The following is a 144,179-nucleotide window of genomic DNA, read 5'->3' as shown; positions in this document are numbered from 1 at the left end:
GTATCCACACATTGGACTGCCAACGTGTAATATTTTCTTTTAGAGAATCATATTCATCTGACCAATTATATACATCAGGGGTTCCCAAACTTTTTACACAGGGGGCCAGTTCACTGTCCCTCAGACGGTTGGAGGGCCAGACTATAAAAGAAAACTATGAACAAATCCCTATGCACACTGCACATATCTTATTTTAAAGTAAAAAAACAAAACGGGAACAAATACAATATTTAAAATAAAGAACAAGTAAATTTAAATCAACAAACTGACCCAGTATTTCAATGGGAACTATGCTCCTCTCACTGACCACCAATGAAAGAGGTGCCCCTTCTCGAAGTGCTGTGGGGGCCGGATAAATGGTCTCAGGGGGCATGCGGCCCGTGGGCCATAGTTTGGGGACCCCTGATATACATCTTTCATCTGCTGTACTTGTGGTCTATAATCATGAGTGGGATAAGAATTAGACCAATCTTGTATAGTGAACTTAACAGCACATGCTTTATAATCTATATAATTGGGATATGCACATTCTTGCCATGGGAGGAAACCAAGTCTATTTTCTACTGACCACCAGTAAGGCTCTTGAGATGCCTTACTTTGAGGATTATACTTACATGGGTGAAATCCCTTAGGGGGCAATGTAACAGGATTATAAACATTAGGCATTAGAATTGTGAGAGACCATAAGTCTCTTGTTACTTGCCCAGGTTTATTACTTTTAGGAGAGTCAGTCAAAATAGTTTTAAGTGTAGTAGAAAACACCCAGAAATCTTGACAGTATTATTAAACATAAAACATATAGGTACATTATCTATTTTTCAATAGAATGAGAAATTTGAGTTAGTTTTATGCACATTAAAAGAACTAGATGATTCCCCCTAAGAATTTAGTAGGATTATTAAATACAGGTATATCATACCCTCCCCAAGTAACAGGCTTAACCAATGGCGGATTTGGAATATAAGCCCAATAAGACTTATTTTGTCCACTAGCTCCAACAGTAAGTACCTGAGTTGAAATCACAGCTAGCATAGCAACAAACATAGTAGTAGGGTTACGATGTACATTTTGTTGATTGCAAAGTAAATGAGCCTCTTCAGATAGCGCCTTCAACTGGCCCCAGGTTGGTGGGTTGATGGTTTGAATAGAGTAAGCTAGCCGTCGACCACAATAGGGAGGTCGGCTAGCTTCCTGTAGTGACAATCGTTGCCTTGGTGGCCTTTGCCGGAGAGGCATCGGTGACGGAGGTCGAGATGGTGCAAGACTGGGCTGGACTGGTCAGGAGGAGGATTGAGATAAGGAGGGGGGCTGCGGCAGCAGTGCAGGCCTCTGGTAAGACATGGCGGATTAGCCTATCTGGGATCCAGAGAGGAGAGTCAGCGTCCTGTGGAAATACACAAGTATACCCTCTCCCCTGGGTTAGAACTGCATCTGGCCCTTTCCATTGACCTGTTAATAAATCCTTCCACTTTACCATTGGTTTAGGCTTATCCAGATCCGGATTCCAATGTTTCAACATGCGAGTGTGGCCTTGACTGTCTGAATTAAGATTGTTAATAATAAATAGAGCATGATTTAAGAGTTGATGTGGGGAATTATATTTTAACTCACCTTCCTAAAGTTTTTGAATCTGCATTTTTAAGGTTTGATGGGTTCTTTCTACTGTACCTTGTCTCTGTGGATTGTAAGGGATGCCAGTAACATGTGAAATGTTAAAGGTGTCACAAAACCTTTTAAAGGCAAGCTTTAGCTCAAATGACCTTTGTTATAACTCTTGAAGCAGGGCCCTGATGGAGTCCTATGAAGTGCCTTTGGGGCGCTGGAGCCTTCAAGGGAGTATGCCAAGAGCTGATATTTTGCCTGATCTCTTTTGGGCTCTGTCTGCCTTTTCTGTTCCTCTTGATCACTATAGACCTTAAAAGCCATGCTAAGAAGATCTCGCTGAGGGGTCTGAGGGTCCTTATCCGCCTATATAAACTTTTTCCATATATCTGGAGCTATTTGGAAAAAGACAAAACAGCGTTATTAGCTAGATCAAATAAAAGAGGGTAAAAGTTTGCAGAAGAAACAGGTTTGGCGTCTCCTGTAGGATTCCAGAATCTCTCAACTGCTGAATAACCCTGTACATCAGCATTGAAAAGAAATTTTTTTAAAGTAAAAAGCATGATAAAGAAGATTTGCAGGAGTTCCAGAACATGACTCTCCTATACTCATAAAAACATTTCTACCCCATTAACAGGCAATTTAAAGAGCACATTAAAGCTGGAAAATTCCAGTGTGCCTTTCACTATTTTCCTTTATTAAAAAAAAAAATCTGCCTGACCTGTGGTGGCGTAGTGGATAAAGCATCGACCTGGAACGCTGAGGTTGCTGGTTCAAAACCCTGGGCTTGCCTGGTCAAGGCATATATGGGAGTTGATGCTTCCTGCTCCTCCCTCCCCCTTCTCTCTTTCTCTCTCTCTCCTCTCTAAAAAAAATTAATAAAAGAAAAATTAAAAAAAAATAAAATCTTTAAAAAAAAAAAAGAAAAAAAAAATCTAACATGACCAGATGATGGCGCAGTGGATGGAGCGTCGGACTGGGATGCGGAGGACCCAGGTTCAAGACCCCAAGGTCGACAGCTTGAGTGCGGGCTCATCTGGTTTGAGCAAAGCTCACCAGCTTGGACCCAAGGTCGCTGGCTCAAGCAAGGCCTTACTCGATCTGCTGAAGGCCCTCGGTCAAGGCACATGTGAAGGGGCAATCAATGAACAACTAAGGTTTCGCAACGCACAACGAAAAACTAATGATTGATGCTTCTCATCTCTCCATTCCTGTCTGTCTGTCCCTGTCTATCCCTCTCTCTGACTCTCTGTTTCTGTAAAAAAAAAAAAAAAAAAAAAAAAAAAAACAACAACAAAAAAAACCCTACACCTTTGTTAGGTAAATCTACTCTGCCACAAGCTTTGCAGCTGCAGCAAGCAGCCTGAAGTTTGAAGCAGGTAAACCAAAATTAGCAAGTCTTTAGGATCCACATTCTATTCTATTTAAATTTAAATGAGCGTGTTTTACTTGTTTCAGTTAAAATTAAAAATTTGTAGGGCTGATATTTTTATAATACTAGATAGAGCCAGTTTTGGGCAGATAAAATATATTAAGCTCACTTTGTTAAAGATGGCACTATCCACGTGGAAGCCCATCTCCCAGGTGATGATATTAGTTGCCCTTCCTGCTTGGGATGGGCGTGATTATGTTAACATGTGTTGGGAGAGGGCTTTCGTGCCAAAAGGTTTTAAAAGGAAGAGAGATCACGTTGTTCCCGGGGAAGAGGTTGTTCTGGGGGAAAGAGGGATTACGTTCTAGGAGGAGAGCAGAAAAAGGCCACGTGGAGGAGAGAGGAAGCAGCTGAGATGGCAGAATGCTAAAGGAGAAGCCAGTTCGTGCAGAGTTTGTGCAGAGAGAAGGAGATGGGGAACAGAGGTGAATAAGGCTGGTGAGGTAGAACCTTTGAGTCTAGGAAACTCAGATAAGTCAGTAGCTTTGTGAGCACTGAATGAGTGGGTTTTGGAGCCCAGTGTGTGTTTTTACTTGCCCACTGGGTGCAAGCTAGGATTAAAGGTAATGGCCCACCAGTTCTTGTCTCTATTGTTTCATTACCTGTCTGAATCTAATGCGAACCTGCATGGGCCAGGCGGCTGTGATGGGGGCTGTGGCTACTGGCTTTACAGCCAGCATATCCAATTTTGGCATGCAAGAACTTAAAAAATCACATTCAGACAACATTAAACAAAGACCAAACACAAACAATCAGACAAAGTAGACAAATCAGACAATCAGAAACCCGGAATTTTAGAGATTAGAACATGGCCTGCTTGATCTTTATGCAGGGCTATTTTGATAGGAACATAAAGGATAGAAACTAAACAGAGCTCTCTCTTGAAAAGTTTCGAGAACGGCCGTTTATGAGATTCTGTTTAGCCATATCCAAACAGGCGTTCCCTTCGCCCTCTTTTCAGGCATAGAACAGGAAAGAAATAAAATGAGTTTACAGAAAGAGAATAACGGGGAAAAGCTGTAATTTTCCCAAACTCTTAAGTCTTTTTATTTACCAAATAAAATCAGATAATAACACAACTTTAAAAAGCATCTCAGTCTTCCGATCATTCTTAAATTCTAATAGCTGCTACAACCGGCAGCCGAAATACTCCATTTCAACCCCCCGCGGAAAGGTAGGTTTAGTTTATCTGGGAGGGGAATCCTTTCCCGCTACTCTCCTGGGGCTGGGCCTCCCGGGCAGAGCCGTGCCCCGCTAGCACAAAGGTCAGCCTGACGCAGAGCCGCCACTGCCGCCACCCCCGTGGCCACCGGGATCTGGGGCCCGAGGCCTCCGCGGCGCTTCCTCTGCTGCTGCGCCGCGAGCTCGCGGGGGCCGTACATTCCAGCAGAGGAAGCTGCGCTGCGCACCCGGTAGGGCCAACCGTGGGACACGTTCTATCCGCCGCCCGCGCGAGTGGCCCCCTGCGCTTCCAAGAGGGGACCGCAGCCGGGCGGAGCCGGAGGCCGCTTGGTTGCCAGGCGGCGACTGGGGCGGCTTCTCCCGCTTGCGCTCCTGGGAATTTGGCGGCGTCTGAAGCCTTATATTTGGGACGCGCCTTCTGGATCTTGTTAAAGAAGTATCTTCTTTTGGAGAAGCAGTTTCTTTTGAAAATGTATGCGCCTCATGTTCTGGATCTAAGGCATCTTTAATCAAGCTTCATAATGCAAATGTATCAACAGGGATCTTTTCAGGTCCGTGAATTTCATAAAAGGTCTTTAACGTCGTCCTACCCTATTCCATGTTTCTAAATTTAAAGTCCCTTCTGCAGGAAGCTAGGGAGAACAATCTTGAACAAAATGCAAAAATCTGCTTATCTGATGCCTAGAAACCTTTAACCTTTCTTAGTAAGCTTGCTATTAATAGTATCAATAAAGAATCCTCTTTCTTTAGACTCATTATGGCCCATAACTTCTCAAAATTTAAGTTATGTACTACCACCTACTCTTACCCTGTCTTCCTTCACAGGGGGGTCTGCAGCACCCTATGGTGGGGTCCTAGCCATCCCAAAATCGAGAGAGCTTACCTGCGGGTCCCTGTTAGGGCGCCAAGTGCCAGGGTCCCACCCCAGGGGGAATCCAGGTGTCCCACAGGAATGGACAGCATCCACGAGAAATGAGTGAGAGAGCCGAATTCTTTAGTTCATCTGTCAGGCATCTCTACCAATGGCTAGTAAAGCTTTATTTTTGTACATTAAGTTATAATCACATGGTATGCAGAATCCATTGATTAGTTGTTTTTGCTTTAACGTGGATAATTATTCCAGGAAGAGGTTAGTACATTCCTTTAAGCTATAAATCAGGTGGTAAACCATTCTAAGTACAGTTATACAATAACTTGAGAGCAGCAACACCAATATTGGCGCAAGCTTCTAAAAGGTCACTATTGATTAATAACTCTGCTTTACCTAGTGGCCTATTGTCTAGTAAAATTATGTTTGTCTACTGTTTTCATCTACTAGTTAAGTTCTAACTTTATTTTTTTTCAGAGTGTTCCACTACCTGAAGGTCAGGTATGTAAGAACAATGGAAAGTTTTCCTATTCTTCTATAGTATGAAAAGTTTTGGGGGGGGGGGGGGGTAAACAATGGATTACATAAAGGCTGAAAGGTGCTTTTGTGTTTAGCCTCTGTTTCCTACCTATTCATAAGTCACAATCTATTTTTCGCTAATATGATTTTTAAGAGGTTTTCCTACAGACCTAGCCCCTTTCAGGGGATAGCCAGCCTCCTATGTCTATGGGCCTAGGCAAGGGGGTTTATAGGCTTTTCTGTGGAATTCACACTCTCTGTCTCATTTCCAGAGAAATTACTGTGAATCTGCAGGGAAAGTACAGTGCGACTATTAATTTTAGACACTGACCCTGTGCCATAAGTGATAGCACACACACCCAAAAAAGGAGAGGAGAAAAATCAAATAAACTAAGAAGTTAGGGGGAAAGTATCATTGCACCTCTTCTTTGCTGTGACTGTGTCAACCAGCAGCTATTGATCAGCTCCCAATATAGTATCTTAGTTAATCTTTACAACATTCCTCCAAGATAGAAATTTGTTTCAGTTAGAATGCTTTAAGTTGCAAAAATCTCAATACTCAGCTGACAGTAACTTAAACTATAGAGTGATTTAATCATTTTGCATGAGGAATAGAAAGAAAAATAAAATGAAGTCACAATAGTCAAGTTGCTAAATTACTAAAAAATCAAGTAGGTTGAGGCATGATGAATGATTCTATTCTTTCATTTTTTTTTAATTTTTCAATTACAGTTGACATAAAATATGATATTAGTTTCAGGTGTACAACATAGTGATTACACATTTATATACCTTATGCAGTGATTCTCCTGATAAATCTAGTACAACCTGGCGTCATACAGGTATTACAATATTGTTGACAGTATAGTCCTTATGCTGTACTTCATATCTTCATGACTATTTATAACTGCCAATTTGTATTTTTTAATCTCTATCATATTTTTTACCCATCCCCAACAACCCCCCCTCCATCTGGCAACCATCTATTTGTTCTCTGTGTCTATGAGTTTCTTTCTACTTCTTTATTTTGTTTTTGTTTTTTTTTTAGAAATAATACATTATTTGTCTTTCTCTGTCTGACTTATTTCACTTAAGGTAGTACCTTCTAGGTCCACACATGTCTCAAATAGCAAGATTTTATTCTTTTTTTTAAATGACCAATAGTCCATTGCATATACAACATCTTTATCCATTCATCTATCAATGGACACTTAAGTTGCTTTTATATCTTGGCTATTGTAAATAATGCTGCAATGAACATAGGGATGCGTATATCTTTTCAAATTAGTGTTTTGGACTTCTTTTGATAAATATCCAAAATTGAAAATAATTCTATTCTTGTTTTAACCAGCCTGGGAACTTAAACTTTTGACATTTCCAGTCTTGCATCAATGCCTAAACATACATCAGACCTCCAGATAACCCTCTGATCACAGACTGAAAGGTTGAGGAAAGAATGTTCACATATCTAGACCCCAGTCATCTAGAGGTTGACCCCCAAAAGATCCAGAGGCTAAAACACAGAATTGCTTCTTCTCAAGAATCTGCTTTTTACTATTGATGTTGCCTAGATGTGTTTCCAGTTTGCAAACCCTAAGAGCCTTAAATGAATCTTTACCATTTATTTCTAGCCAAAACCTCTAGATTCTTTTTGAGGTAATTCGACATACCAACAGAGAAGTGAGCTGTTTCAGAGTTAGTCCAGCAGCTCAGTGATGCCAGGGCACTTGGTGAGCATCTCCACATTTTTTTTGGCCTTCTTTTCTTGTGACATGGTTATAGCTGTCTCAAACATCACACTTTCACATGACAGCATCCAAAGCAGAAAGAGAGAAAGAAAGAATCTCCTCCCATACTTTTTATTATAGGGGAAACTATTTTCCCAAGTTCCTCTGTGACTTCCATTGGCCAGAACTATGTCATTTTTATCTGCAAAGGAGGATAGGAAAGCACGTGTCTGGCATATTCAACTTCTAGATTGAGGCAGGTAAGGAAGATGGGGTTGGGCATGTACTATTGTTGTCTCCCAGTTAAAGATGAGATATCTGAGACATGAGGAGGTGACAGTTAAACCTGCCCAAGTCACATAGTTGGAAATGGCAGAATTCAGATTAAAATTCAGAAAGATCTGATCTTGAGCCCAGAATCAGCACCACTGGATATTTCCTTCATCTGTTGCACAAGACTGCACCAATTTAACAAGTGGCACATTCATTGTATTTCCCTGCTCTTCCCATGAACCTTACTTTGAGGTTCAGTGTTATACATTCTTTCTAGAAGGCAAAAAGTTATGTGCAGTGTCTTCCCAGTTTAGCAAGGGAACTGAAGTTACCATTAAAATAATAAACTCCTAGGAAAGGAGCAATTTAACAGAGTGATGGTGGAGGCATTTATGTGGACGAGGCAATGCAGTGAAATGGCTAAGTTCAACAGAGTGGTTAGAAAACTATCATTCAGACAAGGATGGTTGATGAGTGTTTGTTATTCAGTTGTATTATTGCTACAGAAATAAAATTTAAAGTGAAGGTCAGTTCTCAGCCATCCAACAAACATGTATTATACCTTAAGTATAGTGCAATTTCAGTGATTTCTCTCCATGATGTTTAATACTGCTGTCATTGGAAAATGCATTTTAATTTCTGACAGGCAATGCTAGGATTCATATGATTCTTGTCATCATGGTCATTCTGTTGCAAAGTAATGTTCCGCTGGGTTTACATAGAGACACCAAGTCCAAATGAATTTTTAAGGAGTTTTATTAAAAGGAGGAGATTTATTAATATGCCGGCTGCATGTGACTAACATGGGGCAAAGCTGACCCAAATTGTGCATGCTGTGCACAGCCCCTGAGGCAGGTTATATATCTTTGATCACACACAGGTTGACAGGAAAAGGAGGAGGGAGAGAGATGACACAATTCATTAGCAAGCTTATAACATTCATCTATAGGATTTATAAAAATATTCCTATACAGTATATCAAAACTTACAAGGTAACACAATAGCAAAAAATGTTGTTCTACATACAGTGTGTCTGTAAAGTCATGATGCACTTTTGACCAGTCACAGGAAAGCAACAAAAGATGATAGAAATGTGAAATCTGCACCAAATGAAAGAAAAACCTTCCCAGTTTCTGTAGGATGATGTGGCAGCATGTGCGCATGAGCAGATGATGACGTAACACCGTGAATGCAGTGGAGCAGCCCACAACCATGCCAGTCGAGATGTGGATGGTACAGAGGAAAGTTCAGTGTGTTCTGTGACTCGCTGAATTCAAATCCGTGACCAAAGTGCAACGTGCATAACAGCACGTTTATAACGAAGCGCCACCACATAGGAATAACATTACTCCGTTGGATAAGCAGTTGAAGGAAACCGGCAGTTTGGTGGAGAAACCCTGTTCTGGTAGGCCATTAGTCAGTGACGAGTCTGAAGAGGCTATACGGAATAGCTACCTAAGGAGCCCTAAAAAATCTGCAGGTGAGCCCACATCGAACTGCACTGAATAGGTATGAAACTAGGAGAGTTTTCCTTTTATTTGGTGCAGATTTCACATTTCTATCATCTTTTGTTGCTTTCCTGTGACCAGTCAAAAGTGCACCATGACTTTACGGACACACTGTATTAAAAGATATTCCCAAATTTTCTAGTGTTCATTTGCCATCCCTTTGTCTAGAGGTATATACATTAATAACACGTATTTTCAGGAGGGGAGGGGGGATCTACATGACGCCAGAGGATAAGCCTCGGTGAATGACCCATTAAAGAAGGAAAGAGAGAAGAGGAAAAGGCTTGCTTAATCTCTCCCTCCCCTCCCCACACCTGGCTAGGTCTTTACCCTTTTTCTTACAGGTGTGGGGGAAGGGGGGAACTCAAGTTTCCCTTCTACCTAGCACAAAATGTCTCTATTTATAACATAATGCTGTTGTCTATTCTGAGTTGGTGCAAATCACATACAAGTATAAAAATCATATTCACAAAATCTCTCTGTCTGCTTAGCCCAAATTATAAAACACCCTTTAAGCTTCCTAGTAAAAGGGTTTTTTTTCTACACAGTATGTCTCTGCAAGCTAGGAAATTCCCACATTCTTTTTTCCCTCACCTCCTGCAGAAAGCAAAAAAAAAAAAACACCTGACTCTCCTAAAGTATTAATATTAATTTTTCTATTCTTTGGTACCTTACCACAATTCAATGGCTTTTTCTAGCAACTGGATAAGGAAGAGTGGGTGGAGGAAATAACTTATTAACCCTACATGTGTCACGCTCTAGGTGGGGAGACAAGCTTGAGGCATAATAGAGAAGACTTATGCCTCAGGGGACCTGAACTCATGGGTTTGGGCAGAGAGGGTCCAAACTCTAGGTGAATTTGTCTACCCAAAAGCTGATAGAAATGCCAGGCTGTCTGAGAGCTGTCACTCAGGAACCAGGGTGACAGTGAGCCAGACAGGACCAGAGAACAAAGTAGCTAGACTAAAGAAATACTAACCACTCAATCTAACTGGTAAAGAATACCAGTGCCCCCAGCTCCCCCCATTGGCCTCAACTTTGCCCTGACTCCTGAGCGGTAGCTCCTGGGACAGCCTGGCATTTCTGCCATGCTGGATGCTGAGATTCAACTGCAAGGGGATGTGGCAGGCAGAATAATGTCTCTCCTCAAATACCCACTTCTAAACCCAAGCACCTGTGAACATGTTACTTCACATGACAAAAGGATTTGGCAGTTGAGATTAAAATTTAAAAATGGGTGGGTCCAATGTAATCACCAAGATCCTTATGCAGTGATAGTCAACCTGGTCCCTACCACCCACTAGTGGGCATTCTAGCTTTCATGGTGGGCGGTAGCAGAGCAACCAAAGTATAAATAAAAAGATAGATTTAACTATAGTAAGTTGTTTTATAAAGATTTATTCTGCCAAATTTAGCAAAAATCTGACATAAAGTACTTGGTAAGTAATTATTATTATATGCTTTAACTTGCTGTAACTCTGCTTTATAAATTTTATAAAGTAAAGTTACTTCCCTACTTTATAAATCACCATTACTGTGGAACTGGTGGGCAGTTAGAAAATTTTACTACTAACAGATACAAAAGTGGATGGTAGGTATAAAAAGGTTGACTACCCCTGCTTATGAGGAAAAGAGAGGGAACAGGAGAGTCAGAGAGGGGGTTGAAGTTGTGGTGCTGCTGACTTGAAGACGGAGGAAGGAGCATGAGCTGAGGAATGGAGGACACGAGAACACAAGGTGGAAGCGGGCACCCAGCTGAACGTCCACAGACAAGGATGAGATGCTCCAGGAGCCGCAGACCGGTAGGGGACGGGGAAAGGGGTCTGTGGGAGGACAGACACACTCTCAGCCTCCCTGAGTTCTCTGTGCTCCCCCTCCACTGCAACCTACATTTGGAAACTATTCTCACCACCCCAGACCCTTCCTAAAAGCAGGTGCAAGACTCCTGTTGGAGCTGATCACCCACCTCTCCGCTCTGTGCTGGACATACATAAAGTAACTTCTTTCACGGCTAGAGGGTTGACTGTTAACCCTTGATTTCAGGGGCTCCTGCCTATCTCCTGGGCCACAGTGAATGGCACCACTATGTTTCTCTTCCAAAGTGTTTTTCTTTTTCTAGTTTTAAATGACTCTGCTGCTTACTCTGTCTAGCTTCCCGGGGAGTCTTGGCCCATTGCATCCATTAGCACTTCCCAGTTTCTTCCCAGCAAGAGAGTTGCAGAAGCTTTAGTTCAAATAGCAGCCGCCTGCCCTCCAGCAGAGCCTTGGCATCCTGGCTCTGTTCTGGTGCCCTCCCCTCTCCCTGGGCGCTGAGACATCCCGCTTGGCCTCTCTGCATTGTGAGCTGTGCTTCTGGTTAGAGAAACCCGTGTGCCCTCGGGCTTTTTACAAGGACTGCATTTCCTTGCAGAGGTTCTTCCCTGATTAGGAAGATAATCAATTTTGAAACTAGAAAGAAAGTGAAAAACGCACCCAGAGTGTATAAAACCTGCTTTCAGCCATAACTCGGAAGGCTTCCTTGTTTTATCTGAGTTGACTGTGATCACAGGACACTGAATGGACTGCCTGCTTGGGTTAGTAACCTCATTAGGGAGTGTCTGAACAAAGACTGGGGACCTGTGTGAGCTTCAGACATCTGCAAATTTCCCCGCTGTGCGTGGGCAGCCAGTCAAACAAAGATGGGAAGAGGTCTATTTGGTCTTTTACAAGGAATTTGCTTCCCAAATTGCTGGAAGAAAATCAGACTGTGCTTCATTGTTAAGCATCCAGAACACATTATTAATTGAATGTAAAAGACAGCATTAAGCAGGATTAGCTAAACAGGAAATCAGCAGCATTTGAGGTTCAGAACATTGAAAACTAAGATTACACATAATAATAATGCTTTAATAATTCCAAATATCAATGAAAGGTAATTAATCCATCTGTATTTTCTTTTTAAGACCTTTTTTTCCTCATTTTTTAGTCATAACTATCAATGATAGGAACTTTTTTTGATAGGAACTTTTATACACACAGAAGCTCTCAAGAATCTATCAGTGAAGTGTGGATGAAGTCAACTGGAAGGGAAACAGCTAAAAAACCAGCTCCTAACGACAAAAACGTATTATTATACTAACAAAGAGTCATAAACAACCAGGACTCTATTATATCAACAACAATAAACATACACAAGGTGACCTTTAAAAGCTTCCAGTGAAATGATGGGAAGATGGCATGTATGCTGCTATCGCCTTCCTGTGACAGTGGCCGACATCATTAATCAACCACGACACTTTTCCTGCTCTACAAAAAAAATGTTGCATTAAAATCCTTCTATGCATAATTAGGTTTATTTGGCATGCAGGAAAAAACTCCTCTCTGCAATTTAGAGTCACCCATGAGCAATTTTATTTAAAGTTTCTTCAGATTTTGAAGATTTTGCTCACTGAGATGCCTTCATATCTAGAGCTATATGCTAAGCATTGAGAGAATAAGGATGCAATAGAAGTTTTCTTGAGCTAAGTGGAAGGAAATTGTAAGAAAGGGGAAATTGTCCCAGAAAAGGTAATATCTGAGTTGGCACTTTAAAGGGAAGAGGGAGTTGAAACCATCAGAAAGGGGCAAAAGCATGAAGAGCCCGGGACAAAAGTACATTCCTGGTATATTCCAGGAGATGCAATGACTAGTTGAGCGATGAGGCCAGGAATATAAGCTAAATCATTTTGTGAAGGGCCTTGAATGCCACACCAGGAGTTTCCTGTAGCAAAAGGAAGGTGGATGATGATTTGGGAAGAGTGACTAAGGCTGTCTGTGTTTAGAAAGGTAGCTTTTTCAGCAGCATGCAGGAGGGTTTGCACAGGGTGAGCTCAGAGAAAGGAACTGATTATCTTAAAAGGACGGATGTAGTTCCTTCACCTCCCTACCTTCTTTTTTTTTTTTTTTTCAGAGACAGAGAGAGGGATAGATAGGGACAGACAGACAAGAACGGAGAGATGAGAAGCATCAATCATTAGTTTTTTTGTTGCAACACTTTAGTTGTTCATTGACTGCCCTCTCATACGTGCCTTGAACGAGGGGCTACAGCAGACCAAGTAACCCCCTGCTCGAGCAGCAACCTTGGGTCCAAGCTGATGAGCTTTGCTCAAACCAGATGAGCCCGTGCTCAAGCCGGTGACCTCGGGGTCTCGAACCTGGGTCCTCTGCATCCCAGTCCGGCACTCCTCCACTGCACCACTGCCTGGTCAGGCCACCTCCCTACCTTCTTGCCAACATTACAGATCCTTGTGTTCAGCCCATTTCTGGATTGATGAGCGTTTATACTGTTCTATATGCCTCTTCCTGAATTCTGTGAGTCCCTCTTCTGCTTTCTTTCTCTCCAAAGTCTGGAGGCCTCTAATGACCTGTCCTACTCTAAGCTTGACCACTAGATTACCAGCTCCCAGAGGGCAGGTGTTGTTGGACATGGATGGGCACCAAGGAGGGTCTGCCGGACCAGTCAGGAAATGGGTCTCTATGAAGGTGCACAAAAGAATTCCCAGGTACTCATGCATAGGAGGATTTGAGGTATCATGGCAAGACTTATCAGAGCAAAAACAAAGGAAAGGTTTAGGTGCACTGCTTCGTCCACGACCAGGTGACTCAACTCTGTCTCACTGTAGAAAAGGTCAGCCTCTAGGGCTGCAAGACCACACCCTTGCCCATTAGGCACAGGAGGGCCAGGACCCCAGATGCAGACCTTCTATATGTCTCATTTCCACATTTGCACATCCACTACCAAGGCCTGATGGTGCCCTGGCTATGGCCAGCACTGTGCTTGGGCCCAGGCAGCTGTTCCAAAGAGAGAACACACAAACACTGAGCCTTTGTTAAGCTTTGATTATATCTCCTTTGGTTTGGTAAGGGGTAAGCTTTCTTTCAAATTAACCAATCTTCTTTCTAATTCTTTGTGGGCTTGTGCTTGGTCCTCCTCCTATCCAATCCCTTTCCTAGATCTTTCAGGATTCCATGTCCTTATTCAATCCAATTCTGTGTGTGTGTGTGTGTGTGTGTGTGTGTGTGTGTGTGTGTGTGTGACAGAGACAGAGAGAGGGACAGATAGGGACAGACAGGAAGGGAGAGAGATGAAGCATCAATTCTTCGTTGAGGCACCTTAGTTGTTCATTGACTGCTTTCTCATATGTGCCTTGACTGGGGGGCTACAGCAGACTCAATTCAATTCTTTTTCCATATTTTCCCAAGCTAGCCTTCTCCCCTTTATGGTTGCCATCTTGGCTGCTACTCTGCATGCCTCATAGTTCTGCTTCATCGTCTGGCTTCTACCACACATGTGTCCAGCAAAGGAAATTCCCCTACTGTTTCATCCTCCCCGCCTCCCAGTAATCCCCAGCTAACAACTCCTTGTTCTCTGGGGAGATTGGAAAGCCAGTCCCTTTGGTAGAAGATGTGGCTGTCCCCAGGGAATTCAGTGAAGCTGCAGCTTCCTAGTTAATCAGGCTTAATGTCTGATTTCATTTTTCCCTTCCTTTGTCAATAACTAACTACTGTAATACAGGGACCAGGGAGAAACCCTGGTACTAGCACCTGGCCCACAGCAGGCACCCCACAGATACTTGTTGAACCAATTCATTGTAAGATATTCCTCCTCTTTTTATTCAATACATCCCTAGTGCATACTCTACCCTGGCTGAGCAGATCTGGATATGGTATATTCCCAGATATATACAGGCAAGCCTCTTCCCAGAGTCCTTTCTCTAATCTCCCTCTACTTGAAGAGAAAGGTTTCTCCCCTCCACTTCTACAAAACCCAGTTCTCTTTCATTTCTTCTAAGAAAATTATTCTGAATAACATGTAGACCTTCATCATCATTCCAGATCCTGGCTGTGCACTCATTGCACGCTCCTGCCTCTGGGGGAAAGCTTTGCTTCCCTTTTTGTCTCCAAATGCTTTGTTAGCTCAGAGTCATGTGATGTTATTGCTAGAAGCACCCATACACAGCCAACTCAACCGTGTTGTGGTGGGGGAGCCGGGGCCCTGCTGTGCCCAGCCTGTGAGTGGCAGAGTCAGGGTGCCCTCAGTCCTGCCCTTCCGGCTCGCTGAGTGCCTGATCCAGAAACTCTCCTCAGGTAGTTGATAATGGAGGTGATGAGCGTATATGATATACACATTACTGCCTTTGAAATGTTTTTTCAAATACAATCCATTTTATTTACACTACAATGGCATGGAACATAATTTTAAGGAGGTGGCAGTGCTTAGAAGGAAGCTGACAGTCTCATCTCATGGTGTTTGCATAAATCTTAATTAAAATTACTGTGCTGGCAAACGAGGTCAACAGAGATTGCCACCAGAAGGGCAGCGTTAGCCACTGACTGAATGATGACTCAGTTATGGAACACCTAGCACAGGGCTGGCCTGTTCTTGGGTCTCAAACTGGTTATTTTGTTTGTTTTTCTAGCTGCTGTAGGTCAGGCCTGAGATGTTACCATTCACCCCTGAAGTGTCCAGGAGAAAATTGTGGGAGGGTTGGGAGGGAGAGCAGTGAACTGATGGTGAAAGGGAAGAACTATCCTTTATTAAGTCCCAGCTTAGAGCCAGGCACGTGCCAGAAACTTTGATATCTCAGATATCTCTAGATTCCTCTCAAACCCAAGGAGGCAGGCCCGATCGTTCAGGTGAACTTCTTTAATGCTGGTTGTAGTTACACACAACTGCCGGGAAATTGGTTGCAGACTGCAAGTGGTGGTCATTTGCTTATCTTTGCATTATGCATACTGTTTAAGAACAAATCATTTACAGTAATGGGTTTCCTTTCTGTAAAAGAGGTTAATAATATTCCCTGCTTAATGGTGTGGCCATGAGAATTATATGAGGTAATGTACCTAAGGTACTCAGAACACAGTCTGACAGACAGCACCCACTCAAAGAATCTTTTTAAATTGCAATTGCTATGCCCTGGCTGGTTGGCTCAGTGGTAGAGCTTCAGCCTGGCGTGCAGGAGTCCTGGGTTCGATTCCCGGCCAGGGCACACAGGAGAAGCGCCCATCTGCTTCTCCACCCCTCCCCCTCTCCTTCCTCTCTGTCTCTCTCTTCCCCTCCCGCAGCTGAGGCTCCATTGGAGCAAAGTTGGCCCGGGTGCTGAGGATGGCTCCATGGCCTCTGCCTCAGGCACTAGAATGGTTCTGGTCACAACAGAGCAATGCCTCAGATGGGCAGAGCATCGCCCCCTGGTGGGCATGCTGGGTGGATCCTGGTAGGGTGCATGCAGGAGTCTGTCTGACTGCCTCCCGTTTCCAACTTCAGGAAACAAAAAAAAAATTGCAATTGCTATAATGATGATGATTGATATTGTTTTGGTTTATTTACAGTTTACATGTTTTATTTCCTTTTCAAAATGAAGCTAATTTTCTTTTCAAATAACAAATGTAATACATGAAGAACTGAAAATACAGATTAGCAATAAATAATATTTGACAATATGTTGGCTAGATTCTTTTAGATTCTTTTTGTGTATACATGTTTACATGCATATAAGTACACACACACACACACATACACACACACACAGAGATGTGTTTCCAAAAGATACTTGAAGCTATCAAGAATTTATCTAACCCCAAAAGCAGTCATGAATTTAACTACTCATTCATTTGCCTGGTAAAACACACTGAGAATTGATGGTGAGCCCAGCACCGCTAGTACTGGATAAGAAGTAGAGCAAAGCTGTGTGGCCTCCTCAGACCTTTCAGACGTTTTTCACAGCTTGAATTGACTGACTTTGAGAAGCATGTAGGCTTTCTGCAAGAGAAGCAAACCCTGCTGGCAGAAGGCAGAGCAGACCTGTAAGCATCTCCACTTGACCTTCTTTTCCCAGGAGCCTTGAGGCCATTCAGACCCTGTCCCTAGCCCTCCTCCCCGCTTGCTCTCCTCTCTGCATTTCCTGTTCCCCCAACGTACACACTGACCAAGGTGATAGGGATGCCCATTGCTCCCATTAACTATGAGAGAAGATTTGGGGTAGTGTGAAAACAAAGACCTTATTTATTTTTTTTTTTTGGCATTTTTTCTGAAGCCGGAAACAGGGAGAGACAGTCCGACAGACTCCCGCATGCGCCCTACCGGGATCCACCCGGCACGCCCACTATGGGGCGACGCTCTGCCCATCCTGGGTGTCGCCATGTTGCGACCAGAGCCACTCTAGCGCCTGAGGCAAAGGCCACAGAGCCATCCCCAGCGCCCGGGCCATCTTTGCTCCAATGGAGCCTTGGCTGTGGGAGGGGAAGAGAGAGACAGAGAGGAAGGTGCGGCGGAGGGGTGGAGAAGCAAATGGGCGCTTCTCCTGTGTGCCCTGGCCAGGAATCGAACCCGGGTCCTCCGCACGCTAGGCCAACGCTCTACCACTGAGCCAACCGGCCAGGGCAAAGACCTTAATTTTTATGGAAAAACATGGCTGTTTCAAAAAAAAAAAAAAAGACAAAAAGAAAGAAAACCACAAATGCATTTATTGATTAAATATGAGCAAAGCCATAGCCATAAGAGTACGATTTATCTTTGGTAATTAATCAGATTTAACCCATCTGATGGCCCAGGCCAGCACTCATACCCAGCCGCATTCAGTGAAATTTGAGCATCTGAGCTACCACCAGGACCGCCAGCAAGCTCTGTACAGATTGCCGGGCAAGAAGTAGTGGGTGTGTATTATTTATGTTCTCCATTCAAAACAAACTCAACAAAAGAGCACAGCTCCCTTCTTCTGGCACTGCTAGCCTCTGGGACGCAGGGTGCTCCTGATCTTCCTGCTGAGCAGTGGCGTCCAGTTTGCTAGAGGGTGCGGCCTGCGCCATCTGCTGAGCACCAGCTCTTCCAGCCCAGGTGAATCCCAGCCCTGAAACAGGACCTCAGGAAGGGGGGCGGGAGGGGGGCTGGGACAAAGGCATGTGCCCATCCAGGTTCCCACTCATGAAACATGTGGTCCAAGTTCATTCCACAGAGGAAGTGTGAGATTTTTTTGTGAGAAAGGAAAAGGAGGTGAAAGGCAGGGAATAAAGATAAAGGGACAGGAAGCTTAGACACATGTAAGGCCAGGGGCCGCCACAGACTGGTGACCATTCACATACTGGTTCTCATTGAATTCAGAAAGATGGTAAAAAAAAAAGGCGGAGTCTGAGGATGGTGGGCCATTCTGTGTATTGGTGTCTCACCAAGACAGCCAAGCCACAAGAAAAGCCAAGCGAAATTCTGCTTCTCCCATGGAGGGCAAGGGATCAGCGAGAAGAGAAAAGAGAAATCCCCCTGCACCTCTCAGTGGTGGGGGCAGGATCTCCCAGTAAACATTAGCAAGACAATGGCCCCTCCCAAGCAGGAAAGCCACCTGCCAGCTCACCACTATATCTGGTGTTGCCTGGCCCCCAATGCAAACTATAAGTGAGCAAACATACATCATATTTACAAACTTATTTGACCAACAACACACAAAGCAAAGCTATTTGTAGTTTCCCTGATCACAGTTTAACTCTAAAAGCTATTGTGATATTTCTAGCTGCGGGGGCCAAAGCATTATTAGTACCGTTTTCCCCATGTATAAGATGCACCTTAATTTTGGGGCCCAAAATTAAAAAAAAATGTATTACATAAAGTTATTGAACTCAAGTTTTATTCATCATAAAATTCATATAACTCCTCATCATTGTCAAAACTCCCATCCATCACTGTCTTCATATATTGCCTCATCTTCAGTTCCATTATGGCATTTGAAATGCCACAACCACTGTATAAGACACACCCAGTTTTAGACCCCAAATTTTTCCCCAACGGGGTGCGTCTTATACATGGGGAAATACGGTAGGTTTCCTCACACCTTCCATGTTCTTCTGACTGGGCCAATAACCAAATTAACAGAGACAGATTAACAGGAAAAAAATCGAAGTTCAATACATGTGCATGGGAAATTCACATAGACTTGATAAGTCCATGAAAATTCCAAAGACAGTGAAGCAACATTGGGTATATAAAACATTTTGGACAAAGGAAAAAAAGGGGTGTGGACAGGATATTAGATTTCAAAAGTGAGAAAAGGAGATTTACAGGTAGTTGAGGAAGAGCAGAACACACACACGGGGCAGGAAAACCCTTGCTAGGTGTCTCAGAAACACTGGGGGGGGGGGGTTAGCTAACAGGCCCCTGCCTGAAGCCCTCCTATTTGCTATACTTGATTCAAGTTTGGCTAAGGCAGCATCCTAAGATGTCCTTCCTGAATCAGGCTTCTCTGTCTGAATCTCTTGGGCAGCAAAGGAAGGAGGGTCAAAGGTTCTTTCTGAGTCTTGTTTCTTAATAAACAGCTTAAAATCAGTGTCCCAAAAAGCAGCTTCCAGGTGGTAGAATTCTGATCCCGTCATAGCCTCTCTCCCAGATGCTTATGAAAACAGTCACAGTGAAAGGACCCACCGTGTGTGAAAACTATGCTTTGAGGAATGCATTTGGGTCACAAAACTAATGTGTAGTAAAATGTGATATAACATAATGCAATGAAAGACATGGAGAATTCATACGGGGCCTGTGGCATTTGTTCAGCCTTCTCTGCGCAGTAAACTTCGCTTCTTTCTGTGCTCCTGTTATCTGACATGCAGCAGAGCAAGAGGCCGTAGCAGAAGTCAGAGAACCGGAGCTGGTGTGTGTGTGTGTGTGTGTGTGTGTGTGTGTGTGTGTGTGTGTGTGTGTGTGTGTGTGTGAGAGAGAGAGAGAGAGAGAGAGAGAGAGAGAGAGAGAGAGAGAAATTCCTTGAAGCAATTAAAAAAGAATGTGTGATTTTTAGTGCCATGGCCTGTTGGGCTGAGTAACTTGCTGTATCTAGGCCCACTGGTGCTAAGAAACACACAGGTGCACATTTAAAAAACCAACTCGAAACACATATTTGTCCTTGGAGATGATCAGTCCCCAGAACTGTTTTTCCTTGGCTCACACTCTGAGCAGCGGAACCTGTTACCCTAAGAGAAGATTAATTGGGCAGTGTCGGGTTTTCTCTGCTTTGGTTTCTCTACCTGCGGGTGACCTAGGGACCACACCCCCCTGACTGAGACCTCTACTTCACACCCATGATGTCACAAGGCAAGTCCTTTCCTTCTTGCCTTCAGCATGCCAGGAGACCAGAGCCTTTCAAGGGCTGCTTGTCCCCCAGCAAAGGCAGAACAAGTGGAGCTGGCATTTCTCTGAACTAAGATTATTTTCCCCCAGACTTGGAGAAAAATTAACTTAGAGAAATTTCGCCCTGGCCAGTTAGCTCAGTCAGTTAAGAGCTTTGTCCTGAAATGACAAGGTTGTGGGTTCAGTCCCCAGTCAGGGTACATACAGGAAGCAACCAATGAATGTATGACAGAGTGTAACAACAAATGAATGCTCCCCTTCCCCCTCCCCGCTCTACTTCCTCTCTCTGTCCCTATCAATGAATGAATGAATAAATGAATGAATGAAGCCCTGGCTGGATTGCTCGGTTGGTTGGAACGTCATCCTGGAGTGCAGAGGTTCCTGGTTTGATCCCCAGTCAGAGCACATACAGGAAGAAATCTCAAAGAGAGAGAGAGAGAGAAAGAGAAATTTGCACACTTTCATTTTCTTAATGATACAGGGGATCCTCGGGCTGTAACAGTCTTGACATACAACATTTTGAGTTTATGACGCTCACTCCCATAAAAACTTTTAAAAAGTGAGACGTGAGTGTTTTGGCTTACACCGTTAGCATTGTACTTACAGACTATGTAAGTAAACTAGTTTGGCTGTGCGGCAGAAGGATACAGAGGACAGTGTACAATACAGTATATTTATGTCTTTTTCCTTTTTCTGTGGCTTAGTTGTGTTTTTATGTTCTAGATTATGATTTTACAATTGTTAGGATAGGTAAGTGACTTAGGGTACGGTGTGTTTTGACTTACACCAAAATTTGGGTTATGTCTGCCATAGGAACGGAACTGTGTCATAACCCGAGGACTCCCTGTATTTCTCTTTTAGGGTAAAAATAACATGGCAGCTCATGCCCCTTGCCACTGCCACCTTCCCTAGAGGGACCCCTACAGATAGATGGTCCAGGGATTTTGGGTCTCATCTTTATGCCCTGGAGAATGTCCTATTGACACTGATATGAGGGGAGACTTGGATGACTTTGAACGTGCCCTCTTCCTGCTGTTTGCCTTGGGAGCTCATTGTAAAAATCTGAAAGCATAAAATTTAATGTGTAAGAAAGAGGAGAGATGAAGAAATCCAGTATTTGCTCGTCCTAACAGGCATTCCCTAAGAGTAAATGCATCAAGGTTTGTTTCTGGGCATTGCCTGTGTCCCTGCTCCACGGTGGAGCATTGCTATAGAGTCACTTGGATGGAGGCTTCAACGGAAAATGTAGGTGCTTCAGACCCCAGCACCTCAGAGCTGGGAAGCATCACTGCCCCCACCTGGAGGTGACACACTCTTCCTGTGCAGGACCAGGTAGTAGACGCTTTAGACGTACCAGGTCAAGAGATAAAACTGAGTCACTGTTTTTACTGAAAAGCTAATAGACCTTTGGCGTTTTACAATTTACATTTAAAAATGTAAAAACCATTTTTAGTTCTCAGGTTATGGCAGGCTGGCATGTGAAGTCCCCAGCAGCCGCCTCGTAAGTGGCTGTCCAGACTCTGTGTTGGTCAAATAAATTTGTAAAATATAATTTTTATATTTGCTCACTTATAGTTTGCATTGGTGTTGGGCAGCACCACTTATATGTGGTCTGTGAAATTGCAAATTACCTTCCTGCGTGGGAAGGGCCACTGTTTTTCTAATGTTTGCTGTAGGAGAGGTTTTCACGCCAGAAAGTTTTGGAAAGAGAGAGAAGAAAGAGAAGGAGAAAGAAGCCATGTTTGCAGAGTGAGAGTAGAGAGAATGCAGAGCACTGAATAAAGAAGCCATGTTGGTAGGGAAAGAGAGGGTGTGCAGATGGAGAAACAGAGGTGAGGGGCTTTGGGAACCTTATGAGGTTTGTGGGGGCCTTTAATTCTAGGAAGAACCGGAGATAATTCTCCTGGTTGTGAAACTGGAGAATGCATCAGTGGCTTTGGAAGCCCTGAGTGAAAGGGAAGAGTTTTTCCTGTGTGTTTGCTCATCGGCTGGTGAGACACTTTAATAAAAGAATGGCCCACCATTTTTTGGCTCCACTGTTTCTTTACCATCTGCCCGAATCCAATGAGAACCTGCATGTGAATAGCCATGATGGTGGTGGCCCCTGGCCCTACACTCTGCTTAAAATCTTCTAAGCCACAGAGCACTCGCCGCTTCTCAAAGTAGCCAAATTCATGTAGGAACAGCTGAAACTGCTAAAAAACACTCCTCTGTATTGAACTAGAACTCACCTTCTGCATTTTATTCCTGAAGAATTACTTTGAGAACTGATTTAATACATTTTTAAGGACAGATTTAAAGTTTTAAAAATACTTGTGGTGTCACCTTCCCTTGTTGTATTAGAGCTGTTATGAAAATAAATGAGTGTATTGTGCTGTGATGCGAAGCCACCTGGAGTTTAGAGATCCCTTTGCTCTTACCTAAATGTCCTACACTGCAATGCCCCATGATGTCTTGTTTCTTTTTTCAGTTTTTCTGCCTGATTTCTTTTTGTAGGGATGTCACACATGTCCCCTTTCATTGTCTGCATGCCTGTGGAAGCAGGTCACCCCCTTCTTCTAATTAAATGCTTCCAATCTTCCAGTGGACTGAAACACCAGGTCTGGGGCTTTTGGTACTTAACTCAAGGACTTTCATCAATAAAGTATTTAAACCAGTGGTCCTCAACCTTTTTTGGGCCACGGACCAGTTTAATGTCAGACAATATTTTCACGGACCGGCCTTTAGGGTGGGACGGATAAATGTAACACATGACTGAGACAAGCGTCAAGAGTGAGTCTTAGACGAATGTAACAGAGGGAATCTGGTCATTTTTAAAAAATAAAACATTGTTCAGACTTAAATATAAATAAAATGGAAATAATGTAAGTTATTAATTCTTTCTCTGTGGACCGGTACTAAATGGCTCACGGACCGGTGCCGGTCCGCGGCCCAGGGGTTGGGGACCACTGATTTAAACCACACAGGAGTAATTTTTTCCTCTTTCTCCTGGCCACCCACCCTGTTTTATCACCAAGTATGTTGGTTTTCAAATAAATGTTAAAAAAAAGTTTAAAAAAAACCATTATTACCATTTATGAAGTTTACTGATGACAAAGTCCTCAAGGGCAGTGACTTTGTTCCTCAACCTCACCGCAGCCTCAGATCCCAATCTAGTGCATACAGTAATGGTCCAGCGAGTGTTTCTGAATGAGAATGAGAGGTGGAGGACAATGCTGGATGGATTCATTTCAACCTACCTCAGTTTTGTTTGTTTTATCAACAATAAGATTCAGACAATTGTGTGTCAAGAGCTGATCAACAGCAGCTGGTTGACACAGTCACAGCAAAGAAGAAGAGGTGCAACAACACTTCCCCCCTAACTTCTTGGGTTTATTTGATTTTTCTTTCCCCCTTGTTCTGGGTGTATGTGCTATCACTTATGGCACAGGGTCAATAGTTGCACCGTGCTTTCCCTGTAGATTCGCTGTAATTTCTCTGGAAATGAGACCAAGGGTGTGAATTCCACAGAAAAGCTTGTAAACCTCCTTGCCTAGGCCCATACACATGGAGGCTGGCTATCCCCAAAAGGGCTAGGTCTGTAGGAAAACTCCCTCCTAAAAATCATATTAGGAAAAAATAGATTACTTATGAATAGGTAGGAAACAGGCTAAACACAAAAGCACCTTTCAGCCTGTAACTAATCTATTGCTTAACCCCCTAGCCTTTTCATACTATAGAAGACTAGAAAAGCTTTCCATTCCTCTGACAAACCTGACTTTCAGGTAGTGGAATGTTCTGGGAAAAATAAAGTTAGAACTTAACTAGTAGATGAAAATAGTAGACAAACATAATTTTACTAGACAATAGGCCTCTGAGTAAAACAGAATCAATAAGGACTTTTTAGAACCTTGCGCCAATATTGTTGTTGCTGCTCTCAAGTTATTGTATAACTGTACTTAGAATGGTTTACCACCTGATTTATAGCTTAAAGAAATGTACTAACCTCTTCCTGGAATATTTACTCACGTTAAAGCAAAAACAATTATTAATCAATGTATTCGGCAGACCATGTGATTATAACAGTGTATAAAAATAAAGCTATACTAGCCATTGACAGAGATGCCTGGCAGATGAGCTAAAAGAATTCAGCTCTCTCACTCCTTTTGTGCTGACTCCGTCCATTCCTGTGGGACCCCTGGATCCAGCCCGGGGCAGGACCCCGGCAATTGTGTAATATGGTTTAGGAACCAAAATAAATCAACCCTTCAGGATAGCATTTGATGTCCACAGAGATAGCCAGCTTCTAGAATGCTGTCCATTTCCACCGATCGGACACTGATGGTCATTAAGCACAGTTCTTAATGTACATGTGAATAGGCTGCATTGGTTCTTCTGGTGGGGTGAGTTCAGGACTGGCAGACTGGCTGGGCTGAAGTGTTTTCTGTTTGTAGTTTGGGATGCTGGGAGGTAATTACACCTCGCATCACCACAGGAGGTAGGTAATAATTATAGACTTGCTTGGCTGAAGTAACTCAGAATGTCTTAATAATCACTTAATAGAATCTTATCATGAGAAGCAAATTGCATTAAATGGGCAAATGAAGTTGACTGTGAGAAGCAGAGGTAGGAAATAAAATGCTAGGGGGTGTTTTATATGGAAAAAACCCAATTAACATCTTCTTAAAAGAGTTGATCCCATGGCTTTTTTATTTCCCTCGCAGTGCTGATCACAGGGTTATGCCCTGAATAACTACTTTCTCAGTCAATGTCAAATAAATTATAGGTAAAAAATAAAGAATCTGAAAGGAAGCAGACACAGTAACCATCCAATAGCTATCACAATTTCACTTTGAAGCAAAATGATTTTAGTGTGGAGCTACTCTGACAACTTTTACAACAAGTACATGTCTTTTATATTATATAATTCAGTAGGGGTTCAGATGTGCCCCAAGATGTGACTCTGTGGTCTTCAGATCATTTGGAACTAAAGGCAACTGAGACCCTTTGGGCTCAAGAGAAACTTTTGCCCTCACCCCTTATTTACCTAAAAGAATTTAAATTAGAAGACTTGCCCATAATAAGAGATTTTTAGATAACCTTTTTGATCTTTCTATCTGAAATTACTAAATGTTGAACATCTGCTCTTCTATTTTGCAATGAGCTTTCTTCCCTCTGAGCCCCCAAGGCATCTGACCTCATCCTTAGCTCAGAAAGGCATACCCTGTTTCCCTGAAAATAAGGCCTCCCCTGAAAATAAGACCTAGCGTGTCTTTAGGAGCAAAAATTAATGACACTGTCTTATTTTCAGGGAAACAGGGTAAATATCTCATTTTAACTTCTGTCCCTGAACCTCTCAGGTTTGTGAGGTCTCTGACTCGTGTGTGTGTGTGTGTGTGTGTGTGTGTGTATGTGTGTGTGTGTGTGTGTGAGGTTCCCATACATTTATGTAATTAAGTTTGGCTAATTTCATTGGTTAATCTGTCTCATGTAGATTTCATTATAAGACAGCTGAAAGTATCTTGAAGGGTAGAGGAAAGTGTCTTCCTCCCCAACTTTTCTTAAAGAAATATGGCTATCATTATGCAAAATGCCAAACCAGACAGATCACAGTTGGGATGGGTGTGCCCTCCATTTATCAAGATCTGGGCAACTCTAGAGCTGAAAGGGACAAGCTTGATGTTAAGGCAGCAAGATAAAGTTGGTAAAAAGAGAGCTCAGGCAAGTGTAGGGTCCACTAGACACCCTTTGGAAGATGGTTGGTGTTTTGTGTCACACTCAGAGATAAGGAGATGTTGGTCAAATAAGTTTGTAAATATGATATATATGTTTGTTCGCTTATAGTTTGTATTGGATGTGGGGGACAGGCTGTAAGCAGGCCGGGTCATTATAGCCTAAGGTTTAGTTTTAAGACTAAACTTTTCCCCACACCCTTGATTGATTGCATGATGTGGGGTGGTACACTCTCATGAGGAATCCCATTATGCCTCAGATAAGTGACTTTGTATCAGAGACTTCCTTGTTTGTATATTGGACTAAAGGTTTGTATTTCTACACTATAAAGTGGGGCAGACCGGGAGCTTGCTCTCTCAGTTCCTGAGATTAGCATTAGAGGAGAGAGCAGACAGCATAAAAAGGCCATGTGGAGGAGGCCAGGAGAGGCAGCCAAGATGGTGGCGTGTTAAAGGAGAAGCCAGTTTGTGCAGAGAGGAGATGAGGAGCAGGGGTGAATGAGACTGGTAAGGTTAGAAACCTTTGATTCTAGGAAACACGGATAAGTCAGTAGCTTTGTGAGCACCGAATGAGTGGGTTTTGGAGCCCAGTGTGTGTTTTTACTTGCCTGCCGGGTGCAAACTAGGATTAAAGGTGATGGCCCACTAGTTTTTGGCTCTGTTGTTTCTTTACCGACTGTCTGAATCCAATGCAAACTTGCATGGGCCAGATGGCTGTGATGGTGGCCTTGGATATGGCTTTACAGGAGACACCATGGAAGTTGCCAGGGAAGTGTTGCAAGGCTGGACATAAGGGAGGGGGTGGACTTTACTCAGGTGAAATGATTCTGGTTATCATAGGAGCAGAGCTTCTTCAGAAAACTTGAAGGTGGCAGAAAGGTATGGACAAAATCCAGACTGCATTCCCAGGATGCACAGATCCAATGTGCAAGGAGTCAGGGCCTGGTGTGTAGGGAGGCCAGCACCAAGGAGTGGGGAGGGAACAGGAGACCAAAGGGGCCTGTGTCTGAGACACAAACTGGAACAAAATTAAGCAACAATAAAAACTGCACTCAAGAAAAATAGCCCGACAAGAGCCTGACCAGGCATTGGCACAGTGGATAGAGCTTCGGACTGGGATGCGAAGGACCCAGGTTCAAAACCCCCAAATCGCCAGTTTGAGTGTGAGCTCATCCAGCTTGACTATGGGTTCACCAGCTTGAGCGTGGGTCACTGGCTTGAGCGTGGAATCATAGACATGACCCCATGGTCTCTGGCTTGAACCCAAAGGTCGCTGGTTTTGAAGCCCAAGGTTGCTGGCTTGAGCAAGGGGTCACTCATTCTGCTGTAGCCCCCTTCCCCCTGTCAAGGCACATATGAGAAAGCAATCAATGAACAACTAAGGTGCCGCAACAAAGACTTGATGTTTCTCATCTCTCTCCTTTCCTGCCTGTCTGTCCATTTTTCTCGCTAAAAAAAAAAAAAAAAGAAAGCCCAATAAGAGCATTTAGCCCTAAAGTTTAATTGTACACCTAAATTGTATGTATGTGTATGTCATTCTGTTCGTGTTCCTCACACGGGGGGCCACTTGTTGCAGAGACAATGACTACTTGGAGACCACATGGCTTGCACAGAGGGACCTAGGGGAAACGGCCTCATGATCCCTACACAGGTTCCATGAGGTGGTTGACCCCTAGTCCTTCTGGGTATTTATTGATACACACAAATAGAAGCAGAGATGAGAATGAGGAAGTCAGCAAGGGGAACTTCCTGAGAAAAGAAAAAGGCATGGAAAGTAGCTCAAATGTTCCCACCTATTGATTGATCAGAAGTGCTCATTCTATCCCTATTGTGTTGCATTCAGCAGGGTACTTCATTCAGAACTTCTGTCAGTAAAGCCAATGTGGCTTTTGCCTCAGGGCACTGAACTCTATCCCTGTTCTATGTTCCAATCCAGGGCCTCTACATGTGTACACACACACACACACACACACACACACACACACACACACACACACACTTATACATGTATGGAAAACTGCACAGCAAACTGCTCCCTCCCAGCAAACTGACCTCTACTGGAGAGGTCAGTAGAAAGGGGGTAAGAGAAGGGAACTTCGGGTTTTCTGTATATACTTCTGTTATTTGATCCCCCTTTATATGGTACATGCATTCAGGTAAAACAATAACTACATATTTATCATTAAAAAAAATTAGGGAAAGGGTATAAGCAACACATCATGTAACAGAAAGGACACCAAGGCTTTGATCTTTGCTGAGAGAAACTGCCTCCCTTTTACTTAAAGGACAAGATGGAGCCTAAAACTGTTTGATAATGTTTAAGAGGGTGTTCATATCTATTTTTCTCAAAATGCAAAACATTTATACCCCTGCCGTCCTCCTGAAAGTTCTTGTATCTGTACCTCTGGTAACATGAGCAGCTTTTCTGTAACCTGCATTCCTTTACCTGACCCTTGCACCTGCCTGCGCAGGAGGCGGTGCTGCCCGACCCTCCCCAGTCCCCTGTTCCCCATCCCCAGCTTGAGGCACAGCCGGCCATTTCCGCCTGATGGCTGGTTCTGCAGCTTACATTCATTTCATATCTGCAATGGACAGACCTAAGCGGCGCAATTTTAGCGTCATTCTACTTGAGCACGGAACATTCTGTTTTCCTGTCTTGAAGGGATGACTAATGAGAGGAGACAAGCAGGGTAATCAGGGTCACTCTTGTCGCACCGCACCGCGACCAGCAGCAGCAGCAGCAGCAGCCGAGGACCAGGCGCCCACGCAGGAAATGAAGAGACAGGCAGGCTTTGTGGGCATCGCCAAAATTCGAGCTGCTGCGGCTGCAGCCTCCAGGTCAATGCTCCCTCTGGCCACAGCGGCCAAGCGAGAAGACCCTCTTGGGCTTTCAAAACCGTGTAAGGGAAGCTCACTCACACGGGAATCACTGACGCCTCCGGAAGGCAGTTTTGTCTCTCTGGCAGCAGATGCCTGACGACTCCTTGAGGGATTTTAATAACTTGTCATTTAAAAAATTAGAAGGTGAGACAAATTAAATACAGTAAATCAAAGCTTGAAAAAAACAAAGTAGAATCAAGCAGACCTTTCCAAAGCGTGTAGATTAGCAGAAATAGGTAAGGGTTACCATTGTAACTCCCCCGCTTAGCTAGTTCGCCTCCACAGGCCTTCAAATGCCCTGCTCTGTGGAGGAGAAGATTTAGGAAAAATTTGAGGGCAATTTTTAATTTTTAAAAAGGAAGTAAATAAAGAAACAAGTTTAGTGGATTATGATTCCCCTTAAAATACCGGGAACCGTATTCTAAATGCCACGATTTCTGGAAAGGAACAGAAACCTTGGGTAATGGTGAGTTGCCACTAGGTGGCGCTGTTGTACCATTACTGGGTCCTGCAGATGACTTTTCTCTTGCTGTTCCCGAAAATGTCCTCATTTTGCAAGTAGGTGCTCTGAGAACTGCTATAACATTAATTTAGTAAAAAACAAAAACAAAAACGTATAATGTATCTAAAAATGACCAGAAACCATGTGGGTCCCTGAGGATAGGCTAATGAACAGAGCATTTTGCTAGATCTCATAATCTAGCAAGAGAAACAGGCAATCAAATGAAATAATTACACATTGTGATTAAGTCTATGAAGACAAAGGTTAGGCTTCTACTAGAGGAAATAATGGTGGGCAACTGCCTTTATACGAGGTGCTCAGAGAAGGCCTTTCTGATGAGTTTTCCCGCTGCACCCCTAACCCCAATCACCACCACCACCAATGGAGGGAGGAAGAATATGCCAAGCAGAGGGACGGTAGGGGGCCACCTGTGTAGGGAACAGCTAGGAAAAGAGTGTGGAGAGGGACGTGCAGATACAGGCCAGATCTTGCAGAAACCTTTAGTCACAGTAAGACTTCAGCTCAGATGGATTCTTAGGGAGAAGGGAAGCCTTTGAAGAGTTTCAGTAGTAAAGTGAAGTTATTCAACTTGAACAGTTTGCTTTTCATGCTGTATATTAATTTTTACTTTATCATCTTTGTTTTGGATATAGGTAAACAGTCTGGAAAAAAACTCAATATTAAAACAATTTTACATTCCTACACAGATATGGTTTTCATAATACAAGCTATAGGATCCAAAGCATAACAAAATATTTGCTGGTGGAGCAGAGTTTAAGAAGTTCTAGAAAAGTAGATGAACTTTGGTGAAAGGACAGTAGATTAGGATATGAGTCAGGAGACTGGGTTAACTGTTCCTCCTCATAGCATTTCTCATACTATATTGTCATTACTCTCCACTTTGTCTTCTCTTCCACTGGACTCTGGGATTCAGAGGCAAGAACTGTCTTACCCATCTTAGTAACCACAATGGGACACAGTAGACTATCAATAAGTGTTGCATGGATGAACAGAGGAATGAGTGAATGGATGGATGGGTGGAGGAATGGACGAGGGAATGAATAGATGAATGGATGGATGGATGGATGGATGGACGGACGGATGGACGGATGCTAGATAAGTGAGTCCTCTGCAGAATTTTAGTGACAGTTTCTCAAAGATAAATCATTTTTAACTTCCAGGTAGAAAAAAAGCATTTCTCCAACCTCCTTGTGTAGGTACCAAATATCAACTGAGTAACTACTATGCGCAAGGCGCTGTGCTCGATCAGAGACATAAAAGTAAGATAGTATAACAGTTACACAATCAGTAAAAGAAATAAGACCAAATCATAACTAATCCACAGTTTAGAAAGTGTTATGTACACAAAGTGAGGTGTGGGTAAAGCGCTGTAGGCGTTGAGAAGAGGAAAAGAGGACTTTCAACTGTAAGAGTTAAAGGAACGATTCATGAAAATGACACTTGAGTTTTATCTCAAAGGATGAGAGGTATCTTGAAATGACAGAGCTCTGTGGGCCTCTGCTGAGAGCAAGGAGTGGTGGCTTGTCCTTGAACATGCTGCACTGAAGGAGAAAGGAGGCAAAGCCCCGCCCTATCCCTACTCCCTGCCAAGAACCAGCACAACTCAACTTGTTAAGTGTCCAGGTCCTGAGTGAGAACAGTGCGGAATGAAGAAATAAACTCAGAGAGAAAAAGGATGGGATTGGGGGTCTCTGCAATACCTTTAGCTTGCAAGAGCAAAGCAAAGCCCCCAGTCTGCTTTATTATATAGTGCAGAGCCATATGCAAATAAGGAAATCTCTGATACAACGTCACACATCTGAAGCATAAATGGGATTCCTCATAAGAGTGCACCACCCCACCATGCAACAGTCAAGGGTGTGGGGAAGATCTTAGTCTTAAAAGGGTGTGGGGACGAGCTTAGTCTTAAACAAAGCCCTAGGTTATAAGGACTTTGTCAGTTTACAGCCTGTCTCTCACAACTCCCCATGGTGTGAGCACAGGGTGCTGCTGCCCAGGGCATGCCAACAGCCTGCTCCCCAGACCAGGAGCCACTGCTGAGGACTGTGTGCTGAGGATGGATGTTCTGGACCACAACTTTCCCGAACTTCCCAAGCAGTCTTTGGAGTCTTGTGGCTGTCTGTTAGAATCTTTAGTTTGGGAACACTTTATATTTCTACTGCAGTATTTTTCCAACAGAAGATCACAGTTCATTAGTGGGTCAGGTAATCAATAAACTAGATGTGACCAGCATTTTAAAAAATGGAGTGGAATAGAATGAAAATTATTCAGGTGTATTGCATGTAAGGGAACTATTATGTGAAATCTTTCCTCAGTTAAGTGTCATGTGTAAATGCTGGCAGCCTCACTAGGTGATTCTTTTCTTGGAGGCTCCAAGGGACAAACTTGCTTGCCAGAGTATTGGCACTGACTTGCATGATGATTCCAGCTTTTCTTAGAATTGAGGAGAGAACTCCCAGTTTAAACTTAGATCTTCTTTATACCCCATGAATATGTTAATTCATGCCATAATTTAAGTGGAATCAGAATACATTTTTGTGCTAAACATAAACATTTTTTGTAAAAAAGTGTTCTTTCTGGGATGCCACTAAACTACTCTCAGTTCTCCATCTGTGCATGTGTGCACATGTCCTCCCATGACAGCCCCCCAAAACTTTTTCTTTTATTGAGGTGACATTGATTTATAACATTATATAAGTTTAAGGCATGCAGCATCTATATATGCTATATTGTGCTCTGTGAACACCTAGCAATGTGCCTCATCAGGCAGGAAAATACAAGTCAAAATACCAGGAAATGTTTGAGCCACGGACTCAGCCAGAGCTTCACAAAGCCATGGAGCCTTTTTATTTTAAAAGGCATTTTGTTAGAAGTTTGCAATTATGTGGTTTCTGTCACTAATAGATTTTAGTCAAAGTCTATAAACTACCGTCTTCAACTACAGTAATGCCTCATAGAAGCCTTTAAATGTAAGTTGTGAAACCCTCAAAACACACTTAAATTTGGATAGAACCAAGTAATGGATAGCTTGGTATTAGTTGATTAATTTATTGATTCAGTACTTACCGGGGCTCAGTAAGAGCAGAGCACTTTGGAGACAAGCAGGGTCTCTGCGCTCAGTGAGCTCAAGTCGCACTGAGAAGTCAGCAAGTCACTCTGATACTTTTCCTTTTCAGGATGGAATTGTGGAGAATAATTCATTTGGAACAATGAACCTAATCCCTTCCTAAACAAACGAAGACATTTTAGAGTCTTATCACAGCATTAGTAGTACAGGAGATATCATGTGGGCATTTTAAAGTAGCTGCCCTCCTTGAAGTAAGACCCAAACCAACCTCAAGTATTAACCAGCTAAAGTATATTATACGCTGTGTGAAGCATGACAGAGGGATTTGGAATGCAAGTGAGCCTTGGGCAAGTGTGTGTGGAAGCGGCTTCAAGTCCTTCCTTTCCCTGTAGTTCTTGCCTTTGTTTCCACAGATTGCAGACAACTTGTGGCCAGCCAGGAGGATCAGAATTGGTCTTTACCATCAAGGCTGCTGTCAGGGCGTGGCAACTCCCCAGCTGGTGATGTGGTTTCAGATGAACCATTAGTCATTTCTTCGCACTTGCAGATTTCCTAGAAATTCTATTATTTTTATATATCTCAGCAGTAATTTTTTGATGCTGCCACTCCTAATCTTACACCTTTCCTGTGGAAGGGGAAGGCTCTGACCTGGTGTAGCTGTAAGTACAGTGACATGCAAAGACTGGGTCGAAACCACGCACTGTGGGTCATGTGCAGAGTTGGAGGGCTGGGAAAATCTACAGATGCCACGCTATGTTAACCCATCTTGAAGACAATGACTCTACCACCTGCCAAGGCCACTTCTCTTCCAAGATTCCTGAGTCCTTCAGTGGGAGGTTCAAAGAACAGTGTAGTCCAGATCCTTGGATCTTATCAGATTCTGCCACCACTGAGCTTGATTACAGAAGACCCTCAGCCCAACTGCTGTCTGCTCGCCATCCCCAGAGTTCTCAGAAGCAGAGTTGACCTAGAGATGACCACCCTGTGTCAGTCCTTCAGGTCTCCACCTGGGCCCGTCCAGATGCATACACCTAGCTGTGTTAGGAGCCCACTGGTCTCAGCAGGTAAGGCGACCTGACTCATTCATTCTATACCATGTTGCATCCAACCAAGAAGAGAGGCTGAAAAAAAGTTAGCGTGAGCATTGAGGAAGTTGTGTTTTCCTGCCTCACATAAGAAGATGTTTGCTTGTCCTTGATGAGTAAGATCGCCTATACAAGTATTCGGAAATGAAACCACAGATAACTGAGCAGAACTGACCTGACAGCCAGCAACCTAGACCCTGACTGACTGACGCACAAATTTCCCGTATACTTATGTCAGTAATGACAACCCATCTTTGTTACAAAATTTAAGGTGAGTAAAAACCCAATGAACAGAAGCTGGATGGATGTGAAACAACTGGATATTGACAGTGTACAGTGAGAATTCATATGAGGATTTCCATTTAACTCTTCTTTGTAATTTATCAATGAAATGTAAGACGTTAATATGTTACGACAGGTCACGGCGACTGTGGGAAAGGAGAAATTCACCAAGACCTGATTCACTTTTATCATCTGGTGAGAAAGGAGGGGTGTATTGTGTACAAACATATACTCACACTTTTTCCTATCCCCTTCCGGTTGCCAGCCTGATAGAGACAAATTGGTGCTTACACCCAACTGTGACCTTTCTCTTAGAGACCCTAGCCAAGAATCTCTTCCTTCCCAGTGCTTCTGCTTCTTAGAACAATGTCCTGGCCTGGGTGATGGGCGGGGCTAGAGCCTCCAGATGGCTCTACTGGCAGGGTCCGCACCCCCAGAGCCTGCAGCCTGCGGCGGAGGCTGCTGCGGATGGCGGCGCTGCGCTGTGTTAAACCAGCAGGTTCCCAGGCTGCACCGGGACCTGCTGACCACGGGAGCCCTCACTCTCTGTGCCTAACATGAGTCACAGCGAATTCTTATTTCAGCGGGAACTTAAAAGTCATTGCCTGGTGGGAACCACAACCCCAGCTGTGCATCAGAACCATCTGGGGTGCTTTGAACGTGTCTGGGAGACTCGGGGGACCCAGAGGCAGTAGTGCTTCATTTTTAAGTCGGTGGATGCCGCCGAAGAACACTACACCATCCCCTTCCCAAGTCCAAGAAGCCACAGACGAAGAAGTAGACACTTTAGTGCTCCAGCATGAAGGAGAGTCACATCAGCAGACCCCAAGAGAGGACACTAACCATGCATGGACTGCTTTAATGAGGAGGGCCCAGTTGTGTTGATAAAATAAGAAAATGAATGAAATGGTAGAGCAGGAAACCCAGACCTGCACTTGGATGTCTGCCAGTGATCCCAGAGGAATTATAGCCCAGTCTGCTAACCTTCTCAAGACCCGGCTTCCGGGGGACTGGTAACATCATAAGCCAATCAGCTCTTTGAGGGTTCAGAATGAATATTTAAAACCTGCTGTTCTCTGAGCAGGTCTTGCAATTGTCAGGGCATTATTACTTAAATAGAAATATTGTAACTACTTTTGCATTACTGCAGTACACTAAGTAATTTAAGTGGTAAAAAGGTTTTAATGACTTACTGGTTCTTTCCATTCCTACAGTTTATTTTCTTATGTGAGCCAGGATTCTGAGGGAGCAGACCTTGCCTTCCGTCGGGGTGACCTGGAACGAGACACTTCACCTCTCTGTACAGCAAGTTGTGCTTTTTCCAGGTTTTCATTTTATTATTTTAGGCACAAATCCCTTGATCGAATGAAATCTGAAGCGGAAGCTAGAATGTACAACACAAGTGCTCCTGAGAAGCGGGGTGGTAGCTCGAGGGCCTGGCACTTGCCCTAACTCAGGGAGGCAGGGCGGCAGCCCTGGGCGCTTCGCAGAGTGCACTGTGAACGTCCCCTAGCGCCCTCTCTTCTTCACTTCTGAAATCCTGCTCATTACAGCTCCTTCCAGAACCCATCAGTGGCTTTTCAATGGCCCAAAGATCATGTTTAAACTCATTAGTCTCTCACTTAAAGCTCCCCACAGCCTGGCCCAAACTGACCTTTCTGACTTTCAGTTCTAATATACCCCTACCAGTGCCTCTCTGGGCTAATGACTCCCTAAATCATCCTCACATTGTCCTGTCTTTGCACTCAACTCCTCTCCCTGATGTACACCCTGGGTTTGTTTTCTATTGCTGGCTTAACAAGTTACCATACACTTAGTTGCTTAAAAATATAAATTCCTGATCTTACAGTGCTGGAGGTCAGAAGTCTGACATAGTTCTTGCAGGGCCAAAATGTCAGTGTTGACAAGGGTTACTTCCAAGAGGTGGCAAGCAAAAATCCACTCCCTTGCTTCTTCCAGCTCTCAAAGCAGCAGCCACAACTCCCTCTCCTTCCCCTCCTCTGCCTCCTGCTTCCACTTTCAAGGATCCTTGTGATTATGTGAAGCACACCCAGGTAATCCAGGATAATCTCTCCACCTCAAGATCTTTAGTTTAATCACATCTGTAGAGGCATCTAACATAATCACAGTTTCCAGGGATTAGGACAAGTTTGGAGGCCATTACTCTGCCCACCATATAACCCAATACTTATTCATACAAACCACGTATGTGAGTAGCAGACTTTACTGATGGGCATAGAAGATTGCCAGGGAGGAGAAATGCTTTATTGCAGCCACACCAACTAGTTCGCATGGACTCCCAGAGGTCATTCTTTTGGCCATTCCACTAAGAAGGGTGGTTCCCTGGCCATTTCACCCCACAGGGCCTTGCCCTCCTCTGGCTCCTCCCTCCTTTGACTCCGTACTTTCCTCCTCTGTAGACGGGTGGGCGCTGAGAACTCCCAATTCTTCTCATTGTTTTGCAAAAACAAACATTCTCCATCCCTGCTTCCAAACTCAGCTTCCAGGAAAGGGAACAACCAATAACAGTCTTGACGAACAAGAGCCACTTTTCTTGGAATGTAATCATGTCTGTAAATCCCAATTGATGCCTCCATGGTGGTCACACGATACCATATTGACTTGCCCTTGGACATGGTACCACTGCCCACGTCAGTGCCACATTTGTGCATTTGCTCTTTTTTAGACAAACATACCTCAGGAAGATGTCTCCGGGAGTATTAGAGGCTGAACAAAGAGGACAGAAGTTTAAGTTGCTGCCTTTCCTACTCAAAATCTAAAAGAAGAGATTAATGCTCGTATGAGTGATGAATCTAAGCAAAAATATGTCATTTTGAAAGGTTGTTAAAAGCTAGAGGTCACATTTCTCTATGGTAGTCAAGTACTAAGGCTCTCTAGATTGCTTGAACTTGAAGTTGGAAACTGCTGTGTTCACTGTCATGTCCCCAGCACCCTGGCATAGTATCCAGCCATCCCAGATCCTTAATACATTTTGATTTATATAATTAATAGATACAATATAAAAATCTATTATTTATAAATACTATATTTATATCTAAATTTTTTCCCTCACAAATGCAGTCTTTTTATTTTTTCTAACTCAGAAGGGAGGTTGCCCCTTTCGCTTCCGATCTGGTGTATTTGAGGGAAGACTGTCTCTTGCTGTCAGGGGAGAATTGGTGTTTAGGGAGCTGAGTCATACAACAGACAAAAATCCTCCACAGGGGATGTTGGAATGAAACAATGGCATAATGGAAGAAGTGTTTTAAAGCCACACGTTGGTATACGTGCAAAACAAGCTTTCAAACTGTGAGCCACCAGGATTTACTGCAAACTATCAATCTTCATTCTGTTTCTGAGTGATTTTTATTCTGAACAGTGAGTCAGTCACAGACAGGATCAACGAAAAGCAGCAATCTGCAACGCCCCAAAAGACACAGGGGAAACCACTGAAAATTAATTCTCACTCTTGTAATTAAGTATAACACTTTACATTTTGTTTCAGATGGTTCACAAATATAACCCTTTTCCTATATGTAGTTTGTAAGCAAAATTTGAAGCTTTTCTTTATACAGTGGGGACCACCAGGAGAGGCTTCAGTGGGAGTGTGAGGGTGCTGAGTGCCTTTCCCAGTAAGATGTGCACCATGGTGAGATTCAGCCGGTTCGCACTGGTTCAGCAGAACCGATACCTAATTTTTTGTTGGGTTCGGTGAACAGGTTGTTAAAATGGCACTTGTAATCAGGGTTCTCTCTAAGGCGGTACTGGTCGTGGGCCATTTGGTACCGGTCCACAGAGAAAGAATAAATAACTTACATTATTTCTGTTTTATTTATATTTAAGTCTGAACAATGTTTTATTTTAAAAAAATGACCAGATTCCCTTTGTTACATCCATCTAAGACTCACTCTTGACGCTTGTCTCGGTCACGTAATACATTTATCCGTCCCACCCTAAAGGCCGGTCTGTGAAAATGTTTTCTGACATTAAACCGGTCAGTGGCCCAAAAAAGGTTGGGGACCACTGCTCTAAGGTAATGTGCAAATCACAAATTTACATTCCTTACTCTTTTTTAACGTTCATCTGTACAACATTGTATTCTAAGTGCCCCTAGTACTGTTCATTCCGTCCATAGGTAAAGGAATGGGATCCTACTCCTACAGTGAAAAGATGGTTAAGGATAAATCACACAGCAGATAATGCTTGGATAAAAGTGAAGAAAATTGCAAGTGAGGATGCCCATCAAGAATCAATATTCATGCCCTGGCTGGTTGGCTCAGTGGTAGAGCATCAGCCTGGTGTGCAGGAGTCCGGGGTTCGATTCCCAGGCAGGGCACACAGGAGAAGCGCCCATCTGCTTCTCCACCCCTCCCCATCTCCTTACTCTCTGTCTCTCTCTTCCCCTCCCGCAGCCGAAGCTCCATTGGAGCAAAGTTGTCCGGGGTGCTGAGGATGACTCTGTGGCCTCTGCCTTAGGCGCTAGAATGTCTCTGGTTGCAGCAGAGCCCCAGATGGGCAGAGCATTGCTGCCTGGTGGGTGTGCTGGGTGGATCCCGGTCGGGCACATGCGGGAGTCTGTCTGACTGCCTCCCTGTTTCCAACTTTGGAAAAATAAATAAAAATTTAAAAAAGAATCAATATTCAGAATTGGGAGACTTAAATTTTGCCAATCAGGTGACCATGTGCTTTTCTTCTGTGTGTGTGTATGTGGAGGGAGGGGGTGTTTAAGCGTTTAATTGACTTTAGAGAGAGAAAAGGGGAGTGGAGCGGGAAGCTTCAACTTGGAGTTGCTTCTCATCTGTGCTACGACCGGGCAAGCTCGGGGTTTTGAACCAGTGACCCCAGCATTCCAGGTCCATGCTTTATCCACTGTGCCATCTGTGGTTTTAATTTTTCATTTCCCAAATGAACTGAATCCTTTCCATATGCTTATTAGCTGTTAGAATTTCCTTTTAATGTGAAGTGACTATTCAAGTTTTTGCTCAGTTTTCTAATTAATTTGAATGAATTATTTATGTATTTTAGATATTAGCCTTTTGTTGTTTTAATGTATTGCAAATACTTTCTCCCTTTCTGTGGCTTGCTTTTTTTCCTCTTTACAATGATTTGTAATGAACAGAATTTCTTGATTTTAATGTAGTCATTTCAGTGCTTCTTAAACTATCTGTGGCAGATATATTTTTGGGTTTTTTTTTCCATTTGGTATTTAATTTACAATCAATCATAGACTAATAGTTCTGTGAAACACAATAAAAATCAACTAATATAAAAATTAAATAGTGAAGAAACACATTAAATATTTATTTATAAAAGGAATAAATATTTAATTAAAAGAGGAAGAAAGAGAAATAAAGAATGTAAATGTTCCAAAACCACATGAGTGGTTTCAAGCTCCCTCATTATTACCTTTGTCTACATAAAAACCCTAAGACCCATGGGCACACGCCTCCCTGACCTGCAGCCGCAGAAAATGGCTGATCATTGCCAGTCAGGGGTGGAGCCAGTCCATTTAGACTCTGACACCTCATGCCCTGGTTTATCTGTCTGCTAAACTCTCCACTTCAACAACTCAGCCTTTTCCTCAGTCATGAAAAACCTTGGATGGGTTGAACCTTGACATGCAACATCACTTAAGTCTCCTCACCAAGCCTCCCCTTCATCTGGGCTGAAAGAGGTCATCAAACCTTGAATCCCATGGTAGTTCTCAGCACACTGTCTGTGTGAGGACCCCAGCCTCAAAGCAGGATAGTGTGGTAGAGACTGTACACATTCTCCTGGGAGAGAGCAGAGCAAGGAAATAGATCTTCCTTCCTCAGAGGATTCCTCCTCTCACCTTTCTCCTCTTCCATGACAGGTTCCTGGAGAGCAAGTGTATTCTCCGGCAGTTGTAAAGAAAAAATGGGAGTGTGGAGGCAATTATTGTCAAAATAAAACTAATCCTCTCCATTCCTCATACATGATTTAAGCACCATCTTGGCAAACTATAATGTATTCAGTCATTTCCCGTAACTATGACAAGTAACTACAATAAGGTCAACATTATTTGGGTTGTAAAGTAAAACTCCGGAGTGAACACGAAGATATATCTTCACAGCTCAGGCAGAAAAACTAAAGCCCAAGAGGTTTAAATGTCATCCAACCAACATCAATTTTTCATAATGTTTATTGTAAAATAAAACAAAATTACAGAGACCCACACAAAACCAATATAGAGCTTAGTGAACACCTTTATAATCACCACATGAAGAAATAGAAGTTTTCCACCCCTCCAGAGATCCTTCCATGAAGTCTGACTTAAATCATAACCTTACATCTCTCCAAAAGTAACCACACTCTTGACTTGGGACTAACAATTTTCTTATGGTTCTTTATGGCTTTTTTTTCTCAAGTGCGTATCTTTAGACACTATGATTTAGTGTTGCCCATTATTAAAGCTTTATTATATACTGCTCACAAACATTAGGGGATATTTCAAAATGAATATGAAGCGATGAAAAAGAGAAGCATTTGATTTTTTTTATTAAACAAGAACATCAGAAAAGCAAATGACAAGTCAAAGAAAGTTGTCTGGTTATGCAAATGAGATATAAAACCAACTTTTATTTCATTCGTGAAAATGCACTATACAAAAGGCTGAAAGTCTGGAGTATCTGCACGTTCCTTGATCTTGAAAGTGCATTTTGAAATATCCCTAATTTTTGTGAGCAGTATATCTTTTACTTTATAGTCTTTTTTTCATCTTTCCTTTTTCTTACACTTCTATTGAAGAGCCCTGAACATTTGATCTATACCAATTGTTCTCAAGCATCAGCTTACATGAAGACACCTGCAGAGCTCATTAAAATACAGCTGCTGAGCCTCACTTCTAGAGTTTCTGATTCAGCAGGTCGGAATGGAGCCCGATAATCTGCATTTCTAGCAAATTCCCAAGTGATGTAGGTGTGGCTAGTATAGGACCACACTTCAAAAATCACTGACATGTGGAATTTTCCACTTATGATTGGGCTGTGTGCACCACAATTCAATAAATTTCACTGTCCTCTGAGTTTCTTGCAGATTGGGTGCTAGACTCAGTCTTCACTAGACTCGGGTTTTATTCCTTTGGCAAGAATATGGGTTGTGTGTTCTTTCATCATGAGGCACAAATGTCTAGATGGCTCTTTTTAAATAATGATGGTTCGTTTCTTAGGCTCATTAATTCATTAGTGGTTGCAAATCAGTGATGTTCAAACAATATAATTTTGTTTTGATTTATCGGCTGGAACAATTTTATGTAGACATACTTTCCTTCTGTTTGTTTGTTTCTTTGTTTACTTATTTTTATATGTAGGGTTTAGAAAATATGTTTTCTGAGCTCCCCTGATTCTGTTCCCTCCACATTTTTGTCTGTACCACTCTTTCCTTTATTTCATTGGCCCTGTCCCACTCAACTTGGATTCCACTCCACAAACTTTCTCCCAGTATGAGTCCTTGTCTTTTCACTCCAAGTACCATAATCTGGAAAACCATTGAAGAGTTCTAAGCAAATAAGTGCTACAATCAAACATGTTTTAAAAAGGATTACTCTGACTGTTCTGTTGAACAAAGACTGCAAGGGAGAATTCCCGCCGAGACCAGTTAGGAAGCAGTTGCACCCACATAGACAAATGGCGTGCATGAGAAAATTGAGACACAGATGGCTATATAACCTTCTCTAGTCACACAGCTGGTGAGTGGCAGATATAACATTCAAACCTACGCATTTGACTTCAGAATATGTAATAAAAATCTTCCATTTGAGGCTGTTTAACATGTTTCAAATGTTCTCTCTACATTTTTATAGTTTTCCACATGAGTTCCAAAGCAACATTTCCCAAATTCCCTTGCAGCTGGAGCACAGAGGTATAAACTTGGGTTTCAGCAATCAAATGCACCCAGATTTAGCAAATACAGCAGGATGATACCCAGTTAAAATTTATATATACATACATATATATATTTATTTAGTAAGATATACCATTTTTCTCATGTATAAGACACAACCTTTTTCAAAAAATTTTGGGTCTAGAAACTGGATGTGTCTTATACAGTGTTTGTGGAATTTCAAATGCCATAGGTGGAACTCAGCAAGAGGAAACATATTGAGGAGCCCTGAGGAGCCACTGCACCACCTCACCCGCAGGTGTTGTAAGGTACCAAAAGCTACAGAATCAATATTGATATTTTAAGAGGCTTAAAGAACATTTCATTAATTTGGGTTAAGGTGTGCAGAGAAATTTTGTGAATGATCTCTGTACTGTGTGATTGGCATAAAATATAAATATAAGTAAACATATAAAATATACATATAAAAATAAGTAAACAAATGGATGGCCCTTAGCATTGTATTATAAATGCAAAGGGAAGGAAAACATGGATTCCCTGACATTCTACCACACCTGTGGGGAAAGGGGTGAGTGGCTAGCCAGATGCAGGAAGAGACTTCTTTCTATCATTTTGTTGACTCGTAAATTTTGTTTTCTCCAAAATAATGTATGGCTTGCAAATTGAACATGGTCCTATCATGTTAAAGGGCATATGACTATAACCAATAGTGGTAAAGGACACCTAATTGCAATTTTTGCTTCTGTACTTCCTGCTTGCAAAACTATAAAAACTAGGTAGAACAAAGGGCCGGTGCACTCTCCCTCAGATTTCTGTCGGAGTTGCCGCCGCTTGACCAAGCTAGACAATAAAGCTTTGGTGTGGAATCAACAAATTTTGTTCATGTCTTCAATGTTTCGAGTCCCTCCGGATTAGGCTTAACAATATGAAGACAGTGATTCATCATCAGACATAGATAAGGACAAGCTAATGGATGGGAGTTTTTGTTTTTTGTGTTTGTTTTTTTTTACAGAGAGAGAGAGTCAGAGAGAGGGATAGATAGGGACAGACAGACAGGAACGGAGAGAAATGAGAAGCATCAATTATCAGATTTTCATTGCGACACCTTACTTGTTCATTGATTGCTTTCTCATATGTGCCTTGACCGTGGGCCTTCAGCAGACCGAGTAACCCCTTGCTCGAGCCAGCAACCTTGGGTCCAAGCTGGTGAGCTTTGCTCAAACCAGATGAGCCTGCGCTCAAGCTGGTGACCTCAGTTGTCTCGAACCTGGGTCCTCTGCATCCCAGTTCGACGCTCTATCCACTGTGCCACTGCCTGGTCAGGCTGGATGGGAGTTTTGATAGTGATGAGGACTGTATGAATTTTATGAAGAATAAAACTTGAGTTCAATAACTTTATGTAATATATATTTTTTTCAGATTTCAGGCCCCCAAATTGAGGTATGTCTTATACATGAAAGGGTCTTATACATGGAGAAATATGGTAATTCACATACCATAAAATTTACCCTTTTAAAGTATACAATGCAGAAATTTTCAGTATATTCATAAAGTTGTGTGACCATCAACACTATTTAATTCCAAAATATTTCTATCACCCTCACTTCCCAAAGAAATCCTCTACTCACTAGCAATCACTCTTTATTTCCCCTTCCTCCAGCCCTTGAAAGTCTAATCTCCCTCTGTCTTCATAGAGCTGCCATTCTGAACATTTCATATAAGTCATATAATATCTAGCCTTTTGTGTCTGGCTTCTTTCACCTTAGCATAATGTTTTTTTCTTTCTTTCTTTCTTTCTTTCTTTCTTTCTTTCTTTCTTTCTTTCTTTCTTTCTTTCTTTTTTATTAAATTTAATGCAGTGACATTGATAAATCAGGGTACATATGTTGAGAGAAAACATCTCCAGATTATTTTGACATTTGATTATGCTGTATACCCCTCACCCAAAGTCAAATTGTCTCCGTCACCTTCTATCTGGTTTTCTTTGTGCCCCTCCCCCCTCCCCCACCCCCTCTCTCCTTCCTTGCCCTCTCCCCCCCCTCCCCCACCCCTCCTCCGTCGTTACCATCACATTCTTGTTAATGTCTCTAGTCTCATTTTTATGTCCCATCTATGAATGGATTCATATAGTTCTTAGTTTTTTCTGATTTACTTATTTCACTCCGTATAATGTTATCAAGGTCCATCCATGTTATTGTAAATGATCTGATGTCATCATTTCTTATGGCTGAGTAGTATTCCATAGTATATATGTACCAAAGCTTTTTAATCCACTCGTCTACGGCCATACCACCCTGAACGCGCCCAATCTCGTCTGATCTCAGAAGCTAAGTAGGGTCGGGCCTGGTTAGTACTTGGATGGGAGACAGCATAATGTTTTTAAGGTCCATTAGTGTTATAGTATGAATCAGTACTTCACTTCTTTCTATGGCTGATCATATTCCATTATATGAGTATACCACAGTTTGTTTATCCATTTGTCAGTTGTTAGACATTTGGGTTGCTTCTACTGTTTGGTTATTAAGAATATGCTACAATGAACATTCAAGTACAAGTTTTTGTATGAACATATGTTTTTAATTCTCTTGAATATGTTAAATTTGGATTTCAGATAAACAATGACTAATTTTAATGTAAGTGTGGCTCAAATACTACATTAGACAAACATTTATTTTTATTTATTTATTTTTAAACAATCATGTAAAAGAGCATTCATTTGAGGTTTAACACAAATCATACAAACAAAATTTGTATAAACACAAATCTACATTGAAGCATAACACAGGTAGCAAAAGACAGAGTAAAAAAAAAGGAAACTAGTGGGTGGCTATATACAGTTAGACAGAGTTGTGTCTTGTACCTATAAAATGTCTTTTACAAGATAATCATCTTAGAGCAACAGAAGACCAATCTTGAATGTCATCCTGTGTTACTTTAGCAATCTCTTCCTGTTTTCTTCAATGTCCTCCTTTAGTATGGCTGATAATTGTTTTGGTGGTTGCCACCCTCTCTAGAGGCTTTGTGGTAAGTTCTCTGTTGGCCACTCTAGTCTGCATATCCTTGTCCATATCTATAATTCATATAGTCATAACCAGTATAATCAAAGCTTCCAATGCCACTATAGCTTTGATCACTATTGTAATTTCATTATCCTTGATCATAATAGTTACTTTTTAAATTTTTTTATTTAAGTGAGAGGAGGAGAGATAGAGACGCCGGCATGAGCCCTGACCAAGATCCACCCAGCAAGCCCCCTAGAGGGCGATGATCTCTGCCCATCTGGGCCCATGCTGCAACTGAGCTGTTTTTAGTGCTTGAGGTAGGGGCTCCCCTGCAGCCATTCTCAGTGCCTGGGGGTGATGCGCTCTAAGCAATCGAGCCATGGCTGCAGAATGGGGAGAGAGAGAGATAGAGAAAGAGAGAGAGAGAGAGAGAGAGAGAGAGAGAGAAGGAAGAGGGAAGGGGGAGGGGTGGAGAAACAGATGGTTGCTTCTCCTGTGTGCCTTGACCAGGAATCGAACCCGGACTTACACATGCCAGGTCAATACTCTATCACTGAGTCATCTGGCCAGGGTCTCATAATAGTTATTAAATCTTTGATTTTAGTTTTGGTCCTGGTGTTGGCTATGACCCCTATGACCCTTAGTATCAACTGTCCATCAGTGGCAGCTCCTCTTCCTTCCTTTTGCTGCCTATATACCTCTTTGGGTTGGGCAACTTTGATTTCACACTTTTCAGAACCAATTTGATGATATCTGCTTTCTAACAATTTCTTTACTGGGTTCTCTTCTGTATACAAGATAGAACAAAAACCTCTTCTTTCATTTGTTTTCGTATCCATGGGAAGTTCAGTACTTTTGATCTCTTCAAAGACTCCAAAAATATTCTTTAATTTGTTCTTAAAAAGTATTTGGGCTTAATCCACTCACAGAAACCTCTTTGAGCACTTTCTTCCCTTTTAAGCTTTGGCCTTTTTGGGGTCTATCAATTTGCCATCCAGTTTGGGTACTTTATTTCCAAACCTTATTAACACTAGCAGCATCTTTGAAAAGCCCAAATCCAAATCCTCTTGATCTTCCCATGACTGGATTTGTTTTAATTGTGCAGTTCGCAACTTCCCCAAATCGAGCTCAAACCTGTGTCCCAACTCAAGCCTCCAACAAACATTTCACTGTCATCCTGCTGATTCTTGTTCATGTTGATTTTGGATCCTTCTACAAATTCCTCCATGTTGCTGTGCTCGGTTATGTTCTCCACGGTGGTGGAGGTGGAGGCAAGTCGCAGCAGCAGTGGTGGTGACAAGTGGTTGTGTGGAGCTAGATTTAAAAGCCAGACAAAGTATTTAAAAACTGTTGTGTGTTTAAAATTCAAATTTAACCTGGAATTCTGTATTTTCGCTGTCAACCTTACCCAGGTGAAGATTGGATAAGAAATGAGAAATATAAAGCAGTGCCAACAGTAAATCCTATCAAATATTTTTTTTGAATATTTTTTATTTTATTTATTCATTTTTTAGAGAGGAGAGAGACAGAGAGGGAGAGAGAGGAGAGAGAGACAGAGAGAGAGAAGGGGGGAGGAGCTGGAAGCATCAATGTGCCTTGACCAGGTAAGCCCAGGGTTTCGAACCGGGGACCTCAGCATTTCCAGGTCGATGCTTTATCCACTGCGCCACCACAGGTCAGGCAAATCCTATCAAATATTTAGGAAAGAAAGAATACTAATTCTACACAACCTCTTCCCAGATACTATAGGAGGAGAGAACACCTCCCCCAACTCATTTTATATTTCTTTTTCTTTATTTTTATTAATTTTAATTTATTGTGTTGAATTCAAGTGTCCCAGTCAATTGAACACCCTCACCCCCACCCCCGTGTCACCCATTACACTCCCTTTGTCCCCCTCCCACTCTCTCCCCCTCCCCTTTTCCCTCTGGGATTTACCTCCCAGCTCATTTTAGACCAGCATCATTCAGACAAAGATAGTACAAGCAAAGAAACAATGGACCCATATCCCTCATAAGCATAGATGCTAAAACCCTTAACAAAAAGATTACCAAATTAAATCCAAAAATACATTAAAAGGATAAGACCCTGGATTCCTCAGACTCAGCCCTGCTTCCCCAACCAGCACAGCCCTGGAATTCCAGAGCATCCACAATGCATGATTCAAAACCACAGCTCTAGGGTTCAAATGTTGTTTTTAGATTAAGCATCAGACAGTGACATACTGAGATTGGATTATTTTGCTCCATTGTAGGACTTTATTTTTTCAAAATCAGTATTTTAGGATACCCTATTATAAATGAAAATTATAAAGGTACATATTCCTGTAGGAATATTATAAATGCTATTATCCATGACATTTCATTTCTGTCGGAGACTCAATATCAAGAAAAATTATTCTTTGGAATATTTCATTTTCTTCTTACTTATTGTAGGGTCTATGCTGGACATGGCTCGTCCAGTGCCCAGTCACAGTGGCATCATGGTTATGGATCCTGATCTTGGGCCATGAGATAAAAGGTAATAAAACTGTAACTAAGGTTTTACTGAGGAAGGAGACCCCCCTTCAAATAAGAGGCTTCAAGGGTATTTTATAATTTAGGCCAAGCGTTCAGAGAGATTTTGTAAATATAATTTTGTATTTGTGTAATTTACAAAATCTCAAGATGGCCGATCTGTATTCCTGTTTAGGAAGGGCTGTTATATTGTAAATGAAGAGGTTTTCATACTTAAAACGTTTTGAATAGAAGAAGAGGGAGGTTTAGACCCCCACCCTCTATACACCTGGGGGGGGGGGGAAGGTGAAACAGCCAGGAATATAGGAGGGGAAGGGAGACTTGAGTAGCCCCTTTCTCTCCCCTTTCTTTCTCCTTAATGGGCGATTTACAAATGATTGTCCTCTGGCATCCTGCAAGCCCCCTCCCATCCTGAAATCCTGTGATTGACGACAAAGGAATCACGAGACCCCTGAATGTGAACTTATGTTTTGTTTAAGCATATTGATTCAAGATTCTATTGGTTATAGTTGAAACTTCTAAAAACAGTGGTTTAAACAAATTAGATGTTCACTTTTCTCACAGAAATAGAATCTGGAGGTAGGGAATCTGAGGTTAGTACAAGGATCTCTGAGGCCACCAGGGACACAGGCTCCTCCCCAGCGCCCTGACACCCTCGGTATGTGGCTTTAATGCGCATGGCCATCACCTGGAAAACAATGGTGGTTCTACTTCTACTATGGGCCACCGCAAACCAGAGAAGGGGTGGGGTCAAGGGCAAGAGCGGTCTAACCCCACGTTCTCTTAAGAGCTTTCCAGAAGCCCTGACTAGCAACTTGGTTTACAGCTCTAAAGCCAATAGCGGTCAGTACGGAACTGCACGTGCCCTTTCTCCTCCCCCCTGCTCACCTACTTGTCATCATTCAGTCAGGGATGCAAGGACTGCTCCAGACATTCTTGCCCAGGCCTTTGAGTCAAGGTGCAATCGTGGTGGACAATGAGCACCGAGCTGGTAAACCTGCTCTCTAAAGCTAGAGGTTATTCATTGATAAAGAGTCATCTTGACCTTGAGGAGCCACTGAGCCATTTCACCCACAGGTGTTGTAAAGTACCAAAGGCTACAGAATTAATATTAATATTTTAGGAGGCTTGGAGAACATTTTATTAATTTGGGTTAAGAGAAATTGTGAGAATAGTCTCTGTGCTGTGTGATTAGCATAACTAGGATGGCTCTTGCCATTGTATTGTAAATGAAAAGGGAAGGAAGCATAGATTCCCTGACATTCCACCACACCTGTGGGGAAAGGAGTGAATGGCTAGCCAGGTGCAGGAAGGGAAAAGCCAAAATAAACCTTTTCTTATAACTATGAGCCATTTGCGGGCATTTGTCCCCACGGAAACTACCTCTCTTATGTAAATGCATGTGGTTAATACCTCTGACTCTGGACAGAGAGATGGCGGATGAACACTAGAAAATATAGGAAGGCCTTTTAATATGTAAAGAGATATCTTTCTACCATTGTGTTGACTTGTAAATTTTGTTTTCTCCAAAACGATGTATGGTTTGCAAATTGAACGTGGTCCTATCATGTTAAAGGACATATGACTATAACCAATAGCAGTAAGGGGCTCCTAATTGCAATTTTTGCTTCTGTACTTCCCACTTACAAAACTATAAAAACTAAGTAGGACAAAGGGCCAGCGCGCTCTCCGTCAGATTTCTGTCGGAGTTCCCGCCGCTTGGCCAAGCTAGACAATAAAACTTTAATGTGTAAACGACGGACTTTGCTCCTGTCTTCCATATTTCGGGTCCCTCCGAATTTGGATTAACAACCTAAGCAGTCATGAGTTTCATAGTCTAGCATGGAAGAAAGAGGAAAAAGGAAAGACACTTACCTAGTCGTTGCCAAGGCACCAATGTCTAGGGAGAGGGCAGAGAGGGCCTATTTGTGTCTCTGCTACTCTCCTTACCTGTTACCCCCAGATAAGCTCATCTTGGCAGGGGCAGCCTGGACAACACAATCAAATGGGCCTGCTCCCTTCCTTCAACTCTTCCAGCATTTCTGATTGTGCTAGAGGTGACTTTAGTTTCTACTGCTCATGTGTCCATAGAGGCAAAGAATTTTTCACTCCGCCACCCAGAAGGAAAGAACACAACTTCTTTCTGCCCTTCATTATCTCCTCCTCAGGGAAGGAGGAGTACTTACTTAATCAGTGAATTTGGTGATGAAACTGAGCAGACCTGACTCAATCTCTTTCTCTGTCTCGTCTTCTGAGTTGCCAAATCTCCAAATACTCGTCTGTCAGTTCTCTTATATGTTATTGTTGCAGGAAAGCAACCCAGCGGAGGACAGACACTCAGATAATTTTGTAAGAGGAAAAGAGAATTTCTTAAAAGCTGGCGGAGCATGCAGGGTTAGTAGCTCCAAAGAAATGTGCTCCCTGAAATTAGATTTCTTACATCTTATAAACCCTTTACAGAACACAGGTTCACATACATGGGTCTCGTGGTTTCTTTGTCTAGAAATACACACATCAATAACACTATTTCAGGATGGGAGAGGTTTAGGTGATGTCAGAAGATAAGTGTTTGTAAGTCATCCATTAAGGTCTTAAAAAGGGGAGAGGAAGGGACTATTCAGACCTCCCTTTCCCCCTGCATTCTTTATGCTTATCTTCCTCCTTAGTGAATGGGACAAGGAGGGGGCTCTGATGTCTCCTTCCTTCTTCCTTTCAAACTTTCTAGTATGAAAACCTCTCCATTAGCAATATAATAGCCCTTCCTAAGCAGGAATGCGATCTGTAACTTTACCGGCCATCTTTAACTGGTGTTGCCTAGCCCTCATTGTAAATCACACACAAGTATAAAAATCGTATTTACAAAAAAAAATCATATTTACAAAATCTCTCTGAATGCTTGGCCTAAAACAGGGGTCCCCAAACTTTTTACACAGGGGGCCAGTTCACTGTCCCTCAGACCATTGGAGGGCCAGACTATAAAAAAAAACTATGAACAAATCCCTATGCACACTGCACATATCTTATTTTAAATTAAAAAAACAAAAAGGGAATGTTGGGCAGATAAAATATATTATGCTCACTTTGTTAAAGATGGTGCTGCCCACGTGGAGGCCATCACCCAGGTGATATTAATGTGTATTGGGGGTGGGCTGTGGGCAGGCAGAGTCCTTGTAGCCTGGGGCTTGGTTTTGGGATTAAGCCTTTCCCACCCTTTTTGATGTGGGGTGGTGCAGTCCCATCATGTCTCTGATAAGTGACTTTGTATTAGAGACTTCCCTATTTTGTATATTGGATTAAAGGTTTTGATTTCTACACTATAAAATGGGGGCAGAACGGGAGCTTGCTCTCTTAGTTCCTGAGATTAACATTAGAGGAGACAGCAGAGAGCAGATAAAGACCATGTGGAGGAGGCCAGGAGAAGCAGCCAAGATGGTGGAGTGTTGAGTTCGAGAAGTCATTTTGTGCAGAGTTTGTGCGGGGAGAAGGAAGGAGATGGGGAACAGAGGTGAATAAGTCTGGTGAGCTAGAAACCTTCAATTCTAGGACACTCAGATAAGTCAGCAGCTTTGTGAGCACTGAATGTGAGTGGGCTTTGGGGCCCAGTGTGTGTTTTTGCTTGCCCTCCAGGTGCAAGCTAGAATTAAAGACGATGGCCCACCAGTTTTTGGCTCCTTTGTTTCTTTACCGACTGTCCGAATCCAATGCGAACCTGCATGGGCCAGGCTGCTATGATGGTAGCCTTGGCTGCTGGCTTTACAGGGAACAACTACAATATTTAAAATAAAGAACAAGTAAATTTAAATCAACAAACTGACCAGTATTTCAATGGGAACTATGCTCCTCTCACTGACCACCAATGAAAGAGGTGCCCCTTCCGGAAGTGTGGCAGGGGCCGGATCAATGACCTCAGGGGGCCGCTTGTGGCCCCTGGGCTGTAGTTTGAGCACCTGTAAAGCCAATAGCTGGGGCCACTATCACAGCCGCCTGGCTCATGCAGGTTCACATTGGATTCGAACAGTCGGTATAGAAACAACGGAGCCAAAAACTGATGAGCCATCTTCTTTAATCCTAGCTTGCACCCGGCGGGCAAGTAAAAAACACACACTGGGCTCCAAAACCCACTCACATTCAGTGCTCACAAAGCTACTGACTTATCTGAGTTTCCTAGAATCAAAGGTTTCTAGCTCACCAGACTTATTCACCTCTGTTCCCCATCTCCTTCCTTCTCCCTGCACAAACTCTGCACTAACTGGCTTCTCACTCAACACTCCGCCATCTTGGCTGCTTCTCCTGGCCTCCTCCATGTGGCCTCTCTCGGCTCTCCTCTCTGCTCTCTCCTCTAATATTAATCTCAGGAACCAAGAGTGAGCTCCCATTCTGCCCTCATTTTATAGTGTAGAAATGCAAACCTTTAATCCAATATACAAAATAGGGAAGTCTCTAATACAAAGTCACTTTTCTGGGGCATGATGGGATTGTACCACCCCACATCAAAAAGGGTGGGAAAGGCTTAATCCCAAAGCCAAGCCCCAGGCTACAAGGATTCTGCCTGCCCACAGCCCGCCCCCAACACACATTAATATCACCTGGGCAATGGCCTCCATGTGGGCAGCGCCATCTTTTTTTTATTTATTTATTCATTTTAGAGAGGAGAGGGAGAGACAGAGAGAGAGAGAGGAGAGGCAGAGAGAGAGAAGGGGGGAGGAGCTGGAAGCATCAACTCCCATATGTGCCTTGACCAGGCAAGCCCAGGTTTCGAACTGGTGACCTCAGCATTTCCAGGTCGACGCTTTATCCACTGCGCCACCAAAGTTCAGGCTTGGCAGCGCCATCTTGAACAAAGTGAGCATGATACATTTTATCTGCCCAACAGGACCCCTGGCCTAAAACATAAAAAGCCCTTGAAGCCTCTTAGTTCAAGGGGTGGGGTAGGGGGGTTTTCCTATCTAATTATAAGTTACAGGACTTATTTTATAGGGCTTGTTCCTGTTGTAGGAGCTCTGGTCTCACATCTGAGCTAGTTACTTGCTAGATCAGTGGTCGGGAACCTATGGCTTGCAAGCCAGATATGGTTCTTTTGATGGCTGCATCTGGCTCACAGACAAATCTTCAATAAAAAAAATAATAATGTTAAAATTATAAAACATTCTCATGTATTACAATCCATTCATTTCCTACCACTCATGTTCATGGTTGCTGGTGGCTGGAGCCAATCACAGCTATCCTCTGGGACAACACCAAATTTTTATTGGATAATGCGTAATGTACACGGGTTGTTGTATGGCTCTCACGGAATTACATTTTAAAATCTGTGGCGTTCATGGCTCTCTCAGCCAAAAAGTTTCCTGACCCCTGTGCTAGATAAATCTTTTAGAAAGGGAAGGATTTGGGCAAGTCTGTTTTGCTACAAATTGAAAGCCATTTCTGGTGTCTTATTTTTTAATTCATTTAAACTTTGGCAGGACCTACCACAATAACAGGTGCGAGGAGGGGAGGAACAGAAATTATCCCACCCTCAGTCTCAGGAATAGATCAAATGGGCTGACTTCATATCTCTTGCCCATGCTGTTCAAATTGACTGAAAAAAAGAGAGAAAGAGAGAGAGACCAGGTGGTATCCTGTGGCATGCCAGCATTTGTGAAAGATAAGAGTATCTGATTACTTCTATCTGGGTAATGAGAAAGGAATCTAGTATTAACCTTTCTGTGGCCAGCATTTCTAATTCCAGCTGCAGATCTTGGCTTCCCATGTGTCATTCACCCATAAAGCAGTATGAGAAAACCACAACCAACTACACCAAGACCTAGAAACTGCAGGTGATAAAAACATCCAAGTAAAGCTGTCCTCATCATGGTGTGCGATATAATATTTCAAAGTGGAGTTTAGTGCTCCATTAGTTTACAGAAGTTTGGAAAGACAGGGGAAAATGTCCATAGTGCATTTGTTGGAAAGCCTTTTCTATGCTAGACCTTTTCTGACCCTACAAAGATATTCAGTAGAAAAAAGAAAGGCCTAAAGTCTAATCCTGTTCCAAGTAAGCCTAAAAACACTAAAAGAGGAATTTCCAATTATGAATTTAAACTCTCTAAGATTGCTTTCATTAGAAATTCATAATTATATGTCAAAATGTGAAGAGGATGAAGCTGAAGGCAGATTTACTGCTTTTTCAGGGAAAGAATAGCAAGACTGTCCCAAATGGAAGAAAGCCATAAATATGGGCATTGGGCTAATTGGAAAAAATGGAAAACAAAATAATCTGTTACAATTTAGGCATTGGGCTGAAGGTTATAATTACCTCATAGTGTTTATTACCAACACTCTGTATAGACTAGCCTAAGAATGATGGTTGATCTATAGGGAAGTCCTGGGACTTGGCAGCAGGTTGCCTGCCTTATTGGAGGAGAAAGAGACTGGAGTCAGCAAACCCTCGCCTCTCTGGGAGGAGGTCTGTGGTGCAGCCAGGAACATGGATCCCTAAGACTTACACCAGAGAGCATTTTATGGCCCTTAGTCAAAGAACCTGTTTGTTCATTTATACTTTTTCCTATGTAAATTTCCATACACATATATATTTTATTTAAAAAATTAGGTTTGAATAGATGTAAAATAAGGTTAAGTCTTACACTATAGTTTAAGTATATATTTTTGAGAAAGGGTCTTTCTTCTTTTTCTTTTTTTTTTTTTTAAATATTTTTTTTATTTATTGATTTTTAGAAAGAGGGGAGAGAGAGAGAGAAAGAGAGAAGGGGGGAGGAGCAGGAAGCATCAACTCCCATATGTGCCTTGACCAGGCAAGCCCAAGGTTTTGAACCAGCAACCTCAGTGTTCCAGGTCGACGCTTTATCCCATTGCGCCACCACAGGTCAGGCCCTTGTTTTTCTTTTATATATTGAATTTTCAAAGTCACTAATCCGCAGAAGGAATCTCACCGAATAACCACTTTGTTTAAATGTCATATGGAAATAGCTTTGGCCCCTTAATTATTTGAAAAATAATAACACACACCATAGCAAACAAAACAAAACAAGTAATTTCTATAAGAGAGCCTTTATTTTTAGCCAATGACCTGAATCAACTGGCTATAAACCAGTTATCACTAATTCATTGAAATTTAATAAAGTTTTAGCTTTTCATATTGGTGGGGAAACTACGTATATAAGGAAAAAAGTAATAATTTCTATACTTTCAGTGAGCTAGAAATTCTGGGAGTATTGAAGTAAGGTGAATACATGACCTTCTGTTCTTTCTTTTTTTTAATTTAAAATGAAAATTTTCAAGTGAGAGGAGGAGAGATAGAGAGACAGACTCCTGCATGCACCCCAACAAGGATCCACCTGGCAATGCTCCCAACCAAGCTATTTTTAGCACCTAAGATGGAGGCTCCACAGAGCCATTCTCAGTGCCCATGGCCAATGCACTTGAACCAATTGAACCATGGCTGTGGGAGGAGAAGAGAGAGAGAGAAAGAGAGAGAAGGGGGAGAAGAAAAGGTGGAGAAGCAGATGGTCACTTCTTCTGTGTGCCCTGACTTGGAATCAATCCTGGGACATCCACATGCCAGGCTGACGCTCTACCACTGAGCCAACAGGCCAGGGCTAGACCTTCTGGTTCCTTAATTGTTAGATTACAATTAGTGCTTTTTCTCTCTGTCTTTTACTAGGGCTAAGAACAACAATTTCAAAGAAATGTTTGTTTTGTGGAGTGGGTTCTTAATGGGTCCAAAGTACAATCCAGTCTGCTGGTATGCTAGTTTAGGAAGTGCCTTGGTAAGCACTGTCACGTTTTCAGCTGTGACAGCAGAACTTCTTTATCTTTGTTGCTCACCGGATTTGCGTAAGGATGACACTTTTAAAAGTCACCAGACCAGTAATAATGCAGAGTCTTTTAACCTGGTATTCAGAAGGCACCGTGCACTCCCGTCACCGTGCTCTATCTGCACAGTTACACACTGAAAAAGGGCCTCTTCATTCAATTCTCTGCCTGTTCAGCTGAAAGTCACTGTTAATGTTTTTTTCTTCTTCTTAGTCACACATTTCATAACTATACATTCCTTAGCTTTTAAAAACTAATATTTCTGGCCAAACCCTGATTTATTAATTTTTCAAATTCACACTCATAGATTGGTCAAGTCCGACTAGGAAACAAAGCCCATTACATACCGAAGAAGAACCAGACAGCCTTACTCATGGTTGTAGCTGAATTCTTCGCACAGTGCCTGGCACATAGATTCTCACCAATATTTACTGAACGCATGACCAGGTGGTTACGGCATCTGGTGGGCATGGCATGATCACCAAATGTACAACATAGTGGGACAACTCAGATCTGAAAGCACAAAAGCACAAAATTTACTAAATTCTATTTTGTTAAAAAAATATTTAAAATAAAAAGACTGTCCTGAAATTTGAACTTCTACCTAAAATTGGAAGGCTGCAATTGATGCACGCTATCTGGCCACGTTTCTTTTGGTCTGAGTTTACTCACTTTTACTATAGTTCTTTTGGAAAAGATTGTATGTCTTCTTGGAAAGTATTCAAGAGGGAATCTTCTTTGAGCCTGTGATTCCACATTGGAGGGTTCACCTGTCCTTTTGGGGCTGAGTTGTGGGCAGACACTCATGATTCCCATATGGACGTTCTGAGACATAGCCAAGGCTGTTGTCATTAATTATGGAAATTTGAAAAGGTTAAGTAACTCAGCTGTGTACTTTTTCCATTCTTGCATTGTTGGAATGGAAGGAAAAATAACTGAAATACTTATGGACATATTCCCCCATCATTTCCTTTCCCCATTTAGTCAGCTACTCCTTCTCCATTCATTGCCTCAAAGAAGGAATATGATAAGAGAAAGTAGAGGACAAGGCACCTTTTTTTCCAAAACCTGAGTTTTAAAGGGGCACAGAAAATTATGTGAGGAATATAGCTGAGTAAGAGCCAGGGCTTCCCAGGATGCAAGAGAAGGCAGTTTTGAGGGGGAATGACAGATACGTGGGAAATTATTTTGGTAGATCTCAAAGAAAAGAAGCCCTGTACCAGCTCCGGGTCTCAGTCTGGATGGGGGAGCAGGGGAGGGTAAAACCACAGCTAGGTCTGAGGTTCCAAAAAAGAGCCTTCTTCCCCAGGCAGAGTCTCTGAACTTAGGAAAACCCCAGAGAAGAAGAGGCTTTGGAGAGTCTTATAGATGACCCACTGCAGTAGGAGCAGCAGTATGAGTCCCAAGGACCTGAGATTGGCCTACCAGTAGGTTAGAGACCTACCCAACTTGAAGATGGGGAGAAGAGAGAACACAAAGGTAAGAGGGTCATGTGGAATGAGGGACGTCTCAGTAGATGGTATGAAAAGAAGACATTGAGGATCAGATAGACTCTCCCCTATCCCCCCAACCCTAACAGTTGGATCTCTACACATCTCTGCAATTTAGATAGAATTATAGGTAAAGGTTAGAGAGAATCTGAGAATTGACTAAGGTTTGTTCTACCACCTAAATAGAAAATGGGTTTAAAAAAAGGATGTTCGGTTGTAAAAAAAACCAAAACTTTTTTTATATGCATGGCATTTGTAAGGCTAAGATTTAGACCTACTACATTTAAGAAAATGAGAACTGGCTAACATTTACTGAACACTCTTCATGTAGTATACCCAACATCATTTTAAATGCTCTATGTGTATTAATTTGTTTAGAAAAGAGCTTCTATGTTTATGAACTTTGATTTGACTTCTACAGTACACTTATATAAGAACAATAGAAGTACCATAGTGTAATTTTAACAAGAGTAATTTGTTTTATTACTTAAAGTCTGCTCATTAAAAAAAAATACACAGAAAGCTTTTTTTTTTTTTTTTTTCTGAAGCTGGAAACGGGGAGAGACAGACAGACTCCCGCATGCGCCCCACCGGGATCCACCCGGCACGCCCACCAGGGGGCGACACTCTGCCCACCAGGGGGCGATGCTCTGCCCATCCTGGGCGTCGCTATGTTGCGACCAGAGCCACTCTAGCACCTGAGGCAGAGGCCACAGAGCCATCCCCAGCGCCCGGGCCATCCTCGCTCCAATGGAGCCTCGGCTGCGGGAGGGGAAGAGAGAGACAGAGAGGAAGGAGAGGGGGAGGGGTGGAGAAGCAAATGGGCGCTTCTCCTGTGTGCCCTGGCCAGGAATCGAACCGGGGACCTCTGCACGCCAGGCCGACCCTCTACCACTGAGCCAAACGGCCAGGGCTTTTTTTTTTTTTAAGTCAAAAGTGGAGAGGCAGACAGACAGACTTCTACATGCGCCTGACCAGGATCCCCCCCCCCTGCCCCCTGGCATGCTCACCAGGGGGCAATGCTCTGCCCATCTGGGACATTGTTCCGTTACAACCAGAGCCATTCTAGCACCTGAGGCTGAGGCTATGGAACCATCCTCAGCACCCAGGTCAACTTTACTCCAATGGAGCCTTGGCTGTGGGAGGGGAAGAGAGAGTTAGAGAGAAAGGAGAGGGGGGAGGATGGGGAAGCAGATGGGTGCTTCTTCTGTGTGCCCTGGTTGGGAATCAGACCTGGGACTTCCACATGCCAGGCCGACGCTCTACCACTGAGCCAACCGGCCAGGGACAAAGCTTTTTATTGTGGGTAAATTCTAACACAGAAAAGTAGAGAAGGTAGTATAAAGAATCCCCAAATACCAACCTCTCTCCCTTAATAATTATTAACCATGAACAATCAATCATGTTTTATATTTTGAACCACATCTTAGACATTGTATCATTTTACTTATATATATTCAGTATAAGTCTCTAAAAAATAAGCTTCATTTAATCAAATATCCAGTGTTCAAATATTTCCAATTGTCTCTTAGATTTTTTGGTTAACATTTGTTTATGCAAATCAAGATCCAAGGAGCTGTAGGAAAGTATAGGGGAGATAAAGGGTGATGGACAAAGACTTAACTTGGTGGAGTGAGCATACAATATGGTGTACAGAAATGTGTTGTAGAATTGGGCTCCTGAAACCTATATAACTATGTTAACCAGTTTCACCACAATAAATTCAATTAAAAAAGAAAATTAAGGGAGGTAGGAAGACATTTTCAAAAAATAAATAAAATATTATGCACATAAAAAGGAAAGATCCAAACAAGGGTCACACATTGCATTTGCTTGAAATATCTCTTATGTCTCTTTTATTGTTTAGGTTTTCCTTTTCTCTTATTTTTTTTCCCTTGTATTTTATTTATTAGAAAACCCATGTCTCACTGGTCCTGTAGATTTTTCCACATTCTGGGTTTTGCAAATCTTCATCTAATTATTTACACGTTCCCCTGGCCACTGTTGATTCCTATAGTTATTGCTAATCTTGTCTTATTTTTTTGACTGTTGACTCCATCCTTTCAGCCATACATATACCTACCATATAATAGAGGCCTGGCTACAAACAAAACTGCTATTTAACAAAGTTTGATGTAGGACAAAGTCATCTTTATTTTCAATGATTCTGAAGCTTTCACCTGTGAAATTCAAACCTTGTTTGTTCTACTGAACAGGCATTGCCCTCTTCGACCCCCATACTGTAGCCTCACCAGACATTTATTTACAGATAACTCACCAAGTCTCAAAAATCTGTATTTAAACAAAGGTAAACATTACCACATGTAAAGCATTAATTTGTCTTGGCTTTTGTGTTTCACTCCTGTGTTTTTAATTTCTTTTTGTTTACCAGACAATGCCTGGTGCCCTGGGATCTGCAATATGCTAATCTGTTCCCCTTTCACTGTGGGATTGAGGTCATCCTTCAGGGAAGAAGCTTTCTTCTGATTAGACATATTGAATGGCTGATTTATTTCCATTCAGGCCTCTGTAGAGAAGACAGACAGCGGACTCTCCCCAGGGAGAAGGTGGGTCTGAAACTAGACAGCATTTAATACACTTACAGCTGAGAACTCTTGAAAACAAAGAGTGAGGGAGGGAGGGAGCTGGGAGAGAGGGTGGTGTGTTGTATTCAGAGCAGGTAGTTGGCAGTTTAAGGATCAGATAAGCCATCCACAAGCTGACATGTGTGAATGAATTCTGAATGGTACAAATATTATTTTAAATTTGGCCTTTTGGCATAATTTAAATAGTAGCATTGTCTTATATCCACTCATTTGGCCTTAAAATTCTGTCATTTCTAATGCTTTTTAAAGCCTCTCCAAACTCTGTTATGTAAGGCATGTACATGCTAGTGAGCTAGATGCATCCTTAAACTGGCTTTGTTATAAATAATCCCCAGTTGCATGTAGCTTCAAATCTATTTTATCTTTTGGGGGAGTAGAGTTATTTTTATTGCTTCTGAGTTCTATAACAAATGAACTTTTAGGCAGAAAAAAATTGAAGAAATGAAAACCCAGAACCATACAACTGGAGAAAGCACATGTTGTGTTTGAATGTCAGTTTTTGAAGGAAAAATTTCACGTGCTCAGAAGTACAAAATGGCAAAGATTGCTGGATCCACTATCCAGACAGTCACCTCAGATGGTTGTCACTCAGTCTCAAAGCCTCATGAAAAAAGTAAGATTTGCTCTATTTAGAATTAGAAATAAGTATGTCCTATGCCTTTAAAGGAACGAAAGCAGATGATCAGGAGGAAGGACTTAGTAATATTTAACTTTATAGCCTTGGCAATTTACAAAATGCTCTATCATTTAAACTTAAGACATCCTGTGGAGTGTGATATTGTGCCCATTTTTAAGAGAAATAAATGAGATAAAGGGAGGTTAAATGACTTGCCTAAAATCATATAGTCAGTAAGTAATAGGTCTGAAAGTAGGTCCTTGGATCCCCTCTGCATGCCCGTCTGCCCCACAGCCCACACCACAGAGCCTGCTTATTTCACAGAATCAGTTCCCCTGCCCTTCCCGTTGCTTCCCAGTGAGCTCTGAGCTGCCTTTTCTAGTTCCTGCAAGGACAACAGGACATCGCTCTTTCTCCTTACTTCCTTCTCTTTGGTGCACTGCTTGATATCTATGTGCTAGCAGAGTATCCCTGGGTAAGTTACTTCTCTTTACTGAGCTCCATATTTTAAAATTTTACTTATCGATTTTTAGAGAGAGAGGAAAGAAGCGAGTGAGTGAGCGAGAGAAACATCAATCTTTTCCCGTGTGTGCCTTGGCCGAGGATCGAATCTGCAACCTCTGCACTTTGGGATGACACTCTCACCAACCAAGCTATTAGGCCAGGCAGGGCTTCATTTTCTTAATCCTTAAGATGTCTTTTACTATTTAAACGTTCTATTTTATAACTATTACAAAAGATTATTTAGCAAAAATATTCAATATAAAAATGTACACACTCGATTTTTATACTGTAGTACAACAGGTGATGTGGAGAGAGACCATGTACAAGCAGTTGACCTCGCCGGAGAACACAGCCATTCTTTATACTCGTTCCAAGGCTTTAGCGAGATGGACTATTTTCCCGAGTTACCGCCATTCCAATATTGTTCTGTTGCCCACTGGTTGCCATCTCCACACATTCATCTATCACAAGGTTCACAAAGGGATCCAATCCCTACAATGTTTCATGGACATGTCTGCCACCGTTTAATTTCAAAAAATAATTTCATAATATTTTTTAACTCAGGAGGATGAGCTTTACTCATGGTGTGTACTCAGCAAACTCAAAGAGATCAATTTGTGGCCTCCCTCACACGCCTGTGGTAGGCCCCGATATTTTAAATTAAAACTTTAACTTCAAAGCATAATGAAAACAATAGCTGTCATTTCTTGAGCACTAGTTGGAATTAAGTACTGTACTGAAATCTTTTACTTGCATTGCTACAACAGAACTCACAACATTAACGTGACTGTAGGCTAAGTCTCCTGAGCCATAGAGGAGAGAAGCAGCTCTCCCCAAGTCTATGCATCCCCACCACCGCTCACCGGAATTACTGCCACAGCCTCTTAATTGACCTTCTTGCTTTCACTTTGGCATCATCACTTCTATTTTCCACACAACAGAGTAATATTGTTAAAACTGATATCAGAACAAGTCCCTGCCCTGATGGCTTCCGCCTCCCCTTAGCCATCCAAAGCCCAAGCTCCCCACCACTTCCTCCTGACATTCTGTGGTGGTCAAAATAACACCCCTCCCCCTCCCCCAAGATGTCCATGTTGTAATCCCTGGAGCCTGTGAAATTGTTACTTACATAGTAGAAGGGACTTCACAGATTTAATTAAGTTAAAGAACATGAGGTAGGGAGTGAATTTGTGGGTGATTATCCCAGATCCGAGTAAGCCCATTGTAATCACAAGGGTCCTTATAAGGAGAAGAAGGAGGCAGTACGGAAGAGGGTGCAGGGATTGGTTATAGAGAGATTTGAATATGTTAGCCTGCTAGCTTTGGAGATGGAGGAAGGGGCCATAAACCAAGGAATGCAGGCACCTTCTAGAAGCTAGAAAAAGCAAGGAAACTAATTCTCACTGGAGCTTACAGAGGGTATGTAGTCCTTTTGATACATTGATTTTGGCCCAGTGAAACCTATGTTGGATTTCTGATCTATAGAACTGTAAAATAAATAAATAAATAAACTGCTTAAAGTCACTGTTTGGTAATTTGTTACAGCAGCAATCAGAAACTAATGTATACTCTCTCACTGCTGTTCTGTGCTTCAAACACAACAAATTTCTTCTGACTTCAGAGTCTTTGTACTTGCTGTTCCCTTTGCTTAGACTGCTCTGCAATTTTATTTTATTTTATTTTTAAGACTTTATTCATTTATTTTAGAAAGGAGAGAGAGAGAGAGAGAGAGAAGAGGGGAGGGGCAGGAAGCATTAACTCCCATGTGTGCCTTGACCAGGCAAGCCAGGGTTTCGAACCAGCAACCTCAGCGTCCCAGGTCTACACTTTGTCCACTGCACCACCACAGGTCAGGCTGCCCTGAAATTTTAGAATGAGCACCCCACCTGAGGCATCCCACCTATCCATCACTATCTGTCACATGCTTTATTTTGTTTTCTTTATATTAATAAGACCATGTTAAATTACCTTATTGATTAATTTGTTTTCTTTTTGACTAATCCAACAAGTATAAGCTCCATGAGAGAAAAGACTTACCTTTTTTCTGTTGCTATGTCCATGACGTGTAGAACATTGTCTGTCATACGGTGTCCCTTTGCCTCACTGTAGGTAGAGAGTAAATGAATTGGGGGGAGGTTAGGAGTGGAAGAAGCAGAACATATACACAAACTCAGGTCGGTTTACTCCTAAACATTTATAAAATGGGCTTATTGCTCAGGCATTTCCCCTCACTGTAGATAGTTTTTTCTGGAGACGTGTCAAATATGGAAATATGGAAGAAGTGAAATATATTCTGAAGAACAAATTTGCCATGCCTTTCTCCTTATTGTTGGCATTTTGTTAGTCACCATGAAAGGCTTCTAGGAACAGAGGAGAATGGATCTGCTTAAGAGGTCCTTGTTGACTATAACACTCTAAGACCTTTACAATATCTAAAATATCTTTATTGTGTATACAGTAAACTTAATATTCATATTCCATTTTTGTAATTAGAAAACTTGAATATCCCTTTAGCTTCATTCAAAGAGGCCAGATCCAAAAAAGAAAATTCAAGTAATTTCTTATAAATGGATATGTCCTTTTCCCCCCTTGTGTGAATATTGGCAGATATGTTAATACCACACACATTTACATAGGTTAACATTGGTTCTCCTAGAACATGTATTATGGAATTTGTGTGGGAAACATGAAAGTCAGTACTTAATAGATGTCATTAAAATCATTCTAGAGAATCTCAAAGAGCTGGAAAATGTGAACGAGGAGCAGGGTTGGTTGGCTCTGAGAGCCTGGGCAGGAGTCTGCAAAGGCATTCCCTTATCCAGGCACCACAGCAGTTGGTCTAAGCGAGAGTATGGGAAGGAGGAGAGGAGCTAGGGAAACGGCCCCAGACACATGAAGCTTATAGCACTCTAACGCAGTGTTAACTTCCCAGGGGGAGGAGTAGTGTCTCTCTCTTAGTCCCTTCATTCAAAATCCCACGAATGAATCTGATTAGTTTATATGTCTGTTCCTTAACCAATTTCCGTGGCCAGAGGGATGCAGTGCCATATTTGGTCAAGACTGGGTATCATGACCACCTCTAAATTTAGAGTCTGAATCAATTCCATTTAACAGCTTCAAGGAGAGCTGGGTAGAGGTGCTTTCTTAAGGAAGCCAGAATGTGATTACCAAAAGGAGAAATAAATGCTGGGCAGACAAGCGCAAGATCTGTTTTCTACCTTCCCCCATTGCTAAAGATGAAATTCCAGGCACCAGGACTCTCAGATAAGGGAGATATTTCTGAAGTGGGTTTTTATTTTTTCGTCCTCAGATAACACCATGTTACCACCAGCCTACTTAAAAAGCATTAAAGAGCCATCTGGTCTGGGTTTGACTATTCTATCCATATGCTTACAGTTCTAACTTAATCCCTTGGCTGGTAAAATCAGGTAGCAGCATTTAAATATGCTGAATTCTGAAAATGCTGAGTTTATAAATAGTTCATTCTATTTCATAAATGCAAACAGCAGTTCTAAGAACTTTAGCATTTCAAACCCACCAGTAGGGTTTGTGGGTTTTTCTGTTTTATTGTGGGTGCATTTGTTAGTTTTGTTTTATATAATTGAAAAAAGAGGGGTTTTATTCCCAGCAATTATTCTTACATTAAACAAATGATATAACAAAATGTTCTGTACAGATAAAAACTTCAAATGCTTATTTTTGTTTCTTAAAGCTATGTTTGAATATTCTAGAACGTCTTTGTATTTTTTATTTTCTATACTAGGTTGGCAGAAAGTATGTTATATTTAGAGTGAGCTAAAGCTCTGTTTCTTATGAAAATAAAAAATGAAGGGTATTAATTGTGTTGCTCTGATTTGAATGTGTCTCATGTTACTGACTTGCAACATTCAAATTACATTCCTTTGATCTTTTCTGAAGTTTTATTTCCTAGACTTTGCTTAATATTATTTTATAAATATATTTTATGTACTACTTTATTTTTATTATTTATATTTTGTAGATGATTGGATCAGGCATTGAAATTTATTTCACCAATTTGACTCTGGTTATGGAATAAATTCTAATCTAAATATACTACAATCATGTTTTCTAGAACTTGTCTGCCACCTACTTTTCCAGATGCCTATTTCACCTTAGAAATTTTGTTAGGGGGAGCTGTTGTCTTCTTTTTTTTTTAAACAGAGACAGAGAGAAAGTCAGAGAGAGGGATAGACAGGAACGGAGAGAGATGAGAAGTATCAATCATCAGTTTTTTGTTGCGACACTTTAGTTGTTCATTGATTCTTTCTCATATGTGCCAAGACCGCGGGCCTTCAGCAGACTGAGTAATCCCGTGTTCTAGCCAGCAACCTTGGGTCCAAGTTGGTGAGCTTTGCTCACACCAGATAAACCCGCGCTCAAGCTGGCGACCTCGGGGTCTTGAACCTGGGTCCTCCGCATCCCAGTCTGACGCTCTATCCACTGTGCCACTGCCTGGTCAAGCAGCAGTTGTCTTCATTTATCTTGCATACCTTTTTTTTTTGGTAAGAGCACCAGCCTCTCTTAACTGCTCCTCCTTTTCCCCACGGGATCTTAGTGGGACTGCTAATTGTGATAGCACTGCCTTTGGTAGAGGATTTTATTAAGAGATCCAAGTAAGGCTAGTCAGTCACTGGAAATAAAGAGGTTGAAGAATGCAGAAGCCATGAGATTGGATGGACCATTTATGTAGATACTGAAATCATAGAGTGATGACAGGAGAATGGAGGAGAGAAAGACAGTGAACCTGGTGTTGAAATCTCTGAGAAATGTGTGGGGGCAACCAGGAAGGTGGGGGAGAACCACAGCAAGGGGATCTAGCGGGAGGTATAGTCTGAAGGCATGAGCTTCAAAGCAGCTGGTGGGAGAGCAAGCAAGAGAGTGGTTTGGAAGTGGCAGTGAGGAGCCAGAAGAACACCTGTACCACCTTCTGGCCCAGTGGTGCATGACAATCGTGTGGGCTGCAGGGAATTCAGTGTCCTCAGGAAAACGCCAGTTTCCCTCAGACTACAAGGTAAAGGGATTTTTCAGAGAAGAGTGTGAGTATAGGGGATTTCTGTGATGACAGCAATATGAAGATAAGGATTTGAGCGACAAAATTAATCTGGGAAGCTTGGACATCTTGAGGTTATTGAAATAAACATCTAAAACAAGATGGGGTTCCCCAATGGCAGCATAAAAATCGGAGATAATTAATTCTAATTATTCTTGGAACTTGACTTGGGAAATTCTTAGGTGAAAAGAGAGAAGGAATTAAATTTATTAGAATCCAATGGATCCAATAATGCTGTTCATCCTTCTTCCTTAACTCGAGTTGACCCCTTTTCAATTCCCACTGATTCTGTCTGTGGTGATTTAGGCACTCATTAGTTCTTCCCGGGATTATTAAAGTTGCCTGCTAACTGGTCTTCCCCATTGATCTCGCCTCTCATTCTCCACATTTCTGTTAGTGCACTGATGGCTGTCCAAAGTTTCAAGATAAGATCCAAACTCGTTACCGTGGGAAAGCCCCTCAAGGAGCCGACCCTTGTTCCGTCTGTCCTGCAACCCACGGCCCACACTGCTCCACAAGCTCAGGCTGTTCCCTTTATTTGCAGTGCTCAGACTCTCTCTCTCTTTTTTTTTTGTTTGTATTTCTCTGAAGCTGGAAACGGGGAGAGGCAGTCAGACAGACTCCCGCATGCGCCCGACCGGGATCCACCCGGCATGCCCACCAGGGGGCGATGCTCTGCCCCTCGGGGCGTCGCTCTATCATGACCAGAGCCACTCTAGCTCCTGGGGCAGAGGCCAAGGAGCCATCCCGAGGGGAAGAGAGAGACAGAAAGGAAGAAGAAGGGGAGGGGTGGAGAAGCAGATGGGCGCTTTTCCTGTGTGCCCTGGCCGGGAATCGAACCCGGGACTTCTGCATGCCAGGCCGACGCTCTACCACTGAGCCAACCGGCCAGGGCCCAGACTCTCTTTTTCACTCGAAGATCTTATAGTCATTCTTTAAGGATATCATTCAAATGTTTGGTAGAATGTACAAGAAACTGGCAGTCCTGTTTATTCCAAAGAAAGGGCACTGGGCAGCCCGGGAGACCTGTGAGAGATAAGTAGAAGGGAAACTTTCACAGCGTGCCCTTTCACATATTTTGGATTTTATATTATATGAATGTATTGCCTTATCTTTAAAAGTAATAAAAATGAAAAGTTTTAAAGCATCAAATGGGCAAAGGAAGATACATGTTTCCTTTTGTGTGAAGTCTTCCCTAACTTGATGGTTCCCTCTACTGAGCCACTACTGTGCCTTCTCTATGCAACATTTATCACTCTGTAATCATCCGGAAACAAAGAGAGTAAACAAGTTAACAGTTTTAACGTCGTCATAGCCTAAGCTCCTTGAGAAGAGGGACTTTGTCCATTTACCTTTGAATCTCCAACAACAGCCTGCACAGCACAGGTACAAGAGGCTGCTCAGTATCAAAGTGTGCTGGATTAATGAGTGAATAGAACAGGAGGAACACAAAAGAAATGTAAGTAATCCCACTTATTTTACAGATGGAGAAAATGAAGCCGAGAGAAGTTATTTGTTAAGTATTAGTAGCAGAATAAAAGGAGAATCCTAGCTTTCTGGAGTCCAAGTTTGGCACTAGAGTAAGTTAGAAGACTTTCATTCTAAGGTAACAGGTGAGATATGAATTATACCTACTTATTTTGACTCAAGTGCCTGGATTTTCAGGAAATTTTAAATTTCCAATAAACTTCCTGTTTTACCTCCAAAGGACACCTTTACATATCAGATTGTGAGTACTAAATTTGGGTTTGGAAAGTCTGTAACCTAAGAAGCTCATAGACCAGGTTTATATAGACAGTGAAATAACAGGAAAAGCTATGGCACATTTATTTATCTTAAAAGCTGTAGTTTGTGTTTCTGTTTTCCTGAAACACACACAGTATGGTAGACGTAGCTACATATAGTGTCTTCAGAGGTAAAAGAATAGCATAGGAAAACATGGTATATTCAGTTCTCATTTGTTCCACTTGCTGAATATCCAGGCATACAGAGCATAGAACAAGGGCATTTCATTTTGCATGTCAGCCTTGTTTTTGTGAATTAAATAGTAGTGTTTATGAGTACCTGGACCAGATTTTAGGGACCCTGAAGAGTTAGGTAGTCAAGATCAATGATTTTCAAACTTTTGCTCACATATGTCTCTGAAAGAATTTTGAAAAACTTATATCCCTCCCATATTTTTATCTTGTGCCTGTGATTCTTCATCATAAATTTTCAAAAGGTGTAATCTCCAGGGTATTGCAATTCACGATATTTTAAAATAAAGCTGTTAACTCACTCTTCTAGATTTATCCCAAAGAATTTAAATCCCACATAATTTGTTACCCTACATTATTCATTTTAAATATAGATGAATAGCACTTTAATGGAAAATTTATATTGTTCTTTCTTCTTGAACTCATATTTTCACTTCATTTACCCCTCAGAATGCTATCATACTGCATACTTTCATGCTTTAAAAGTGTTTATTGATCATTACATCATTCTTTACAACAGACATTATAACTACATATTTACACAATTTTATTTTCTTGTGACTGTGAAGTTCTAGGTGTTAAAAATCTCTGGTTAAAGTTATCCTTAAACTTGTTAGTAATAAAAAATTGATCAAACAGTAGCTATATTGCAAACTGATAACTATGTATTTTAAAACATAAAAATAAGATTTTATTGAAAATGTATCTGTTAATGGAATGGTAGGGGCACTTTTTCCCCCCAGTGGATCTGTGGATGAATTATTTATAACTAGAATGAGACTGAGTTCTGCCTCAAGTCTATTCAGGCATTTGTTCCTATAGATATAAATGCTAAGGCACTTTGTTCGTAGAAATAAGTAGATGGGAATGGGAGGAATTTGTTGTGGCAGTGTTACTCAATTCCTCAAACTCCTTCCAATTATATGCCAAAAATCATGTGATGATCTATCACCAAAATCATTTTTAATGGTCTATCAGGTAACAGTTATATTTCCAGCCATCACAGTCATTCCCTTTCTCAACACTAACACAGGCTTCTAATTTTTTGTGTTTTGTGCACCTGTGGTCAAAGTACTGCAGAAAGATGTGGGATCGCCTGACGGGGCAGTGGCACAGTGGATAGAACCTCAGACTGGGATGCGGAAGACCCAGGTTCAAGACCCTGAGGTCACCAGCTTGAGCGAGGGCTCTTCTGGTTTGAGCAAAAGCTCACCAGGTTGGACCCAAGCTCGCTGGCTCGAGCAAGGGATTACTTGGTCTGCTGAAGGCCCACGGTCAAGGCACGGATGAGAAGGCAATCAATGAACAATTAAGGTGTTGCAATGCGCAACGAAAAACTAAATGATTGATGCTTCTCATCTCTCTGTCCCTGTCTATCCCTCTCTCTGACTCTCTCTCTCTGTCTCTGTAAAAAATAAAAAAAAAAGAGATGTGATATCTGTGAGAAGAGTGGCTTTCTTTTGTTAAGTGAAAAAATGGTGATTGTGAAAGGGGGTGGAAAGAGACCCCAGCATGTTCTCAGGCAGAGAGGGTATAGGAAATCAATCGTAGGGCAGAAATTGGGGATGTGAAATTGATTCCCTTAAAGTTGTCCATGCTCTGGACCACTCAGAGAATCTTCATGTGCATGGGCAGGGGGTGGCTATCACAGATTGAAGATTTCTTTTAATTAATGAGCAGGCATTTGAACAGAAATGATTGGCGAGCAACAGAGATGAACTCAATCCTAAACTGATTGGTGATGACATGGTGGTTAAGAGAAGAGCTCTGAAGTTTACTAGCTGGGTAATCTTGGGCAAACTACCTAACATCTGCCTTCTTAATTCTTAATCAGGAAGTAAAGGCAATAATGACCCTACCTCATCTAGTTGTTGTGAGAAGTAAATGAATTAATATGTAAAGCACTTAGAATAGTGCTTGGCAAGAAGCAGTCCTTGACATTGATACTAGGAAATGACTACATTTGACATAAAATGAAGACAATAACTTCTAAGTTATTGTTTTATATGTATTTTGGTATTATTGAAGCTAACTGGTTTAGTTTGTAAATTAAATGAAAAGTACAAGTATTCACAGCAAGTAGGGTCAGAGCCAAGATCCTTATCCAGAGTTTGTCCTCTTAATGATCTTGCTATGCTGACCCTTGCAAAACAAACGCAACAAAAATAAATGAAAATAGGTGTATGAGTTGTGAAGTTATTCTTTCTAGATCAATGGGTAGGTAGCCTACATTAGGTAAAATTTAAAATATGCTTATTTCAGAGTGTCAAGGAAAGTGTTGGACGGGTCTTCCTCATAGTCTATGACCACAGGAAGTGTCAACATTGCCATCTAGGACACCTCCCCTCCCCTCCCCATACACATTACTAAATATATCATCGACTTTTGGTGCCTTGCCACTGTTACAGGGGCTTTGGGCAGATCATGTGCAACAGTTTTACCTTTGTTAAATGAAAATGAGAGGTTTAGGGTTTTTCATTTTTTTGAAAGTAGACAAAATCTGTGGGATTTCTCCCCTGAAACATTAAAATAAAAGAACCTGATTATTTACATGCAAATAAATTTCTTTGCTAACAAATAACTAAAAAAGAAAGAGAGAGAGAGAAAATTAGAGGTTTTTTTCAATATTATTTTATTTCTCCAGTATTTTTGTCCTAAATCCACTTCATTCTAAATTTGGGTTTAATGTGTGATAGAATATACCATAAGTTGAAAAACACAACAAAGAGTTGAAAACCCTCATTTGAATAACATCGACTTTGAGAACAGCTGCTAAGATAAAATAAATCCAAGAGAGTTCAGCTTTTCTTTTTAAAGGGACAGGCAAATTCATATACGATTTTAAATCTTAAGTAGTTACTTTAAATCAATACCGTATTTTAACTGATATCGAATCTGCATTTATATGTGGATGTTTTACCCAGCATACAAAGGATTTTATCTCACTATATTTCAATTTGAACAATTATTTGATGACATCATTGATAGAGGTTTTACAAAACAAAATAAAACCCATCAAGAATCAAGCCTCCAGATCTCTTCTTCGCTGAGAATGCAGAAAAAAGACATTTCACTTAACAAAATATAAATAGAGAAATGAAGTGGAAATTTATAGCTAAGATAAAATAGAATTGCCAGTTGCAGAAAAAAAAGATTTGAACTGTTTTGTTGGTTGCAACACCTCTGCCTTCTGGAGTATGATTTATATTACAGAAAACTCACTAAAATAGCTGCATAAAAGTCTGGGTTTTATGTAAAACTTTTTAAAGGAAATCTAATATTAAAAATGTAATCTTATAGAATTGATAAACAATAGAGATTATTAGTTCTAAAAAGGTGTTGTTCACCATACAAAGAAATTATCATAATTTTCTTTTACACATCTACTTTCACTACTACATTTAGAACATTTGATTTCTAAATATATTATTTACACATGAATTTTGTTAAAAAAAGATCTATAACATAACGCAAGTGCTAGCAAGAAAACATAGTACTATGCTCTGAAGATCTCAGCATAGCAAATCATTTGTGGAAAGTTATATATACTGATATACTTTAACTTTTGTGGCCTTGTTAAATTTATATATACATATGTTATAGAAAAATGTTAATATTCTAGATATACATATTTAGAATTCATAGCAAAAAAACAGCTCCACATTTTTGCTGCTTCTAATTTAATTATTCCAGTTAATCAATCCTTTGTAAATAACTCCTATACTTCATTTCTCTCTGACTCTTTTTGGTTACTTGGTTGTTTCCACTTTGGACATCTGAGTATGTCTGTACCCATAAATGAAATATCACACCTTAGGTCACTTTATGAGAGCTCTTTTTTTGGTGTATTATCATATAAGATACTTTTAATCTTAAGTAACAAACAACCTAACTGGTAGTGACTTAGATCACAAAGCACTTATTGTTTAGTGAACAGAATGCCTAGAGGAAGGAAGCCCTGGGTTGCTTTGGAAGCCAGTGAGGTCAGCATGGACCCAGGAGGCGGAGCTGTACTTCAGCCCAGGCAGTCTGACTCAAGTGCCTACGGTGCAGGTCACTTCTTCTCGACAATATTCAGACTGTCATTATTCTGTCTTCCTGGGAGGCCGAGTTTCTGTGGTGAGCAGGGACCTTACATCCCGGCAATGGTATGCATTGGCACATGGTAATCATTCAGTAAATATTTATTAAACCATTGAAGAAAAATTGATATAAGAGCAAGGAAGACTAAGACTAGGTAGAATAAAAGGGTGCATTCGTGCAGAATTAAATTAGTTAGAACTACTCAACTTGATACTGAATCTTTGTACTCTGTGGTTTTTAAATAGATTTGTAAACTAAAAAAAAAATTTTTTTTAGGTCATTTATAGTCCCCCCTACCTCCTTGGAGAATCTTTTGTTGGTTGACCAATGCTCTGGGTTTAAATTTTCAGGTTTAGAAATGTAAACTAAACTAAATTTTCTGTGTAAGAAAGGTTTAGAGGCCACTGTAGTCAGCAAGTTTAGCTTTGAGTGTGTGTGTGTGTGCGCGTGTGTACTGGAAGGGAAGGGGGTTTATCAAAATTAAGGCAGCTGGAGGAGAGACTCAAGAGGAGATATGTATGATTGGTGAGTTTTTAAAAAGTGAGATGTTATGCACTGTGTGATGAAACCCCATTTCAGTAATAAAAATAAATAAATTTACACTATGATTGGATACTGAAGAAGATGAATTTGTGTCAAACACTATAGCTAACATGGTTGAAGTGTTAGAATTCAGGATGGTCCTCCTGAATGCTCAAAATGTTCAAAATGATTGCCTATTGTGTGTGTGCATGTGACGTGCATGTGTGTTTACTGCAGTTATTTAAGGAGGTATGCTTTTCTCTTGGAAATACAGGATTTGGGAACTCCTCTTTGGTAACTGACCACTTTTCCATGATAGCACCTTATAAACACTTTGAGTGATTTATGCATGATCAAGTTTTACATGGGATATTTTTAAATTAATAAATCAATTTGGAGACACATGGAGAGTAAGAAATCAATGTGTTTGAGGTTGATAAAAATCTATTAGGTGTCCTTGCTCTAAAAGAACCATTTCAAAAAAGTAGTGGGGCAAAACACTCTTCAGACCAGATGAAAATCTCAAGTGCTAAGAATGGAGGACCTAGAAGATGATCAGGCATTTGTCTTCTGTGTGTCTGTCTGTGCCTGGTGGGGGGAGTTAGAACATGGTGGTTAAGGAGCAAGGGTAGTTTTCTTTTCTGGGAATTTTCACCCGGGTAGAGGTAGGAGGAAAAGGGAACCGCAGGGATCTGTTTTTCCTGTAAACTCAGCCAGCACTTTGTAAGTGACACAAGACTGTCATTTCAAGCTGGTACTATTGGCCCAAAACCAAAAGGATTGGCCAGAAATGAATCATCTTCAGAAATGCAACACGATGCAGAGATTCACTCAGCCAGAGGAACCAAGTGCAGCTAACTGTGAGACTTTTGGAGGTCAGGAGGCGGAGCTGGTGGTCTGGTACTGCCAGGCTAGACAAAGGAAGGCTGCCTCAAGGTCCTACTCCAGTTCTTTCTCCATGGAGTACTCCCTGACCACTTCAGCCCACATATAGGACTCAGATCTTGCAGCCTTTGAAAGCTGTTCTATACTATATTGCAGTTAATTACTAACAGACTTATGTATCTTCTGAATAAAATGAGGCCATGGATATGAAGTTCCTACTACAATACCCTGCAAAACTTTGTTCATGCTCCCTGCCGCTGCTGGGAAGAAAGTCTTGGCCAGAAAGTGAATGAATGTGAGGCCATTAAGAAAAGGGGACTCAGCTCATCTTCTCATCTGTTACAGCACAGGGGCCCTAACATCTTTCCTAGATTCAGAAACTGTTGCTGCTATTGAAATAACCCAGACAGTATGAATTACACAAAGCCCATTATTACCCAGACCTGAATATACCTGTTAGCGGAAGCTGTGTGTCCTGAACATTTGCTGGGGTATTTGAAACACTAAGTTCTGAGAAACGCATAGGAGTAAATAAGGGTAGATTTTTAACTTAATACATATTAAAGTCAGAGCCTATTTATTTCAGCAAAATTAAAATACTTAAAAATTACAATAATATATGCTTATAAAAATTCACATATAACAGAAGTTAATAAAATGAAAAATGGTTGTTGCTTCCCTCCTATTCACATCCCACACAATTTTCCCAGTAACGGTTTGGTTAACAACCCTTCAGTGCAGGCGTGGAGGGGCTGGGGCTACAGAGGCAAACACCACCAACCAAGTCCCTGCCTTCATTGGGCTTACATTCTAGTGGCAGAATACAGGCCATAAGCAAGCAAAGAAACAAATAAAACCAAGCCTGGAAAGTTTGCTTAATATATGCTAGTAGGATTCAGATGTTGAAAAAAATCATAGTCTTGAATTCTGTGGGAAGAGCCTTCCAGGCCGACTAGATGGCAGGTGCAAAGGGCCAGAAGATGACAAAAAGGGCCAGCTGGGGCACTTTGTGTGCCAAAGCGAGAGTTCCAAAATGGGGACAGGAGCCAGACAATGTGTGCAAGGCTGGGTAGGAAGTTCAATTCCATGTTGCATACAATAGAGGCCATTAAACAAATAAGAGCCATTAAAAGCTCTTAATTGTAAGGGGTGAGAGAGAGGAGTGAAGAGAATTTGATTTTCATTTTTGAAAAACTCTGATGTAATGGGGGCGAGAATGGAAGTCTGCAGACAGATTGGAAGAGACTCATTCACACATACAAACATACAAAGTTTAAAATATATGTATTTTTCTGAAAGTTGCTACCGGTGTACATTTTTAGAACTCCTCTCTGAAATTATGTTCAGAGTCAGTTTACTGTCTGTCCTAAAAGAATCAAACACGTCTTCTTTTTTGACCTTTCCCTATCCACGTAAATGCAGTCACTTAGTTGGCAAACACAGGTTTGGCATTTTAACATGGTTCCAGAATGTGTTCATCAGATTTGGCTCTGACTGACTTCTGGATTGTTCCAAAATCTAGATTTATTCTCAAGGAAAGTAGTATTTTCAACAAATACAGTGCCTACTGATGTGATATCTTTAAAGCAGCATCACTGTAATAAATACACAGTAGATTGCCAAGGTAATTTCTTTGAAATTAAAAACAAGTTATGTTCATTTATTCAGTAAATAATTATTAAGCACTAACCACAATGTACCAGGCACAGTTGTAGGCACTGAGGATACATCAGTGAACAAGCAAACAAAATCTCTGTCTCTGCTGGGCTTATAATCTAGTAACAGGAGATGGACCAAAGAAACAAACAAACAAAATAAGAAAATGCTATATTATGGTAGAAATGATATTAGAGGGAGGTAAGAGATTTGGAAAGCTAAAGGGGGTTCTGATTTTTTTGTTTGTTTGTTTGGTTTTTTTGTTTGTTTGTTTGTTTTACAGAGAGAGAGTCAGAGAGAGGGATAGATAGGGACAGACAGACAGGAACGGAGAGATGAGAAGCATCAATCATTAGTTTTTCATTGCACATTGCAACACCTTAATTGTTCATTGATTGCTTTCTCATACATGCCTTGACTGTGGGCCTTCAGCAGACTGAGTAACCCCTTGCTGGAGCCAGAGACCTTGGGTCCAAGCTGGTGAGCTTTTTGCTCAAGCCAGATGAGCCCTTGCTCAAGCTGGCGACCTCGGGGTCTCGAACCTGGGTTTTCCACATCCCAGTCTGATGCTCTATCCCCTGAGCCACCACATGGTCAGGCGGGGGGTTCTGATTTTAAATAATGTTATCAGGGCCTGACCAGGTGGTGGCGCAGTGGATAGAGCGTCGGACTGGGATGCAGAAGGACCCAGGTTCGAGACCCCCGAGGTCGCCAGCTTGAGCGCTGGCTCATCTGGTTTGAGCAAAGCTCACCAGCTTGGACCCAAGGTCGCTGGCTCCAACAAGGGGTTACTCAGTCTGCTGAAGGCCCGTGGTCAAGGTACATATGAGAAAGCAATCAATGAACAACTAAGAAAGCAATCAATGAACAACTAAGAAGTCGCAACGAAAAACTAATGATTGATGCTTCTCATCTCTCTCCATTCCTGTCTGTCTGTTCCTGTCTATCTCTGCCTCTGTAAAAATAAATAAATAAAAATTAAAAAAAAAAAATGTTATCAGGTTGGGCTGCACAAAGAAGGTGACTTTGGGTAAACTAGAAAGGGGAGTTATATAGATGTTAAGAGGGAGGACATTCAAAAAGAGAGGTTAGCTAGTGCAAAGGTCCTGAAGCACTAATGTGCCTGGCAAGGATGAGGAACAGTGATGCAACTAATGCTTACTTGAGCAAGGGAGAGAGTTGTAGAACCCGAGGTCAGAGAGTTAAGAGAGGTCATGAGAATCTTGTAGCCATGTGCTTAATGTGTCCTTACACTATTTTCAGGCTGTGGCCAAATTTCTTATCTTGTCCTATATATCTGTCAAGATCTTCTTGACTGCAAGTAACTGAATACCTAACCCAAACTGGCTTAAGCAATTGGCCATTTACTAGCTCACATGTGAGCAGTCTGGAGGTATACAGAGCCAGAGTAGGTTAATTTAGCCACTCACTGACATCTGGGTTCTGGGTTGCCTTTCCTGTTTACTTTTGCTTTTTCTTCTTCTTTTTCTTTTCTCTTATAGTTTTGGGATATTCCACCACAACTCCAAACATGTCTTGCTCACTGGAGGATGGCCAGAGCAGGAAGTAAGGAAAAGACTTCTATGGTCTCTCAGGGATAAAACTCTTCCCCTGGGGGTGGACAGTTGAAATTGCAAAACCTATTTTTGGAGCAGAGATACCTCCCCCCCCCCCCTCATATCGTCATCAGTACTTTGGGGTAGGGAGTAAGGTAATTATTGGTAATAATTGATTTCTTCCTCCTCACCAACCCTGCATTCACAGCGTCCTTAACAATGATGGGCCCCAGCAGGTACTGGGCTATCACTCACCTAAGTATGACAGCATCCAGCCGGCCTCTTGATCACTCAGTCCAGTGGTTCTCAAAGTGTGTGCCCTATGGTATTCCAGAGAAATATGTGCCTGTTGGGGACCAAAAAACCAACAGGGTTTTAGGAGTTTAGATTTTGCGGGGACAGAGGTGTGGAGAATTGGCTGTAAGCTGACAGTCTGCCCAAGCCCCCAGCTCACTTGCCTGATTAGGTTGTAAAAGGCTGTTAAGCTGTGGTGCTGAATTGTTTACACTACCCCCTCATGTTTCCTAGGAAGACTGGAGGCCAGTTTCTTCTATCCTTTGTTTAGTGTAAAGTTAACATGATATGTATAGTGGGGGTTTTCTGTACTCAACACAAGAGTAAAAAGTGAGGGCTTGACCAGGTGGTGGCACAGTGGATAGAGTGTCGGACTGGGATGCGGAGGACCCAGGTTCAAGACCCCCAAGGTCCCCAGCTTGAGCATGGGTTCATCTGGTTTCAACAAAGCTCACCAGGTTGGACCCAAAGTCGCTGGCTTGAGCAAGGGGTTACTTGGTCTGCTGTAGCTCACAGTCAAGGCACATATGAGAATGCAATCAATGAACAACTAAGGTGTCACAACGAAAAATGGATGCTTCTCATCTCTCTCCGTTCCTGTCTGTCTGTCCCTATCTGTCCCTATCTTTGACTCTATTTCTGTCTCTGTAAAAAAAAAAAAAAAAAAGTAAAAAAGAGAGGAATTCTTCAATGTATTGATGAGGAAATGAGAGTTTGCCTTTCAAATATATGCCCAAACATTGAAGAAATCACTAGGACACATCCGGCTCATGCTTCTCATAAACACAAGAATGAAAAAACTTAACACATTCTCTCCGGGACCTGTTAAATTTACCAAATCTAACTAAGAATATATCTATATATATAAAAAGATGACTTTTTGTCATTTTATTTTTTTATTTTAATTTTTTGTATTTTTCTGAAGTTGGAAATGAGGAGGCAGTCAGACAGACTCCTGCATACGCCCAACCGGGATCCACCCAGCACGCCCACCAGGGGGCGATGCTCTGCCCATCTTGGGGCGTCGCTCTGTTGCAACCAGAGCCATTCTAGCACCTGAGGCAGAGGCCACAGATCCATCCTCAAGCGCCCTGGCCAACTCTGCTCCAATGGAGCCTTGGCTGCGGGAAGGGAAGAGAGAGACAGAGAGGAAGGAGAGGGGGAGGGGTGGAGAAGCTGATGGGCGCTTCTCCTGTGTGCCCTGGCTGGGAATTGAACCCGGGACTCCTGCACACCAGGCTGACGCTCTACCACTAAGCCAACCTGCCAGGGCCTCGTTTTATTTTTTTAACCCCTCTTTTTTACGAATTCTAAAAAGCATAACTCAAAAAATGTAATGTAAAAATGTTTTTTAATGTCAGAATAAATTTAATTTTGTCATATTTATTTCGTTTACCATGAAAGCACGCTTGGACTTTATTTTTTTAATATTTGACTTAATTAATATAACATATTTCTCAGAAATTTGTATATAGTGCACCTACAATTATTTGTAGGATTTTAAATGAGCCTCGACCTCAAAAAGTTTGAGAATCATTGGCTTAGGCCAAAGGCAAACAGGAGGATTTTGTTGGATTCTTAAATTGTGCCCTGGGGTGCTCATTTTTTCGCCTTGATCTTTCATCCGGGATTGGGGATACGTACGTGTAAATTGGGAAGACGGCACTCGTTCCTATCTTATTATTTTTTTCTTGTTTTATTCTATTTTGGTATTTTAGTTTCAAAGTACTCTCAGGAACCTCTTTAAAATGCCAAACCTGTTTCCCCTCTCTGGAGTAAACAGATCCTTTGGCTTGCAAACACACAAAAATCTGTCAAAGTACGTACGTATTTGTATTTATAACTCAACTCATATGTCTGCAATTTCCCCATCTGATCCTTCCTTTTTCGGGCCTCTCTTCTTCCCGGAAGAATTTTGGGCTGACATAGGAGGAGGAGCTAACCTGACCTCGGCTATGGGTACAACAGGCATACCTTTTCTTTTCATGTTTTTTGCTGGGTGGCTGTGAGACATTTCTGCATAAACTTCTAGATCTTAAGTGCCATGCTTAGTGTTCCCGTTGTCTTCGCCTCTTTTCTTTGCCCTAATTTTACATGTAACTCTCCTGGTTGAGCTGTTTGCATCCACGATTCCTAACGCTTGAAACTCCCTTCCCCTAAGCATGACCTAATTACGGGTGCCCACTGTTGTTAGGTTTATTTCTCCACTTTTACAAGCGCACGTCGCTCTTCAGGAAGCTTCATTTTTGCTTCTAGTGTGGGTGCTGGGGTTCACCGGGACCCGGAACATGTGCTTTAATGCAGCTACGACCCCCAACCCCCTCGGGGCCCCGAGCCCTGCAGACTTGAGGCGGGGCCGGAGGGGAGCCGGGCAGGGTGAATCACAGGGCGTAACAGGTGCCGCAGCCACAGCTGCGCCAGCATCCCGCTCGGCTCTAGGGATAAGGTTTTCTTTTTCTCCGGGGGTTTTTTGGAGATGGGGAGGAGACTCAAGGCCCCCACCCGACCAATGCAGGCCGCGGTTGTTCATCGCCTAGCAACGAGCGGAGCCAATGAGAGGCTGCCTCCCCTGCGGCGCAGGAGGCGCGGGGGCGGGGAGGGAACCTTGCGAACCTGCCGAGGCTGGGAGGCGGCCGCGAGGGGCGGAGCGTAGCCGGCCTGGGACCGGGAAGGCGGGAGCCAGAGGCGGAGGCGGGGCCGCCGGCCCGGGCGCTGCGTTCCGCGCTCCTGTGCGCGCCCTCGGGGCTGTGCGATCCCACTAGGACGCCGAGTGGTATCTCCCCGCGGCACCCGGGGACCGTGACGGTGAGAGCCGAGCCCCGCGGCGGGGATAGTGACGCGCCTGCCCCGGGGGAGGCGGCGGCACCAGCGGGGCCGGGGGCAGACTGGCTGGGGTAGCCTGGAGGCGGGGCGGGGCGAGGGTGGGTGCGGGCGGGGGCGGGGGTGGGCACGGGGCGGTTGGGCGCGGAGGTGAGCGTGGGCACCTGTCTCGGCGCCCCGCTTCTCTGCGACAGCCCCGGCGCGGCCGTTTGGGTCGTTGGAGGAGGCGGGCGAGCGCTGATCCCGGCCGCGGCCGAAGGTGGAGGTGGGGAGGTAGGTGCCAGCGGGGGGACCGCTCCCGCGGGCCGTGGCAGTGCTCTGCCTACGGAAGGGCTCCGGCTCGGGGAGCCTGAAACCCTTTCTCGGATGGCGAGAGGGTTGCGCCTGGCGCGGAGTGACGAGCGACGCGGGGACGTGGAGGAAGAGAGGCTTGCCAGTTTGGTGCTGCGGGCGGTGTGGGCATCGGGATTTGTTAGCGCCAAGCCGCGGGAGTTGTCGTTGGAATGAGTTACCGGGTGGCCCGTGGTCGCTGCAGAGGAAGAGAACCCCGATGATAATTAAATGTCTAGGGGAAGAACTTAACGTCATCTAAGAGGCAGGCATGTGTGAGAATATTTTGGTGTAGAATTTTAAAATAAGGTACAGTAAACTGAATTATGAGCTCCCTGCCCCCTTTTGAGCCTATGCTGATCGCTCAGTTATGCAAGTCACCTGGGCCCAGAAAATGGAATCTGCTGAATAATTTGTTTTCAGCCCGTGTAATATGGAAATCTTTAGATTGTTACCCCACTTCAGGGTCCGTAGTTATGATTGCTCAATTGTCATTGCTTGCAATGCTAATGTAGTTCTTGTTGAATCTGAGTGAATTGAGATATCCCATTTTTGGGCTCCATAATGGAGTGAAGGCTTAGAAAAGGCACTTTGGGGTGGTTCGGAAGTGTAAGAGAGGGGGTCTTCTAGAATTTGAAAATGCTGGGCTTCCTAACAGTTCAGATTGGACTTTATGTCTAGAGTTGACTGTGAATGATGGGTACCTTGGAATTTTTTTTACGTATGAGGAAGGATTGATTTACTGTTTAGGTAGAAGAAAATTCTGGCACCCTTGATCCTGACCTGGAAAGGTAGGTATGACTTAACACATTTAGGAGACTGAACAGAATTTGAAAAGAATGAGACATCTGGAGAGAGAGAGAAAAATAATGCCTTTAGAGTTAAAATTTAGGTCAAGCTATTTTAAAATTTAGAAGAAGATAGATTTACGAACTTGGATTCAGTCAGCAAAACGTAATCCATCCAATCCTAGAAAACTATTTTGGCCTACAGGCCGGGGAAGCTTAGGTTATTCATTGAATCTAAACATTAAAAGCTAATGACTAATTTGACAATCTGCCTGCTTTCAGTGAAGGTTTCTGAAAATGGTTCTTTGAAAAGAGGATGAAAGAATTGAGAGTTAAAATGAAGGCTCTTTTGGTGCTGGATCTTTTCAGCCAAGTCATTTTATACCCTTCCTTCCCTTCTCCTTCCCTGTGTGTATGGGGAAGATAATAAAGCCCTAGGGTTATGGAACATGAGTGATGCAGCTTGAAGATAGCTGCAAGAACTTATTCTAGGATGGGGTTCGGGAACCTATGGCTCGCAAGCCAGATGTGGCTCTTTTGATGGCTGCATCTGGCTCCCAGACAAATCTTTAATAAAAATAATAATGTTAAAAATATAAAACATTCTCATGTATTACAATCCTTTCATTTCCTACCGCTCATGTTCATGGTTGCGGGTGGCTGGAGCCAATCACAGCTGTCCTCCGGGACACACCAAATTTTTATTGGATAATGCATAACCTGCACTGGTCGTTGTATGGCTCTCACAGAATTACATTGTAAAATTTGTGGTGTTCATGGCTCTCAGCCAAAAAGGTTACCGACCCCTGTTCTAGGAGGAAATGTGAAGATCTCATAACACATTGTGCCTTATGACAAAGACTTGTTACAGTATGCTATGTTCCAAACTCCCTGAGGCAGTTAGTTTATGAGAAAACTAAAATGTTAATTGTTCAGATGACTTGCCAAAGGCCTCAAGGCTAACACAAAACCAGATTATATTCTTGGCCTATCCCGAAATCCTGACATAGCTGCTTTTGACAAAGCTGGCTGTCACACCAGTTTTATAAAAGGAGACATTTGAGTATCTCCTGTGTAATATGCACCTAGAGATATAAAGATGAGAAAGACACTGCCCCAGAATTATGTGATTTTAATTCATTCCACATGTTAAATTGGATCATTTCCAAATCTTTTTAAGTGATGTTTTTCCATATCACTTACCAGTGAATATATATGCCTTAATTGGTTTGACCAGGAGAGATTTTGGTACTCTGTGGATCTGTTTTGTGTCTTTGGTTATGGTGATCACGATTAGTTGTTAATAAAGGAACAAGTTATCTTGAACTCACAAATTTATGGTTGAAATAGAATAAAAAAGTGCACCATTCATTATTGATAATGGAAAACTACCTTACATATTTGCTTTTGATAGTGGGTCAGTATTATATAGTACCAGCAGGTTTACTGAGTTATACTTTAATAATTTATTTTTTTAGTAAATATTAAACATTTACTAAGCATCTCCTCCTTGCCAGACCTGAGGATAAAAATAAGTGTTGCCTTAATGGAGTTTATTTTAGTAAGGGTGAGAGAAAAAATAGAAAATAAAAATTGCAAATATGGGAAGGCTTTAGAAAAGAGAATTTCAACCGTGCCCTGATGGAGGAGGAGGTGGTGTTGTCATTTACTTGTTGAACACATAGTGGCATTTTCTGTACAGTGTACTGTTGGGGAAGTACAGGTGGTTTGGTAGTTAGAGCCAGTTAGATTGGGTTAGTGATAAGGTTGAAAAATAGGGATATAACCTTTGACCAACAGGTGCTAGGGAATCTTTTTTTTTCCCTTTTATTGGGTTAAGTAATATGGTTCGCCAAACCATACACGTTTCAAGAGTACAACTCAATAGCAACACCTATATACACATCATGCGCCCCCACTCCAAGCAGTGTTTTTCCACTCCAGTTTCCCCTCCTCTCTTCCCTCTTGTTGTTGTAACCCTGTTGTCTGTATATATGTGTTATGTATATGTTTTCCTTCTAATCCCTTCACCTTCTTCTATCCAGTCCCCTCACCCCGTTTCCCTCTGACAGTGTCCATCTGTTCCATGTGTCCATGCCTCTGTTTCTGTTTCGTTGCTCAGTTTATTGTATTCATTAGATTTTACATAGAAGCGAGATCATATGATATGTGTCTTTCTCTGACTGGTTTATTTCACTTTAGCATAATAATCTTCAGGTTCATCCATGCTGTTGCAAAAAATATGATTTCCTTCTTTACGGCTGTTTAGTATTCCATTGTCTAAATGTATCACAGTTTTTTATCTGTGCATCCACTGATGGACACTTGGGCTGTTTCCAGATAGGGAATTTTTAAAAGGTTTTATCCAGGGGAATTAGAAGTACTTCCTCTAAAAAAACAGTAATTTAGTGATCCAAAAGTGTTCTGAACATAGACAGTAATATTTGAGAGACAGTAGCCCTATACAGCAATTAAAAATATTTTATTGAAGCCCTCAGAAACTTTTAAAAGTAAAAATGACTATTCATATAACCAACCTTTATTATTTTTTTTGTTTTTGTATTTCTTATTGAAGTATAATTGATATAACCTTAATTTCAAATGTATAACAGATTCAGTATTTCTATATGTTGTGAAATAATCACAGTAAGTAAGTCTAGTATCTTCTACTTTTAAGGTTGGGGGAATAGAGATGCAAGGATATATAAAACACAGCCCTATCTATGTTTAAGAAATTCAGAGTTCAGCAGGAGAGAGAACACAATTATAATGCAGTGTGGAATCTGACTCATAAGAGGCATAAAAATGTCAGGTCCTAGCCACGTAGGATTCTGAGATGAGAGAATACAAAATTCAAATTAAAAATAGTACTCAAATAGACATTAAACTGCAACCAATTTAACAATCATAACATTTAGGCAATCTTAACATTTATAGTTCTCACCTATCTATTAACCCTTACTTCATACATTGCCTTACCTCCCTCTTAACTCTTTTGAGTGAAATTTTTGGTTTGACCACCATAATGCTACCTTTAAGTTTTCCATACATGCTACACAATTAAAAACTCTGTTACATGCCCTATCTTTTGAGATGCTGCTTGCATTATAAATGCTGAAATTCATCCACTTAAAATTCTGTTGCTGAGGTTCATCTGTATTGTATGTTGACCAAGTTTTCTGATTGCTGCGTGACATTCTGTTTTGCAGAAATGCCAGTCTGTCCATTTTCCTGTTGGTGGATGTGGAGGTTGCTTCCAGGGTTATGCTCTTTTGCTATTGTGAAGAAGGCGGCTGCTTATGTTCATACCTCCCGGCGTACATAGGCAAGAGTTTTTCTTGATTTATACCTAGAAGTGGACAGTCTAGGTTGTTGAGTATGTGTGAATAGGATATGTGAATTTCAACTGCCATACTGTTTGTTTTCAAAGGTTCTGCCCATCCTCCGGTGTTCAGTAAGCCTTAGCCAGGTGTCCCTAGGTCTCTTTGTTATTTTAAACCTTCATTCAGTACTTTGGGACACTTCGACATTATTATTGGAGTCCATTCTTTAGCACTCTTAGAAAAGAATACCTTTTGGGCATCCTGTAGTCTAAACTGCATATATAGAATACTAACTTATACTGAAGCACGTTCTGTAGAGTACAGCCATCTTCTCAAACTATGCACCAGTCACATGAGGGTCTGTTCAAACACTGATTTCTGGATTTCACCCTGAGTTTCTGAATCTGTAGATCTGAAGTGGGACTTGAGAATTTGAACAGGTTTCTTGGTGCTGCTGATGCTGCTGGTTGTGGAACCAAAATTTGAGAACTGTAACCAGTGATTGAATTTGAGCTAAACATTGAAAAATTATTACAGAAAGGTGACTGTACACTATTACAGAACAGATTCATGAATAATGTTTAGTTTCTTTGTTGTCTTCATTGCCTGTAGTAGATTTTGTTACCTGTTGCTTAATTATTTTAGGAATGAAATACTGATAAATGGTAATTGTTTTTTATTTTATTTGGACTTCTTAGCTCACTTTCAACTTCACAAAGTAAGCTAGATTTAAAAACAGTGCTTCTCTTTTTGTTAGTAATCTTCATGTAAGAGTATGATTGCTCTGCGCTGGACGGATTTGGGATTGGTATACTGTCTGTAAATTGTCACGCTCTCGATTCACGCACCTTTCTGCTTCTCTAAGCTGGCACCAGTCTAGACTCGATCAAAAGCTCTTCTAAGTTGCAGCATGGCTAAAGTGTTGATTCTCGTTTATCATAGTAGCATGCTTCACACTAATGTGTCACTGAATTTCGTTGACATTCGTTCCGCAGACTTGATTGGGTTCCTACCGTAGGTCAATTACCATATCTCATAATAAATCAGGGTACACACAGGATGATGCTGGGCCTGCCGACCAGAAGCTCAGTTTAAGTGGAGAGGGGTTTCATTACAGTTAGATCTGTACTGTAACAGGGTTAACTGTATGCAGAGTGTTCTGGAAGCACAAAGAGGAGAATGGTAGTTTGGGAAAAGCCTGGTAATTTGGGCTCTGTATTCACTAGATTAAAAAAAAATTTTTTTTATGTTTGAATTTAAATTTTTGTCTTCTTTTCTACAGTTCACATTCCAGTCACTCAATTGGAATAGTTAGTGTCTGGTTGTAACTAGTCTCAAGGTGAGATAGTAGAGAAGCAAGTAGCTGCGTGTGTGTACAGTTTAAACAAGCAGCTCACAAATTGTGTATTCCCTCCTCTCCTACATTAAAGCCAGGAGGGAGTAATAATTAAATGTGCTGGACTAGTATGGTTTGAATCTTGGCTTTGTCACATTCTAGCTGTGTCACTTGCGCAAGAACACTGTGGGCCTCAGTATCCTCATCTGTATGTAGTAGGGGGTAATGTTTTTGTATGCTTTAACTTTACTTGTTCCAGTAAATGGCTTATGTATAATAGATTGTTTTTATTGTTAAAGTTAAGTAGAATCTTATTAGTTAAACAAGTGATTGTGAAGACTGTGTACATTGTTATAAAAATGTGAAGAAGTTTTGATATAAATAGTTAATACCTGATTCCATTTTAGGTCCCTTGAGAAATGTGAAAATCATGGGTGATAGAACTGAAAATTCTTTAAAGATCATCTAGTTTGACCTCCTAATTTTACAGATGTGGAAACTGAAAACCAGAGCAATTATGACCTGTTCACAGTTGCTCAGTAAATGATAAAAGCCGCACTGAGAACCACAGCCCCTGACACTCGGTCTGGCACACTTTCAGTACCCTGTACAGCTTCCTGCAGTGACAGTGCCCTGTAAACTAAGTGTAATTGAAGAGCCCAGATCAAAAAAGATGAAAACATTAGCAATAAAAAGTCAGTCCATAAAGAATTACCACATGGTGCAACATGGACTCTAAGTACATACCTGTATATCTTCATGAGCTGCTCTCTTGAAGCAGTGAAATGCACGTGATACAAAATTGATAGATTAAGAGTATCTTTTATAAAAAAATCTTAATAGTTATTAATCAGGCCTGACCTGTAGTGGCACAGTGGATAAAGCGTCGACCTGGAATGCTGAAGTCTTCAGTTCAAAACCCTGGGCTTGCCTGGTCAAGGCACATATGGGAGTTAATGCTTCCTGCTCCTCTTCCCCTTCTCTTTCCCCTCTCAAAAATGAATAAATAAAATCTTTTAAAAATTAGTTATAAATTAAATTGCCCCCACTTCTTTCCTCCTACCAAATTTTGATTATAGTTGATCTAGAACGAGAGGCCACCTTTGCTACATTGGCTAGTACGCTGGATCTTTGCTCTTCACAACAGGGGGGAAATCTGCCTCTCTGATGGACTAGGTCCCCACAGACACTCTGACATAGCAGGGTATGAGTGTGAAGACCGCATCGTCCTTACTTACATGTGTAAGTATGTGTGATAGGTGTTAGCCATGTGATTGATTGGTGCAGAGTTTATCATTCGTCTGAGTAGATTTTCCATTGAAGGGCAGGGTGCTACTTTCTGGGATTGAGGTGGGAGTACTTTCACACATTTTATTTCATTAACTCTGCGTGAACCCACTGCCTCTAAAAGTTTTACAAAATACTACATACCTCTAAAACACTCCAGCTCTATAAAGGTGTGTTATTGAAGGAAAGAAAGCCCTAGCCAACCACTCACTACTCCCACCCATCCCATTCCCCAGAATTGTCATTGGTGACAGTTTGTAACTTTTCCAGTCCTTTATTCTTAAATGTATTTAGTTTGATTTAGCAAAAAATAATGATTATGCTATTCTCATTATCCATAATTTTTTTCCGTGCTATACATGCATTTCTATCCCACTTTAATAATCCGAGACTACCTCTTCTGGCTGTACCGTATGTATTGGGTTTTAACTGTTTCTCTGTGGACGGGTATTTAGATTGTCTCCAGTTTCTTGCCATCACAAGTAATGCTGCTGTCAACCATATCCTTGTATGTCATTCCTTCTCACTTATGTGATTGAATATGCGGTGATAGGTGCCTAGAAGTACAATTGATCAGTGGAAATACTTATGCATTTCAAATTTTTGTATACTGTGAGATTGCCATCTAAAACTACGAACTACTGACCTCTAGTAATGTCCTATTTCCTTTACATAATCATATAATTGATGATATGAATAACTGAACATTTGTGTGATTTCTAACCAGGTTTTGACCAACAGGACTTCTCATGTTAAGGTACTGTAGGTTAACTGATTAATCTGGAAATAAGTATTATACTTTTTATTACCCATGCTTTTCTGCCATTAGTTTTGGTGTTTGAGAATGGTGCTAATCATCCCCATTGCCTCTGCTTATCACTGTGATATCCTTTTAAAAACATGTATTTTTTTCTCATTATATGAAAGCCATATTCATTTATAGAAAGTTTGGAAGATGCAGAAAGTAGAGATTATCTATAAAGTCCTCATTGTGTGACAGTGCATGAAGGAGGGGTGAAGGCCAGCTGGCCCCGCCCTCTTCTGCTTCCAGGCCCAGCTTGTCTTCAGTGTTTCCGTTCTTTTATCTTTAAGGAGCAGACTTTGTACTGTACATATATACTCATGTAATTTTCTTAGACCAAATAAGATCATGTTAGATCCTACTTAACAAAATATCGTGGAACTCTTTCCAAATCAGTAAAAATATCTAATAATAGCTGAGATTTTTGAGCACTTACTATGTACTCAAGACCTTTATATGCATAAACTTATTTTCAATTATTAAATACATTTTTAATTTAACTTTATTATTTACCACATTTCAGTGCTTTGAGGCCAAGACTGTTTTTACTCTCTGTTCGCAGATGAGGAAAATGAAGTACAGAGATTTACGTTCAGGTCCACTTACCTTGTAAGTGCTGGAACTGGGGTTTGAAGCCAGGGGGTCCGCCTTCAGGTCTGTGCGTTTAGTCAGCACAGCATACTGTTTCCCACTCTGCTGCAGTGATTGGTGTAAGGAATTTAATGTAACTCCCTACTCACTAAAGTACTAATTTGCTAATGGCAAATTCTGGCTTAGAGCTTCACTGATATTGTATCCCTCAACTGAAAGAGATACATATGAACTATTTTACCATAATTTGTGTCTTCACACTATTTGTGCAGTTTTTGTCCAGTTGGGAGATTTGACTTAACTAGCGGTGGTAGGAGATACTGCTTCCATTGCAGCTGCAACTCAGGATGATTGTTAAAGAACGGGCTCTGGACTCTGGGATGAGGAATGTCCCTGACTCTGGCACTTGCCAGATCGAGGACCCGGGGCAAATTTCCTAGCCCCTCTGTTCCTCAATTCCCTTAGCTGTCAAAAAGAAATAATGTAATAAGGTGGTTGTAAGGATTGACCTCATAATGTGCAGAGCATTTAGAACAGCACCTACTACTGCATGTGTGTTGAATCAGTCCCCTGTGTATACTGGGCTTAGCTTTTTACCCATTACCTAGTTTTTTACAGCCACCTACAAAGTAGATAGTATCACTCCATTTTCCAGGGCAGGAAACTGGCTCAGAGAGATTTGGTCAGGGTCAGACCCCAACTCCCTGACCCAGGCCTATGAGGCTTATTGTTTGCACTGGACTTTCCAAATGTGAATCCTGCTCAGAGCTGCAAACCCAGCAAGGGGGAAGGTGATTAAGGGATACCAGATTTTCAGTTCCAACCATTCAGATATATTAAAACTTATGAAGAGTTTATTTCTGTGGAAAATAGCTATATTATTAAATTACTCCAGTCAGGTGAAATGATTTAGATTATAAATTTGTAAAAAGTAGATTTTCTAGAGATTGAGTTTTTATTTTGTTTCTATTCTGATATGTATATCATATATGCTGATAACTGAATTCTCAAGATTCATGACTGACTTTGTAAAAGAGGACTAATGTTTAAAGACTTAGTTTTAACAATTTTATTTTCTTAACCCAACAATTTGGTAGCTCTGACTTTGTGAGATTTCAGCAAAGACTTTAGTTTGCTATTTGTGAAACTCCTGTGCAATATTTAGAAGCCCAGATGGTGTGATGTTACCACATTCCTGTATAATGAAAAACTATTATTTTCTGACACTTGATTGAAGTTTGTTTTAGAATTCTGATTAGGTAGGCAATTGTGCCTTCTCAAGTCTGAATTCCAAGAGAACTTGAAAAGAATACTTAAAATAGCGTACAGTGTGAAGGAAATCTTGTAACTGTGACACTAATGTTTCTGCTGAGCCCTCTTTCAGCGGGCAGGTATGTTAGGAGAGATCTGGGGGGTGAAGAGTAATACTTTCCTCTAAGAGATTCACATCCTTTCCATCTTTTCCATTGCTGTTTCCTTTATTCACTTTCGCTTGCTGGAATGAACAGGTTAGTTTATCATCAGTTATTGACTTGATTATTCATAGATTATTCCATCTATTGAGATGAGTGGGGAGAATCCAGAAATGTAAAGTATGTGGTATTTAAAGACTATCTGGGAAAGACAAAATGAGCTAGTAAGTGTGTGGAGTTTGATGGAGTATGTAGAAGGGATGATGGTGGTTGAGCTGGCCTTTGAAGAAGCATTAGTTTGGGGGAGGTGAAAGAAGAAAGCATAAGGGGACCACAAAGGCTGGGAGAGAGCACATATGGAGAGAGTGGGCTATATGTGGGACTCAGTTCATTTTATAAGCATTTACTGAGCACCTGCTATGTCTCAGAAACTGTTGAATACAAAGATGAATGCATTCCCTATCCCTATAAAAGTTCACAAACTAATGAGGGAGGCATTCAACTATAATAATGGAGAGTGATTATAGTACTGGGTAATATTGTTATAGACCTAAATATGTAGTTGCTTTTGTAGTTTATGGTATCACTTTAGTTATGTTTCAGCAAGAGACATGTAAATATGGGCAGGGATCCAGACATGTATACAGGGGTGGGCAAAAGTAGGCTTTCAGTTGATACAGAAAATAATGCAATAATTAATAAATAATTTAAAAATAAACTTCATGTGCTCATGACTGTAAACCTACTTTTGCCCACCCTGTATGTGTGTGTATGTATGTGTGTGTGTGTGTGTGTGTATATATATTTTTAAACTTTTATTAGTTATCTATTGCTGTGTAATAAATTACTCTAAAATCTAGCAGATATGAACAATAAGCATTTTTCTCCCAATTTCTGTCGATCAGGAATCTAGGTGTGGCTTACCTGGGTGCCTCTGTCTCAAGGTTCCTCACTAGGCTGCTTGCAAGGTGTTGGCCAAGGTTGCAGTCATCTCAAAGCTTGAATTGGGGTGGATCTACTTTCAGACTCACTCTTAAGGCTCTTAGCACGCCTTAGGCACTCACTGGCTTTTGACTAGAGACATCAGTTCCTTGACACATTGGCCCTTCATGGAGCTACTCACAACATGACAGCTCGCTTTCCCCAGAAAGAGAGATCCAAGGATAGCAAGTGAGAACCGACTCCAAATGGAGGCCACGGCCCTTTTATAATCTAAATTTGGAAGTGACATCTCATCAGTTTAGTTCTGCTGTATTCTATTTGTTAGGAACTAATCACTAAATCTACCCCACAATCAAGGAGCAGAATAACCCAAAGATATGTTCACCAGAAAGCAGGAATCATTGAGGGCCATCCAAGAGTCTGTCTCTTCCAAAATTCTGCAAATGATTGATGTATATAGAAAATCCAAGTCTATGGGTAGAAGAAAGAAGAAGAACCAGCCAAGGAACTTTTCTGATGAGGCGCGCGCGCGCGCGTGTGTGTGTGTGTGTGTGTGTGTGTAATTAATCTGAACCACAAATGTTTTTGCTAAAGATCTATAAAGTTACTTTTGATGTTTTCTTAATACACTGCTCACAAAAATTAGGGGATATTTCAAAATGAATATGAAGCGATAAAATACCCCTTAATTTTTGTGAGCTATATATATACTGTATTATAGGGTAAAGTGAGTTACTCCAACCTCATTAAACTTTCTGTGTAACTGATCTCATTTCTGGGAATTGTTTTTGCCTTTTCAAAGCAAAGTGTGTACAAATGAGAGACGCTATTGTTTGTGGTATAGCAGAGAAGTTTGTAAGTGTGCCTGAATTTTAAGTAAGAGAAAAGTTTCTTTAAATGGTATGCTCTGAATGGAATAATTAAAGTAAATTATGGGAACTCAGTCTTTTAAAAAAACTTAGCATAAACCTTTTTTAAAAAAAATTGTATTCTACTTTGAAGATAGTTAGGTGGATAGATTGATTGATTGATTGGAGTGTACAGTGTTGAAAGGTTGAGTAGTGATAAAGTGAAAATAGCACGGTTTTGAAGACAGATATATATGTCCAGGCTTCACAGCGAATTAGACATGTGACTTCAGGTAATGCTGTTGACTTTCCTGAACTCAAGTTTCCTGTCTATAATATAGATAAAGATATATGAAAGAAATTCTTTGACATGAAAAATGATAGATTTATGAAACATAGTAAAATCTTTATTTTTATTCAGAAAGGGTACAGTCATATTAAGTTTAAATGTCTCACTGTTTCTCAGTTTTATCAGGGTTCTAACCTAGAAAGTGCTACTAGGTAATTCTTACATTTTGCAAAGCCATGTTACCCAGAACAAACCAGAGTACTCTTTCTTATTTTACACCTGAGGTATATGACATGGTACTTTGGGACCCAGAGCAACATAGAGGAAACCAAAGCAGTTGTTGAGAAATAGTAAGATATAACATATTTTTCTGCAATGATTGCCGTTTTACTGCAATCAGTAAGATTTTCTGTTATGAAGGTTTATTGAAATGTACATTGAGAATACTTGGGATAGGGAAGTTTATTAAATGCGTACGTCGTACATGTTATCCACCAGTAAGAAACAAAACTGTCTCTCTGAATAGGAGAAAGAATTCTTTTTCTTTTTTTTCATTTTAAATAGATCAGTTATTTAAGTAAGTTCTTTGTAAGAAATTTAGAACTCCAGTTTGTGAGGGTAAATCCCATTTGTGAGAGCAAACACAGCAGAGGTAGCACTGGCACTGGAGCATTGAGGTTTTTAGCAGAATTTTCAATACCACGGCTTTCTGATCAACTTGCGCTGCTCTGCAATCTTGTATTTTTCTCTGTGGCCAAGATCTCGCCCTCCTGGTGTCTGGCTTGTGCAGCTTCTTTCTGAAGTGAGCATCAGTGAGCTGTTTGGGGATTTGCACACCACTGATAACAGTTTTGGTGGAGGTGGCGATGACACAATTCTGGTGTGTTCTGTGCAGAGGAACTTGATTAAGGGACAGAGGTCCAGTCACAAGCAGCAAGCCACTGCTCCCGTGCTTCAGGAAGACCACCCTTGTGCCTCTGTGCCTCCCGTGAGGGTGATCGGAACGGTCCCGGGAGTGACTGGCTGCAGTTTTCTCACGGGCCAGTTGAAGAGCTCCCGGCCCTGGCTCAGCAGCTCCCGAGGCACTTCTTCAAGTGGAATGAGACCTAGGCATTCTGTGAAAACCACACGGCTCCCACCATTCTTGTTGCCACTGTCTGGTTTTGTGACAGTCACAAGAACTTGCTCCTCTTTCTTTTCTACTCTGTATTTAACTGCTATGGGGATACATCGCTGACTGGGAATATCTGCCTGTTCCTCTGACAAGGTTTTGGCTGCAGTGGGGCTGCCTCTTCTTAGGCATCTTGGCCTTGCAGTTACCCTTTTTAACCTTGCCTTCAGCATCAGCCTTCTTGGCTTCAGGTTTCTCCTTAGTGTCAGTTTCTCAGTATTTTTACCAACCATCTTGCAAGGTGGGAAAGAGAGGAGAAAGAATTCTTACTTATGGCCTGGCTGGTGGCACAGTGGATAAAATGTAGTCCTGGAGCACCGTGGTCACCAGCTTGAGCCCGAGGTCACTGGCTAAGTCCTCGGGTTGCTGATTCTAGGGTCATCAGCTTGATCACGGGGGTGCTGTCTCAACCACAAGTCACCAATTTGAGCCCCAGTCAGAGCTTGACCTTAAGGGCGCCAGCTCAACTCCAGGAAGGAGGTTGCTGGTTTCAGCCCTGGTCAGGGTACATAATGAGAAGCGATCAATGGCACAACTAAGTGGGACAACAAGTTGATGCTTCTCTCTCTCTCTTGCCCCTCTCTCTTTCCCTTCCTCTCAAAAAAAATAAATTCTTACTTACGAAGTACTTACAGATTTTTATTTGCTTTAATACATTTCAAGATTGTTCCCTAAAAATCTTAGATGAATGAAATACATTTACAAGATGTTTAAATTCTTTAAGCTTCAGTTTTTGTTAATAAAATTAACTTTTGATTTTTACTTATCTTGGAAGCAAAGCAGCTGTCCTAAGCACTGGTATATAGAAAGAATTGGGGATTACAGATTACTTGAACCAAAACACTGTTTTCCTTTCTTCTATAGTGAAACTATAGTAACAATGCTAGCATAACCAAATTTGTTCTTATATGACTTGTCATGGATGATCATGTCTGCTATATAATGGTTTACTATGACTTGATTAATATATACTAAGATGTATTATATATGTACACACACAGATACGTGACATGGAACTTCATTTTGGGTCCTAGCACCAGATCTTAACAGAGTTCTTCTTGGCTGCTCTGAAGCTTTCAAGTTGATATAAACTTGTGATGGTATTAGATTTATGCAAATCAGAGACACTTTTACCTTTTTTATTTTGCTTTTGAAATTATTATAGACTTATTTTAATGTTTTCATAAAAAGTACTTTGTAGTCTTTAACAATGAAGTTTTAGCTGTGATTGAGCTAGAATAGAATACTCTGCTTAAATTATTCTCTTGGTTTTGGTATATGTATTAAGAGTATTAAGTCCTTTCTTTGATAAATTGGTTTTATCACAAGCCTTGTAGTATATAATTAGTTGTATCATTTAACAGAAGAGGACATGGAAACTTCTAGATTGTGTGAAATCATAAAATGTTAGTAAGTTCTGGTTTTCATTGTGAACATTTAACAAGATCAGAATATTTAGCAGTTGTTTCTTAGTTAATAGGACCAGCAACAAATACTGTCTAAACCTGTGAACACTGGAGAGCTAAAATTCACAGAGAAAGTATAACTGACTTAAATTTATAATTATAAAGAATAGATATGCAATGGACACGTTTTAGTGTTTGATGATCTTTCTATATGAGGAGAAAAGACACTTAGGGGACTGTATGTCTTGTTTTCAAATATCTAGAATGGGGAAAAAAGGACTTGGAAAGGTGCTATGTCTGTTTTTTTCTGATCTTGTCCATCCCTCCTTCTTAATGATAATAAAATTAACCCACTGCCTAATGAGTTTTTTTAATAAGGTTATCTGTCTTCAGATCTTCTAAGGATTTTTTTTTCTCTTTTTTTTTTTTTTTTTCAGAGACAGAGAGAGAGTCAGAGGGATAGACAGGGACAGACAGACAGGAACAGAGAGAGATGAGAAGCATCAATCATCAGTTTTTCATTGGGAGACCTTAGTTCATTGATTGCTTTGTCATATGTGCCTTGACCGTGGGCCTTCAGCAGACCGAGTAACCCCTTGCTTGAGCCAGCGACCTTGAGTCCAAGCTGGTGAGCTTTGCTCAAACTAGATGAGCCCGCGCTCAAGCTGGCGACCTCGGGGTCTCGAAACTGGGTCCTCTGCATCCCAGTCCGACGCTCTATCCACTGCACCACCACCTGGTCAGGCAGATCTTCTAAGGATTTATGCTCAATTTTTATTAAGAACAACAGTGCATTTTGTTATGAGTTTTAGAATCCTGTCATTTAAACAGTTAGATCTGCATCTTTTTTGTTTTTAATTGAGGGGCAGGAGGCAGAGAGACAGACTCCTGCTTGCTCCCCAATGAGGATCCACCCGGCAAGCCACCTATGGAGCAGTGCTCTGCCTATCTCAGGCCATTACTCCATTGCTTGGCAACTGAGCCATTTTCATGCCTGAGGCGAGGCAAAGGCCATGGTGCTATCCTCAGCGCCTGGTGCCAACTTGCTGGATGAGCCATGGCTGTGGGAGGGGCGATTGAGAAAGAGAAGAGGGAGAGGTGGAGAAGCAGATGGTTGCTTCTCCTGTGTGCTCTGACTGGGAATCGAACCTGGGGTTTCCACATGCTGGCTAAAGCTCTACCACTTGGGCCAACCAGCCAGGGCCCAGATCTGCATCTTGATAACAACTGATATGAATCAACTCCATATGCCAGGTGGTTTATGTGCATGATCTCACTTAATTCCCAGGGGAAACTGAAATAAGAGCCATAATAATGGCAATTTTACCAGTGAGAAAACTCAAGCTTAGAGACTTAAATAACGTATCCAACATGGAGCTGGGTTAGAGTGGATGGGTTTATTGTCCCTTGGACTGTGTTTTGCTTGTGGCTCCTATCTCTAAAAGCCAAAAGTAAAATCATTGTCTTGATGCAAACTCAACCTTCATCTTGCTCATCTTGTTGTAGGAGACACCCACTTAAGGACAGTGGGAATTACAAAGGAGTAGGAAAATGGTAAAAGGTCAGCACCAGACTGGATGACCTTCTGTGTATATGTGTATGTTGCATTATACATGGGATACACACACAGTATTATTTGCATCAGTATAACTAGCATTCTGCTGTATGATGTAGGAATCATCTGAGCTCTTTTTTACCTATATAATCCTGAAGGTTCTGTCTCCAGAACACATTTCTCATTTATCCACCTGTCTGTGCTGCCACTGTTAGAACTTGAGTGTAGCACTGGTCTTGCCTGAACTGTGGCTTCTTTCTGCCTCCACTATTGCTCACTTATGATCTACTCAGGGGTCAGAGTAGTCAGAGATCTTTTTTATTTTTAAGCCTAAAGGAGATCATGTTGCTTTCCTGCTGAAACTGCTTCAATAGCATTTTATTACAATTTAGAAAAAGTCCAACTGGCTGTCATCTATCCTTGCTTACTGTGCTTCAAATGTACTGATCTGTGTTTTCGCACTTACAAAGTTCATTTTCATCGTGGATCTTTGTACTTACTTTTTCCACTACCTGGGCTTTTCTGGTCATTGATTATCTTGTGGCTGACCCTTTATCATTTAGGTCTCAGTTCAAATGTCAGCATCTCAGTGCAGCCTTGACTAATCTGGATACCCTCACCCTCCATACACTATGTTAGGGGTTTTATTTTCTTTACGGTTCTTATCACCCTCCTATTGTTATGTTAATTTAAGTTATTCCTCACTTGTCCGTTTCTATCCCTACCAGAATGTGAACTTCTTGTGCCTAGAATAGAGTATCTAGATAGCGCATAGTAGCACAATTAAAAATCTATTGGATGAATGAAAAATTTCATCTCACTTTAACATTGTATTGGGAATATTTCCCCTTAGTCTTACATATTCAAAACAGGGTTGTGAACGCGTGATCCACAGTCGAGATCTGACCTAAAGACACATTTTATTTGGCTTACTAATATGTTTTGTTGTTTGAGGTATAACTTACATTGAGTCAAATTTACAGATTTTAAGTGTACAATTTGATGAACCACACTAATGTATATACTGGGGGTCCCCAAACTACGGCCCGCAGGCCGCATGCGGCCCCCTGAGGCCATTTATCCGGCCCGTCGCACTTCCGGAAGGGGCAACTCTTTCATTGGTGGTCAGTGAGAGGAGCATAGTTCTCATTGAAATACTGGTCAGTTTGTTGATTTAAATTTACTTGTTCTTTATTTTAAATATTGGATTTGTTCCTATTTTGTTTTTTTACTTTAAAATAAGATATGTGCAGTGTGCATAGGGATTTGTTCATAGTTTTTTTTTATAGTCTGGCCCTCCAACGGTCTGAGGGACAGTGAACTGGCCCCCTGTGTAAAAAGTTTGGGGACCCCTGGTGTATACCTATGTAACCACCTTGCAATCAAGATATAGAAGGCTTTCTCATATTCCTCTCCCAGTCACTCCTTCTTTCCACGGGCTAATTTGTATAGTTAATCTTGCTTTATTGGCTTCTAATTTTAAAGATTGGGAGATTTCACACAAAATCCAGAATTCCAACTTTTTTAAAAGGGGAAAGATGTAGCAACACAGGACCTGCTTTCTCTTTGGCCACAATTTGTTGTAGCTGACAAGCGTCTATCTAAAATGTTGGCACGTGTTTTCCTGTGTAGTTCCATCTTCAACTGTCCTCCTCCTATCCCTGACCTTGAAATCAGTTTCCAGTTGCCAGTTATAGTTTCATTGTACTTTTTAAGATGGGGAAATACTTTTATCTTCAGTTATTTCTATAGAAATGGAAACATGAATGGCAGACTAAAAAGGTTATTTGTTTCTTAGTCTACTTCATGCACATTTCTTGCCTTTTAAGCATTTGTTAGCCATCCTGATTCTGCTTGGTTATGTTGAAGGTTGCAGTGTTCTGTTGCATAAATGTGTCACTTATTTAAATAATCTCCTACTGTGGAACATAGGTTATTTCTGTTCTTTTTATATTGTAAAGAACAATAGGTGGATATTTGTACAAATTGTCATTTTATTAGGATTAAATTTTAGATAATTTTTTTTTTTAAGAATTTTGAGACATACTGCCAAATTGCTTGGTAGTAGCCTAAGTTGATATAATCTTTCTGGAGAGCAGTTTATGGGAGCATTCGTTTCTCTATATCTGTGTCAACACTGGGAATTATAATTAAAAAGAAACATGTTGCCTGACCAGGCGGTGGCGCAGTGGATAGAGCGTCGGACTGGTATGCGTAAGACCCAGGTTCGAGACCCCGAGGTCGCCAGCTTGAGCGCGGGCTCATCTGGCTTGAAGAAAAAAAAAAAATGGAAAAGCTCACCAGTTTGGACCTAAGGTCGCTGGCTCAAGCAAGGGGTTACTCAGTCTGCTGAAGGCCCATGGTCAAGGCACATATGAGAAAGCAATCAATGAACAGCTAAGGCGTTACAACGAAAAACTGATGACTGATGCTTCTCATCTCTCCATTCCTGTCTGTCTGTCCCTATCTATCCCTCTCTCTGTCTCTATAAAAAAAAAGAAATGTGTTGTTAATATAGTTTACAAAAATAAAAATGGAAATGCTGGCCAAGAATTTTTTACCTTTTTATCAATAGTATATAAATAAAAATTATACATTACTTCATTACTTTAAAGGATATAGTATAGAAATAATTTATTACTTAACAATCCTTTTCCTTGGATATATATTGTGAGTTAAATTATGTTCCATGTACTTTGTATATTAAATAATGTACATGCCTTCGTATAACTGGAGAAACCTGTAACTTTGATCTCTACACATGCACACACACTTACACGTGCACAATACACAGTAATTATTGAGTTGTGCCATGTTCTATGTCAGTGTACATGAGAGTAAATGATGCAAAAATCCTTCTATTTTGAGCACATAGAACACATTGGTTTTATATTTGCTTTCCTATTTTTAATTAGATGCTGTTATTCTGTGATTTGCTTTTTCAGGAGATGCCTACATAGAAGAGGGACAGCGGCTGGACTAGTGTTGCGCTGCTGACCCGGTTTCTCAGGTACCCTGGCCCTGGAGACTGCTATGGGAGATTGGATGACTGTCACAGATCCAGGTCTGTCTGCAGGTAACTCAGTTTCAGATCCTTGTAAACTAAAGCAGTAATTTTAAAGGTGATTTCAATGAAACTAAAAATAACTACCACAAATATTGAAGATGTGACTAATAGGAGACACAAGTAATTGTAAAATGTCTGATTCCCATCTTCAGTGTTATGGAGCACTAAGGAATGGACCATAATTAGTGGGGGTAAATGCTGTGGATGGGTGATAGATTACCTGATTGTCACTTTTTTTTTTTTATCATGTTCCTTCTTATATGTATCAAAACTCATACTGCACCATGAGTTCTAGGTTGCAAAAGAGGATTTATTTTTTGCACCTGTGTGTAGTCTTTGCCCACAAATCAAACAAAGACAAACACAGGTGCTATGATTGTTACTATTTTTGAGGAAGTTTTTATGCATTTGAAATAAATTCATTGGCTACTTTAATACATTTCTCTGATATATTTCTTTAATCACATAAACTTTGAGCACATGGACAAGTGATTTTTGTCTGTTATTTTCGTAACTCAAAAGCACTGTAAATTAAGGTTGCATGCTGTAGCTTACCATGCCTAGTAGGAGCACCACTAATATATAGTTGTATCTTTTGGAAAATGTATTTAGTTTCCATACAAAAACCAACTTTGAAAATACATAATAATATTTGGCCCTGGCCGGTTGGCTCAGTGGTAGAGTGTCGGCCTGGCGTGCAGAAGTCCCGGGTTCGATTCCCGGCCAGGGCACACAGGAGAAGCGCCCATCTGCTTCTCCACCCCTCCCCCTCTCCTTCCTCTCTGTCTCTCTCTTCCCCTCCCGCAGCCAAGGCTCCACTGGAGCAAAGATGGCCCGGGAGCTGGGGATGGCTCCTCGGCCTCTGCCCCAGGCGCTAGAGTGGCTCTGGTCGCGACAGAGCGACGCCCCGGAGGGGCAGAGCATCGCCCCCTGGTGGGCAGAGCGTTGCCCCCTGGTGGGCATGCCGGGTGGATCCCAGTCGGGCACATGCGGGAGTCTGTCTGACTGTCTCTCCCCGTTTCCGGCTTCAGAAAAATACAGAAAGAAAAAAAAAAAACTAAAAAAAAAAAAATAATAATAATATTCGTATAATTCAAAATATTTGGTAATGAAGATTATGTTAACATTGCATGCATTTTATAAATTATATAAGTGCTTTTTTTCTTTCAGAAAGCAAATATCTCTCTCAATATACCTCAGAAACAAAGATGTCTCCATCAAGTTTATACTCACAGCAAGTGCTATGTTCTTCAATTCCTTTATCAAAAAATGTGCACAGTTTTTTCAGTGCCTTCTGCACAGAAGAGAATATTGAACAAAGTATTTCATATCTTGATCAGGTAACATAGGTTTTTGTTTTTTTAAGAAGCTATTGTATATAAATCATGTTCTGTAATAGAACATATTAAAGTTACAAGAACACTTGTCATGACCAGTATATTGTTGTGTATTGGTCCAGGACTTGTATTAGATTTGTGGAGATCCCTTGGTGACCACTTGTCTAGATACGAGGTAAACGTTTTTATTTAGATGAGGTCGCCTCCACCCCACGGGCACCTCCACTGGGAGTCTCACCCTCATTTCACTGAGCTAGAAACTGAGAGCCTTGTTCTGACTGATTGCAGAGCAGAACCGAAGAGTCCAGTTCTCTCAATTCTTTATCCTTTGAGATATTTACTATTTTTGTAACTATCTCAGGATAGTTTTAGTTCTTTCTTAGAAAAGACTTTTGTTTTTCTTTTACTAAGTTGTCTGGTAACCAACTTTCAGGAAACTTTTCTCCTACCAGGAATTGACTACTTTCGGTTTTCCTTCATTATATGAAGACTCCAAAGGTAAAGAGACAAAGAGAAAATTAAATATAGTTGCTGTTTTAAATTGTATGAATGAGCTACTTATACTTCAGCGGAAGAACCTGCTAGCTCAGGAAAATGTGGAAACGCAAAATCTGAAACTGGGAAGTGATATGGACCATCTACAGAACTGCTATGCAAAACTTAAGGTAGAAGTTGCATGTCAATTGGAATCTCAGTCCCATTATGTAATTTGATAACTATAAATTTTCATTGGCTTTATCAAATTGAATTAATTTATTTTTTTAGTTTTTTTTAAATGTGTAAGTAAAAGTGAACTTAAAACACTTATATAAAGTGTTTTATTGAGTGGGACATTTGAAACCATGTTAACACAATCATTTAAAAATTAAAATTAAAGTGAACTTAAAGTAATTTGTGTAGATCTTTCGTATTGCTTTGTGATATCTATATTGACAACATTGATTTTATGAACTGTTTAGTGACTTGTTGAATCTGTAGAAAGTTAATTAGGAAATATTTATATCAGAGGAAAATAAATAAGGATTCCCTTGCCCCATTCAGTTGTGCTTAACAAAGTAGCTGTTTAACTTACACAGAAATCTTATCGTGAGAAGCTGTATCACTTAATTTCAAGAAAGATATTCTAGAAGATACCTATGCCAAAGTTGCTAGAAAGTTTAACAATGGAAGCAGGCCAGATAACTCCTAACTCTTAGAGTCTAGTGCTCTAGAGAAGACCATAGAAGAGGGCTATTGCAAACTTGCTTATTTCTTCTCCAAAGGAAATGTTTTTCACAGGGCCATTGACCTGCTACCTTAAACTATACAACATTTATTGCTGGATTCGGCTTTGCTTTTGTTCTTTCCTTTCTTTTATGTTTTCTTTTTATCTATTTCCTTTTCATCTATTTGAGGAGAGGGAAGAAGGCGGTCAAAGTCACAGTATGGTAGGGACTTATATTATGAAGAGTGTAATAGAATCAATCCAAGGCAAAATTTTTTTCTAAAGATACTATTCTATTTTGGGTTTTCTTACATGTGAAAATAAAAGCTTTTGAATCTGCACACTCCCAGAGAACCAGCTTCCTTTTAGTTTTTCAGCTGTTGGTCTATGCCTCTCTACTTATTTTTCTTCTATTATAGCCTCTCCCCCCTCCCCCTTGACCATCCCACTCCAAGAACAGATAATAATTAAAAAAAAACAAAACAAAACACTTAGTATCCTGAATCTCTGAACTCTGTTAGGAAGTAATAGGATCTCTGTATGTAATACGTATTTGCAAATCCTTTAGTAGGGAATGTAAGGTAAAGAAGTGGCCTGCAGTTGGCCCATATGTGAACAGGGGGAGCGTTTGGTAATTGATTTAGAGAAGTATCTTAGCTCCTCAGTAACACCTGCCCCTACCAGCCCGTCATTGCCTAATGCTATTTTATATTGTCTTCTAGCTCATGCACATAATAACTGTATGTTTTCTTTTTAATATTTTTATGTTTTGTACATCCATTATGCCTAGGAGATAGAGATTATTCAACTCTGTATCTTGGCAGATTGGGGAGCTCTGGTAGGCTGGATAAGGTGGATGGTATCCTCCTGGCTTTATTAAAAGACTGCAAATTTAGTCTTAATCAGAGAGACTCATAGACATTCTTATGAATTAGACTGACCCAGAGTTGTAAACCTTAGTCTTAAGGTTTAAAACTTTTTATATTTGGGTACCATTGGCCAAGTGTCTTATAAATAGCTACTAATGATATTGGTGATTTGGGACTCTTGAACCTTTCCTCTAAGAAGTGGTCATTTATTAGGATTTTGCATAGCAAGGAGTATTTTACAAAATACCTTCTAATTTAGGATTTGACCTAGGTCAAAATCAGATATTCTGAGTCAACTGTGGACAGAAATGTATGTTCAGTGGAAAAAGTTGCTAATCTGTCCTTGAAGAGTTTCTAGATAGCATATGCTTCATTCAATTTGTTGAGCAAAATTTGATGTGTTCTTGGTACTGGTTTCAAAGATGAGTGGAACCTAGTCCCTGCTTGCTAGGAGATTATAGTCCAGTGGAAGGATACACACTGAATCATAATTACTTGCTTCACTAATTGTTCTTGGTGTTTGCTAGTGTTTAGAAAAGACATTCTAGGCAGAGCATATAACCTGTGTAGAAGCATGGAGGCATGAGAGAACATTTTACTCAGAGAATAGCATATAGCTGTGTAGGAGCTGAAGTATATGGTGCATGAGTGGTAAGTGGTGAGGCCGGGATCCAGGCCCCTGATGATACAAAAGGCATTGTGCAGAGACCTGAGGGACCGCGGAATGTAAACAGGAGGAAGGTATCATGTACATATTAATCTGGCTATGGAGTGGAGAAATTATAGGGGGGAGGTGTGGATTTGTATTTGGAATGAAAAGAGGGGGGCTCAGGGAAACCTGATGTAAAGGACAGCTGTTAGCAGGCTGTAGCAGTCACCAGATCAGGAAAGGTTTGGACTTGAATGAAGGTAGTGCCAGTGGAGATAGAGTGAGATATAAGGGCAACTTAGGGGGTAGAATGGGTAGAATTTTATGAAAAATCATTTGGGGAACAAGAGTCATGAATTTAAGATACCATTCAAGTCTCTGACTTGAGTTTGCTGAGGATGGTGGTACAATCCTCTAAGATAAGAAATGCAGGAGGGCAGAGGACAAATTTACAGGGTTGGTGATGAGTTCAGGTAGAGTGTTGATAATCACTCTGGGTCAGGGGTCCCCAAACTTTTTACACAGGGGGCCAGTTCACTGTCCCTCAGACCTTTGGAGGGCCGCCACATACAGTGCTCCTCTCACTGACCACCAATGAAAGAGGTGCCCCTTCCGGAAGTGCGGGGGGGGGGGCAGATAAATGCCCTCAGGGGGCTGTAGTTTGGGGTAGTTTGGGGACGCCTGCTAATCTCTTACTTGACATATGTATGTAGGGCATGTCAGCGGGCCCAGAGGCTTCAAGTCCAGTCATGCAGAATGGTCTGGCATGATAGGAAGTTTTAAACAAGAAGATGCCAGAATTTTTGACAACCTTTGAATTATCCAAGTTATAGTCCTAAATTGTCTGTATTTTTTTGGGATCCATTGTTATAAAGATTGTGCAAATCATTGTGTCTGTTATGACGTAACTTAAGTGGCTTTTATATTTAAAAAAGATAAAGAGTATTTAAAAAATGCTGCAGTGACTTCATGCAGAACTTAGCGCAGTTTCTCCAGAAATGTGCAGAATGAATTGGAAGTCATCATCTCATCCCATACTGATTCTAGCATCACTCCGTTTCTCCCTGGGGAAAACCTTCAGAGTTGACCACCTGCGAGGGGGAGGGGTGTTGCGCTGTAGTCCCGTCCTTTCTGGCCTGAAGTGCTCCACTTTGCTTGGTCAGTCTTCTTCAGACTTAGCTTTGAATCACTTTTGGCTCTTTCTCAAAGTGTGCGACAGAAGGGTTAAAAAATATTAAAAAGAAGTTTTAAAATATTCAGTAGTGATGTCACTCGAATAAGTGAAGAGCCTTTCAGGGAATCCACATTGAAGCTCTTGAATATACATAAACATTTTGTAAGTAAATTAAATAAGATTTGATATTTAAATAAATTGTATAACTTTATAGTATTGAGCTTCAGAAGTGCTTTAAAAATACTTTGTGTACCTCCAAACTTCAATTTTAGCTTGTTTTTACGAATGTTTTAAGAATTCACTTGTTCTGAATCTTATGTTAATTTTAATCAAAAGTGCATTTGAATGTTTTAGGAACAACTGGAAACCTCCAGGAGAGAAATGATTGGGCTTCAGGAAAGAGACAGACAGCTTCAGTGCAAGAACAGGAATTTGCATCAGTTACTGAAAAATGAGAAAGATGAGGTGAGTTGTCAGTTATTGCAGATAAAGTTTAAGTGACTTTCTATAAATATATAATTTGAGGTGGCCATAAGAGCTACTTTACTTTAAACAAGAAAGACCAATTTATTCACCCTGTGTCAAATTGTATTGTAGACTTCTGTGTATAGCATTGTATCATATTTGCTGAGGTCAGGAACCTCCCACACCCCCTGCGAGCGGATCCATTGGCTTAGTGTGGCTGGCAGTCCAGGCTCTGTAGCTAGCGCCCCTACCAAATCTCCTGAGGGCACCCACACTGTCACTTGTCAAGCACAGGGGTGCTTCAGTGCAGACCGTTCACTCTCTGCCTACCCATACTTAATATCTGCCCCATCTTCAGTGTTGACATCGTTCATCCAATCAAGCAGTCATTTGATTAACTGAGCACGAGAGTTATTGTTTAAAAAAAACAATTCACATTAAAAAAACTCATTTCTGAGGCTAAAAGTATCATACTTCAAATCTCATTTCTGCTTTAGTGGTTACTTAGTATTTGGGCCTATAGCTTTGGTTTTTTAGTATTTGGACCTATAAAGTTGATGAATTTAAATTATTTTTTAATTTATGTAAGAAGAAACGATTATGTTGTAATTGTTCTGCAGTTTGATCCTTGACCATGTGATAGCTGTAAAAATATTATAATTTCAGTGTTGTACATGTTGTTTTAACTGTAATTAAAGACTGTTAGCAGACAAATTTCTTTACAGACCTTGTAGTTATTTAGATAGGTTTATTTTCCTATATTTAATTATTAATATATTGATTAAGTGGCTAATATCATAACTTTATTAAAATTGCCTAAGAAGCCACTAGTACATGGTAAGTAGTAGATATTCAGAAAATGCTTGAACCAGATGCTGCTATTTGTACTTAACTCTAATTTGAGAACTGTGTATGGTTGGAGAAGAATGAACCTGGTCACCTGCAGCCATGGACCATGGCTGATTTGCCTTGTCACAGATTGATAAGGAATAAAGTGATTCAAGTCGTTCATTTAAGGAAGTCACTGCAAATGATCAGGTGAATTCTACTTGTTTCAGATGAAGGTTTAATCACTTACATACTTCCATAAAGTTTTGGCTTTGAAGTTAACAGGAGTCTCTACATAGGTGGGAAAGTGTAGAAAAGCGATTTCCAATTGCTGCTCTGCAGCAGGCGCACTGGTGCGCTGCAGGTTTTAAAACATGTATTACCTAGGCCCCGGCCGGTAGAGCGTCGGTCTGGCATGCAGGAGTCCTGGGTTTGATTCCCGGCCAGGGCACACAGGAGAAGTGCCCATCTGTTCTCCACCCCTCCCCCTCTCCTTCCTCTCTGTCTCTTTCTTCCCCTCCTGCAGCCAAGCTTCCATTGGAGCGAAGGTGGCCCAGGTGCTGAGGATGGCTCTATGGCCTCTGCCTCAGGCACTAGAATGGCTCTGGTTGCAACAGAGCAATGCCCCAGATGGGCAGAGCATCGCCCCCTGGTGGGCATGCCGGGTGGATCCCAGTCGGGCACATGCAGGAGTCTGACTGCCTCCCCATTTCCAACTTCAAAAAAATACAAAAAAAAAAAAAACCAAATAAAAAAAACATCTATTACCTGACTGTTTAGTCAGGGGCACTGACCTCTTTTCTCTTAGATTGTCAAATAAAAACATGACAACAGTCAACCCAAAAGCTGTCTGGTGTAAATGAATCAAAATTATACCAATAGTGTATTTTTTGTCAGCTCGGCAAAATAGATTTTTTGATATGCTGCAGAATGTTAGTAATTAATTTGTGTACCACAAGATGAAGAAGGTTGAGAATAATCCGAGAATTTAAAAACTATTATATAGGGAAGTGAACTCTGGGACCTCTTTTCTATTTTGAATTTGTGAATTTTAACTGGGTTTATCAATCTAAAAGGGACACATTTGATAGAAATTTTTTTTTTCAGGTACAAAAATTACAAAATATCATTGCAAGTCGAGCTACTCAATATAATCATGATATGAAGAGAAAGGAGCGTGAATATAATAAACTAAAGGAACGTCTACATCAACTTGTTATGAACAAGAAGGATAAAAAAATAGGTAGGAAACAGCTGGCTAAGATAGCGGTAAGGGAAATAAGCTAGTACTGTGCAAGCAATAAATGTAAGAGCATTGAGCACAGTAACTCCTGAAGTGTTATTATCAGGCTTTATATAGTATTTTAAAGATGGCATATATTCATATAAACTAGATATTGAGACAACTGGTGAGTGAAAAATAGTAATTTTGCTTTGCTTTTAGTGGCATATAAGAATTGCATTTCTTATTAACATGGCAGGTGTAGGATTAATCCATAGAGAAAAACTAAGCCAGAGGACACTCATCTTCCATGATAAAGAACCAATAATATTAAAAATCAGAATTAGCTTCTGAGTATCAATAGAATTGTTTTTGAGAAAATTGTTCATCAGATCAATAATTTGTCAGTTTGAGTTCCTACCTGAGCTGTGCATTTTTGAAGCATCTGTTCAAAAGGATGCTTATATTTGTATCTAAGGTATACTTCTGTCTAGTATTCTTTTCAAAATTAATTTATGACTTGATTAGCATAGATTAAGAAGTCAATCTACACAAAAACAAAGCACAGCTCCACACATAGTCTTGCTGCCCTGATAAGATTCAGAAACGGGAAATCGATGCATTTATTTACTGGAACGTGGTTTCCCAGTGGACGACAGGCTGTCCTGTAACCTGTATTATACAGTCATACCCCTAAACTGCCTCTCTAACCTGAACTTGGACCTGCATACAGCTGATGAGCGGACAGCTCAGGCTGTCACACAGAGGGCTCTGCCTCCACCAGCAAGCAGTTCAGTGTTGGCTGTACCACTGATGGTGCTGTATAGCGCAGAGGCTGCACATACAGTATTCCAGTATTTTATTTTAAAAATTATTGGAAAATGAAAGTGTAATAAGCAATTAAGACAAGGTTGAATATCTTTAGGTATTCTGAGGTAATAAATATTTTTTTAAATTTTATTTAGAAAATTAAATTTAATGGGGTGACATTGATCAATAAGAGTACATAGATTTCATGTAAACATTTCTGTAACATTTGAACTGTTAATTATGTTGTGTGGTAATAAATCTTAAACTGCACTTGGACTCTCATTGGTTTTTAAGGTTGGTTAACTTGGTGTTCATTCATGAAGGAAATAAAATTAAAAGATGAAATGTATCACCTGCTTCCAGAAGTTTATTTAAAGTTTTATTCTGGAGCAGAGCCCTTGTGGTATGAAGGGGTGCCCTGGCTGTTTACCTTGTCCAAACCAAACCCAGCTGGAAGTGAGTTCATGGTTTATGAGCTCTAAAATCATAGGAGCTTCCTCTCATCTCTGCTTCTTGTGCCAGCTGCCTCCATCTCCACCTGGTGCAGATGAGGAACTAGCACTTGTGTGGGCCTCAGCTGCCCTACTGCTGATGATGCTATAGGGCTTGACAAACTTCTGTAAAGTTCAAGTAGTAAATATGTTTGGGTTTGTGGGGTCTCCACAGTTCATCTCTGCCATTGTAGCACAAGAGTAGCCATAACAATATGGAAACAAATGGTGTGGTTGCGTTCTAATAAGACTTTATTTTTAAAATCAGGCAAGCCAGCCTGCAGGCCTTAGTTTGCCAATGCCTGATGATAAAATTAATGATAATAAAATAACACTTATTAGGCATGTTAACTGCTTTAACATTTCTTTTGCTCTTCAAAAATTTTTTTTTGGATAAAGACCTTCATTATTGCCTGTATCAATGAAGAAACAAGCTTAGCAGTTAAATAAGTTGCTGAGATCTCAGTGCTTATAAATGATGGAACTGTAATTTGAAATCTGGGCTGACTGAGCCCAAATATTAATCTGTGTACCAGGTTGACTTATATCTCTGGTGTATTAAAGAGTGTATTGGGGTTTTAAACACTTCAATGTGTGTGATGAGAATTGGTTTTGTTTTGTGTGTTCTTACTTGTAGCTATGGAAGTTTTAAATTACGTGGGGAGAGCTGACGGGAAAAGGGGCTCCTGGAGGACTGGGAAAAGTGAGGCGAGGTAAGGCCCAGGGGAACGGGTACATTTCACCGGGCTTTGCTTTCTGTACTCATTTTCATACTCACAGTTTCTCTTTTCAGGAATGAAGATGAAATGTATAAGAGTCTCTTGAATGATTATGAATATCGTCAGAAACAAATCCTAATGGAAAATGCTGAACTTAAGAAGGTTCTTCAGCAAATGAAAAAGGAAATGATTTCTCTTCTTTCTCCCCAAAAGCAGAAACCTAGGGAAAGAGCAGATGATAACGCAGGAACTGTAAGTGGCTCTTTCCTCTCTCACAGTCTTCAAATTGCTAATTAGAACAATTGAAACGCTGGATAGGTATCCTCAGTGGGGACACTTAATATTTTGGACAGGACACCTTTGCTTTGCTACCCCCAGTCACCATGACAACCTAGAAAATGTCCCAGATGTTTCTAGGTGTGTCCTGAGAAATGATGGAGATTGTTTTCTGAGGACTTAATCTGTGTCAGACACTGTGATAAGCATTTTTATAAACATTACATCATTTCATTCTTATAATTTGATGCTTTTGCTACTATAATTACCCTCATTTTATAGCTGTAGGCAGCTGAGGCACAATAGTTAGCCTAGTATCTATCACACGTGACAGAACTAGTATTTGAATCTAAGTCTGTCTCACTCGAGAGTTCGTGTTTTTAACCACTGTGCCAAGTACTCTTTAAATACTTTAAGTATTGTGCACTAAGCAGGCTCTACTGTTCAGAGAGCGAAAGTTTTGTTAACTTTAGGAACCAAATAATCACTCAGTTCATAAATAATTGAGCGTACATTATGTTCCAGTCCCTAGAAAGAGCTAAAAGATTCAAACTTTTCCCCTGTCTTTGTTTGGGTTGCTGTAACAAAGTGCCAGACTGGTTTATAAACAAAGAAATTTATTTCTCACAGTTCTGGAGCTGGGAAGTCTAAAGTCAGGGTGCCGGCAGGTCCGGTGCATACTTCCTGTATTCTCCCATGGTGTAGAGGGCCAGATAGCTCACCGGTCCCTTTTATAGAGGCCCTGCTCATGACCTCATCACCTCCTGAAGGTCACCTCCTAATGCCATCGTGTTGATGGTAGGATTCAACATAGGAATTTTGAGGGAGCACAGCATTCAGGCCATTGTGTTCCTTAAGCTCCTTTTTGGAGTGGCACAGGTGTAGAAGTAATAATTCTGTAGCTTTTATAGGGCTGCAATCAGGTGGACAGCTGTGGCAGTCAAGGAAAGCATCACTGAGCATTTGAGTTGGATCTTAATAATGTTGGTAGGTGTTTCGGAGGTAAAAGATATGGGAATGCATTTAATAAAGGTAGAACATAGTATGTGCAGAGGTCTGAAAAAACAAGTCACATAATGGTGCAAAGCTCCTTTTAACTTAATTGTTTTACATATAAGTTTAAATTCTGGATTCAAGATTTGTGACTAAAATCTGAAAATAACAATTTTGATAGAAAATGCTAATTACCAGCAAGTCACCAAAATTTGTTTTTTAAACCTGTATTTGAAGACTACAAGTATTCCTGTTCTTCAAAATTCGCATTATGCCACTTAACTTTTACGGAAAATCTACATTAGTACCTGTTTTCACTAAGCAAAAGAAATACGAAGAGGATTTTTGCTTTTAAATCAATAGCAATTGCTTCTTCACTTTACGCTATTTTGCTTTATGGAAGGTTTCATAGGAATGCTCCACTTTCTGATATGGGGGAAACTGGTATTTATTTGTGGTATCAGAGATCTGTCCAACTGATAAGTCCATCCCACCTCTTACCTTTGTTTTTCCTCTCTAAAAAATATTATCTGTTTTTTAAAACTCTACAATTTGGGGCCTGCTTGACATGCTTATTTAGTTAACCTTTTCTCAAAGTCTCTCTCTTCTCATCAGTGCTTAACATTTGTACTACCTCTCCAGATTAACATAGTTTCTGTTACTCCTGTGGTTTCTTTCGTTTTTGGCCCAACCTATACTAACCTCTCATTACCAGCTTTTAGTTGTCAAAAGTAGGTGGTAAATTCAGGAGATCTTGCTCAGATAATTAAATCCCTCCCTTCCCCATTACTTAGCCAGTGTAGTTTCTGCGTAATTCATAATTCAAATGTTTAGGTTGGAGAAACAGTCTCTTAAGTATCTTTTCTGTTTTCCAACAATGTTTTTCTAAATCTTTTTTTCTGTTAAAATTGGAATAATTTAACCATATATATTTTTTTTTTTTTTTTTTTTTTTGATATTTTTCCAAAGTGAGAAGGGAAGGGAGGCAGGCAAGCAGACTCCCACATGCACCCAACCAGGATCCACCCGGCATGCCCACCAGGGGGCAATGCTCTGCCCATCCGGGGTGTTGCTCTGTTGCAACCAGAGCTATTCTAGTACCTGAGGCAGAGGCCACAGAGCCATCCTCAGTGCCCGGGCCAACTTTGCTCCAGTGGAGCCTTGGCTGCGGGAGGGGAAGAGAGAGACAGAGAGGAAGGAGAGGGGGGAGGGGTGGAGAAGTAGATGGGCGCTTCTCCTGTGTGCCCTGGCCGGGAATCGAACCCAGGACATCCACATGCTGGGCAGACGCTCTACCACTGAGCCAACCAGTCAGGGCCAACCATATCTTTTTTTTTTTTTTTTTTTGTATTTTTCCGAAGCTGGAAACGGGGAGAGACAGTCAGACAGACTCCCACATGCTCCCGACCGGGATCCACCCGGCACGCCCACCAGGGGGCGATGCTCTGCCCATCCGGGGTGTTGCTCTGTTGCAACCAGAGCCACTCTAGTGCCTGGGACAGAGGCCAAGGAGCCATCCCCAGCGCCCGGGCCATCTTTGCTCCAATGGAGCCTCGCTGCGGGAGGGGAAGGGAGAGACAGAGAGGAAGGAGAGGGGGAGGGGTGGAGAAACAGATGGACGCTTCTCCTGTGTGCCCTGGCCAGGAATCGAACCCGGGACCCCTTGCATGCCAGACCGATGCTCTACCACTGAGCCAACCGGCCAGGGCGCCCAACCATATCTTTTAAGAAAAAATTGAAGGATTATAGCAAGAGGAATAATATGTAATGTCTAGGTAGCATCCAGGTTTCATTTATTATCTTGTTTACTTAATTATAAAAAAAAATTTACTCAAAATTTATGTTGTGATTTTTTATTTTAATTTTTGTGGTTTTAGAGTTTCAGTTTGGAAATATGCAGCAGTTCTGTTCATCTTTTAAAAATAATGGATTTGTAGTGTTTTTAAAATACATAGAAGAGAAAGTTACTGGCAAATAGCTCTGGAAGATTGATTAGCAAGAACCAGAGTCACAATGAGGGCTGTACCCTGGGCATTTTCCTGCCTGCTTTGCCTGGGAGACCTTGACCTCCACAGCCCATCACTGACTTCACACTATCGATACTGATACACTGCTTCAGACTCAGGATACTTTTGTTTCTGTATGTTCTTTTTTCCTGCTTTAATTCTGTTTGATCGTGTGCAGGGATTAAGTTTGCTACACTTCCCTATAATTTAATGTCTTGGTAGAATTCACAAACATAATCTCCAGTTTTATTTTTTAAAATTACATGAGAAAAATAAGGTTAACAGTTGCTTTTACTTTGGAGAGTATTTCATAGATTTATTTGAATAGCCTAAGATTGGAGACATTCTAAGATTGATCTAACTTTGTCTCAGTTCTACCTCTTGGCTGTGTGACGTTGGTTAAGTTACTCTACTTCTCGAAGCCTGGGTTTCCCCACATTGTAACATGATTTGAGAATTAATTAACATATGAAGCACCTAACACATTAGACAAGTAGTAACTGTTCTCACACAGCTCCATGACTCTTGTCGCTCACTATATTTGGATTCAAATTCTGGTTTGGACAAGACCTGAATTGGGGAATTTCTATCTTTGATAGTAATTACTTTTTCTCAAGGTATTTGTGCTGGGTCATATATGCTTAAGATAAAACACAGAAATGATTTTGGTATTTAAGTACCTAAAGCCATTTTAAGATCCTGGTCTTTTCATCTCTTGTAGGTGATCTCTGATGTTGAAGAAGATCCTGGGGAACTGAGTCGGGAGAGTATGTGGGACCTTTCTTGTGAAACCGTGAGAGAGCAGCTTACAAATAGCATCAGAAAACAGTGGAGAATTTTGAAAAATCACGTAGAAAAACTTGATAACCAAGGTAACTACTGCCTAAATGCATGCAGAGTGAGGAGTGACCCTCAGTAAACTAAATTTTCAGTCACTTAAAAAGCCATGTTATGAGCTCAAGCCTGAAGTGCTTTAGCTCAGTTTGGTGGTTTAAAAAGCAAGAATGTCTACTTAGACAGGAGGTTTGAATCTCACTGAAAAAGTACACTTGGCTGTCAGAGCGAGTCGTTCTCTGGAAAGAGGACATAGTGACTCAAATGCAGTATACAGCTGCATAAAATAAACAGCCTCTTACTAAATCTTGGAAATCAAGAAATATTAATCATCATGTATAAGTATGAACCTTTTGCTAATTCTAGATATTTGCATACTTGAAAGATCCTAATAATCCATTTTAAGATTATTTTCAAAATAATGTTCAATGTTTTTACATCAGTCATGGAATACATAAAGTAGAATGTCCAGGTGTTGTTTATTTCGAGATTATGTTTAACAGTTTGGTACATATCGTTCTACACTTCTTACATTTGCCGATTACTTATTTATTTAAAAATACATAAAAAAACAAATTGACTATTTAAAAACACATAAAAAAAACAAAAATTCATAAATAAACAAATTGACTTATTCCTGACAATACAGATAGTATATATGGATCTACATTGATGAATATATCCTATTTTATATTTATTAAAGTATGGATGCTTTTACATCAAGAAAATTTCCTGTTCAGTTAATGAAGTCTTATTTAAAAAAAAAATTTATTCTAGCCTGATCTGTGGTGGTGCAATGGGTAAAGCGTCGACCTGGAATGGTGAGGTCGCCGGTTCAAAACCCTGGGCTTGCCTAGTCAAGGCACATATGGGAGTTGATGCTTTTTGTTCCTCCCCCCTTCTCTCTCTCTGTCTCCTCTCTCTAAAATGAATAAATAAAATCTAAAAAACAAACAAAAAATTATTCTAAATTGTCAAAAATAACAAACTCAATACCAGTTGTCTAATAATAAAGAGCAATGAGAAAAACTATTATTATATGTACCAAAATTAGTTACATGAGATTTTTCTGATTTGAGTGAGTCGATCATTGTTGTTAGAATAGCAAGTATGCTTGCACTTCTATTTGTTGAATTTTTGATCAGAGAGCAAGATTTGTAGCACCACGTTGATCTCTGAAGAAGAGTCAGAAGAACATAGTTTATGAATGTTAATTATTCTTTTCTTCTATGAATGTAGGTTGTCCATTTTTAACTAGGACATGATCTTGAATAAACATGAATCACAAATTAAATGTTGGCAATAAAAGTCTATTTGTAAGACTATCATTTAGTCCAAAAAGAGTACCAATTTATAGTTTTCATAAACTCCTTATAGTTACATTGCTTTCAATTTTTTTTCAAGTGTTGAAATAATATAACTAATTTTATTATAGCTTATGAAATTTTTAAAGGGCACAGGGAAATATCTTTTAGAACAGTGGTCCCCAACCCCCGGGCCGCGGACCGGTACCGGTCTGTGGGCTATTTGGTACTGGTCCACAGAGAAAGAGTAAATAACTTACATTGTTTCCGTTTTATTTATATTTAAGTCTGAACGATGTTTAATTTTTAAAAAATGACCAGATTCCCTCTGTTAAATTTGTCTAAGACTCACTCTTGACGCTTGTCTCGGTCACGTGATACATTTATCCGTCCCACCCTAAAGGCCAGTCCGTGAAAATATTTTCTGACATTAAACCGGTCTGTGGCCCAAAAAAGGTTGGGGACCACTGTTTTAGAAGACCCGTGTGATTCTAGAAAGAGAAAAGTTCTGAGAGCCTTGATTTTTAAATATGTGTTTAAAAAAACACCATAAACTAAAAAGTGACTGTTAAACTTATGTCAAATTACTGCTTTTGTGTTAGTTTCAAAGGTACACCTAGAAGGTTTTAATGATGAAGATGTAATCTCACGACAAGACCATGAAGAAGAAACTGAAAAACTTGAGTTAGAAATTCAGCACTGTAAAGAAATGATTAAAACTCAGCAACAACTTTTACAGGTAAACATGAGTTACATTTTTTAAAATTTTGTTTAGAAAATTAACTTTAACCAGGTGACATTGATCAATAAGAGTACATAAGCTTCAGGTAAGTATTTCTTTAGTATTTGAACTGTTGATTATGTTGTATTCCCATCACCCAAAGTCAAGTCATTTTCCGTCACCTTATATTTGTCCCTCTTTACACCCTCGTTCCCACCCCCTCGCACATGCCCCTCTTCCATGTCCCCCTGCCCCTGGTAACCACTTCGCTTTTATCTATATCCTGAGTCTCAGTTTTATATCCCACATATGTGTGAAATCATACAGTTCTTAGCTTTTCCTGATTTACTTATTTCATTCAGTATAATGTTCTCAAGGTCCATCCATATTGTCATAAATGTCACTATGTCATCATTTCTTATGGCTGAGTAGTATTCTATTGTATATATGTACCTCATCTTTACCCAGTCCTCTATCGAGGGACACTTTGGTTGTTTCCATGTCTTGGCCACTGTGAATAATGCTGCAACGAACATGGGGCTGCATGTGTCTTTACGTACCAACGTTTTCTATTTTGGGGGGGTAGATACCCAGTAGAGGGATTGCTGGGTCATATGATAATTCTAGTCTTAATTTTTTGAGGAACCACCATACTTTGTTCCATTATGGTTGTACTAATTTGCATTACCACCAGCAGTGAATGAGAGTTCCTTTTTCTCTCCACAGCCTTTCCAATACTTGTTATTACCTGTCTTGTTGATAATAGCTAATCTAACAGGTGTGAGGTGGTATCTCATTGTAGTTTTGATTTGCATTTCTCTAATAACTAGTGAAGATGAACATCTTTCCATATCTCTGTTAGCCATTTGTATATCCGCTTGGGAGAAGTGTCTGTTCAGATCCTCTCCCCATTTTTAATTAGATTATTTGCTTGTTTGTTTGCTTAGCTTTCTGAGTTCTAATTTTGGATATTAGCCCCTTATGCTTTGTGAGTTCTAATTTTGGATATTAACCCCTTATCGGAGCTGTTTGCAAATATTACCTTCCATTTAGTTGGCTGTGTATTTGTTTTGTTGTCAGTTTCTTTTGCTGTGCAGAAGCTTTTTAGTTTGATATAGTCCCATTTATTTATTTTGCCTTCACTTCCCTTGCCTTTGGGGTCAAATTCATAAATTGTTCTCTATGGCCAAGGTCTGTGAGCTTAGTACCTGTTTTCTTCTATGTAATTTATTGTTTCAGATCTTATATTTAGGTCTTTGATCCATTTTGAATTAAGTTTTGTGCATAAGGACAAGCTGTAGTCAAGTTTCATTCTTTTGCATGTGTGACTTTCCAGTTTTCCCAGCACCATTTATTGAAGAGGCTTTCTTTTCTCCATTGTTTTTGGCTCCTTTGTCAAAGATGATTTGTCCATATAAGCTGTTCCATTGGTCTGTATGTCTGTTTTTCTGCCAATACCATGCTGTTTTGATTATCCTGGCTCTGTAGTATAATTTGAAGTCAGGTAGTATGATACCTCTGGCTTCATTCTTTTTCCTCAGGATTACTTTGGCTATGTGGTGTTCTTCATGATTCCATACAAACCTGATGGTTTTTGTTCTATTTCTTTAAAAACTGACATTGGGATTTTGATGGGGATTGTATTAAATTTGTATATTGCTTTGGGTAATGTGGCCATTTTAACTATTGATTCTTTCAGTCCATGAGCATGGAATATTTTTCCATTTCATTTTTTTTAAATTTCTTTTAGTAATGTTTTATAGTTTTCAGTATATAGGTTCTTCATCTCCTTTGTTAATTTTATTCCTAGGTACTTTATTTTTTTCATTGCAATTGTAAAATGAATTGTTTTTTTTTAGTTCATTTTCCAAAGTTTTATGGTTGGCATGTAGAAAAGCAGTAGACTTTTGTATATTGATTTTGTATCCTGCAACTTTATTGTATTAATTTATTGTTTCTGTTAGTTTTTTGGTAGAGTGTTTGGGGTTTTCTATATACAGGATCATGTCATCTGCAAAAAAGTGATACCTTTACTTCTCTCCTGATATGAATGCCTATTATTTTTTTCTCTTGCCTAATCACTCTGGCTAAAACTTACGATACTATGTTAAATAAGAATGTAGGGAGTGGGCAGCCTTGTCTTGTTCCTGATTTTAGAGAAAAAGCCTTCATTTTTTTCATCATTTAGTATAATGTTAGCTGATGATTTGTCATACATGACCTTTATTATGTTGAGGTACTTTCTATTCCAATTTTATTGAGTGTTTTAAACATAAAGGGATGTTTTATCTTATCAAATGCCTTTTCCGCATCTATTGATAGGATCATATGATTTTTGTTTTTTGTTTTGTTGATGTGGTGTATTATATTGATCCATTTCTGTGTGTTGAACCATCCTTGTGTTCCTGGAATGAATCCCACTTGATCGTGGTGTATTATATTTTTAATGTGTTGTTGTATTCGATTTGCTAGAATTTTGTTTAGGATTTTTGCGTCTATATTGAGTAGAGATAATGGTCTGTAGTTTTGTTTTTTGTGTTGTCCTTGCCAGGTTTTGGTATGAGGGTTAAACTGGTCTCATAAAATGTGTTAGGGAGTATTGCTTCTATTTTTTGGAAGATTTTGAGAAAGATAGGTACCAAATCTTCTTTGAACGTTTGGTAAAATTTACTAGTGTAGCCATCTGGTCCTGGACTTTTGTTTTCGGGAGGTTTTTGGTAGTTGTTTCTATTTCCTCGATGCTTAGTGGTCTGTTTAGGTTTTCCACTTCTTCGTGACTCAGTCTAGGAAGATTGTATAGTTCTAGGAATTTATCCATTTCCTCTAGGTTGTTGAATTTGGTGGTATATAACTATGAGCCTGACCAGGCGGTGGCGCAGTGGATAGAGTGTCAGACTGGGATGTGGAAGGACCCAGGTTCAAGACCCCGAGGTTACCAGTTTGAGCGCCAGCTCATCTGGTTTGAGCAAAGCTCACCAGCTTGAACCCAAGGTCGCTGGCTCGAGCAAGGGGTTACTCGGTCTGCTAAAGTCCTGCGGACAAGGCACATATGAGAAAGCAGTCAATGAACAACTAAGGTGTCGCAACGAAAAACTGATGATTGATGCTTCTCATCTCTCTCTGTTCCTGTCTGTCTGTCCCTATCTATCCGTCTCTCCCCTCTCTCTGACTCTCTCTGTCTCTGTAAAAAAAAAAAAAAAAAAAAAAAAAATTCTATGATCCTTTGTATATCTATGATATCTGTGGTAATTTCTTCTCTTTCATTTCAGGTTTTGTTTATATGAGTCCTTCCTCTTTTCTCCTTAGTCTAGCTACTGGTTTGTCAATTTTATCGATCTTTTCAAAGAGCAAGCTCTTCATTGTATTAATGTCTTCTGTAATTTTTTTGTTCCCTGTTTCATTTAGTTCTCTTAATTTCTACTGTTTCCTGTCCTCTTCTGGCTTTGAGTTGCCTTTATTTTTCTTGTTCCTTAAGATGTGATGTTAGGTGAATTACTTTTTAAAAGTATTCTCCCTTGAGAAGGACCAGAATGTTTCTGAATCTTAATAAATTCTTATTTTTTTATTTCATAAGATCTGTAGTGTGTGACGTGTTTGATCTAAACTAAGTTCTGTGCTTACTAACAGGTAAATTTCATACCGTTCTTATTGCTCTGCCAGTTAGAGAAGAAGCATTTGGGAAATGGCATGCCTCTGTCGACTTTCTCATTCTTCGTAATTTCTGTCCATCCCCTAAAGTTTGACCCTTTCCTCATTTCATTTTAACTTGCTGGAGTGTTGCAGGGACCCTCTGGAACTCACTGTTATAAAATTTAATAGCAGCAGCTCGCTACTGCATGTGATGATGATACCACTTCCCTGCTGCGAGACTGTTATTTGTTGGAAGAAAAGGAACGCCTCAAAGAAGAGTGGTCCCTATTTAAAGAACAAAAGAAGAATTTTGAGAAAGAAAGACGAAGCTTTACAGAAGCTGCCATTCGCCTAGGATTGGAGGTATTTTAAACAGTTAGCTTTACATGTAGAGCTTTTGAGAATGTGGGGAGTCCTCAGGAAAATACATCTAAGTTCTGTGTTTGCTATCCAGTTTTTTAAAAGAATTTTACCAGTATTTCATAAATAACTTGAAATGAGAGGGATACTAAATACATGAACTCTAAGAGGATATCTCTTTGTACCATATTTGAGGATTGGAAAATTAAAACAACAACAAAAACAAAAACAACAACAACTAGGCATTTATTATCTTTTGGATTAGGTTTCTACTGTTAAAGTGTTTAGCCTCACAAGAGAGATCTCTTTTGGGCCTCTGTCATCCATCTGTGGTCCGTAGGTATAGTGTCAGAAGACAGTACAAACAAGAGTAGGTGGTTTTGTTTTTAAAAATGGAAATATGGCCAAAAAATAAAGTTCTTTCTCTTTCCACTCCCTCACCCAGGGATGTCTGCCTTACTGGTTAACAGTTTGGAATGTTGTATACACACTTCTACAGCTTGATTTTTTTACTTAGCAATGTATTACCTGCAAATTTCCCTTTCAAAAATTATAAAAGTAATGTCAGAACATGGTTTCAAAAACCAGATCAACCTATACAAAAGCTAAAAAGTGAGAAAATATCCTCCTCTCTTATCATCGCTTTCATTCCTCAGAGGTAACCACTGTAACAAGTTTCTGTTTATAATTCTTCTAGGAAGTACTATTTTAAATTTAATATACTTCAACTTTGTTCTTGATACCAGTCTCTTGATTCCTTGCTGTGAAAGAGAAGTATATATTTAATGTCCGTATCTTACCTGCCGTCTACACAGTCCCCTACTATGTCTGGTTTCTTCATAACGTTACTTTTTTAAACTACTTTTTAAAAAATTGTGTTTTCTGGTTGACCTTTTAACTTTACATAAACTGTTTTATAATGCTTCTCCTTCAGATCTGCTCAGCTTCAGACAGTATTTGTTTGTCCCTGCAGTGTCAGATGACATTCATCTGGTTATTTTTACTCCACTTCTCTTTCTCTTATACTTCCTAGTTTTTGTGATGTTCTTTTTCATAGTAGATGTTATCACCTTTATATTCTGTCCTGTAATATATTCCCAGTGTAAGTACTTTGTGTAACGTCGAGACTTAAAAATTGAAAACCAGGAACGGACCTTGATAACATCATGATTATGTAAATATTATTCATTAATGTGTTTGGAGACATAGAAAGTAATCCATATTAGTAGGACTGCCACCTGGAAGAGACTCTTCTCTGTCACTGCATAATGAGCTCTTTGACTTGGTAGCTTTCTTTAGGATTTCCTGAATCAGATTCAGCTTCCATGTTTCTCAGATTTCGTGTTATCCTCTTTCTTGGGTTCCTTTTTCAATATGCTGCATTACCTTATTAATTTTTTCTTAAGTAATGTGTGAGTGAAAAATACTTTGAATTCTGGAATATCTAAAAATATATGTATTTATACTTGATTGTTTTGGCTGGATATAAAATTTAGGTTCTAACTTTTGCCCTTAAAACTTTGAAAAAGTCACTCCATTTCTTCTGGTATTTGGTTTTGCTCCTAAGAAGCCTGGTTACAGTGTAACCTGCATTACTTTGCAGATAACCCTGTATTTTGTCTCCCCTGCCCTTCCCCGCCAGAAGTTTTGGAATTTTATCTTCGTAAAGTTCTGAAATTTTACCAGAATCTGTCTAGGTAGATCTTTTAGCCTGAAGATACACTGGATTTCTTTAGTTACAAGATATTTTCTTCTGTATTTTCCTCCTCCGACTTTTCTTGCATTCTGGAATTTTACTAGACAAATGCTTGGCCTCTGACTACTCTGTGACTGGCTGCTGCTCTGCGCCGAGGGAGTTCTCGCCCCTCTGTCCTGTGCATTCCCAGCCTGGTGTCCAGCAGGCCAGTTTGAGTATTCATTTCATCCACTGAGTTTTTAGATCAAAGTCAATCTTTTAAGTTTTATTGTCTCTATTTTTTTTGTTTTTTTTAGTATAGCATTATTTTATAGGTGCTCATAAATCTGTCTGATAATTTGTATTACAGTTTAAAAAATTTTTTTCTATCTGGAACTGTTATCCATGGTCATTTCTCTTTATCTTGGCCTTTTCCCCTCATGCTATTAGTTTTCTTCACCTGTCTGATGATGCAGAATTTTATATTAATATTTATGAGTGAAAGGCTATATATTGGTTATTTAAAATAGCTGACATGGATTTTCTTCACAATTGTGAAAGTTTATTTCATCAGTAGCTATCTTCATCGGGAAACAAAAGCAGTTTGCACCATCATTTCTGTGTCTTACAGCAGTGGTCTCAACCCCTGGGCCGTGGACCGGTACCAGTCCATGGGCCATTTGGTACCGGTCCACAAAGAAAGAGTAAATAACTTATATTATTTTTGTTTTATTTATATTTGTCTGAACAATGTTTTATTTTTAAAAAATGACCAGATTCCCTCTGTTACATTCGTCTAAGACTCACTCTTGACGCTTATCTCGTAAGTTCGACAATTATATTTTAAAATACCACAGTTTTTACGCCAGTCACATAATTTTATTTTGTGCATTTATCCATCCCACCCTAAAGGCTGGTCCGTGAAAATATTTTCTGACATTCAACCGGTCCATAGCCCAAAAAAGTTTGGGGACCACTGTCTTACAGGATCCCGTTTCTGAGCCCATGTTGTGTGTGTCCGTGTCTCCCCCCCCCCCCCCCCCCCCCCCCCCCCGCGTGCTAACAGAACTCTTGCTGCCTCACTTTGCAGCCACTGCCAGTTCTCTGCGGGGCAATCTCTACCTCCCTTGTCACTGGGGCAGCAGGGAGGGAAGGGGGGGAAGGAAGGAAGGACCAGGAGCTGAGGGGTGGGGGAGAGTTTAGTTTAGGACCCATCAGCTGTATGGAAGGAAGGGGGAGGTTTGACACATGCCCCCTGTGGTTTCGTGGTGGCTGCTAGTACTGGCAGATGGTTGGTGGATGGCAGCAGTGTCTGGTAAAGCCTTACCTGCCTTTTTCATGTGATTAATTTGCAATGGGGTTTTTTTCTGTTGTTTGTGGTTTTATATTTATAATGTTCTATATGTTCAAAAGTTATGCTAATATTCTATATCTTTAAGGTTACATACACTAATATGCTATTTTTTGTATTGTCCATTTGAATTTAGTCAAAATTGGTTTGAAAAATATTGATTGGTTGGTTTATTAGGTGAAATGGGTGACTTTATTTTTTTAAACAATTTTTTAAGATGAAATTTTTCTTAATATTCTGGGTTAATTCATTTGACTTAAGAAATTGTGTGTGTGTGTGGGGGGGGTATGCGTGCATTTATTATAGCCAGAGGCAAACACATCACTAGGGAAATCATGTGAAATAGCAACTCCATGAATATTGAAATATTGATCAGTAATTCATTGATGTGCTTGTTATGACAGAGAAAAGCATTTGAAGAAGAAAGAGCCAGTTGGTTAAAGCAACAGTTCTTAACTATGACTACCTTTGACCACCAGAATTCAGAAAATGTGCGGCTTTTCAGTGCCTTCTCAGGAAGTGAGTACTTCATCTAAAAATGCACGTAAATACTATAAATTATTAATATGAAACTTTGGAGAGTACCAATTAGTGCTTTCAATTGAAATTAAAGAATCAACTTATTTTATTTACTGTAGTCCAAATGGGAATGACAGGACTGTGCATACCAAACACAACTTTTGTTGTGTAGTATGTCGGGTTTTTGAAAATTTTATAAAACAAATATTTTATAAAACAAACAATCCTTCTAAATGTTTATAGAGTCTACATAACAGGTTACAAGATGGGCTAGACTGGAGCTGTGTCTCACACCTTACTGAGAACTACCAGTGTTCATCACCTTCACTATATTTAACACCTCACCGTATGTACTGCCTCTTTTGCCCACAGGTTCTGATCGGGACAATCTTACAGTGCTCTCAAGGCCACGACAGAAGCCCCACAGTGTGTCTAACGGGTCTCCAGTTTGTACCTCTAAACTTACAAAATCTCTTCCTGCTTCTCCTTCGACTTCAGACTTTTGCCAGCCCCGTTCCTGTGTATCTGAACATAGGTATTAGTCTGTAGCGCATCTCACGTGTGTGTAACATCACTAGAGTTGCATTGCCCAGGAAAGGTTGACAATATCTGTAGTATCAGCGATAGTGGAGGCTTTCAAGAGGAATTTAGGAGATCGATTCACTCATTATGCAAACATTTATTGGGTATCCATTATATATAGACAGCTGCTAGGTATTGAGAATACAGTTGTGAACAAAGTAGATCCTTGTCCCTATCTTTTGGGAGCTAAGTGATATAATGTGATTCTATTTCACATCTAAAATGAAATTTAAGATATGGTCATATTTATAGGAATCAGTATTTTAAGTACTTTAATTTTATGAAATAGAAGGATATTATTTTTATAGAGTACATATTCTCAGGTTTCTTTTCGTGTGCCTGTTTTATTGGTGTTGAAGGGCAAAGCAGTGCCATCCTGACTGGTAAAGAGGCTCTGTGCCCAAAGTGACCAGTGAAATAGTTCCTCCCCAGCCCAAGAAACCCATGTATTGCTACTAACTGCTCATTTTGGTATATTCCTCTGTCTCAAGTCGTTAAAGCATTTTCTAAGATACAATATCAATTCTGTTGCTATACATTAACTCACTTAGTTTTTATCCCAACCTTATGAGATAGTTACTGATATTATTTTGATATTATTTCTGTTTTACAACTGCAGAGGAACAGGGAAGTTTAAGTTGCCAAAATGACATAGTGCGTGGTCCAGCTGGGGTCTGGAGTCTTAGCCACTTCTATAGGCACTCACTCATTAATTATCTGTGTAGGAGAGTGCATGGGTAGATGAAACCGTGCGTGAACAAATGGACACGTACTGAAAGAAATTATAAAGAGATGAGAAAATAGTATCAACAAGATGGGGACATGGGAAACGTTAGCTTTCAAAATTCACGTTTTCTGCTTTAGTTGGGCAGCTACATGTAAGTTAGACTAAAGCAATAAGTAAAATAAATAGATGGATAACATGGCAGTGGTAATTAGGACATTTTGAAAGACTTCTTTGGTTTTGATCAGTGTGTGCCAAAATTTGCTTAGCATGGGACAAGGGAGCAGTCAGCCTTTAGACACTGAGGCATATCTAAAATATAAAAGGAGGAGGAGATGATTATTCAGATCTGCCTTTCTTTCCCCAACAGTTCAGTCAGTGTGCTGAATATAACTCCTGAAGAGTCGAAACCAAATCAGGTGGGAAGAGAATGCAGATCAGAGACGGAGCGTGGCAGCAAGCCCTGGATCACAGGAAGGTTGATGTAGTGGATGCTCCTTGACCTCCACAAATTCTCATGTACAAAAAGATGACTTACTTACCTTATACATGTGAACTGGAATTGTTTTCATCAACATAGTCTTCAAATTTCACATCTCATTTGAAACAGGGTGTGCCATAAAGTCAATCATCTCTAATAATTTAAAATGGTCTGAGTTGTTTGTTTGGACTTCCTGTTCCTCCCCCAAAGAGCTAAAATGTTAAACCTATTTAAAGAGATACAAAGGTTTGGATATGTATTTTTAGTAACAGAAGCATCTGGTTCTGTGAATAAAGGAATGTACAGATGTTTGGATGGAAACAAAAGCACTAGAATGAGTTTCCTCCTAGAGGTTAAAAATAGCACTTTTAGGAAACTGATTGTTATAAATGTTTTAATTTTGTCCAGTATATAGTGGGGATTGAGAGTTTAGCCTTTACTTGAATGTATACTGTAGATTTTTAACAAAACAAGTTCTATATTTATTATGTTTAGTGTGATTTGAAATTTTCTCTGTCTTAAAGTGGAATTTATGAATGTTTTGTATATAGATATATATGACTGTTAAGAGGCTTTAAGATTTAAAAATTTACACTTCCATAATTATAGTATTTTATGCCAATAAAATTTTTATTAGTGGTATTTAGTTTACAGGTGCATTAGAGCCATTGCCACTTAGTATGTTTAAGAATTTTTTGAACCCATTTGAGCAATAAATACTCAAAAGCTATTCCATGAAGCCTAGTTCTTTAGATAATTAAAATGACTAACATACATTTTTGAAACTTCTACAGCATTAGAATTTTTTTATATATGTAGGATAAAAGAGTATTGATTATAGGGTAATAGAGGTAAAACAACAAAAGTACCTTTGAATAAAGCAATTTAAGAATATTGGCTCAAGCCCTGGCCGGTTGGCTCAGCGGTAGAGCATCGGCCTAGGGTGCGGAGGACCCGGGTTCGATTCCCGGCCAGGGCACACAGGAGAAGCGCCCATTTGCTTCTCCACCCCTCCGCCGCGCTTTCCTCTCTCTCTCTTCCCCTCCCGCAGCCAAGGCTCCATTGGAGCAAAGATGGCCCGGGCGCTGGGGATGGCTCCTTGGCCTCTGCCTCAGGCACTAGAGTGGCTCTGGTCGCAATATGGCGACGTCCAGGATGGGCAGAGCATCGCCCGCTTCGCCCCTGGTGGGCGTGCCGGGTGGATCCCGGTCGGGCGCATGCGGGAGTCTGTCTGACTGTCTCTCCCTGTTTCCAGCTTCAGAAAAATGAAAAAAAAAAAAAAAAAAGAATATTGGCTCAAGATATTTGGACAGTAGAAGATATTAATATATTTAAGGTATTTGGATGGTGATCTTTCTTTACCAGCGAGGTACCAGTACCATAACAGCTGTACCAGGTAAGGCAGGGGTCCCCAAACTACGGCCCGCGCATGCGGCCCCCTGAGGCCGTTTATCCGGCCCCCACCGCACTTCCGGAAGGGGCACCTCTTTCATTGGTGGTCAGTGAGAGGAGCATAGTTCCCATTGAAATACTGGTCAGTTTGTTGATTTAAATTTACTTGTTCTTTATTTTAAATATTGTATTTGTTCTTATTTTGTTTTTTTACTTTAAAATAAGATATGTGCAGTGTGCATAGGGATTTGTTCATAGTTTTTTTTATAGTCTGGCCCTCCAAAGGTCTGAGGGACAGTGAACTGGCCCCCTGTGTAAAAAGTTTGGGGACCCCTGAGGCAAGGCTTTGTATAGTCGTCGGTCATTTTCTAATAATTTTCCAAAGAGGTATTTGCCACTAATATTAAGGAGATGTGACAATGTAAAGCATCAGATTTTATAATCCACATGTACTCTGGACAGACTAGTGTCATATCATTTTTGGAATTGTTTGCATGTTTCTTCATGTATGTTGTTATTGATAGTAGTAATAATACATGCAGACCAGGCTCTTTCCCGAATTTTCATCCAAAAGTCTTTAGTGCCTAATCTTACTTGTCTCTGTACTCAGGAGCCTGCACAGATTCCACCTGTGCTGAATGTTGTAGTTTAGGCCCAGGTTCTAGCAGTTCAGCCTCTTACATGTAATCACCCTGTGTGCTGTTCCATTTAAATGAGTCATATTTTTTAAAAATATATATTTTTGTCACTCATTCACTGTCCCTCTCTTTGGAATTGTGTAGCAGCAGCTAATTTTTCCAAGTTAATAGGATATCATCAAGTACCTTTCAAGGTTAATGTAACTATTCATGAGAAAGTGGCCACATCTAATTTCAAAAGATCTAACTTTTGAACAAAAGTAAATTAGTCACTACAATCGCTCAAGGCATTGTCATTTTTTTACCATTTAAAATATTAGAAACATTTTAGAGATAATACCATATTCCAAAGGAAAGAACAGCTGGGATATAATTTTCTTGCTATTGAGCAATACTGCGATCAAAGAAAAGCAATCAAATTTTTAGTCTGTGATACATTTGTCAAGAATTTCTTTCCAAGGGTTTCCATGAGATACTTTGCCAGAAATAAACATTATAACTTTTACAGGAAGTCTCTTACTTTAGGGAATATTGTATTCTGTGACAATGGATTTGTACAAAGCAGCATCTGTATTTTGTTATGTTTCCATTTCAGTATTGGTTGAATTCTCATATCGGAAAGCAAATTCCTTGAGACTTACCTTAAAATCTATTCTAAGGTGTGAGAAAACAGTAAAATGAAAGCCAGGTTCATTGTATAATTTGATAAAAATTCATTTGATAAAAGTCAGTATAAATCTGCTCGAAGTGTGTTTTACTTAACAGAGTTGATTTTGCTGGACTCTACCTAACAACTCCAAAATTACTCCTAGGATTTTGATTCCCTTCCCTTTCGAGGTATTTGCAGTGTACTAATAACAGTTGCAGGGCCGTCTGACCTTTCGCCGTGATTAGACGATGGTGCCATAGAGTACTTTTGCATGAGTCCTCCTGATGTTCTTAAATGTTTTTTTGTTTTTCAGTAGGTAAATCTGAAATATTTTGTACCAAGTTGTGTTTACATGGCATATCCATTTTGAATTTTCAAAGCATGAAAGTGGCAAAGAAAATTTAAGAGAAAAACTTGATTTCCTACTCTTAAATTTTTATATCTTCAATTTATGATGAGAAAATTAATTGAATAATCATGGCAGAAAATTAAGCTTAAAATTTTACTTAATAGATAGGTGTTTCCTTGTAGAAGAATGTATTAAATGTTTAGATTCATAGAACAGTCCACAGCAAATTGTTTTCCCCATAGTGTAATTAGAATAGTATTGTTACAGTCCTGGCCAGTTGGCTCAGTGGTAGAGCATCAGCCAGGCGGTAGAAGTCCAGGGTTCAATTCCCAGTCAGGGCACACAGGAGAAGCTTCTCCCCTCTTGCTTCTTTCTCTCCCTCTTCTCCATACCTGCAGCCAAGGCTCCATTAGAACAAGTCAGCCTCTGGCACTTGAGGATGGCTCCATGGCCTCCACCTCAGGCACTAAAAAAATGGCTTCTTGCAACGGAGCAAGGGCCCCAGATGGGCAGAGCATCGCCCCCTAGTTGGCTTGCCAGGTAGATCCCGATTGGGGCACATGCAGGAGTCTCTCTATGCCTCCCCTCCTTTCACTAAGATAAAAAAAAGACTACTATTGTTACTTAGAGTTCCATTTTGCCTACCTTATTGGACTTGTTCGTAGGCTAGTAATAACATGGTTTTTGTGGGAAAATGTATTCCACGGTATGTGAGGAGGAGGAAAGTGCTTTGGAATCCAGTCCTGACCTGTGGTGGAGCAGGAGAGACTGCAGGGTGTTACTCCCAGGACACTGAGCTAGCAGGCCCCTCGTGCGATTGCTTTGTTGTAATATTTTCAAAGTTGCCTAATGTAAATCATGGTCTTAATTCTAGACTGGATTTAAAGTAAGTATGGGTTGTGGAATTACAGATTTTCTGTGTGTTGGTCCTTCATTCTTTCAGTCTTACAATAACCATTTCTAAAGAGCCTGCTGTATGTCGGGACCTATTTCTGTATTCTGGTCCGTGGGGATTGGAAGACATGAGCACACTGCCTGCCACTGCGGTCTCGGAGTTGAACGGAAGACCAGCTCTATAAATAAACCTAAATTGTAATAACAATGATAAATGCTATTCAGACATTCAGTGTCTTAACACTTGGATTGATCTGCTCCAGGACTTTATAACAGTGACCAAGCTAGGCTCCCATCCCCCTTACTCTTTGCATTCTTTCCTCTGGGAAGTGCTAGAGAATTGATATATTATTGTTTTGCTACATTTTGTTTTTCTGTTTTCTAGAAAACATTGACCCGCAAAGCAGTATAAGATTTTGTGCCACAAAAACGTGTATTATCTAGTAGAAAAAGTATTTACAAAGTTTGGGACCATGTAGATAAGGATAATAAAATAGGTTATTCTAGTCATTTTTCTAAATAGTGTTTTTTTTTGGGGGGGTTGAGTGTAAAAGTGGAGTAGACTATTGATTAAATTATTTGATTTAGATAAAAAGTTTCACTTGACTGGTTAAGATTTTTAATTTTTTTTTTTTTTTCCCTGAAGCTGGAAACGGGGAGAGACAGACAGACTCCCGCATGCGCCCGACCGGGATCTACCCAGCACGCCCACCAGGGGGCGATGCTCTGCCCCTCCGGGGCGTCGCTCTGCCGCGACCAGAGCCACTCTAGCGCCTGGGGCAGAGGCCAAGGAGCCATCCCCAGCGCCCGGGCCATCTTTGCTCCAATGGAGCCTTGGCTGCGGGAGGGGAAGAGAGAGACAGAGAGGAAGGAAGGGGGGGGGGGTGGAGAAGCAAATGGGCGCTTCTCCTATGTGCCCTGGCCAGAAATCGAACCCGGGTCCCCCGCACGCCAGGCCGACGCTCTACCGCTGAGCCAACCGGCCAGGGCCAGATTTTTAAATTTTTTAACATTTACAAATAACTGGTTCAGAGGTCTTAGGAGTTACTGTAATGCCAGTAATACATAATAATCCTCAATATTCATATATTTTAGTTCAGGAATATACCCAATATGATGCTTAATACACATTAAGCACACAATATTTGTTAATGAGAAATATAAAATATTAATAAGAAATAGCAAATCACTTAATTGGCATAAACACTATACATTTTATGTCAAAATCCTAAAACTTTTCTCAGGAGGGTAGGAACTTTTGGGTATATCTCTGTAGCATTGTTCCCTGCACAGAGGATGAGGGTGGAATACAGCAGGTACAAATAAACACAAGATTGGTGTGGCTCAATATGAAAGTCTAATTCTTACACATGAAATATCCAGCATGGATTGGGCAGTCTTCCACCATCGTGATGCCATCTGGAACCCAAGGCCCCCAATGTCAAACTGGGGAAAGAACCATCTGGCAGACGATGTTGGATATTGAGGACCTGACCTGAAACATGGCTTCCATCTTCATTGCTTCACCAAGAACTTGGGCCTCCAGCCCCAGCCTCACTACCAGCAAGACTGGGAGATAGAGAAAGCATAGCTATTTGATCAAAGTTGGTGTTTGATGTTTCATCCAGTCAGTTGCTTATTTAAAAAACAGTAAAACAGTACTCTATGCAAGGGATTTATTATTAAAGACTTCAAATATTAAGTTTTAGAAGGAATGTATTTAAGACTCCTCTAACTTTTTCATAATAGGAAGTTTTAAAATGTTCAAATGGTTTTACAGTTACTAAAGTATCTTGGAGTGCACAGAACACACATTTCCTTTTGATCCAATAGCCCTGTGAGAGATTATTAACCTTATTTTTAGAGCTGGTAACAGACTCAGGTGGTAAGTGATGGACCTAAGGTCCCATAACTAGTCAGTGGTAAAATCAGAACTTAAAACCAAATCTGATTTCTACATTTCTAACTTGTTCCAGACTGCTACAGTGCCTTTTAGTATGGCTTTTTAAGCGAAATTGTTCTATTTTTAACCCCTAATCTGCTATGCTATCATCTGCATTAAAGGTATTTATCATTTGGTCCATGGGGAAGACAGCCTTGTTTTGTGATGGTTACTGTGGCAATCCTATTCAGAATTAGACCTCTGCCCTTTAAAGACGAGGGCATTAAGGCTCTCGCTGAAATAGCTAGTTTAATAGCAAATATACTCCAAAGGCCACTGAGTGATCCTGGATCCACCTGGGCAATCAGCTTTTCCGGCCTGGTCTCATTCACTGTGTGCTCCATGTCCCTCTGTGATGACAGTCACAGGGACCACAGACACTTCGTTCTGTACAAAGGTCCAGTAGCTTTTTGCGGATATTTCATCGTGAAATGTTAAAGTAGTGTAATTACGTAATGTGTATGAATATTTTTACTCAATTAAAGAAGAGCTGCTTGCAGGATGTGAGATTTTCTAGTTTCCTTGCAGTGTCTACAGTACTCTGTTTTCTTATTTCTGGTCTTTAAGACAGTTTCATTACTGAGTACAGTGCTCCATTGAAAGCAAACCATGCCCATACCAGGGCACTGATCAGGAAAACGTAGACTGCATATTCCTGAAAGTTCTTAGACTGGTATCTGACAACCTGCCCTCCATTCCAGTTTGGATCCAATTCTGTATAAAATCTGATGTCCAAACTGAGGTGGAAATTGTTCACCCAGCTAGGGGTGGGGTCAGACTGCTAGTTCTTAGTCCCTAAGTATAGTTATTAGTTCATTGTAATGTAATTTATTTACTCCAAATACCTTAAGATTTTTTTCTTTTGTAATTCTCAGTCTGGAACTGACTCCGAGTAATCTTTTTTAACTTTTACTAGTAAGAGGGTCAGTGAAATGCACTTCTGAAAGAGTTGTCCGGGAATTGCCCAGGAGTTCTTGCTATTGCATCCACTCCTTTTTTTTAGTGCTTTTGTAAAATATTAACTTAATTTTTTTAGTTTTTTTTTTTTTTTACACCTATCATTCTTACCTTGAAAACTAATTGATAGATTATTTTTGGTAATTTCATTTTTTTAAAGCACAGTATTAATAATGAAATCTCTATCTCAGTGAAATCAAACTGCTCATCCCCTCACCCCCAAACACTACCTTTGTTCTAGGTTTAGTCCCCTAAGGAGAAATACCCATCAACAACTAGTCACACAAGCCTTGGCATGTAAATTCTAGGAGATTATTTTGATCTTAAAGAAACCATGAAAAACTTTAACTGGAATTTGACAATTTAGCTTTGACGCTTTACTTCTGACGCACTATATTTTAGTCAGTGAAATTTTTGAGTTGTGCCTCCAACTCTCCCCTCTACATCTTGTGGTTTTTACTGTACAATTTTGCACAACATGGTGATTTTTAGAACATATGTTGTGTGAAAGCTGAACTGATAGAGTAGCCTTTCTTCTCCCCATTTATAACTGCTGGATAGCTTTGTGGAATTCCATGCCAGCATACCCAATCTACCCATCTGTAACACTGCTCTTTGCAGGGCTGAAATTTACCAACTCTCAAGTAGCTGTCTAAAATACATTGAGCCCTTGCTGTGTGCCATTTACCACACTAAGCCGTAATAAGCAGTGTCTTCTAGCAACTCTAGGTAGGAGCTATGCTTATACTGACTTTACAGATAAAGAAACTGAAGCAAGGAAAGGTAAAGAAACTTGTCCGGTGTCACACAGCTAATATGTGATGGAGCTGATATTTCAACACAGGGATTGTATGGGAATTATGGCATATTCTCTCCTTAATTTGTTAAACTTCGATTTTCTTTAATACCAACTGAAATGGCCTTAACGTCTATACAGTTTTCCCTGATCCTGTAAGCCGGCAGTCGCCTCTCTGTCCTCAGAATTGAACTATCTCCTTTTATTCATTTAGCAAATGTTTATTGAGTACCTATTAGGATTGCAATTCTAGACGCTGGGGTTATAACACTAAAGGTGACTTGGCCATTGTCATGGAATCTAGCAATCTGCTGGGGGAAATAAGTAAATGAACAATTTAAGGCTGTTAGATAAATACCTCAATAGAGGGGCTAGAATTCTCTGAAGAGCAGAAAACAGAAGCAGCATCTTAAACTGGGGGTGGGGGGTCAGAGAGGATATTTGAGCTATATATTGAAGAGTAAACATTCCAGGTATAGGGAATGGAACAGTCAAGATCAGAGGTGTAAAACCATATGACCTTCAGGGAAAATACAAATGGTTCTGTTTGCACAGAGTGAAGAGTATAGGTGATCCCTGGGTGAGATCGGCACGGGGTAGGATTAAAGGGCCTCAGACACAAGGGATTTTTAATTTACCATGAAGGCTTGGTGATTCTATTGAATAATTCAAGTACAAATGCGTCACAAGACTGTTGCCTTTCCTTGTAAGAGCACCGTGGGCATTCCCTGTTAAAGGATGTATTATGAACGCTTTAATTGTGCATGCATGTGGCATAGCATGTATCACAATTCTAATTTCCAGATGGAAGCAATATGGAGAATTTCTGGAAGGAAAACAGATCGAGACCAGGTTGCAGTGATCCAAGTGAGAAGTGATTGTGAGGAGGGGCTGGAATTACAAGGCAAATCTGATTAGATGTGGGAGTGATGTTAACACCAATCAGGCTGAACTTGGCCAGGTAATGGTGCGTGATAGAGTGTAAGCAGGACAGCTTTGGGGGTCTGAGCTGGAAAGTTAACTCAGCAGACCTGGGTTGCCTGCACATTACTCCCAAGAGAGTTCTGTCTTTAGAACTGGCCTTTGGCTGGCCCCTCGGAAACGACCTCTGAACCTTGGAATATTCCGCCTGAAAGGAGTGGTTTTGTATGCCTGAAGTCTTGGGCCATACTGTACAACGTTGTTTATCCTCACAAGGTTACTTACAATGAAAGCCTGTTTTCTCCCTGTTGGGCTGGCATCTGAGTAGCCGAGGTCTGTCACATGGGAGTTTCACACCTATATGAGTAACTCCCAATAAAACCCTGGACACCAAGGTTTGGGTGAGCTTCCCTGGTTGGCAACACTTTGCGTGTATTGTCACACATTGTTATGACTCCATTAGGAGAGGACACCTGGAAGCTTGTGCTTGGTTCCCCCTGTGCCTTTGCAGTTAGGCCATGCGCCTTTTCCCTTTGCTAGTTTTTAATCCATGTTCTTTTGCCACAATAAATCATGGCCATGAATATTAACAGTTTTTCTGAGCTTTCCCTAGTGAATCATTAGGGTGGTCCTGGGAACCAGTGGGGGCTGGGCTCAATAGTGAGTTCTGGGAATTGACACATAAGTGGTTATTGAAGCTATGGGCATCATGAAGTCAAAAGGACAACAGCTTAACAAGCAGAAGGTAATAGCAGACTTGGATTTAACTGGCATTTAAAAGGTAGATGTAGAAGCAGATGAGCCAGGATTTTGAGAGTGAATATCAAGAAGTTATTCATCTTGAGGCAGGAGAGAATTTCAAGTAAGTTCAGGCAAAAAGGTTGATTTCATTAAAAAAAAAACAAATCTACAGCAAAAGCTAATTTTTTTAAGTCATTTCATATTCAGTAATAGTAAAAGTGTTTCCTCCTCAGAAAAATTTCACTCTTGGCCCTGAGCTCAAATAATCACAATAAAACATTATCCTACCAAGCCATCAAACTGGTGTGTGGAAAGTTGGTATATTCTGCTCCTATTTCTTACAAACATTCACAGAATTGATGATGGTTAAGTTCACGAGAATTAAGAAAATCACCATTGGACCCATTGGTTCAACGACACCTATAGTATCATACATAACAGATCTGAATAGATTCAAATCTTTCTGTACAGTATCAGCTGTTCCACACACTTTTCCCACTATCAGTTGTAATACATTGTTGCAAATTCTACTCCAGATTGTACTGAATTAGTGTTTTCTCAGTGTCTTTGAAAATATTCTGCCTGACCTGCGGTGGTGCAGCAGATAGAGCAACAACCTGAAATGCTGTGATCACCAGTTTGAAACCCGGGCTTGCCCTGTCAAGGCGCATACAAGAAGTAACTACTACGAGTGGATGCTTCCTGCTCCCCCCCCCCATCCCTGCCTATCTCTCTCTCTCTCTCCTCTCTCTAAAATCAATTAACTAAAATCTTTTAAAAAAATTTTTTTAAAAGAAAAGGCTCGTCTTCAGTTCCATGACAGTGATTGACATAGGTTAATTCTTCTGTCACCTCAAACCTGCCATTGACTCCTCAGAAAACCACAAATGGCCATATCAGTAATAGCTGCTGACTCATCAAGAGCCTTAGTTTTTTAAATTGATTACTGATGTTCTTGGCTTCTAGGGCAGGGGTCCCCAAACTTTTTACACAGGGAGCCAGCTCACTGTCCCTCAGACCATTGAAAGGCCGGAATATAAAAAAAACTATGAACAAATCCCCATGCACACTGCACATATCTTATTTTAAAGTAAAAAAATAAAACGGGAACAAATACAGTATTTAAAATAAAGAACAAGTAAATTAAATTTAAATCAACAAACTGACCAGTATTTCAAATGGGAACTATGCTTCTTTCACTGACCACCAATGAAAGCGGTGCCCCTTCTGGAAGTGCGGTGGGGGCGGATAAATGGCCTCAGGGGGCCGCATGCGGCCCGCGGGCTGTAGTTTGGGGACCCCTGTTCTAGAGTAACTATTCTTGCCAAAAAGCTGATAGTCTTAAACAGGTTCATTTCTTCAGCTGCAGTGATTAAAATCTTTTAACTCGCCATCAGTAAATAGTTTTTCTCGCCTGGCTAACAAATGAACTTCTTGGAAACCTAGCTTGGCTGTACCCTCATTTTCAATTTTTATTTTTATGAAGAAATTCTGCTACAATAAGATACTCCATTTTAAATTTTCTAATTTTTCGGACCACTGCTTTCTCGTGTTGGAAATACTGTGATGAGTGCTTATCTAGCAATGTCAACATACATGGTATTCTTCCAACACAGCTATAGTGTCATTGCATAATAAAACCATTCTTTGATATCTAGCTTGATATCCAAATTCCACCGTACCTCAAGAGTACAATATTCAAAGTCCACTCCTCTTCTTGTTTGGTCACAATGGGTATGCACAGGTTATAAAAAGAATTTCAAAATGTCACTGTAAGGTGAAACCTGTAGCGCTTGAAATATTGTCACATTACAACTGCAATTTATAAGTCGCAGTTGTAACTGAGCAGCAGCAGTTAACAGCGACAAGGCATCACATACCGTTCCTGTCACCTCTCCTCAGCTCTGCCGCCATCTGAGATGAATGCCGTCATAGACTATGTAAATGAATTAAAGTGATTGTGTTAGTATAAACCTTTAGTTGTGGTCTCCAAAATAGAAGTTCATGCCTTTTTTTTTTTTTTTTTTTTTAGATTTTATGTATTGATTTTTAGAGAGAGGAGAGGAGAGAGAAAAAGGGGGAAGAAGCTGGAAGCATCAACTCATAGTAGTTGCTTCGTATATGTCCCCTGACCAAGCAAGCCCAGAGCTTCCACCCAGCCACTTCAGGGTTCCAGGCCGACTCTTTATCCACAGTGCCACCTCAGGTCAGGCCTCATGCAATTTTTTGTTTCTCATGCAATTTTATTGGCCTCAAAATAATCTTCTGAGGAGACAGTCATGGATTTGACCAGGTATGGGATCACCATCCCAGCGGCTAGGCTGGTCCTCCAAGGGCATAGCTAGCAGTCTCAGTCCCCTATAGCCAAGTCATGTGTGTATAAATGATGAAAACTCTTTTAAAAGTATTGTAGGCAAAAGGAGAATTTAGCAACTTGTATAACCATAGGAAGAGCATTATCATTTTGTCCCAAAAGAAGAAGATGCCAATCTGTAGTTGAAAATACAGGGTAAAGGGTCCATCCCACCAGGAGAAGGTATTGACAAGGCCTGTGGAGGTGGTTGGACCCTGGGCCCGGGGGTGGACTAAAGCCTCATAGCATCTGAGCAGAAACACAATCCCATGGACCAAGCCAGTGGTCACCATCCACAGCTAGGCAAGAGATTAGTTATAAGAAAGCATAAATGCTTATGAATGAATTTCCTTTTTAAATGTTAGAGGAAATTAAAGCTTTTTCCTATTTTCATTCCACATACTTGCATTTTGTTCAGTTTCTTGACAGCAAAAGAAAGGTGTGGACTAATCCCTAGCATGTAAGGGTGTGTGCTGTGCACTTGAATGTCACCAGGTGAGGCCTGGTAGAAAAACACTAGACTGGGCAGCAAGGTTGCTATCAAGAGAAGACCCACTGCAGTGGTCTGTCATCAGGCCCAGAGCTCACCATCCCGGAGATCATGAGGACCGCAGTGTATAAAAATCTACAGCCTACTTACCAGTGGGCTCGCAGGCTAGCTATGGCTGTCGGTGTTGGTCAGGTTTGCTGGATGACTCTCAACCTAGAGGTGGAAGTTTATCACTTCTGCTTCAAAATCACAGAATATTCTTCCCATTGAGGTTTGGAAAGTCCTGTTTAAAAAGTTTCTCCTGGCCTGCATTTTTTTTTCCTGGAGCTGCTCAGAAAATGGTTTGTCTATTCCTCAAGAAGTAAAAGTCATCCTCCAAGAAAGTGGTCCTCAGAAAGAAGTACATTTCTGAGCTCCTCACAGCCAGGACTTGGGAATGCATTGAGTGCAGTCGGTCCTCCGTATCCATAGATTCAACCACCTGCAGATGCGGAAGGCCAGCTCTATGCACCGGTCCATGCCATTTTACATACGGGACTCGAGGGTATCTGAGGGAAGTCTCTGAAACCCATCCCCATGGATATGGTGGGATGATCGTACTTCCTTTCTGGAAGCTGCCTGTGCCTTTGACCTCTTGGCCTTCTCTTTCTAACTCACTCCAGGGAAGTACAGAGAGAAGAAGGAGAACAGTGGGCTGATGGCAGGAGTGATGGAACCCTGACAGTTCTGCCTTCAAACCCGATCTCTTGTTCTGCCGGAATGTAGAGAGAAGACGGGGGCTCTCTCTCCTTAGTCACCCATGCAGAAATTATATCCACAAAGTTGAGGGAAATTTCAGAAGATAAATTACCGTGTTATATAATTGATTCAATGTAATATCTGGGGAACTAGAGGAAGCTAGCCTTGGCTCAGTTTGGTGCACCATTTTCTGGGAGCCTAATTTCCTCCCCTCTTCCCCTGGAAGGATGATACTTCATGATGTCCTTGTGGCAGCAGAGTTCTCTCTCCCGGCTGTCACCAGTGGCAGGCAGAGGGGCAGCCAGGAAAGGGAGCTCTCTTAGTAGCCTGCAGGGAAGGGCTGTTGCCCCAGGATCCTGCAGGGTGGCTCAGGCTTCATTCCCAGGACCTGGGTGTCAGAACTGGTCCTTAATCTTGTGGTCATAGGGACAGGAGCCGCAGCCTGCAGGATTCACCCCTGAACAAACGGAGCACTTGGGTGAGGAATAAGAATGCTGATTGTCCTCCTCTGCTCCTGGGAACTTGCTTGTATTTCCCTTTCACAGACGCGACTTCATCCTAATGTAAAAACTCTCACTTCAGGTGAACCACTGACATAAACAGGCAAAAATATAATCTCCAATCGGTTTCCAAAAGAACTCCTAGAGTCTATTTTTATTCCCAGGGCATTGCATTGTCACCTTTTCTGTTCCCCAAAGTCATCTCTAAATGCTTCTGTTTCTTGTTTGCAAGTTTGGAGGGCTTCTCTTCTTCTGACCATGTGCTAACAGGAAGGATGAGATTCTCCTGCATTTGAGTCTGTACTGTATGAGCAGCCAACATGTGCACAAATAAGCGTACGGCAAGTCACAAACTATGTGACTTAATGGAAAAATTCTTACTGGTGTCTCAGCCTGGTCAAAATTAGATGGCCATCCTCTGTGGGCTCAAGTGTACCAATCCAAGTCTTACAGACTGTTTTTGTGCCCTTACCCAGCTCAGGGCTTAGTTTCTGAAAATGACCAAGAAAGCTGCAGTCTGCAGAACAGAACATGTTTAATGTCTAACCAGTCATTCAATATTTATAAAGGTTCAGGTCAGAGCATCTCTACAAGCAGTCCTTGAGAGAGGAAATCATCCTACCTGTTCTAAAAAAATATAGAATCTTAATTTTAAGTGACTCGTGTAACATAGAAGCAGCCTATTAAGTTCTCTGTTTTGAAATTCCAGTGTTAAACATTTTTGAACAGCTTCTAACTGAGCATGTTCAGCTCTGTTACGGCATGTGAAGAGCATTATTAAAAAGATTCTGAATAAAGAAAGAACGATGGGCTCATTCTTCCACTACTGAACATTTTAGAGCAGAATCTGAGACACTCTACCTCTTCCTCTGTGTCTCTTGCTTGGGGATGAGAAATAGAGTGAACCAGTAAGATGAAATCACTATAGGCAAGTTGCTAAATTACTCCAATCAAGTAAGTTGAGATATGAAAAGATCCTATTCTTGTTTTAACTAACCTGGCAATCTAAACTTTTGAACTTTCCAGTCTTATATCAATGCCTGGCTATACTCCAAACTTCCAGATAACTCTCTGATGACTCCCTGAAAAACTGAGGAAAAAAACATTTACATATCTGGACCACCAGTCACCTAGAGAGTGACCCTAGAACAATCCAGAGACTAAGAATGAAGGACTAATTCTTCCCAAGAATGTACTTTTTACTGTAAGTAGCTCTGGTCTTCTCTCTTCTTCAAACTGCCAACTTATGAGATATCCAAACTTGTAGAGAATTTTTAAAAGTTTATTTGAGCCAAACTGATGACAATTTCTGGGAAGCCAAATTTCAATGGATTGAGAAAATACTCTGAAGGGTGGTAGTTTCACAGCTTATTTTATACATTAGAATTAAAGTGGGAGATGTAAGGGAGGTTATATGAAGTCCACTAGTGACAGATTAAGGAGACAGGAAAAAGTAAAGAGAGAGAATCTCTGAGATTGGATAAAGAATAAAACAGCCACATACTTCTATGACATTGGTGCGTATAGAATAGTTCACATTTACAGCACACAGAAATGGTAGGTGGGGAACAAGGTTACTGTGAGGGGTTTTATGGCCTTGCGCTCGGTGGGAGGTTGTGTCCTGAGGGGTCTGGAAAAGGAGATTGCTCTGACATATCAAAGGTATGTTATCTTAGATGAAAAAAGACAATGGACAGGCTCACTTAAGGTAAAGATAGACCTTTGTCAGGGAAGTTGTAGGCCTAGGACATGACCCGCTTTTAGTTAGGCATTTTTATGTCAGACCATCTATGTAGTCATTTTGAGTCTCTGAGTTTGCAGAGCCCACCATGGAGGCCTCCAATGAGTTTACTGGGTTTAGGATGCGGCCCCTTTTTCATCCATAGAACCTACTCACACAGCTAGAGGTGAATTATGGTAGGTCGAGGCCCCAGGCATGAAAGAAAATATTGGGCCCCTTAAAAAAAAGAGAGAGAGACAGGGAAAATAAAAACACATGTTAACTATATTTTTAAATAAATAAAAAATATTATGTACTATTAATGTTAAAATTGCACATATGAAACCAAACTTGGTGTCATTAGAAATAAATGTAAAGTTGGGGTTTTGCGGGGCTCTTCAGAAGTTGGAGCCCGGGGCTTGCGCCTGGTGTGTTCGCCATTAAATCCACCTCTGCACACGGCTAATAGGGCGATCCTGGTAAAACATATCTTAGTTTTTAATCTATCTTCTTATTAAACCTATGTGATAGTATCTTACTACCAGTAAGACACAGTTCAAACTACCTGACCTAGCCCAAGGTCTTTGTCTGGTTCCTGTTCACCCCAGTGTCTACCTGTCCACACCTGACACTACCCCCCCATCCTGTGGAGAGACTACGGACTGTTCCCCAATTCACATTCCCTCCTTCCTGATTAAAACAATAATTGTTCATTACATTTCCTAGTTTTTCTTGCTGCTAGATGAGGCCAGGTGACAAACTATAAGAATTGAAATATGCAATATAGTTAGAGAATAAAGACTATAGAACTATAGTCTAAGTCTATGGAATATAAACGAAGTATTATCTAAGAGATTCCAAGGACTTATCATAGGAGGGAGCTGACATACATCCTCTGCCTTTTCTGCTGCTCCTCCTACATCCTACAGCCTGGGACACAGATGTGGTGGCCGGCTTCCTTCGCACCATCAAGGTCAGGGACAAACCCAGGGGAGGGAGGACAGCGAGCTGGGGGTGCCAGGCGGCAGCACCCACAGCCCTGACTCCTACCTCCGAAATTTCCTGTGAGAAATTAACTCCTAACATGGTTAAGCCACTGTTCCTCTGAGGCTCTGTCCCTTACTGCTGAGTCCAATCCTGACAGACATAGAATTTGGTACCAGACAGAGGACAGAGCAGGTGACTCCGTGCTTGTCCTTTCTTTATGCTCCTAAGGACTCAAGAAGTCAGCCAACCTCATGGTCTTGGACTTTTTCACTCTTGCATTACATTTTTAGTACCACAGCCGCGTGGCCTAACAATATTTTGCTTTTCATAGATACTTTTTCCCCTCAGGTGACTGTAAATCATTTAAATGACTGTTCTGGTTCCTGTAAAGGGAATCTGATGAACAGAATTACACCCAGAATGACTGCTTCAAGGCATTCCGGAAATGAAGCTTCAGTTCCAGTCCTCAGGGCAGGCAGGCCCCTGGGGATGGGCTGGAGTGAGTCCTGTGGGTCTGACACGCCTCCACCCAGCCTCAAGGGCAGCTCTTGCCTTTGCAGCCTTGCCAGGATGTTCCTGCCTCCTTCACATCATCTCTGCTCCTTCTGCCTTGCGTCTTCCTCTCTCCTTCGCTTCCCTGCCAGTGAGCTTATGCTTATCTTTCAAGACCCAAATGCTGCCCTTGACAGAGCAGACCGCCCTGCCTGCCCGAGCTAAGTAGCTAGCCCTCTGACTGTTGCTCAGTAAGTGTCCTGAGGTGACTCATGCTGGTTTACAGATACCCCTTCTCTGCTGAAATGTGGTTGCTCCATGGCCAGATTACGTGTCTGTCATTGTATCTGTGCCCACCTCTGCATCCTATTTGTATTCTCAGTTTGGCACAGAGCAGGAGCTAAGAAAATGTTTGCTGAACTAGTGAATATTGATAATGGCTCCAAACAAAACTACCTCCTGTCTCAGACTGTAGGGTTAAGAGTACCAGCTCCGGAACTGATCTGCCTGTGTGTGAATCTCTGCTCTGCCACAGACCAACTAGGGACACGCAGGCATGTTATGTAACCCTCTGTGCCTTAGTTTCCATTGCTGGTAAATGAGTTTAATAACATCAATGTAGTGTTGGGAACATTAGATAACACAGTCCATGTGAAGCACTTAGCACAGCACCCAGCGGACAGACAGAATTCAACATCAGCTATCATCATTTCATAGCTGCTAATTTCTTGCATGCTCTTCATGGTCCCTTTTTTTCTCTGCTCTCTCTGTACGTTTATTTTATTTATTTATTTATTTATTTATTTATTTATTTTTAATTTAATTTTATTTTATTTATTTATTTTTTTTACAGAGACAGAGAGTGAGTCAGAGAGAGGGATAGACAGGAACGGAGAGAGATGGGAAGCATCAATCATTAGGTTTTTATTGCGTGTTGCAACACCTTAGTTGTTCATTGATTGCTTTCTCATATGTGCCTTGACCGTAGGCCTTTAGCAGACCGAGTAACCCCTTGCTGGAGCCAGCGACCTTGGGTTCAAGCTGGTGGGATTCAAACCTGGGTCCTCTGCATCCCAGTCTGACGCTCTATCCACTGCGCCACTGCCTGGTCAGGCTGTACTTTTATTTTTAATAACATTTTGAGCTCCAGTGCTATGTCAGGACAGATGCAGCTCCTACCTTGTGGAGCCTGCTGGCTTTGAGGGAGGCAGACACATGAACCACAAGCTATGGGCACCTGAGCGACAGAAATTCTCAAGTTTCCATGGAAGCCTAGGGGAGAGAGGCAGTCACCATGGACAGGGCGAGACAGCTGGTCAGGAAATGATTTACAGAGGGGGTGAACCTTGAGATAGATGACTCTTCAAAGAGGAGCGGGAGCAGAGGCGGATTTAACAGCGGGAGCACAGGGTGTGCGCCCTGGGCCCCAACTTTTGAAGGGCCCCGCAAAATCCCAAGTTTATACTTTTCTCTAATGTAAGGGGCTCAATATTTCCTTCTGCACCCGGGGCCTCAACCAACCTTAATCCGCCTCTGAGTATGAGGGAGAAGAGCCTTCTGGTCAAGGAGGACAGCGTGTAGAAAGGTCTGGAGGTATCTGACACAGAGCGTGGCTTGGGGGACTGTCCAATAAACAAGACCAGTAATCCTCACACTTGAGCATGCATGCTAACCCCTGCAAGCCTTGGTATGATGCGGATTGCTGGGCCCCTCCCTCAGAGTTTCAGATTATTTTGATCTGGGGAGGGGCCTGAGACTGTGCATTTTGAACAAGGTGCAGGTGGTGGCTGGTGCAGGACCATGCTCCGCGAGCACTGGGATGCCAGAGCACAGGGCGGGAGTGAGGAGCCAGGATATGTGGGAAGCAGAGCTGGGCTTCGCAAGCTAGCTTGGGAGTTTAGGTCATCGAAGCAGCAACAATGGCAACAAAAACTATAGAAGTCTTTTCAGGTGGAGAGTACACAATCTGATCTAGGTGGCACGAGTGGACTTCAAGGGCACACGACTTCAGAAAGAAGACACATGAGGAGCTGAATCGGGGAGCAGGGAGGGGTCTGTCACAGCCGGGCGGAGTCCAGACCGAGGCCAGTCCCCAGCCTCTCAGCCCAACCCTCTCCCCTGGCTGCTCCTTTCTCATCGTCTCAGCCTCAGCCGTCGCCTCTGGTAGACTTTCCCAAGCACTGGCGGCCTCTCCTCCCGGCCCCTCCTGTTGGGTGTAGTTTAGGCCAAACCTTCAAACACAGACGAGCTCCCAGATTCACACTACCCAGCTACTCCTTTGGCTGCTATTATTGGTAATTTTTGTTAACCAAAAACTTCTCGGCAAGTGGTCGTCACCTGCCCCATTTCCTCAGGCCCAGTCTCCTTCTGCTCCTGTATAAGTAGTGAGATAGCAACTCGCTTGTGTTATTTGCCTTAATCACATCACCCGTATGCCCACCACACTGTCTTAAGAGAACTCTACATGAAAAGCTTCTGTAAAAATAGTTAATAAATGTTGAAAATGTCACAGCAGTATTGAATTTGTAAGCCTCCAATCCTCTGTTAACCTTTCCAAATGCAGCTTACAGGAAATTAATGTGATAGAAATACATTATTGTTCCTAACTTGGGCAACATAACCCAAAAATGGCTAAATGATGAGATTAAAATAAAATTAAAACTTGCATATAGTATAATTTCATTGAGCTGTTTGTCTATACTCCCCTGGTCTCTTTGCTCCTCTGAAACCAAGTTTATCCACCTTTGTATTAATTACTGCAATGAAGTGTTCATGAGTTGTCTATCATTTGTTTCCATATTTTTAAGTGTTTTAAAGGCTTGACATAAAAATGGTTTTGGTTACTGGGAACATAAGCAAAGCCTACTATTAAAGGCTGTTCATTCAGTTGTTGTAAATGAACACGGAATGTCCACTGACTCCAGCTCAAGCTCTTGGGTGTATAGCAGGGTTGGATTACTTCCTGAATAGGCCATGTTCTGAGTGTTGCTTCTAGCTAGAGATTTCACTTTTGACCTTCCCTTTCTTCTGGACCATATGTATCTCTGCTGTAAATCTTTGATGTCATATAGTCCTTTCACAGATATCTCCCAACAGTGGGGATGCAGGAATATTTCTAAAATAAATTTCTGACTCAGGCAGGGTGGCTTTTATCAACCAATGAGTCAGAAGAACTAAAAAGTTGTAGAAACCAGACAGAGAGGCCCCTTTGTTATCAGTAAGTGTGCTCCTTATCAATGTTTTCATTCCACTTTCTGCCTGCTGTGACTTCACAAAAATCCAATTTTCTCAATGGTTCATATTCTTCCCTGCAAGCAAAATGAATGATTTCATTTTTCTACTCAGAACACCAGCAATTCTTTCATTACTATCAGTATTTTCTAGGGTCAGGGGTTTCTCTCCTTTCAAGGCAAGGCATGTCCTCTTTTAAACACAGTTCTGAGTCCATTTACTTTATTTGATTGGGCAGCATGAAATAAAGAGCATGGGATCTTGTTTCCCATGCTTCCCTGCCCCTGGAGCCCACCCCTCCAGAGGACTCACACTGGGGGAGAGCCACCCCCAAACATGGGAGAGCTGAGGACAGTCCTGAAGGGAGCCCCAGAAGCCCTGCGGGATGAGGCTGGGGGGAGGGGCAGGGAAAGGAGGGACTGTCTGTCCCTCTCTAAGTCCAAGGATCATCCCCAAATCCAAAGAGAAAATTGGCCATATCAAATATATGAGACATTCCAATGAAATCCAAGAGTTTATCTTACCAGTGTAGTTACTCTCTTAAGTGCAAAATACTTCGGAGGTCATTTAAAAACTGCCAGGATCTTTTTTCTTTCACAGGGATTCCTGCCAGCTCAATCTGAAATTGGCTTTCACGGTTCTCCCTACCTCATGTGGGAGTCACCCAGCCGATTTCTGCTTGCAGACGATAAAACCCTACCTCGTGCCCACACTAGATCTGTCTCTTCTAATTTGTGCCAGAGGGCTGGCTCAAAATGACAGTGGTGACCATTGGGCCACTGTGGATTCTCCCAAAGGGTAATCAGGCTGCTGCTGCCCTGGGCCTGGTGGCTTCCCTGAAAGTTTATAGATTTTCAGAAATGGAGAGGGAGGGAACTGGGGAGAAATTATAACAGGTGAAGGTCTAACATGTCCCAGTATGACTTAATATTTTCTGGATCTTTGAATATCATGTCAAAGTTTAGCCC

General features: G+C 41.0%; 1 protein-coding gene, 1 long non-coding RNA gene, 2 other non-coding genes and 2 pseudogenes across 12 annotated transcripts; 3 read left to right on the top strand and 3 right to left on the bottom strand.

Moving 5' to 3' along the window:
- Window positions 1-45,182: 45,182 nt before the first annotated feature.
- LOC136397297 (heterogeneous nuclear ribonucleoprotein D-like pseudogene) lies at window positions 45,183-61,059 on the bottom strand (annotated as a pseudogene).
- LOC136397722 (uncharacterized) lies at window positions 58,974-60,360 on the top strand. The gene is made up of 3 exons (XR_010749907.1): window positions 58,974-59,028; window positions 59,490-59,680; window positions 60,217-60,360. It is a non-coding gene; the product is annotated as an uncharacterized lncRNA (long non-coding RNA).
- A 17,845-nt stretch (window positions 61,060-78,904) lies between the features above and the next one.
- Window positions 78,905-124,078, top strand: SSX2IP (SSX family member 2 interacting protein). Of its 9 annotated transcripts, none has more exons than XM_066376677.1 (15): window positions 78,905-79,035; window positions 83,378-83,493; window positions 98,076-98,194; window positions 99,368-99,537; window positions 99,987-100,199; window positions 103,785-103,895; window positions 105,831-105,966; window positions 107,884-107,959; window positions 108,040-108,217; window positions 111,962-112,112; window positions 113,981-114,117; window positions 117,919-118,092; window positions 121,520-121,634; window positions 122,007-122,169; window positions 123,311-124,078. In XM_066376677.1, exons 3-15 carry the CDS (start codon window positions 98,164-98,166, stop codon window positions 123,426-123,428), a joined length of 1,773 nt encoding a protein of 590 aa, XP_066232774.1. In that variant the 5' UTR covers window positions 78,905-79,035; window positions 83,378-83,493; window positions 98,076-98,163; the 3' UTR covers window positions 123,429-124,078. The 9 variants fall into 9 exon arrangements, with proteins under 9 accessions (XP_066232774.1, XP_066232773.1, XP_066232769.1 ...); XM_066376676.1 differs by having other exon boundaries at window positions 98,076-98,206; window positions 117,922-118,092; XM_066376672.1 differs by having other exon boundaries at window positions 98,076-98,206.
- Window positions 91,596-95,611, bottom strand: LOC136397296 (large ribosomal subunit protein eL6 pseudogene; annotated as a pseudogene).
- On the bottom strand, window positions 98,443-98,569 carry LOC136401651 (small nucleolar RNA SNORA40). The gene has a single exon (XR_010750668.1). It is a non-coding gene; the product is annotated as a small nucleolar RNA SNORA40 (small nucleolar RNA).
- Window positions 124,079-124,324: 246 nt separating the features above from the next.
- Window positions 124,325-124,400, top strand: TRNAP-AGG (transfer RNA proline (anticodon AGG)). The gene has a single exon. It is a non-coding gene; the product is annotated as a tRNA-Pro (tRNA).
- Window positions 124,401-144,179: the final 19,779 nt, after the last annotated feature.

This window comes from Saccopteryx leptura, chromosome 3, assembly GCF_036850995.1.
Source record: "Saccopteryx leptura isolate mSacLep1 chromosome 3, mSacLep1_pri_phased_curated, whole genome shotgun sequence".
NCBI classification, from domain to species: Eukaryota; Metazoa; Chordata; class Mammalia; order Chiroptera; family Emballonuridae; genus Saccopteryx; species Saccopteryx leptura.
The sequence above is the reverse complement of the archived record's forward strand: the minus strand, read 5'-3'. Positions and strand labels throughout refer to the sequence as shown.

Coding starts and splice junctions, on each gene's coding strand:
- SSX2IP (XM_066376672.1), top strand. CDS start 98,164: ATGGGAGATTGGATGACTGTCACAGATCCAGGTCTGTCTGCAG. Junction 121,635..122,006: donor TTTCAGTGCCTTCTCAGGAA/GTGAGTACTTCA, acceptor TTTTGCCCACAG/GTTCTGATCGGGACAATCTT. Junction 122,170..123,310: donor TCCTGTGTATCTGAACATAG/GTATTAGTCTGT, acceptor TTTCCCCAACAG/TTCAGTCAGTGTGCTGAATA.